Source organism: Mesoplodon mirus, assembly GCF_964341445.2.
Source record: "Mesoplodon mirus genome assembly, chromosome: 5".
Taxonomy (NCBI): domain Eukaryota; kingdom Metazoa; phylum Chordata; class Mammalia; order Artiodactyla; family Ziphiidae; genus Mesoplodon; species Mesoplodon mirus.
In genome coordinates this window covers 147,635,505-147,779,683 of record NC_138980.1, presented here as the reverse complement: position 1 = coordinate 147,779,683, position 144,179 = coordinate 147,635,505, and the positions used below count along the sequence as shown (strand labels likewise).

Here is a 144,179-nt window from a genome sequence, read left to right as displayed (position 1 = left end):
GAGGACCAAGTCTGAGAGACCAAGTCTTGGGTGGTGGGAGTGCAGAGTGCAGAAGGCTAGAATAGGAAAAGTCCTAGTCAGGAGCGATGTCATAGGATTGGGAAAGGGCGATAGACATATGAAGAAAGAAGAGTCATGAAATGGAACTGTGAACTGAGGCTTAAGGTATTTTAGGAGAATCAGATGGGGGAACATGTAAAGGAGACTTTCTCAAACATTAGTCAGGTCTGCATTTTCTGCCATTCATTCAACCCTGGATTAACCATTCAGCAAAGTAAGGAGGTGTAGCAAGGAAAGGTGAGTACTACAAGTTTCTCTCCACCCCAGCTATCTTTTCTTTAACTATTTCACTGCCTTCCTTGACTTTAGTCCAATTTTGGGGGTTATTGCCATGTTTTGCTTTAATCTGTATTATTAAACATTTTCTTTGTCATGATGAGTGACTTAAGTTTAAAAGTTTGGTTTGAAGCTGTTGTCAGATATCACATTTTTTTCCATCTCATTGCTTGAGACTTTCACTTATATCCAATATAAACATAGCTGGTGAGTCTGGCTAGCATTCAACTCACCAGCTGATTTGTGTAAATGATCTTTAAGCTCTTTATTTTGAGCAGTGGAAGGACTGAGGGGGCACAATTGTTGGACTAGGCTGAGGGCTTCAGTTGGTCTTAATCCAGCCTTTCATTCATTAATTCATCTCATTTGTCTTGAAAACTACCGTGTACCAGGCAACTGTTCTGGCATTGGAAATGCATGTGGAAAAAGACTCAGTCCTGCTGCCTTTCAAGTTTATAATAGCCTATGGGCCAGGCTGATAAGTAAAAAGGCAATCACAACACAATATATTCAATATTGCTATAGATTGCTTAGTCAATACTCTCAGTCATGAATCAGACTGTGCGTTAGTGACACTGATCCAAATGTCTTCTTTCTACCAGACAGAGTTGATGTTACAGCAAACCAGAAAGTGAAACTTTTTTTTTAAATTTATTTTTGGCTGCATTGGGTCTTCACTGCTGTGTACAGGCTTTCTCTAGTTGTGGCGAGCGGGGACTACTCTTGGTTGCAGTGCACGGGCTTCTTATTGAGGTGGCTTCTCTCATTGCAGAGCATGGGCTCTAGGTGTGCGGGCTTCAGTAGTTGTGGCATGCGGGCTCAGAAGTTGTGACTCGCGGGCTCTAGAGCGCAGGCTCAGTAGTTGTGGCACACGGGCTTATCTGCTCCGCGGCATGCGGGATCTTCCCGGACCAGGACTCGAACCCGTGTCCTCTGCATTGGCAGGCAGATTCTCAACCACTGCGCCACCAGGGAAACCCCCAGAAAGTGAAACTTAAGAAATTTTTTTTTTTTGAGGAAAAACAAAGCCAACAATACACACTAAGCCACAATTATTTACAAACATATACAATTCAACTTTTCTGTTTGGAGCAGCAATTCTCAAACCATAATTGTCTAATTCTATTCTCTGTCATGTATGCATCCTCCTTGCAACCAAAGGTAATTATGTCTAAGTACATGAACCTAAAATTTGCATTAGGAGTGCCTAAAACCACGCTGGAAGTGCTGAAACCACAGTACAAGAAGGAATGAGCACAATACCAGTGTGGGTTTTTGGGCATAAACACTAAGATCAGAATAGTAACATGAATCAGTAGCTGTAGCCAAGATCTGTTATAATTTGCCACAGTTGATAGAAGTTCATTAATCCTTATTCAATCTTACTGTTTAAAAGAATAGTTCAGGGCTTCCCTGGTGGCGCAGTGGTTGAGAGTCCGCCTGCCGATGCAGGTGACACGGGTTCGTGCCCCGGTCCGGGAGGATCCCATATGCCGCAGAGCGGCTGGGCCCATGAGCCGTGGCCGCTGGGCCTGCGCGTCCGGAGCCTGTGCTCCGCCATGGGAGAGGCCACAACAGTGAGAGGCCCGCATACCGAAAAAAAAAAATAAAAATAAAAAATAAAAGAATAGTTTGAAGAATTTCCTTCAAAGCTAGGTTTAGGTTATGGGGGAGAAGACAAGGTATATTTTGGGGGTTCCTGGGAAATCAACACCATTTTTATATTTAAATATAAACTCTTCATCCAAATACACAAAGGCTAGGGATGTAATAAAAGGTCAGTCTCACATTTTAAATCATCCCCAAATATTTCTCATTTACTATAAGAAGTCAAGATAGTATGATCCTTACATAGTGAGGAGCGGGGCTCAGAGATGTTCCATGGCTTGGCCAAGATTACACAGCTGTTTAGTGATAGAGTAAGGAATGAGCCTTAAGATGTTTTTCAGATGTGCCTGAAGAAGACCATGTCAGTTGCCTCCTTAGGTAGGTTTATTCCTAGGTATCTTATTTTATTTTTTGCAGTGGTAAATGGGATTGTTTCCTTAATTTCTCTTTCTGATCTTTTGTTGTTAGTGTATAGGAATGCAAGAGATTTCTGTGTATTAATTTTGTATCCTGCGACTTTACTAAATTCATTTATTAGGTCTAGCAGTTTTCTGGTGGCATCTTTAGGATTTTCTATGTATAGTATCATGTCATCTGCAAACAGTGATAGTTTTACTTCTTTTTTGCCAGTTTGCATTCCTTTTATTTCTTTTTCTTCTCTGATTGCCATGGCTAGGACTTCCAAAACTATGTTGAATAATGGTGGCAAGACTGGGCATTCTTGTCTTCTTCTTGATTTTAGAGGAAATGCTTTTGGTTTTTCACCATTGAGAATAATGTTTGCTATGGGTTTGTCATATATAGCCTTTATTATGTTGAGGTAGGTTCCCTCTATGCCCACTTTCTAGAGAGTTTTTATCATAAATGGGTGTTGGATTTGGTCAGAAGTTTTTTCTGCATTTATTGAGATGATCATATGGTTTTTATTTTTCAATTTGTTAATATGGTAGATCACATTGATTGATTTGCATATATTGAAGAATCCTTGCTCCCTGTGATAAATCCCACTTGATCGTGGTGTTTGGTCCTTTTAAGGAAGCAAAAGACCTGTACGAAGAAAACTATAAGATACTGATGGAAGAAATCAAAGATGACACAAATAGATGGAGAGATATACCATGTCCTTGGATTGGAAGAATCAATATTGTGAAAATGACTGTACTACCCAAAGCAATCTACAGATTCAATGCTAATCAAATTACCAACGGCATTTTCACAGGACTAGAACAAAAAATTTTACAATTTGTATGGAAACACAAAAGACCTCAAAGAGCAAAAGCAGTCTTGAGAAAAAAAAAAATGGTGCTGGAGGAATCAAGGTCCCTGACTTGAGACTATACTACAGGGTTACAGTAATCAAGACAGTATGGTACAGGCACAAAAGCAGAAATATAGATCAATGGAACAGGATGGAAAGCCTGGAGATAAACCCACACATGTATGGGCACCTAATCTATGACAAAGGAGGCCAGAATATACAATGGAGCAAAGACAGCCTCTTCAAGTGGTGCTGGGAAAACTGGACAGCTACATATAAAAGAATGAAATTAGAACACTCCCTAATGCCATACAAAAAATAAACTCAAAATGGATTAAAGACATAAATGTAAGGCCAGACACCATAAAACTCTTAGAGGAAAACATAGGCAGAACACTCTTTGACATAAATCACACCAAGATCTTTTTTAACCCACATCCTAGAATAATGAGAATAAAAACAAAAATAAACCAGTGTGACCTAATGAAACTTAAAAGCTCTTGCACAGCAAAGGAAACCATAAACAAGACGAAACGACAACCCTCAGAATGGGAGAAAATATTTGCAAATGAAGCAACTGACAAAGGATTATTCTCCAAGATACACAGACAGCACATGCAGCTCAAAATCAAGAAAAGCAAACAATCCAATCCAAAAATGGGCAGAAGGGCTAAAGAGACATTTCTCCAAAGAAGATATACAGATTGTCAACAAACACATGAAAGGATGCTCAGCATCACTAATCATTCGAGAAATGCAAATCAAAACTACAATGAGGTATCACCTGACACCAGTCAGAATGACCAGCATCAAAAAATCTACAAACAATAAATGCTGGAGAGGGTGTGGAGAAAAGGGAACCCTCTTGCACTGTTGGCGGGAATGTAAATTGATACAGCCACTATAGAGAACAGTATGGAGGTTCCTTAAAAAACTAAGAAATACCATATGACCCAGCAACCCCACTATGGGCATATACCCAGAGAAAACCATAATTCAAAAAGAGTCATGTACCCCAATGTTCATTGCAGCACTATTTACAGTAGCTAGGACATGGAAACAACCTAAATGCCCATCGACAGATGAATGGATAAAGAAGATGTGGTATATATATATACACAATGGAATATTACTCAGCCATAAAAAGAACAAAATTCGGTCATTTGTAGAGACGTGGATGGACCTAGAGACTATCATACAGAGTGAAGTAAGTCAGAAAGAGAAAAGCAAATATCATATATTAAAGCATACATGTGGAATCTGAAAAAATTGGCATAGAGGATCTTATTTGCAAAGCAGAAATAGAGACAGACATAGAGAACAAACATATGGTTACCAAGGGGTAAGGGAGTGTGGGATGAATTGGGAGATTGGGATTGACACATATACACTATTGATACTATGTTTGAAATAGATAGCCAATGAGAACTTACTGTATAGCACAGGGAAGTATACTCAATGCTCTGTGTGACCTAATGGGAAGAAATCCAGAAAAGAGGGGATATATGTATATGTATAGCTGATTCAGTTTGCTGTACAGTAGAAACTAACACAACATTGTAAAGCAACTATTCTCCAAAAAAAAAAAAAAAAAAAAGACCATGTCAGGAAACCTAAGGCCAAGATGCACATCGTCTCTGGGCTGTTCATACCTTAGTATCAGCCAGAGACCAGTCATGAGAATAAGACCAACAGCAAGACATTAGATGTAGAAAATGTAATACAGAAAATTATCTACAGGTAAGAAAAGCAACTCAGGAAATTTGAGACAACTCCAAGGTAGGCAACTGCAGGAATCCACCATTACTCACAGGGCTGGAGGGGATTTAGAAGGAGAGCTGAGACCGTGTGATAGGAGTGAGAACTTTGCAGAAGGGGCCTTTTCATGGGGTCCTTAAAACAGGACTACTGAAGATGCTCCTGCGAGACAGAGTTGGGGGAATACCTTGGATTCTCCCTCCAGTAACCTATAAGATGAACTCAGTGGGAAACCAATTTTCAAGAAGGTCTAGGAAACTTAATGGGTGTCTATCCCCCTTGGAAAACAGAGCAGTGCATGAAGAGAATGAGGAAAGGGTCTGAGGAAAATGATCAGCATGCCTTTTTCAATGGGATATCTATGTTTTTAAAATGTGTGTTTTGTATCTTAGGGATGTTTTATTTGAAGAAGGGATTCTATATTCAAGAAAGTAAGAGTTTAAAATTCACTACATTTGACCAACTCACTTTTAAGAGAACACTCTACATCTTTATCATTTCTGCATACAAAGTACTTTTGGTTGCTTTAGCATTTCTACATACAAAGTACTTTTGTTTGTGTTCCCTCTTAGAACACTGAAAATTGTTTCTATTTTAACATGAAGAAACTGAAGCTTACCTTAGAGTAATTAAGAGACTTCACCCATAAGTCATGGCCAAAAAGCTCAACAGCTATGACCAGAAATGTGAGTCTTGGACTTCAGATTTGGGTGCCATCATTCCCAAATTTTGTGCTAAGACATTGCGGGGTGCTATAGAAGATGTATAGGGACATAACTAAATATTTTTAAATTTCAAGGGAAATACACTAATCAATTTTGGACTCTACATGAGTTAACAGTTTGAACATTAGATTGCTGTGTTCCATTGGTTCATGTCATATTTTTGTGAAGCTAGGTTTTCTGTGATAAAAAGCAAGGACCATGTGAAAATCATTTCAGAACACAAAATGAAGGTTGCAGTGTCCCACTGATTCTAAGGTTTGAGAAGTTGTGCTGTGCTCAGCAGTCACTGAATTGTTGGGATATAAGTACTTAAAAATTGTTTGGACCTAACTGCTTAATAAATAGAACTATTAATATTTCTTTTGGTTAGGCTGTGCTGTGAAAAACTTACAGACATTAAGAATAGTGTAAACTGAGAACTGATTTCTGCTCTAGGGACATTATCTCATAAGGACCCAAAAGCAATAACATGAAGATATTGAGATTGTGGTTGGGGGGTTTTGGGGTGAGAAGAACCTTGGGCTGTTATTCTAGAATCCTACACCCTGTGGCCACCACCTTTGTTTGCTTTAATCTGAGGAGTAAACATGGCTACAGCTGAGTTTAGCGATTTGAAAGCCAAGGTCATCCTTACAAAGAAAACTGCATCTTTAGACTGCTCTTAACCTTCCCCTCAGAGTGTAAAACCTGGAAGATCACTTGCTGGATTATCAAAGTTCCAAAGATCACATGCAAGACCAGCATGGCACATCATCCCTCACGCCTTCTATCAGTTCCTGCTCTTATCTCAACCTGTCTTTTCCATGTGCTCACTTCGGAAACTTAATTGTGGCAGTAGGTTGCCAACTCTTTGTCATTCAGATGTTAGTTTTTTTTCCTCTTCCAAAATGTAATTCTTGAAACAATTTTTATTTCTTGAACACTTCCTCCTTATCTCTGTAAAGACCTCTAAAATGTGCCTTATAATGAAGATTACACCTGACAATAAATTCTCCAAGAAGCATAGACATCTTAAAAGATCAAAGAAAATGGGGATTGAAATTTGTAAGTGATGTTATTTTAAACAAAAATGAGTGAAACTGACATCTTGTGACATTATAGAGTGCTATGCTATTTTGTACTTTGGGAACTAGGGAAACAAAAGATCAAAAGATGGGAGTGAGAAATCAGAAAGAAATAAAGTTCAATATTCTATAAACGTATTAAACAGTTCTCTTGCTTATTAGGATGGAACTAGAGTCAGTATAAAGCAACGAAAAGACTCACTTTAAATTTTAAAAATGTACATTACAGGTGCTGTGACTTCTTAGTGTGCAAAAGATCTAAGCCATGATTATGAATCAAAGTCACATGTGGAACTTTACAAAAAATCCCCATGTCAGGGCTCTGTGTCAGACCTGCTAAATCCTCTGGGCTAAGGCTGTTGAATCCCTGACTGATTGGTTGATTTAGTGATTGACAGCAGTTTATTAGTCACCTGTACTCACAGCCCAGAGGAAGACACCACATGCCAGGCACTGCCAGTCAGGAGTTGCTCTCAGGAACAGGGAACAAGCAGGAGCTGTGGGAGGCAGGCTGTGTTGGATCCACGGGTGGAATGCTCATTTCCCACAGGAGGATATTACTGGCTTGTTTGAATAATTCTGTGGGCTGGCAGGGAACTGAAGCCTGAGTGAATCCCTGTTAAAAAAAAAAAACCAATTGATGTACAGCCATTTAATTAAGAGATTATTGAATTAGATGCACTCTGGTGTAGAACTACAGACTAGCAGCATTGATATCACCTGGGAACTTACTAGAAGTGCACAGTATTAGGACCCACTCTGGACCTACTACATCAGAATCTATAGTTCAAGATTCCCAGTGATTTGTAAATATTAAAGTTCCTAAATCTCTGGTCTATGGGAGACAAATATCAGACTGGGATCAGGGGACTTGTATACCATGGCTCTGTCACGTACCAGCTTATGTAAATCATTTATCCTCTGTGAGTCTATTTCTCCAGCTAAAGGAACAGATACACCTACCCGACTTACACCAGGACTGTTGTAAGGCTATGAAATGGAATATGGAAAATATGTGGAAGTACTTCAGAAGATTAAAAGTGCACTGTTTATATAAACTGGTGCTCTTATGTGGTCAATAGAACCACAGATTTATAGAGCTACTTGGCTCTTCAGTTTATTCCACCTTTATATTTTGAGCCACATCCTTGATTACTACATGGTTAAGCCCCACTCACATTTTTTTTCAGCCGCCTACTAAAACTGCCCAAGGGTAGCGTTAACTTTTTTCTCATAATTTTTAAGTCATAGGAAAGTAAGAAATACAAGTAAAAAGATAGCTCAGTAGAATCTGTAGAGTGCCTGGTAATATGCTATATTCATTAATGTAACTTCATATCTGGGACTTTGCAAATTCAAGATTTCAGTAAAGCCACCTTGGCATTATGAATCCTATAGTCTCCCATCATGGATAATTCACGTTTGATTCATGGTTTCTTGATTCATGGGTCATCTTCTTGTGATAAGCTGCTCTGTGCCATTAGGTGAATTTGGTAATGGAGCTCTGTCATTGTGTCTATGTGAATAAAAACTAGAAGAGTGTAATTTTTAAAACTTGCCTGGGCTCTCTTCTCCAACCTCTTTTACTCCATTTGTGATGCCTGATGCTCCTTGGGGGCCAAACTTTACCCCCAGCTCCTTCTCTACCAGCCAACCACCTCCTACACCCCAACCTCCTCCTACCCATGCCCCCAACACATACCTGAAAGATGTCCCTCTAGATGAGGCTGAGCACTACCTAAATACAAGCCAGGATTTATCTCTAACTCCATTCCTCAGTCCTGACTCTCTAGCCAGCTATAACCCCAAGACTTTCTTCTGACTCAGCTCTGTCTGTGTGTGGATGAGAGTATCTCTCTTCATGTACTTGCTGTTCTGCAGTATATTTCTCAGTAGCTGCTGTGCTGGATGTAAACGCCAACGAAATTCTTTTTGCCTCTTCCCCTACACTCTTGTTGTTGTTGTTGTTTTCATTTTCCCCACCTGAAGTGTTATATAGTATGTTCATGGTTCCATGTAACTTCAGCTTATCCAAGTTGCTGTTTCTCTTCATATTCAGCTCATTCCCTTCTAAGTCATTTTTCATTCTACTGGGCTCAGTTACCATTTTTGCACTTAGATTCACTGTGCTTCCCTTCAATTTGATGTCTATCTCTGATTTAAGGCTATGTGCTGCCTTCTGGCCTTTGTCACAAAGGGCAGACCATAGGCTAATAAAGTATTTGACCTCACCATTCATACGTTTCTCACGCTCATTTCTTGGGTGCTGGGAGTCACTATTTAATTTCATCAGGGGACACAGTCATTCTGACAGTAAACATCCTTCAGTGTAACCAGAAAGTCAGTCCTGGGAGAATAAAACCAATCATGATATTTCCTTTGAAGATTTCTTGTCAAAAAAAGAAGTAGGATCGGGCTTCCCTGGTGGCGCAGTGGTTGAGAGTCTGGCTGCCGATGCAGAGGATACGGGTTCGTGCCCCGGTCTGGGGAGATCCCACATGCCGCGGAGCGGCTGGGCCCGTGAGCCATGGCCTCTGAGCCTGCGCGTCCGGAGCCTGTGCTCCGCAACGGGAGAGGCCACAACAGTGAGAGCCCTGCGTACCGGAAAAAAAAAAAAAAAGAAGAAGAAGTAGGACCAATGAGTCAGTTATCTAAGAGGACTGAGAAACTGCAAAAATGCTTTTTGTTTATACCTCCTTATGGTCTCTATTACACGTAGAGTACACATATGGCATTTCTAGCAGAGGTTTCATTTATATATGTACAAACTCAGATTGTGGTTTACAAACCTTACTTTTAGTTGTCTAGCCACAGCGCTGTCAGCTTACAATTCAAATGGTAACAACTGATTGTTTCTATCATTTGAATTTAATTTCTATTTTGCAAAATGTTATGAGGTCCCTCTTATACATGCTATTCTGTGTCTTCTTAGTGTTTAGAGGGGGTTTAGAGTGTTTAGAGGAATTAAGAAATCCAAGCAGCAATTATGATAAGTTTCAATTATTGAAAGATTTAAGAGAAATGAAATTAAGATAAATGAATAAAAGGCAGGTACATGTCCTAGAATTCCACATGGTTTTGGTCACTTGCATTTGGGCTTTATTTAAAGAATGAGTAGTTTTTGTGCAGTATTCCCAGAAACAGTTAAATACTAAAAATGCGCCAACTAGTCATGCTGTGAAATTTTTACTGTTTATGACCTTGCAGTTCAACTTTCATGTGTATGGAGATTCTTTCTTGTGTTGTGTGTTTTTTTTTTTTTAATTTCTTTGCTGGACTAGATTGTTGTAGCTCATCTCAATAATCTTTGTCTCCTATATTCACACTCTGTTATAGTCCCCTCCCATGTTAAATAGAGGTAATTTTTGTAAGCTATAGAATATTGTGGAAATGATGGAATGTAACTTCTGAAGCTAAGTGATAAAAGACATCGGGGCTTCCTTTTGCTTTCTTATATGACTTGCTTTGGGGAAAGCCAGCTGCCGTGTCATAAGTACGCTCAAGAAGCCCTATGGAAAAACCCATATGTCAAAAACCTGAGGCTTTCTGCCAGTAACCAGTGAGGAACTGAGACCTCTTGCCAGTAGGCAAAGGAGTGAGCCATCTTGGAACTCTGGCTCCAGCTGAGTGTTCAGGTGACTGCAGCCCTGGCTGACTTATTACCTGTAGTCTCACGGGAGAATCTGAGCCAGAATCACTTAGTGAAGCCACCTCTAAATTTCTAACCCACAGAAGTGTAAGAAAATAAGTGTCTGTTGTTTTAAGCAGCCAAGTTTTAAAGTAATTTGTTAGATTGCGATATATAAGTAATGTGTAAATACTCTGTCATCAGTGGAAAGATCTCAGATCTGAATGTTATTAAACAAATACAATGTCCAAATCAACCTGCTAAAGAAATTAGAATTACTCATGTCTAGTTTATTTATATTTTTATGTATCTCAAATAAAATAAATATTCCTTCATTTTATATTTGAAGTAAATTAAAAAATAGAGTGACAATGCTACAACATTGAATAGGGGAGAATTTTTAAAATCATAAATACAGAGACTTATTTGAAGGCTTTAAAAATAGAAATAGTTATTCTATCTCTAAATAACTAGAAATTAATAATCTCTGTTAAGGTTGTCAATTTTTGAGATCTATTAAAGAAACTATAGTAACATAATTAAGTGCCACTTGCCAATATTTTCCAGTTGTGTGTAAAGTTAACTGAACATATAAAACATATTTTCTCCTGCTGCTGACTTTTTATTGTCTTGAGCCTGTAGTAAATGTAAGTCTGCTATGCTTAAGGGTATCATTTTGTGCAGGAAACCACAATAAGGTCTGGGAATAATTGCCACAAAAACTAAGATTAAAAGATAAAGTTAGCAAAAATCTTTTGACATTTCTATCAAAGTCTGTTCTCTAGAAGAAAAATTCTAATTATTTCTTAATTGATAAAATCAATGTTAGAGGAAATGCTATACATTTCATTTTGTTGTATAGTCAAGCAACTTTTCTACTTCTATATCTGTTCTTTAGGTAGAAAAAATTTAAATAGAGTATTAAATCTTTTTTCAGCTAAACTATTTAATTTAAATTTAAGTAGCCACAAGTACCATATGCTAATGCATATATATATGGAATCTAAAATAATGGTACTGATGAACCTAGTGATAGGGCAGGAATAAAGATGCAGACGAACAGAACGGACTTGAGGACACAGCGGGGGAAGAGGAAGCTGGGACGAAGTGAGAGAGTGGCATGGGCATATATACACTACCAAATGTAAAATAGATAGGTAGTGGGAAGCAGCCACATAGCACAGGGAGATCAGCTCGGTGCTTTGTGACCACCTAGAGGGGTGGGATAGGGAGGGTGGGAGGGAGGCTTAAGAGGGAGGGGATATGCAGATATATGTATACATATAGCTGATTCACTTTGTTATACAGCAAAAACTAACACAACATTGTAAAGCAGTTATACTACAATAAAGATGTAAAAAAACCAAAAACAAACAAAAAAACCCCAAAAAACAAAATACACACACACACAAAATGAAGTAGCCATATCTATGACAGAAAACATTTAAAATGTTTGGTTTTCTTAAGTTTTAAATATTTCTACATGTCCCCCAGCCCTCTCATGAAATCAGTCTCCCTGAATAATCTTATTTCATTCTTCTTGATGACATTATGGGAAGTAACAAAACTCTGGACCAAATGGTCTGTTGTTATTATGGGAAGATTCTGTTAGTTCCTTGGAGTGCCACACAGTGGCTATAAAAGCAGTTTTGGAATGGTTTTCATGATCCTAGACCTCCCTCAATTGTGGTCCATGGGGGTCAAGAGATAGCATATGAAGACCAAGAGTTCCTATATCCTTTTGCATTTTATTTTGGAGTGCTGAAGTTGTGAGGATTTTTGTAATGTACCTGAAAGGGGCCTGTAGTCATCAATTTTAACTCAGCTGTGCTGGAGATCTTTGAGGAATTATGCCATGCTCTTTGCTCCATCTGTATCTTGAGTCCAGTGTTACCCCCAAGTCAAAGCTGTGAAAGTACTCTTCCCACACTCTTGTGCAGAACTTGCACCACTCATCCGACAAGACCTATCTTAGAATAGTGTGCAGAAAGGTTGTCGACACTTTCATCTGGAGGGCTTACTAGAGAGATCCCAGAGAAGCAAGACCCAAGGACAGCTTCTGTGGCTAGTTCCTTGTCAGAAAACCTATCCTGAATATGGCAAAACATGTTAATGTGAGAGAAATAAGAATTAAGAGAGTCTTATTTCACAGTAAAAACAAGGCATCATTCTTTCTCCCCAAATATTTATTTATTAAATTTTTTTTAAATTTATTTTTTATTTTTATTTTTTGCAGTACACGGACCTCTCACTGTTGTGGCCTCTCCTGTTGCGGAGCACAGGCTCCGGATGTGCAGGCCCAGCAGCCATGGCTCACGGGCCCAGCCGCTCCATGGCATGTGGGATCTTCCCAGACTGGGGCATGAACCCATGTCCCCTGAATCGGCAGGTGGACTCTCAACCACTGCGCCACCAGGGAAGCCCCCCAAATATTTATTGGGCATGTTACAGATGTGCAGCTCATGCCACATGCAGGGAAGACCTTTTAAGGCTTCTTTTAAGGAGATGTTTCAACTCTCTGAGCTAATACAGGCAGTAATGGTAAATAAGAATGCAGAATATTAAGGCATTTTTTTGTTTGTTTTTTCCAGAGGAGCCCTCAGCATTTACTGTGAAATTATTACTAGACAGATATTATGCTGTTCATATGCAAAATCAATGACAAAGCTCCAAATAATTGGGAGGCTTTGATCCATGTAGTTTTAATTTCAACATGAATTCATAGTTATTGGAATAGGACTGAAATTAAATGATGTCTTTATCAACATCATTTTCTTTTTCTGACTTTGCACAGAACAACGTTAATGTTGAATAGAGAAACAGCAAACAGTAACTTCAGCTGGTTGAAATTCAAAGCTCTGTTTTCCACAGACACATAAAATTAGTTGAGAGTAGCCAACATTCTGGCCTGTACTGCAGTCTGGGTGTGCTGTGTTGGCTTCTGTTACTACATCCCGTCTGCAAACCAGGTGTACAAAACATCACAAAGAAGTCTGGTTGCTGGTAGTTAATGGAAGTTATGTGGTGAATGAAATTCAAAGCAGTAGCAATATATTTTGCTAGAGAGTGTTAGAAAAGTTTTCGTGAAGCTAGCAAAATGACAGCAAATGACAGCTTCTAGTCTCAGTGAATGAGGATATTTTGATACTAATTAAAATTCAATGTTTAATCATCAACTCTTGCTTAAAGAAGAGGGGAGGGAAAAAAGATTTTTCTGTGGTGGATAATATGTTCCCTATAAGGCAAATAAGGCAAAGCTACTTATTTTGATGAACTGTGAAAAATAATGGCTCACTAAATATTGTACTGTGCTTAAGGGCTAAATTTAAGGTTATGTCACCTTTCCCCTCTCATAAATGTGTGCCCCTTGGATAAGCTTAACTCATGATTGGTGCTGGAATCTAGACTTTGTCTTCTCCCATATTTGACATTATTTTATATGGGTACAGTTATGATTTGAATAATGTTTAATGATGGAGATGTAACTGCTTACTCGGAAAAAATAGAAAGAAGCATTGGGAGTAGTAGATTATAGATAATCTTATGATTTATGCTGAATAACCATGAGTATATCATTTTTTCTTTCATAAAAAGGTAAATATGCTATAAATTAATGAGAATTTTGGAGGATTTATAAAGCATATGTTTATACAGGCATTCTAAAGCCTTTTTTATAATAGATATGTCAAAGAAAATTGAGGGATAATGATCCCATTAATGCAAGGAAGTTATCCTATTTGAATCCAAAGTCAAATTGCTTAACAGGGAATAAAAGCCAAAGCAAGGCAAAACAAAAGCAATAAGAAAACTTTCTTACCTATTAGAAAACTAATGTGGAGTCAAATTTATAGCTGTTTAGAGAAGAATCATTTAATCAATTAACAAGTGCTTATCAGTAACTGCTAGGTCTTCAACACTAAACCAGACTAAACTACTATGCTTTGTAACAGAATCCTCTGGGCAGTTTGTAATTGTGGATGGTGGTAGGTCACCATAATCTTGTTGCTAACCTAGTTTGAGGTTCATTGTTCTGGGGGAGTTATCCTAAAGAAGACACCTGAGTCTTTCTGCAGAGGGGAAGGAGATTACTATATAGTATAGGAGACTGGATATTTGTATGAAAAAAAACAAGTAATTGATGACAACTTGTAGTTTTCCTCTAACTATAAATGTTACCTCCTATTTTTTGCATTAGAGCAGTAAGTGGATGTTTAAATTTAGTCAGTCAGTAAGAAATGATATACTACTTATCTAGACCAGTGATGTTTACTTTTTTCTTGGTGGTATGCCCCTTTTGAATCTGATGGATATTTTAAAATTTTGCATTACAAAAGAAAAAAGAAAAAACAGAGACAAAAGAATAAGGACAGGACCTGCACCACAGGGAGGGAGATGTGAAGGAGGAAAGTTTCCACACACTAGGAAGCCCCTTCACATGGAGACAACGGGTGGCGGAGGGGGGAGCTTTGGAGCCACGGAGGAGAGTGCAGCGACAGGGGTGCAGAGGTCAAAGTGGAGAGATTCCCGCAGAGAGGATCGGTACTGACCAGCACTCACCAGCTTGAGAGGCTTGTCTGCTCACCTGCTGGCACGGGTGGGGGCTGGGAGCTGAGGCTCGGGCTTCAGAGGTCAGATCCCAGGGAGAGGACTGGGGTTGGCTGTGTAAACACAGCCTGAAAGGGGCTCGTGCGCCACAGCTAGCCGGGAGGCAGTCCAGGAAAAAGTCTGGAACTGCCTAAGAGGCAAGAGACTATTGTCTCTTGGAGGAGAGGAGAGGGGATTCAGAACACCGCCTAAACGAGCTTCAGATATGGGCGTGAGCTGCGGCTATCAGCGTGGACACCAGAGACGGGAATGAGATGCTAAGGCTGCTGCTGCAGCCACCAAGAAGCCTGTGTGCAAGCACAGGTCACTATCTACACATCCCCTCACGGGAGCCTGTGCAGCCCACCACTGCCAGAGTCCCATGAGCCAGGGACAACTTCCCTGGGAGAATACACAGCGTGCCTCAGGCTGGAGTAGCAATTCTCATATCAGACAAAATAGACATTAAAATAAAGACTGTTACAAGAGGCAAAGAAGGACACAACAAAATGATCAAGGGATCAATCTAAGAAGAAGATATAACAATTATAAATATTTATGCACCCAACATAGGAGCACCTCAATACATAAGGCAAATGCTAACAGCCATAAAAGCAGAAATCAACAGTAACACAATCATAGTAGTGGACTTTAACACCCCACTTTCACCAATGGACAGATCATCCAAAATGAAAATAAATAAGGAAACACAAGCTTTAAAAGATACATTAAACAAGATGGACTTAATTGATATTTATAGGATATTCCATCCAAAAGCAACAGAATACACTTTCTTCTTAAGTACTCATGGAACATTCTCCAGGATAGATCATATCTTGGGTCACAAATCAAGCCTTGGTAAATCTAAGAAAATTGAAATTGTATCAAGTATCTTTTCTGACCACATTGCTGTGAGACTAGATATCAATTAAAGAAAAAATTTGTAAAAAATACAGGCACATGGAGGCTAAACAATACACTACTAAATAACCAGGAGATCACTGAAGAAATCAAAAAATACCTAGAAAAAAATGACGAAGAAAACACAATGATTCAAAACCTATGGGATGCAGCAAAAGCAGTTCTAAGAGGGAAGTTTGTAACAATACAATACTACCTCAAGAAACAAGAAACATCTCAAATAAACAAACTGACCTTACACCTAAACCAGTTAGAGAAAGAACAAAAGAATCCCAAAGTTAGCAGAAGGAAAGAAATCATAAAGATCAGAACAGAAAGAATGAAATAGAAATAAAGAAAACAATTGAGAAGATCAATAAAACTAAAAGCTGGTTCTTTGAGGAGATAAACGAAATTGATAAACCAATAGCCAGACTCAAGAAGGAAAGCAGGGAGAGGACTCAAATCAATAAAATTACAAATGAAAAAGGAGAAGTAACAATTGACAATGCAGAAATACAAAGGATCAGGAGAGATTAGTACAAGCAACTACATGCCAATAAAATGGACAAACTGGAAGAAACGGACAAATTCTTAGAATAGCACAAGCTTCCTAGACGGAACCAGGAAGAAATAGAAAATATAAAGACTGATCACAAGCACTGAAATTGAGACTGTGATGAAAAATCTTCCAACAAACAAAAGCCCAAGACCAGATGGATTCACAGGCAAATTCTACCAAACATTTAGAGAAGAGCTAACACCTATCCTTCTCAAACTCTTCCAAAATATAGCAGAGAGAGGAACACTCTCAAATTCATTATACAAGGCCACCATCACCCTGATACTAAAACCAGTCAAAGATGTCACAAAGAAAGAAAACTCCAGGCCAATATCACTGATGAACATAGATGCAAAAATCCTAAACAAAATACTAACAAAGAGAATCTGACAGCACATTAAAAAGATTATACACCATGATCAAGTGGGTTTATCCCAGGAATACAAGGATTCTTCAGTATATGTAAAACAATCAATGTGATACACCATATTAACAAATTGAAGGATAAAAGCCACCTGATCATCTCAATAGATGCAGAAAAACTTTCGACAAAATTCAACACCCATTTATGAAAAAAACCCTGCAGAAAGTAGGCATAGAGGGAACTCACCTCAACATAATAAAGGCCATATATGACAAACCCACAGCCAACATTGTTCTGAATGGTGAAAAACTGAAACCATGTCCACTAAGATCAGGAACAAGACAAGGTTGTCCACTCTCATCACCATTATTCAACATAGTTTTGGAAGTTTTAGCCACAGCAATCAGAGAAGAAAAAGAAATAAAAGGAATCTAAACTGGAAAAGAAGAAGTAAAGCTGTCACTGTTTGCAGATGACATGAAACTATACCTAGAGAATCCTAAAGACTCTACCAGAAAACTACTAGAGCTAATCAATGAAGTTGGTAAAGTAGCAGGATACAAAATTAATGAACAGAAATCTCTTGCATTCCTATGCACTAAAGATGAAAAGTCTGAAATAGAAATTAAGGAAATACTCCCATTTACCATTGCAACAAAAACAATAAAATACCTAGGAATAAACCTACCTAAGGTGACAAAAGACCTGTATGCAGAAAAATGTAAGACACTGATGAAAGAAATTAATGATGATACAAACAGATGTAGAGATATACCATGTTCTTGGACTGGAAGAATCACACTGTGAAATATGACTCTACTACCCAAAGCAATCTACAAATTCAATGCAATCCCTATCAAACTAGTAGTACAATTTTTCACAGAACCAGAACAAAAAATTTCACAATTTATATGGAAACACAAATGACCCCAAACAGCCAAAGCAATCTTGAGAAAGAAAAATGGAGCTGGAGGAATCAGGCTCCCGGACTTCAGACTATACTACAAAGCTACACTAACCAAGACAATATGATGCTGGCACAAAACCAGAAATATAGATCAATGGAACAGGATAGAAAGCCCAGAGATAAACCCACGCACATATGGTCACCTTATTTTTGATAAAGGAGGCAAGAATATACAATGGAGAAAAGACAGCCTCTTCAATAAGTGGTGCTGGGAAAACTGGACAGGTACATGTAAAAGAATGAAATTAGAACACTCCCTACACCATACACAAAAATAAACTCAAAATGGATTAAAGACCTAAATGTAAGGCCAGGCACTATCAAACTCTTAGAGGAAAACATAGGCAGAACACTCTATGACATAAATCACAGCAAGATCCTTTTGGACCCACCTCCTAGAGAAATGGAAATAAAACCAAAAATAAACAAATGGGACCTAATGAAACTTAAAAGCTTTTGCACAGCAAAGGAAACCTTAAGCAAGACGAAAAGGCAAGCCTCAGAATGGGAGAAAATATTTGAAAATGAAGCAACTGACAAAGGATTACTCTCCAAAATTTACAAGCAGCTCATGCAGCTCAATATCAAAAACACAAACAATCCAAAAATGGGCAGAAGACCTAAATAGACATTTCTCCAAAGAAGATATCAGATTGCCAACAAACACATGAAGGAATGCTCAACATCACTAATCATTAGAGAAATGCAAATCAAAACTACAATGACGTATCACCTCACATCAGTCAGAATGGCCATCATCAAAAAATCTACAAACAATAAATGCTGGAGAGGGTGTGGAGGAAAGAGAGCCCTGTTGCACTGTTGTTGGGAATGTAAATGGATACAGCCACTATGGAGAACAGTATGGAGGTTCTTTAAAAAACTAAAAATTGAACTACCATAAGACCCAGCAGTGCCACTAAGGGCATATACCCTGAGAAAACCATAATTCAAAAAGAGTCATTGGGGCTTCCCTGGTGACACAGTGGTTGAGAGTCTGCCTGCCGATGCAGGGGACATGGTTTCATGCCCCGGTCCAGGAAGATCCCACATGCCACAGAGCGGCTAGGCCCATGAGCCATGGCCACTGAGCCTGCGCATCTGGAGCCTGTCCTCCACAACGGGAGAGGCCACAACAGTGAGAAAGCCTGCGTACTGCAAAAAAAAAAAAAAAAAAAAAAGATTCATGTACCACACTCTTCATTGCAACTCTATTTACAATAGCCAGGACATGGAAGCAACCTAAGTGTCCATTGACAGATGAATGGATAAAGAAGATGTGGCACATTTATACAATGGAGTATTACTCAGCCATAAAAGGAAATGAAATTGAGTTATTTGTAGTGAGGTGGATGGACCTAGAGTGTGTCATACAGAGTGAAGTAAGTTAGAAAGAGAAAAACAAATACTGTATGCTAACACATATATACGGAATTTAAAAAGAAAAATAATTGATTCTGAAGAACCTAAGGGCAGGACAGGAATAAAGATATAGAGAATGGACTTAAGGACACAGGGAATGGACAGTGTAAGCTGGTGTGAAGTGCGAGAATGGCATGGACTTATATATACTACCAAATTTAAAAGAGATAGCTAGTGGGAAGCAGCTGCAAGCACAGGGAGATCAGCTTGGTGCTTTGTGACCACCTAGAGTGGTGGGATAGGGATGGTGGGAGGGAGACACAAGAGGGAGGAGATATGGGGTTATATGTATATGTATAGCTGATTCACTTTGTTATAAAGCAGAAACTAACACAGCAATGTAAAGCAATTATACTCCAATAAAGATGTTAATTTTTTTAAAAAAAAATTTATACTATTATGTAAAATAAATAAATAAAATAAGCTACAAGAATGTACTGTATAACCCAGGGAATATAACCAATATTTTATTATAATTATAAATGGAATATCACCTTTAGAAATTGTGGATCACTATTTTATACACCTGTAACTTACATAATAGTGTGTATCAAATATATCTCAACAAAATAAATGTGTGTTTATATTTGTGTGACTATATATTGCATTCTTAAATTAATATGAATATATAATATAAAAAATATTATCCTTCAGTAGTGAGGGAAAAATGAAAGCCCCTTTAGTGTCTCAAATTCACAGCCAAGTTTGAGAACAAGTGGTTTAGGTAAAGTTTGCTTAGATGACAAGAATATATGGAAGGATTCTTATAAAAAGCTTTAGTCAACAATGTTTAACTTAAATTTGTCCACAGTCCTCTCTACTGCTGACAACTAAAGAAGATTCTGGCCTTGTGAACTGAGTTTTTTCCCTTCCCCTCCCTTTTAGGAGCTACCTACATAGCAGAAAGAGAAAGAGAAGGTAGAAAAGAAGGCTGATCAAGACTTAGAGAATTTCTCTTTATTTTTTTCTTTCTCTCACATTTCCTTCCTTCCTTCCTTCCTTCCTTCCTTCCTTCCTTCCTTCCTTCCTTCCTTCCTTCCTTCCTCTTTCCCCCTCCCTCCCTCCTTCCCTCTCCCTCCTTCTTTCATTCTTTCTTTCTTTGTTTCCTTCCTTCCTTCCTTCCTTCTTTCTTTCCCCCTCCCTCCCTCCCTTCCTCCATTCCTTCCTTCCTTCCTTCCTTTCTCCCTCCCTCCCTCCTTTTCTTCATTCCTTCCTTCCTTTCTTCGAAACTAGCGTGAAAGTAGTAGCTGTATATGAGGAAAACTTATGGGCAAGAAAAGGAGTTTTCAAATAAGTGTTGCTGTGAAGTACAGTAAGTCCCCTACATACGAACCTTCAAGTTGCAAACTTTCAAAGGTGCTAACATGTGTTCACGTTTCCAATTACATAAGTTAGTTCTGTTTTAGGAGGCGCTGTTAGTTTTTGAGGCACAAGACCCGAATATAGAATAGTACACGAAGATTGGAGCAGCACGTGTTCAGAATGCAATCCAGTGCTACCATGTCATCTATGATGAGAAAAAAAGAGCTACTACCCAGACATCACTGGGTCATTTTTTCAAGAGGGTAGATAGAATTGAATACAATAAGGAACCAGAACCTGTGCCATCAACGTCAGGAAGGAGTGAAATTGCAGCTTGCCCTCTGTCTCCTATTGCTGACGATCCTTCAGCTCTACCATCTCCCACCTCCTCTCCCTCCTCCAGTCAGTAACTCTTCTTGCCTGTTCACTCGATGCCACCCCCTGTATGCCAGCTGTTGTACTGTACTACTGTACTTTTCATAGTAGTGTACTGTAAGATTAAAAACGTTTTCTTTATTTTTTATGTATCATTTGTGTGAAAAGTTTATAAACCTATTACAGTACAGTACTATATAGGTGATTGTGTTAGTTGGGTACCTAGGCTAACTTAGTTGGGCTTACGAACAAATTGGACTTATGAACATGCTCTTGGAATGGAACTCACTTGTATGAAGGGGACTTACTGTATATCCACTTAATGGTGTTCAAATGATTTAAGACATAAGTTGAGTTACCTTTTACTTATTGCTCTGTGTTCTATCTCTGCTGTAACACTGGACCAGTGGGTTATGGCTCAGTAATTTTATAGTAAAGATATATCTCACAGTAATTCTCACAAGATTTTTTCCTAGTTTGTTGAAACCACCACATGCTCATGAAGATTGCCATAATCATGCAGTTGATATGGATGAAAGTTTTGAGTGTGAATTGTGATAGGTTCAGGGCTGCCTCTCTTTGGTTTGGCAAGGCCATGGCAAAAACATCTCTTGGAAGGGGCTGCTTCACACCACTTAACATATCATCTGCATCATATTTATTGCCATAATAATTTGACCACAGGAATGTCAATAGATTGCTCAAAGTATTTCTAAAAAATTGAACAGTTTTGAAAAAATATTTATCTCATAAGATGGATTATATTGTCATTTTATCTGCATCCAGTTGTTGTATAAGTTTATCTAAAAGCTAAAAATGTGCCTTGAACTTCAAAGGGTCAAAAATAGAATAATTTCAGCAACTAGTCAAGCATTGTCTCTTTTCTTTCCCTCATCTGTTTGTTTTGATTTTACTTATTTAATGGATGGCTTGTAGGATTATGGGATGCATTGGCCTTGTTTGCCTTCAGAGTTTTAAACTTATGTGATCTATTTACTTCTCTTTTGTGGGAGGGGTTGGAGAGACAAAAAGACTGAGCTCATTCCTGGTGATAAAGCTTCTTTTTTGACATTTTCGTTGCTTTAACCATAGAAACAGTAGCCCTAAACAGGAAGCCGAAGCTCTAAGCTAGAGCAGGCTGAGGAGTTGGGTCTCTTAGCAGGAGTTGTACAGTGCTGGAGTGAATCATATTGTCGTCACTGAGCCCTTAATCCAGATGGAAATTCTTTTTCTCATCACTTATTGTAAGGGGTTGGAGGAATCTGGGAAATTTGGTCATTTACTCATTTCCTCTGCGTAGGATTAAATCATGTTATTGAGATAACAAGTAAACCTTCTAAAAGTGCATAGACACACATACACACATAACCTTATTTAATCTTTAAAAACTGTTAAATTATATAATTGATATAAACCAAAGAATATATATGTAAAGTAGGTTAATTATGTAGCATAATAAAAAGTACTCAGGTATGAAATCAAAATCAATGAAGGCTCATGTATTCCTCTCCTATCACAATCCGTTACTCCTCCTACAACCACTATCCTGAATATTATCACTACCTTGCTATAAAAAGTAGTTTTTCTACCATGTATGAATCCCTAAGCCAGTTGAGCTTTATAAAAAACAGTGTTATCATATATTGTCTTCTAAGGCTTGTTTATTCTATCAATATTGTATTTCTACAATTTATTTGTGGCTTTGTGTATAGCTATAAATTCATTCTATATTGTTCTACCGAGTGAGTATAGCATAATTTATTCATTTACCTGTGGATGCTGAAGCGCATTTCAGTTTCTGTTGTTTTGCAATTATAAATAATACTGCTTCCCTGAAGATTCCTGTACATCTTTTCTGGAATATATATATGCATTCTGGTGCTCATGTGCAAACATTTCTCTGGAAGTGAAATCACTGTTTTAAGACATAAAAAGTTCCACTTTACAAGGTAGTGCCTAATTATTTTCCCAAAATGCCATAACGAATTTGCTTTCCCATGGATAGTATGTATGAGTTCCTATTGATCCGTCCTCATTGCACTCTAGTACTGGATAATATTCGACTTCTTAGTTCTTGCCAATGTAGTGAATATAAAATGGTGTCTCGTAGTCTTATTTTAAATTTATGTGATTATTACTGAGAATGTACATTTTCTTTTTTTGTATATTTACATTTATATTCACTATTGTGGGGAAGGTCTGTTTCATTTTTGATGATTTTCTTATTGGCCATTTTATCTTATCATTTTATAGTCTTTTATATATTATGGCTGTACTGTTTCTTTGTTAGTTTTTGCTGCAAGTAACATGTCTCAATTTTACCTGTATCTTTTTTTTTTTTACTTTATGTCTTTTGACTAACAGAAATTCTTAATTTTAAAGTAATCTTATTAATCGACCTACTTTCTTTTTTTTTTTTCTTTTTTTATTTCCAGGAGGAACATTTTCTGTGACCTAATGCTTCAGTTTTTTTTTCTTTTTATTAGTTTCTGCTTTATAACAAAGTGAATCAGTCATACATATACATCTGTTCCCACATCCCTTCCCTCATGCATCTCCCTCCCTCCCACCCTCCCCATCCCACCCCTCCAGGCGGTCACAAAGCACCGAGCTGATCTCCCTTTGCTCTGCGGCTGCTTCCCACTATCTATCTACCTTACGTTTGGTAGTGTATATATGTCCATGCCTCTCTTTCGCTTTGTCACAGCTTACCCTTCCCCCTCCCCATATCCACAAGTCCATTCTCAAGTAGGTCTGTGTCTTTATTCCCGTTTTACCCCTAGGTCCTTCATGACATTTTTTTTTTTTTAAATTCCGTATATATGTGTTAGCATACGGTATTTGTCTTTCTCTTTCTGACTTACTTCACTCTGTATGACAGACTCTAGGTCTATCCACCTCATTACAAATAGCTCAGTTTCCTTTCTTTTTATGGCTGAGTAATATTCCATTGTATATATGTGCCACATCTTCTTTATCCATTCATCCGATGATGGACACTTAGGTTGTTTCCAGCTCCGGGCTATTGTGAATAGAGCTGCAATGAACACTTTGGTACATGTCTCTTTTGGAATTATGGTTTTCTCAGGGTATATGCCTAGTAGTGGTATTGCTGGGTCATATGGTAGTTCTATTTGTAGTTTTTTAAGGAACCTCCATACCGTTCTCCACAGTGGCTGTACCAATTCACATTCCCACCAGCAGTGCAACAGTGTTCCCTTTTCTCCACACCCTCTCCAGCATTTATTGTTGCTAGATTTCTTGATGATGGCCATTCTGACTGGTGTGAGATGATATCTCATTGTAGTTTTGATTTGCATTTCTCTAATGATTAATGATGTTGAGCATTCTTTCATGTGTTTGTTGGCAGTCTGTATATCTTCTTTGGAGAAATGCCTATTTAAGTCTTCTGCCCATTTTTGGATTGGGTTGTTTGTTTTTTTGTTATTGAGCTGCATGAGCTGCTTATATATTTTGGAGATTAATCCTTTGTCAGTTGCTTCATTTGCCAATATTTTCTCCCATTCTGAGGGTTGTCTTTTGGTCTTGTTTATGGTTTCCTTTGCTGTGCAAAAGCTTTGAAGTTTCATTAGGTCCCATGTGTTTATCTTTGTTTTTATTTCCATTTCTCTAGGAGGTGGGTCCAAAAGGATCTTGCTGTGATTTATGTCATGGAGTGTTCTACCTATGTTTTCCTCTAAGAGTTTGATAGTTTCTGGCCTTACATTTAGGTCTTTAATCCATTTTGAGCTTATTTTTGTGTATGGTGTTAGGGAATGATCTAATCTCAAACTTTTACATGTCCCTGTCCAGTTTTCCCAGCACCACTTATTGAAGAGGCTGTCCTTTCTCCACTGTACATTCCTGCCTCCTTTATCAAAGATAAGTTGGCCATATGTGCGTGGGTTTATCTCTGGGCTTTCTATCCTGATCCACTGATCTGTCTTTCTGTTTTTATGCCAGTACCACGCTGTCTTGATTACTGTAGCTTTGTAGTATAGTCTGAAGTCAGGGAGCCTGATTCCTCCAGCTCGTTTTTCGTTCTCAAGATTGCTTTGGCTATTCGGGGTCTTTTGTTTTTCCAAACAAATTTTGAAATTTTTGTTCTAGTTCTGTGAAAAATGCCAGTGGTAGTTTGATAGGGATTGCATTGAATCTGTAGATTGCTTTGGGTAGTAGAGTCATTTTCACAATATTGATTCTTCCAATCCAGGAGCATGGTATATCTCTCCATCTATTTGTATCATCTTTAATTTCTTTCATCAGTGTCTTATAATTTTCTGCAAACAGGTCTTTTGTCTCCTTAGGTAGGTTTATTCCTAGATATTTTATTCTTTTTGTTGCAATGGTAAATGGGAGTGTTTTCTTGATTTCATTTTCAGATTTTTCATCATTAGTGTACAGGAATGCCAGAGATTTCTGTACATTAATTTTGTATCCTGCTACTTTACCAAATTCATTGATTAGCTCTAGTAGTTTTCTGGTAGCATCTTTAGGATTCTCTATGTATAGTATCATGTCATCTGCAAACAGTGACAGCTTTACTTCTTCTTTTCCAATTTGGATTCCTTTTATTTCCTTTTCTTCTCTGATTGCTGTGGCTAAAACTTCCAAAACTATGTTGAATAAGAGTGGTGAGAGTGGGCAGCCTTGTCTTGTTCCTGATCTTAGTGGAAATGGTTTCAGTTTTTCACCATTGAGGACAATGTTGGCTGTGGGTTTGTCATATATGGCCTTTATTATGTTGAGGAAAGTTCCCTCTATGCCTACTTTCTGCAGGGTTTTTATCATAAATGGGTGTTGAATTTTGTCGAAAGCTTTCTCTGCATCTATTGAGATGATCATATGGTTTTTCTCCTTCAACTTGTTAATATGGTGTATCACATTGATTGATTTGCGTATATTGAAGAATCCTTGCATTCCTGGAATAAACCCCACTTGATCATGGTGTATGATCCTTTTAATGTGCTGTTGGATTCTGTTTGCTAGTATTTTGTTGAGGATTTTTGCATCTATGTTCATCAGTGATATTGGTCTGTAGTCTTCTTTCTTTGTGACATCCTTGCCTGGTTTTGGTATCAAGGTGATGGTGGCCTCGTAGAATGAGTTTGGGAGTGTTCCTTCCTCTGATATTGTTTGGAAGAGTTTGAGAAGGATGGGTGTTAGCTCTTCTCTAAATGTTTGATAGAATTCGCCTGTGAAGCCATCTGGTCCTGGGCTTTTGTTTGATGGAAGATTTTTAATCACAGTTTCAATTTCAGTGCTTGTGATTGGTCTATTCATATTTTCTATTTCTTCCTGAGTCAGTCTTGGCAGGTTGTGCATTTCTAAGAATTTGTCCATCTCTTCCACGTTGTCCATTTTATTGGCATAGAGTTGCTTATAGTAATCTCTCATGATCTTTTGTATTTCTGCAGTGTCAGTTGTTACTTCTCCTTTTTCATTTCTAATTCTATTTATTTGAGTCTTCTCCCTTCTTTTCTTGATGAGTCTGGCTAATGGTTTATCAATTTTGTTTATCTTCTCAAAGAACCAGCTTTTAGTTTTATTGATCTTTGCTATCGTTTCCTTCATTTCTTTTTCATTTATTTCTGATCTGATTTTTATGATTTCTTTCCTTCGGCTAACTTTGGGATGTTTTTGTTCTTCTTTCTCTAATTGCTTTAGGTGCAAGGTTAGGTTGTTTATTCGAGATGTTTCCTGTTTCTTAAGGTGGGATTGTATTGCTATAAACTTCCCTCTTAGAACTGCTTTTGCTGCATCCCATAGGTTTTGGGTCGTCGTGTCTCCATTGTCATTTGTTTCTAGGTATTTTTTAATTTCCTCTTTGATTTCTTCAGTTATCACTTCGTTATTAAGTAGTGTATTGTTTAGCCTCCATGTGTTTGTATTTTTTACAGATCTTTTCCTGTAATTGATATCTAGTCTCATAGCATTGTGGTCAGAAAAGATACTTGATACAATTTCAATTTTCTTAAATTTACCAAGGCTTGAATTGTGACCCAAGATGTGATCTATCCTGGAGAATGTTCCATGAGCACTTGAGAAAAATGTGTATTCTGTTGTTTTTGGATGGAATGTCCTATAAATATCAATTAAGTCCATCTTGTTTAATGTATCATTTAAAGCTTGTGTTTCCTTATTTATTTTCATTTTGGAAGATCTGTCCATTGGTGAAAGTGGGGTGTTAAAGTCCCCTACTATGATTGTGTTACTGTCAATTTCTCCTTTTATGGCTGTTAGTATTTGCCTTATGTATTGAGGTGCTCCTATGTTGGGTGCATAAATATTTACAATTGTTATATCTTCTTCTTGGATCGATCCCTTGATCATTATGTAGTGTCCTTCTTTGTCTCTTCTAGTAGTCTTTATTTTAAAGTCTATTTTGTCTGATATGAGAATTGCTACTGCAGCTTTCTTTTGGTTTCTATTTGCATGGAATATCTTTTTCCATCCCCTTACTTTCAGTCTGTATGTGTCTCTAGCTCTGAAGTGGGTCTCTTGTAGACAGCATATATCTGGGTCTTGTTTTTGTATCCATTCAGCCAATCTGTGTCTTTTGGTGGGAGCATTTAGTCCATTTACATTTAAGGTAATTATCGATATGTATGTTCCTATTCCCATTTTCTTAATTGCTTTGGGTTCGTTATTGTAGGTCTTTTCCTTCTGTTGTGTTTCTTGCCTAGAGAAGTTCCTTTAGCATTTGTTGTAAAGCTGGTTTGGTGGTGCTGAACTCTCTCAGCTTTTGCTTGTCTGTAAACGTTTTAATTTCTCCATCAAATCTGAATGAGATCCTTGCTGGGTAGAGTAATCTTGGTTGCAGGTTTTTCTCCTTCATCACTTTAAGTATGTCCTGCCACTCCCTTCTGGCTTGTAGAGTTTCTGCTGAGAGATCAGCTGTTATCCTGATGGGGATTCCCTTGTGTGTTATTTGTTGTTTTTGCCTTGCTGCTTTTAATATGATTTCTTTGTGTTTAATTTTTGACAGTTTGATTAATATGTGTCTTGGCGTATTTCTCCTTGGATTTATTCTGTATGGGACTCTCTGTGCCTCCTGGACTTGATTAACTATTTCCTTTCCCATATTAGGGAAGTTTTCAACTATAATCTCTTCAAATATTTTCTCAGTCCCTTTCTTTTTCTCTTCTTCTTCTGGAACCCCTATAATTCGAATGTTGGTGCGTTTAATGTTGTCCCAGAGGTCTCTGAGACTGTCCTCTGTTCTTTTCATTCTTTTTTCTTTATTTTGCTCTGCAGCAGTTATTTCCACTATTTTATCTTCCACCTCACTTATCCGTTCTTCTGCCTCAGTTATTCTGCTATTGATCCCGTCTAGAGTATTTTTCATTTCATTTATTGTGTTTTTAATCGATGCTTGATTCATCTTTAGTTCTTCTAGGTCCTTGTTAACTGTTTCTTGCATTTTGTCTATTCTATTTCCAAGATTTTGGATCTGGGAAATAGAATCTTGGATCATCTTTACCATCATTATTCTGAATTCTTTTTCAGGTAGACTGCCTATTATCTCTTCATTTGTTAGGTCTGGTGGGTTTTTATCTTGCTCCTTCTCCTGCTGTGTGTTTTTCTGTCTTCTCATTTTGCTTATGTTACTGTGTTTGGGGTCTCCTTTTTGCAGGCTGCAGGTTCGTAGTTCCCGTTGTTTTTGGTGTCTGTCCCCAGTGGCTAAGGTTGGTTTAGTGGGTTGTGTAGGCTTCCTGGTGGAGGGTACTAGTGCCTGTGCTCTGGTGGATGAGGCTGGATCTTGTCTTTCTGGTGGGCAGGTCCACGTCTGGTGGTGTGTTTTGGGGTGTCTGCGGCCTTTTTATGATTTTAGGCCACCTCTCTGCTAATGGGTGGCGTTGTGTTCCTGTCTTGCTAGTTGTTTGGCATAGGGTGTCCAGCACTGTAGCTTGCTGGTCGTTGAGTGAAGCTGGGTGCTGGTGTTGAGATGGAGATCTCTGGAAGATTTTTGCCGTTTGATATTATGTGGAGCTGGGAGGTCTCTTGTGGACCAGTGTCCTGAAGTTGGCTCTCCCACCTCAGAGGCACAGCACTGACTCCTGGCTCCTCAATTTGGGATGATGTGTTGTCTATTCATGTATTCCGCAGATGCAGGGTACATCAAGTTGATTGTGGAGCTTTAATCCGCTGCTTCTGAGGCTGCTGGGAGAGGTTTCCCTTTCTCTTCTTTGTTCTCACAGCTCCTGGGTCTCAGCTTTGGATTTGGCCCCGCCTCTGCGTGTAGGTCGCCGGAGGGCGTCTGTTCTTCGCTCAGACAGGACAGGGTTAAAGGAGCAGCCTCTTCGGGGACTCTGGCTCACTCAGGCCGGGCGGGAGGGAGGGGCACGGAGTGCGGGGCGAGCCTGCAGTGGCAGAGGTCGGCGTGACGTTGCACCAGCCCGAGGCGCGCCGTGCGTTCTCCCAGGGAAGCCGCCCCTGGATCCCGGGACCCCGGCAGTGGCGGGCTGCACAGGCTCCCGGAAGGGCGGTGTGGACAGTGAACTGCGCTCGCACACAGGCTTCTTGGCGGCGGCAGCAGCAGCCCCAGCGTCCCGCGCCCGTCACTGGGCTCCGCGCTTTCAGTCGTGACTCGCGCCCGTCTGTGGAGCCCCTTTAAGCAGCGCTCTTAATCCCCTCTCCTCGCGCACCAGGAAACCAAGAGGGAAGAAAAAGTCTCTTGCCTCTTCGGCAGCTCCAGAGTTTTCCCGGACTCCCTGCCGGCTAGCTGTGGCTCATTAGCCCCCTTCAGGCTGAGTTCTCGCCGCCAGCCCCAGTCCTCTCCCTGCTCTGTGACCGAAGCCCGAGCCTCAGCTTCCAGCGCCACCCACCCTGGCGGGCGAGCAGACAAAGCCTCTCGGGCTGGTGAGTGCCGCTCGGCACCGATCCTCTGTGCGGGAATCTCTCCGCTTTGCCCTACCCAGGTATGTGGGGAGTTTCTTGCCTTTTGGGAGGTCTGGGGTCTTCTGCCAGCGTTCAGTAGGTGTTCTGTAGGAGTTGTTCCACGTGTAGCTGTATTTCTGGTGTATCCGTGGGGAGGAAGGTGATCTCCACGTCTTACTCTTCCGCCATCTTACCCGCTCGACCTACTTTCTTTGTTAGAATTTTTTTCCTTGTATCTAATTTAATGCATTCTTTCCTACTCAAGGTCATGGGTATTCTACTATGGTTTCTTTAAATTTAAAAGTTTTCTTTTCATATTAATTTTTAACCCATTAGAAATTAATTTTTATAAATAGCACAAGTAAGAAATAAATTTTGGTTTTCCCATATAGTCTTATCATCAGTGGTCCTAGAACTTATTTTTTTAAGGGCTCAACATTTCCTCAGGGGAGTTATAATCCATTTCTGTCATTTGTTACATATTCCTGTATCCTTATATGTAGGAGTTTGTTTCTCTCCTCTCTATTTATGCTAGTCAATTTGTCTATCCTATGCAAATACCACACTGACTTAATTATTACAGTTTTGCAATAAACATTGATATTTCATGGGGCACAACATATCATATTTTTATCCTTCTTTAGCAATGCTTTGATTATTCTTTTTTTGTGCACATAAACTTAGAATCAACTTGTCACATTCCTTGTAAAGTCCAATACAATTTAGACAAATAACTCCAAAAGTCAGTTTAAGAAGTGACATCTTTAAAACATTGAGGATTCTTCCCAAAAGCTGTTTGTCACATAGCATTTCTGATACAGGTGGTGTTGGTTTACATGAAATTGTTGACTTCAAATTATGTTTAGTGGAGTGGGATCGATTTAGATATTAAAAACCTATACCAAACATTCAAGGAAGAAATAATGTCATTTCTACACAAGCTCTTCCAGAACACAGAAGAAGAGTGTGAACACTTCTTGATTCATTTTATGTAGTCGGAATTACCTTTTTAACAAAACCAAAGACCCTATAAGAAAAGAAAACCATAGACTGATATTTCTCATGAACATAGATGCAAAAATCCTCAACAGCATATCAAATTAAATTCAACAACTTAAAAAAATATTATGACACCAAGATTGAGTGGGATTTATCCTGGGAATGCAAGGTTAGTTCAACATTCAAAATCATTGTTATCAATATATCAGTATACTAAAGAAGAAAATCCATATAATTGTGTTTATACAGAAGAAGTATTTAACAAAATTTAACATCCATTTGTGTTAAAAACCTTGATAAAATAAGAATAATTTATTGTTTTCAACCCAGTATAGAATCAACCAAGAAAGTAGGGCTAACATAATACTAATTGTGAAAGACTGAATTCTTTCCCTCTAAGATTGGGAAAGAGGAAAGTATGCTTACTCTCACCATCACTCTTATTTAACATCATACTGGCGGTCCTAATTGTTCAATGAGGAAAATCAAGAAGGAAGTAAAGTAAATAACAAATAAATATTGTACAGAATGGAGAGAAAGGAATAAATATCTATTCAGAAATAACATTATTGTCTATGAGGAATCTACAAAGAATCAACAATAAGGTGTTAGAACTAAAATGTGAGTTTAACAAGGCACCAGATACAAAAATCAATTGTATTTGTACATACTAATAATGAACAATTTGAAATTGAACTGGAAACCTAGAAGAGTTTACGTAATGACAGGCCATTCATTAATTTAGTAAAGTTAACTTGTTTTTCCTTGTACATGATGTCATTAAGAAGCTTGGTTAGGATTTGGCATGAATTTTCATAGCCCCTCAAAGAAAATCACTTATTCACTGGGTTGGACTTCTCATGTTTCAACATACCCTTAGTCTTATTTCAAATCTCTGATGACACAGTGACAACTCAACAGTTGTTATATGTAACACAGATTGACAAGAACTGTTATTTTCAACAATAGAAGGCATTTGTCACATGGTCTAAGACCATCACTATTCAATGACTTTGAATTTCATGGCCAGTTTTACTCCCCAATTCTTTGTTTCAGAGAAGAATGACAAGTTAAATATATAAACCACTTAAAATATAAAATCTTGCCAGAAAGATAAAAGAATATGTAGCCTCCTGATGCTCTGGCAAAATAATTTAAAAACGTACTTGAGCTGGAAGGAGGTGAGACTGACCTTGAAGGTTTGTATCAGATTGTTGTTACCCTCTGGAGTGGTAACATCAGCTCAGAAACAGAAAGAAAGGATCCATAAAGTAAAGTCTAAGAACTTTATATCAGCAATTGTTGGTATTCATGTCCTTGAATTCTGTTTACCCAAAGGAAAAACAAGGTAAAAAAGCCTAGAAACAATTTTGGGGCAGCTTTTATAGTTCAAAACCAGTTTATTTGCTTTGGTGGCTAATTCTTTGTAAGCAAATTCTCATGTTTTTCCACCACAGTAGCCACACCATTGTTCAGAGAAGTACACTCTCTGTATTATTAAAAGTGAACAGTTACCACAAATGTGGAAAGGAGAAGAAGAAAAAAGTTAAAAAACGTTATTTCTTTTATATGAATGATGCCACTGCAAAAAGAATTTTATAAAATCAGAGGCAAGACTTAGTGCACATAAATAGCATCTATTAGTTTTTACAAGGTTATTTTGAACTGACGATTTAAGTTTGGGGGTCTAATTAGCAGACTGCATTATTAATAAGTTACAATCTGGTGATCTTGATTCAGATAAAACCAATAAAAATATATGTAAATTCTAACAGGATTTTACTGTTGAATTTAAGGATTTGAACCATATTAGCAGATTTGAAGGAAAAAAACATCACTTTGATAATATTTCTTCAGACTGAAGGCTCTTGTGTGGCCAAAGGGGATGTATTTAAATTTCCTGAAGTCTTGTAATAGCTATGGGAACATATCCTATTGTTAATTTCACCTTCAGTAAAACACAATTTGAATCAGCTTGAGTTGTGCCTTAGATCTCCCATAACACGATAATAATTCTTCATTCCTTAAAACACAGAATATGAGGTTACTATATAAAATTATAAGGATTCATTGATCATGAGAAGAAATTTTAGGAAGTTAAGAACATCAAAGAGTATCTAAGCTTAGGTAATTATTCCTCATGCCAGAGGATATGCCAGGGGATAAGAGGAGGAGGGATAGGAAAGAGACTGATGGAAGAGGCAGAACAATATGGAGTAATCAGAATGATGGTATTTGGGTTCTGGAAATGCAAGTTGTAGAATAATGTAGTCAGCACCATGACGTGTGGATCCCAGGAATACAAGTTCTTGCTTCGGGAAGATATTCTGCCTCTGTGAATACAGAATCCTCAGATGTAAAATTAAATATTGTAGAACCTAGCTTGCAAGATCATGGAAAGCAGTAGCATATTGCTTGATTCTAAGCTTGGAACACAGTAGGTCCCATGTAATATCTGGCTTTTCCTCTTCCTGTAATAGCATTTATTATTCAGTGTGGCAATTATGTTTTAAGCATACTGAGGTCACTGAGGAATGAAGAGTGTCTCCTTCATATATATACTCTCAGTACCTTATCATACCCCTGCCAATAATGAAGTTCAAAAATATTAACTGAAAAAATTACAGAATTGTGTACAGGAAGATCATGAAGGGAAATATTTCAACCATAAGCATTAAAGGTTATCTAAACATTATTGGTGGGATGACAGTAGTAGTAGTGTTGGTAGGAAAAGAATCAGAAATGGTTTTCAAATGTGGTTAAGGATTTGCAAGCCAGTGGAGTATGGTTGAGGAGAGTTGTTTATTAATCACTAAAAATGTTTATTAGTTCTCAGTTAACAGCTTGGTAAGGATCAAAGATGTGCTTGACTGCTTGGACCCTTGCTCCAAAAGCCTTTCTAAGCACTCTGTGTCAAACTAACTTTCCCTCTTTCACATGCTGCCACATTCACAAGCAAGGTCATGATCAATGACTGTCCAGAACACAGAGTTTGTATTGTACCAGGCACAGTCCTAGGCCCTAAGCAGAGAGCTGAATAAGACAGCCAAGGTCCCTGTTGCCTTGTCACTTACATTCTAGCTGGGGTCCTAACGTTAGGCTGAGACCTGATTCACATTTTGTTCTCTGTTTCACATGTATAAATCTTGTTTCCATCCTTTCTCTTCCCAACAAGACTAATAGTTCCATGAAAATAGAAAATTGTCATATACTTCTTCCATAGCATTAATACTTGCTAGGAACATGTGTAAAAGCAGAACAAAAACAAAAACTAGTAGCTGGGATAACACAGGAGGTTCTAAATTTGCTGTTCTCAGTCCCATCACTCTATCTTTGTGTCACCTGGATAGATCAAGTTCAGGAAATAGAAATGGGTTATTTAGGCATATTCTTAAATAGGAGTGGTTGGAGAAACTCTTAAGAGAGAAATGGTTAAAAATCAGACAAAATTAATTAGTGTCAAGTCCACAGTAGGTGTTCAATTGATAGTTCTCCCACAATAGTGGATTGTCTTAATTATTGGTCATAGGTGGACTGTATTCACCTCATATCACAATGTGAGAGAGGTTACAAGAAAGATGGTGTTTTAAAATTCTAACTAGTGAATGGAATTGATCCAGTGAAATTCCAAAACCTAAAGTGTCCTAATTATTCTACAAGTTACAAGCTATTGAATTTAGCTATATAGCTAAATTCTTTTTTCCCTGTGATCCATAGGTCCAAGTTATGATGGAATGACTCACAGCTGAGAGATTTTCGAATTCATTTTACAGGCTACTCATCTATGGTAAAAATGTTATCCAATACAAAAACAAAACCAAAAACACAAAATTATTTGCTAATCACCAAAGTTACTTGGTAACTTGAAATAATAAAATTCATGGAATTCTTGACAGAATTAAAACACGGAAGCATAATTTAAAAAATCTTAAAAATCCAAGAAATATTTTAAAGTAGTTAAGTTACTTCAATGGAAATTATAATATTATATAACACAGAGAAGATTAGGTTTTGTTCAACCAATAAGATTTGCTTCCTTATGTGTGTATGTGTGTGTAAATTGTGTGTAAATTGCTATAATTTACACATACAAGGAATATCAAATGAAGTAATGAAACACTTTCTATAGCAAGATGTATTGACATAATATGTAAAAGTACAAGGAATATTGTTCCTTCTTCAATATCTGTATCCCTATTTTCAGATATGAAATAAAATCAATAACTAATTCCATATCTAGCTTTAACTGGTAATTTTCAATAATTTTTGTTGAAATACAAAATATTCAAAATTTTGAAAAAAAGGCATTTCTTATAGGATGCTAGAATCAGACTAAAAAGATTGCTTCGCTAGATTAAATATAATGAAGATATTAAATGGGTTAGTATTTTGTAAAGAATATATAAGGATGGTCAGTTTGAAGAAACACATCAGCACCTCACATTAAGTACTCAGGGCAAGAGAGAGCTGTATCTTTTGTCTCTGTTTCCTTTCAATGCCCCTTTACTCATGGGATAATACACTGTTTCCAAAATAAGTTATTCATCATGGAAGAAACTCTAGAGGTTAAGGGTGAACCTTGGTGTTCCTGGAACAGGATTGAAACCCTAGTTTTGACCCTTTGCATAGAATGGCTAGTGTCTGCAAGGCAACCCCGATAATTACTTGAAGTTATAGGAAACGTCCTCTCCAAGAGTAGGCAGGTGATGAAGTACCAAGAGGTTTCCCAGCCCACCTCATGGTCTAGGGGCCTAGGGGAATAATTTGAATTTGGAAGGATGGAAGTGAAACACATTTCTGCCTTCAGTGTACAGAAATGATGCTTCCTTTACGTCTAGAAAGATGTTTAGAGAATAAGGCTGAAATGGTATATACAAACAACACTTTCAAACTGCATATTTCTAACATTAAATTCTATAGATGCAGATGTGTAATAATGCCTAACTGTATTTTGAGGGGGAAACAAATGAAAACCAAAACAAATGGCTCACCAAGTAAATTGCTTTGGTTTCATAAGGGCAGCCTTATTTGTATGTAAGGAATGATATGGTCATATCTGGATAAGTAAAAATATTTAAACTGGTGTTAGATTTCTACTGACTCAATTCTTTTATTTTTTTTTTTCTGGAAATTACTATTTATTTTCACTACTTTCATTGAAATGGTGAACTAAACACATTTTCTTCTTTATTTAAACCATGTATATTAAATATGATGAAAAACACAAATGGGATTTATTCAAATACTGAATATATATTTATGAAAACAGTCTTCTAGACTATATATATAAAATTTGTAGTGGTAAGAATATAACTGTTCCCAAATGTTAAAGTTATAAAGAACAAACAAAAGATTCTGATGACTACACCATTAATTTTATTTTAAAATATGTCTTTAATAATAAAAATGTCTATTGGCTTCTTGGACTCTGTGGATGTTAAAACATCTGAAGATTATTTTTAAAATATAAATTCAAAATAACAGCATCCTACATAATTTTTATGTGATCGAAGAGTAGTGGGGAAAGGTGATATACTAGAATATGATTGCATGAAAAAGGAAAGGAGGAAGTGATTGCAAGGATCTACCACAGTGGTTTAATGTCAATATTTTAAAAATATTTTTTTGTTATGTAGAGTCTAAATGGACCCAGAACCTGAAAGATGGGTTGGGGTGGAGGAATTAATAACAGAAACTACTGCATATTTAAAGACCTGGAGGTGACAAAGTTCATGGCACCTTCAGAAACCTGAAATAAGTTCACTATGGCTAGAACCTATGTTGGATTTAACAGAACATCGGGGCGATTCCATGTGGATACAGAGCAGGATATTATGACTGATCTATATTCATGATTTATAAACATGTGATCTGTAACTACATATTTCTTAAATAATTAGTAAGTCTAATCTTACAATGCCTATCAAAGTTTAAGAAATTTAAGGGCAAGGTAATGTTATCTGGGCATTTCTATAGTTAGAAGCAAATATTCTTATAGAGCCAGTATAAATGATAAGGAAAAATCAGAGTTAAATAAGAAACATACCGTTCTACTTTGTTTCTACTGAATCAGCTACAACCTTAAAAGATACATAGCAACATTTTCCAAACATTAGTTTGGTTTTCAAAATTCTTGGCTCCCTAGGAAAAATAGATCTTGCTATAACACTATTCACGATTTGATAGAATTCACATAATGCTGTTTGATTCTTCATTTATTCACTAATTTAAGAAATAGTTGTTGAGGACAGACCTTATGCCAAGTATGACCTATAGACATATAAAGTGCTCATCTTTATTAATAATCATGGAAATTATTTTCCATGATTATTAATAAATGGTAACAATGAGATACCATGTCACAGGACCAGGTTACTAAAAATATTTTTTAAAGTTCTCAAAGTTCAAAGTGTTGGTGAGGACATGTTGTGATGGGAACACTGTGGGAGTATAATTATTACCATAGTGTGAAAAACCATGTAAATAGTAAATGTTCATACCCCAGCAATTCTGCTCTTAGGTGTGTGTATACTAGAAGATGTGTTTACAGGAGCAAAAGACAGAAACAAGCAAACAAACAAAACCAAATCCTTTAGTACTGGAATAAATAAATAGTGATACCTTCATAAAACTGTGCAACAATGGATATGAATTAACTGCAGCCAATTTATCAACATGGATGAGTTTCAAACCCCAATTTGGGAAAAAAAGTAACAAAGTACATACAGTTTCGTTCCTTTCATAGAGAGTTCAAAAGTAAGCTTAACTAAACAATAAGTTGCTTGGGCATACATCCATATGTGGTAAAACTATTGTGAAAAATGAGACCTTGATTATCCCAACATTCCCTTCCCTTAGTATCTTGCTCCTCCTTCCTTTGATGGCACTATTTATTCTTTTTGCCTCTCCTCTTTCTTCTCCTCTAATATTCACCTGTTCAGATCTTACCTGTTTGTAATATTCTTTAACCATGATCCTCTTCCAGAATTTACCCAGTCTTTTCTGTAATATGTCTTTATTAAATTATTTGTCACATGATACCTTTTATAAGTTTATTTTCTTGTCTATGAGTTCTTTTTTATATTGTTACCATCTCAAAGACAAAGGTCATAAGGCCTTAATTTTTACAGCCTCACAGCCTTTAGCAAAGAATTGAGAATAAATACAAATTCTCACACATTTTTTATTGAATTATATTTTGACTAAAAGTCAAACCCTTAAAGAAAGCCTCATAGTGAAGTTATAGGAAGAAAGAACTCTTTGATGTGTATCTTCAAATTTTAAAATACAAAGAGGAGGATTGTTTTAGAGGCAAATGTATGAAAATTAAAGTAGTGAAAATGGAATTTAGTAAAACGATTCACAGTGTGTGTGTGTCTATGCACACGGGCACAACTTGTTAGAGTTAAGCACAGAAATTTGAAATTTTATAAGTAATAAATATATATGTTTCAACATAAAATCATGTGACAATAGAAATATCTCCAAGCCTCTATTTTCATATTATTCTTACCACATAAGAAATATATTTACTTAAAAAGCTTTACTTTTCAAGCTCATTGATAAAACCTTACTTTGAAGAGATTTTTTTTTTAACTTTTTCAGAAACTACATGCTAGTTTACCATGTGAGATTGGATTGCACTGTCATTGTTTTTAACCTTGTAAGGAAGCTAAAGCTTGTTCAAGAGTAGAAGTGAAAGTTCTATATTCTAGTTGTTTGTGATTCTGTTAGTAATGTTATCTTTATTCTGAAATTTTTATATAAATCTTTTAAAACCATTTGTTCATCTTGTTAGAGTTAGTTTAATTAAAACTAGATAATATAACCTGTAAATCTAATTAATTGGCCACATGTAAATTCCACAGTATGCTAATATTTTAAAAGCAAATACATCACTGTCCACCTTCTTTCTCTGAGGGCACCTCACCTTGTAAGTGCTCATAACCATTGGACAAAGGGCCTATGGGAGGTCAACAGGGTCTTTGTATGTTAGGTATTAGGAAAGCTTTGTTTCCGTTTTACTTTTTCATTTAAAAGATATAATATGAAACACACAGATCATTTTGTGGCTTGTATGCCCACTTTCTAGAGCCTATGAATTAATCTTGTGATTGTCAATAGAGGGTAGGGAGATGAAGATGGAGAATCACCAAAGAAACTTTTTCACAATCAACATGTACATACGACTTCTCCACTACCCCTGGGGAGGATCGTGATATTAGATCCTAATGGCCTTTTACCCATATATAAAGAAAAAGAGAGTTCCATAAATGTAAAGACAACTGGCTGTCCAGAATTGAAGGTTATAAACAACAGTAATTCCCCCAGAAGAGTATTCTTTTTTTGTGTTTCTTCAATTCCGTTTTTTTCTTCTCACACTTCTTAAATCATAGGCTTTCAAAAAAACCTTGTAAAGTTATGTGTAGGCTATAATTCCAATACGTGAGAAGAAATATCCATATGAAAAGAGTTGGGAGAAATAATACCAGAAAAATGAAATGCTAGGTCATAGAATTATGAATTTCATTTTTTAATGAACTTTTTGTTTTTACTTTAAATCCAGGCTGCCAAGGTCTGATCCCCTCCATCACTTAATTTCTCAGGGCCTCTGTTTCACTATCTCTAAAACAAATGGTTGAACAAGTTGATCTCTAAGGTATTCCAGTGTTAACATTATGTAAGTTGTATGTGACTGAAAAATGTAGGGGGCAAACTAATTTTTCACTTGAAACAAAAACTGGTAAAAAAAAAACAAAACCTTTTAGGTGTTCTTCTCAGAGTTCAAATGATTTTGTGTTTATTGAGCATTTTCCATAATCCAGAAGCTGTGCTAGGAGCTTTACATGTATTGTTTCCAATCTTTATAGCAATATTCAAGAAAAAAATTACAATCCCTCTTTTACAATAATTCATAGCTGACACTGAATTCAGCTAATAAATGACTGAGTTGGGGTTTGAATGTACGTATTGCAGACTCTAATGTTCATATTCTCTCTACTACATTGAGATTGTTGAGGCTAGTTCTTTAATAGACCTGTGAAATAGATTATGAAAACCTATATATTCTCTTACTTTATCTTGGGTGTGTGTGTTGCGGGGGGGGAAATAATGAGAAGAGGCAAAAAATGATAATGATTTTCATCATTGTACAGTATAGTCCTATATTACTGAAAGGAATGGAAGATCGTTCTTTCTCAAACTTGGTCACTAAGTTTGGTTTTAGGCTGACCTGCATAACAACATGAAAAATATTTTCTACAGGTGTTTTTTATTTTCCTGTATCTTTGTAAATTATTGTGTATGTGTGTGTACACTATCATATATATTTATTCTTGAATGTAATTCCACATAGGTGGCAACAAGTCTGTTGCATATTTCATGCTCATTTAAAAAGAAATCTTACAAGATTTCCATGTGTTGTGGAAAGATCGACATCTGTCCCCTATTTAATTAGGTCCATCCTGGTTATGTTAAATGTGTTCTAGCTCCCGTTAAGAAAATTCTCTAAACATACATGAAGAAGAACCTTGTTAAAAATGAATTGTCAGCAAGAAACAGGAGAGATTTAAACAAAGAAATTCCAAGGAAAGCTTAACAGAGAAATATCTCAAACCTGAATGCTTAGACTGAATAAAATAATAACCCTTCCCCTTCACCTCTCATGACTAATCCACACCAAAATGCAAATGTAACTTGAAACCAATTGTTTTGGAGGCTCCAGAAGTTTGGTTAATTTTTCCTTCCTGTTACTTTTCACTTTGAAACACCTTTTGGCTTCTGGGATCTGACTGGAGCCAGGAGGGGAAATGCCAAAATTCTGTGGGGAAGGCTTGTTCTTAGGGTAATTTAGACCTAACTTGAGGAGGTCAACTTTTGCTATAAATTTTATGTTAAAAAACTCTGAAATTTCCAGTGGGTTGAACAAATGCAAAAATTGCAGATAATAAAAGAAAATTTAGATAATAATGCACAAGTAAGGAATTGTCAGACACTTCATGGGGGAGAGGGGTGGAGTTTAAGCTTTAGATCTTGAAGCTCGGGCTCTCCCCTTTGTTTTACCATTAATTCAGTTATTGTTTTCAAACTTTTCCTCTAAATCTCCCTACCTTAAATATATGCAGCAGTAAAATCTCTTCATGCCCACTCATTAGGGATATACAAGACTTCTAAGGGTGTGCAAATACTTTTTTTCATTCACTCAGAAAATATTTGCTTGCCTTCTATATGCCAAGAGCTAGTCTAAGTTCTGGGTATATAACAGAGGAAAAAAAAGAATCTGACCTATGTACCTTAAATTCCAGTGGGGATTAAACAAATAAATATATGTTAGATTGTATTAAGTGCCATGCAGAAAAACGAATCTATGTACAAAAATATTTTATATAGAGTGGTTGGGAAAGGCCTTTCTGAAAAGTGACCTTTAAGCAGAGACCTGATGGAAATGAGTGAGTGAGCCATGTACATATCCTAGGGGAAGCGTCCCACAAAGTAGGACTAGAAAGTCTGAAAGTCCTATGTGTTTATGGGTTTGAGAAGCTGTGAGAACAATGTGCTGAGGAGGAGTGAACATGGAGGAGAATGGTAAATGACATGTTCAGGGTATGAGCAGGAAAGAGATACTCAATTTTGAGTCTAGAGTACATGCTTATACAGAAAAGAAGCAGTAACCAGCATAGTCACTGAAATTGTTGCTGTTCTCCTGTGATTTAGGAGCACAATTGAAAGCGCTCTGCTACTTGAGTTTAGAATTTCAGTCTTCCCTTCACCAAATTTGTCAGGACAATTGGCAGGAATGTAATTTAAAAAGAGGAAACCTAAATATACAAGAGGTAGAAAGCTTGTTTAAACAAGAGGAGGAGACAATTGGAAAAAATTAATTCCCCCCTAATTAAGCTATGAATTTTCAACAATTGAATCAAAATCCCAAAATGATGCTTCCAATTCCTCTTTTTCTTCTCTTCCCTTCCCTGACCTCCCTCCCTTGCCCCTCCTCACTTTCTATTTCCTCCCCTTCCAAAAGGTTACATGCTGTATGATTACATTATATAGCATTCTTGAAATGACAGAATTATAGAAATAGAGAACAGATCAGTGGTTGCCAGTTGTTAAGGAAGGGGAGTAGATGAGAAAAAGTGGGCATGGCTATAAAAGGGCAAGATGAGGGATGTATATGGCAATAAAAATGTTCTCTCATATTGACTCTTTTAATTCCAGTATCCTGGTTGTGATATTTGTCCTATAGTTTTAAAAGATACTACTATTTGGGAAAATTAGGTAAAGGGACACACAGGATCTGTGTGTATTGCTTTTTTACAACAGCATGTGAATCTACAAGTATCTGAAATTAAAAGTTTACAAATTTAAAATAATGAGCATTGTGATGCTGGAGGACAACTGACACTCTTCCCCTAGCATCTTTCTGTTAAGGCTGTTCTGACACCAAATCTTCTACAGCATGTTTATCCCTTGGTGCAGTAAAGCAACATTATCCATAATTTAAATTCACTGGTACTCTTTTAGGCAAGCAAGTTGTGATGTACCCAGCTGAGAGCAGGAAAATCACTCAGAAGAGCCAAAATAGTTTTCAGAGGCGCAAGATAATCTGTAAATTCATATAGAACAGAAAAGGGCCACAAGGTACCTTGGAACATTTTTGATGAAGAAGCTAAATAGATCTCTCTTTCCCCCTGTTTGCCAAGAGACCAGCAGAACATGAGATTTTCCATTTCACCAACTCTTCTTCAGTACTTAGTGCTATCAGAATTTCAAATTTTTCCTAATTTGATGGGTGTGAAGTGATCTCTTTTTGTTTTATTTTCTTAGAAATTTTTAGGACTTCTTGATATGTTCTGCATACTAATCCTTCTCAATATTATGTGCTGCACATGTTTCTCAATCTGAAAAGTTGAGATTATGTGAAATAGTTTCTATACCTTAGATTTTATCTTGTTTAAAATTTTGTTAAAACTTGCGTGAACCTATCTGGCATTATAAGCCTTTCACTCTCGCCACTCTTATTCAACATAGTTTTGGAAGTTTTAGCCACAGCAATCAGAGAAGAAAAGGAAATAAAAGGAATCCAAATTGGAAAAGAAGAGGTAAAGCTGTCACTGTTTGCAGATGACATGATACTATACATAGAGAATCCTAAAGATGCTACCAGAAAACTACTAGAGCTAATCAATGAATTTGGTAAAGTTGCAGGATACAAAATTAATGCACAGAAATCTCTGGCATTCCTATATACTAATGATGAAAAATCTGAAAGTGAAATCAAGAAAACACTCCCATTTACCATTGCAACAAAAAGAATAAAATATCTAGGAATAAACCTACCTAAGGAGACAAAAGACCTGTATGCAGAAAACTATAAGACACTGATGAAAGAAATTAAAGATGATACAAATAGATGGAGAGATGTACCATGTTCTTGGATTGGAAGAATCAACATTGTGAAAATGACTCTACTACCCAAAGCAATCTACAGATTCAATGCAATCCCTGTCAAACTACCACTGGCATTTTTCACAGAACTAGAACAAAAAATTTCACAATTTGTATGGAAACACAAAAGACCCCGAATAGCCAAAGCAATCTTGAGAACGAAAAATGGAGCTGGAGGAATCAGGCTCCCTGACTTCAGACTATACTACAAAGCTACAGTAATCAAGACAGTATGGTACTGGCACAAAAACAGAAAGATAGATCAATGGAACAGGATAGAAAGCCCAGAGATAAACCCACGCACATATGGTCACCTTATCTTTGATAAAGGAGGCAGGAATGTACAGTGGAGAAAGGACAGCCTCTTCAATACATGGTGCTGGGAAAACTGGATAGGGACATGTAAAAGTATGAGATTAGATCACTCCCTAACACCATACACAAAAATAAGCTCAAAATGGATTAAAGACCTAAATGTAAGGCCAGACACTATCAAACTCTTAGAGGAAAACATAGGCAGAACACTCTATGACATCAATCACAGCAAGATCCTTTTGGACCCACCTCCTAGAGAAATGGAAATAAAGACAAAAATAAACACATGGGACCTAATGAAACTTAAAAGCTTTTGCACAGCAAAGGAAACCATAAACAAGACCAAAAGACAACCCTCAGAATGGGAGAAAATATTTGTAAATGAAGCAACTGACAAAGGATGAATCTCCAAAATTTATAAGCAGCTCATGCAGCTCAATAACAAAAAAACAAACAACCCAATCCAAAAATGGGCAGAAGACCTAAATAGGCATTTCTCCACAGAAGATATACAGACTGCCAACAAACACATGAAAGGATGCTCAACATCTTTGCTCATTAGAGAAATGCAAATCAAAACTACAATGAGATATCATCTCACACCAGTCAGAATGGCCATCATCAAAAAATCTAGAAACAATAAATGCTGGAGAGGGTGTGGAAAAAAAGGAACACTCTTGCACTGCTGGTGGGAATGTGAATTGGTACAGCCACTATGGAGAACGGTATGGAGGTTCCTTAAAAAACTACAAATAGAACTACCATATGACCCAGCAATCCCACTACTAGGCATATACCCTGAGAAAACCATAATTCAAAAAGAGACATGTACCAAAATGTTCATAGCAGCCCTATTTACAATAGCCCGGAGATGGAAACAACCTAAGTGTCCATCATCGGATGAATGGGTAAAGAAGATGTGGCACATATATACAATGGAATATTACTCAGCCATAAAAAGAAATGAAATTGAGTTATTTGTAATGAGGTGGATGGACCTAGAGTCTGTCATACAGAGTGAAGTAAGTCAGAAAGAGAAAGACAAATACTGTATGCTGACACATATATATGGAATTTAAGAAAAAAAATGTCATGAAGAACATAGGGGTAAGACAGGAATAAAGACACAGACCTACTAGAGAATGGACTTGAGGATATGGGGAGGGGGAAGGGTAAGCTGTGACAAAGTGAAAGAGTGGCATGGACATATATACACTACCAAACGTAAGGTAGATAGCTAGTGGGAAGCAGCCGCATAGCACAGGGAGATCAGCTCGGTGCTTTGTGACCGCCTGGAGGGGTGGGATTGGGAGGGTGGGAGGGAGACGCAAAAGGGAGGGGATATGGGAACATATGTATATATATAACTGATTAAATTTGTTATAAAGCAAAAAATAAAAAAAATTAAAAAAAAACTATCTGGCATTATAAGCCTTTAATTATTACAACTGTGTGTTGCAGCTGTAGGAATTGACAAAAATTTTAACAGAGAAAACTAATCAAGAAATATACCCACACATTGAATTTGATTTATGATTAAAATGGCTGTATGTCCCAGTTTGCATGGGACTATTCCTGGAACTTATGCCTGTTGTCCAAGCACAATTATTAATAATGCACTTTTCAGTTTCAAACACCTTTTGGTATAGATGAAAAATATGTACTGTCATCCTGTATATATGAGAGAGGTGGACCTAGAGTACGTAGAGATATCATTGGTTATCCATATTGAAGAGAATGAAATTTTATCCCTATTCAACACTAACAAAAATACATTCCATATTAATTGAAAATATAAATATGAAAGAAATCTTCATAACTTTTAGAAATAATTATAAGAGAAAAGCTTTACAACATTAAGATGGGAAGAATTTCTTTAAAATGATATGAAATCACAAACCACATTAAAATTTAAAAAAAATCTTTTGGAGAAACTTTGGAGAGCAACTTGACAATGTGTGCAGAAATTCAAAGATGCTCAAACCCATCTCTAGATACACAATGAAGAGACCTTTTGACCTTGTACACCAAGGGACGTGTATGAGACATTTACTGTGTCAGTGGTCATAAAAATTTAGAAACAACCTGTATGTGCAACAGTTTGAGGATGGATAAATAAATTGTGATATTTTCATAAAATGGAATACCATGTAGCAATTAAAACAAATGCACCAAGTAAAATTTTGCACAGAATTGTATAGGAGGAGTATCTTTTCCTTTCCTCTCCTAATTGACTTGGTCACTTGTTTTCTACATCTGCATCCCAAGTTTGCTGAAGACAAATGTGCACATCTCATCAAAGATTATTTTTGTGAAAGTGAGAAAAGAGGGACATTGTATACTTTTATATTTTAAGATTTATTATCAATCTCAGAATTTTTAAAAAAACCCTGTGTATAGCATGTTGTATTTTAGCCACCCAGTTATATCTTACATATAACAAAGAACAAGATCTTCAAAAAAATTCAAGGGTGTATATTAGAACTTAAAACACTTCCAAGATTTTTAGCCTATCCTATGTTAAACTCATTAAGTAATATAAAAATATAGTAGCTCATATAATATTTTAGAGCCTCCATAAAAGAAACATTGCACATATAAGGTGATTTAAATATGTGCTAAGTTTTCTTGGATCAAACTGTTAGTTGTACCCCGTGACTACGTGTAAGACTTGTTTTCATTTAAGTTTATTTTTACATCAAAAGTCTTGTAATCCCTGTATCTATTTCTGACTTTTGGTTATTGAAATATTTTCTCTAATCCACTAAATGAATAAATCCATTAAAATAATATTTACCCTTGTCTCATGGAGGGTTGGATATTTCCACTGGGCTTGAGGAGTGTTTCTATTTTTCATCTTTGGTTTCACTACTGGCCACTGTAACTTTACCTCTGTGTTAAAACTGGCTAAAGGAGTTTCTGTCCTGAAGCACATCATTTGCTTCCTGAAATTGGCAATTTGTTGTTGAGGAACCAATCCAAGGAACTCCAAGGTCTGGGTCATAAATAGTATTTCAGGTGAAGGGGAATGGTGCTCTTGTTCTTTGTCAGCTCTAATTTTGCTTCTTCATCTCTGAGCAGAATATCTGTCTCATATGTCCCCTTATTCCTCCTTTTGCCTCTTTTCATGCCTCACAGATGATAGAGTACTTAATGGCAGGGCGTTGGGGCAGGGATGATGGCAATGAGGTTTTTAGTAGAATAATTAAGGACCTATTCCCTTCTACTTCATATTTCAATGAGAATTGGGTTATATTGCTGATACCATGAGTTGTCCTATTTGAGACCTATTTGAATAATTTATTTAAACATGTCTTTCATAGAAATACCATACTTTGCATTTTATTCTGTATTTCTTCAGAGGCATTCAGGGTGTGCTCATCAGAATATAAACTGACAAATACCAACATGCTAAATAACAGTGTGGAGTGCCCTTTGACTTGTGAGAAGCGCTGTACCTCATTTCTTTGACTGGCTTTTGCTGTGTGGTAATTGTCAGGGAAACATCTGGTTACTGTCACATATTTTAGTATCCGATCTCATTGCATGACATTTTGTTCTGTGACATTTAGTTCCCACTTGGGACTTGGAACTGGAAACCTAAAATTAAGTTTCATTTCCAACATAATAATAGGGAATTGTCCTGGTTAATGATGTTTGAGGTTCCCAGTAATGGAATTTCAACATAGCACATTGGAAAACATAATAGTAAATTGTTATCCATGATTTTTTTACAAAAATACAAATACTTAGGTCCCAGAAACTGTTTGGAGGGGCTACTCTGGAACTTTTCTTAGTCTTGAGAATATTATCATTTGCTTTTTAGACTCTTGATAAATAGAAACAAACTCTCTTAATGTGAAGTTCATATACCTACATATCTCTCATTTACCCTTTACATGGACATTTTTTATTCCTGTAAGGAAACATTTAGGAATATTCAATTTGAAATGTTTGAGTATACTTTTATATATATATATATACTTTTATATAGAAAAGTATACTTTTCTAACTTAGGTTTTCCAAAACAAAATTGTATCTATCAGGCATTCTCTCTGCTGGTTCATAAAATAAAAAGGAAAGATTTTAGACAAATTTCCATTTTGCCTCTGCTTGATTTTGGCTATTAGCTTAGTGCCCATGCGCCTCTAGTTCATATTCTGGACTAGATGGGAAACCCATTCTTACTTTCCTATGCTGTTGGCTCAAGCTAGTCCTAACAACTGCTGCTTCCCTCATCAATTTTTTCCTAGGAAGTGTTGTGTGTTCTTAGGTTTCTCCATTGGACTTATTAAACTCACATGTTATTTAAGTTAAAACTGATGCAACCATCATTCAGAAGAAGGGGTAGCTGGTTTGTTACAGTTTTGTTGAATAGTCTCCACCTTAAAAACAAACAAACTGCACTTATAGGATGCTTTAGATCTAGTTCCAGAGGAAACAGACTCTGTGGTGGAGATTTGCATGTAGTAAGTTTATTGGAGAGTTCTCTTGGGTCATCTCTGTGGGGTGAAGGAAGCAGGGTTAGGCAGAGTAAAAAAAGTTGATCTGGGATGAAGTCTCAACAAATGTTTCAGCTGGTCCCACAGGGCTGGCCCCCATTGAATTATTGGTAATTGAGCAAGAGGACAATGGTTTTATACATGACAGTGAGCTGTCATTGGATGTGGCTGCCATAGAGGAGGGGCATGCAACTTATTTTTAGCATCTGGGGAATGAGTGCTCAGGTCCTGAGAAGGGTATCTGGGCAGTGCACCACCTGATAACTAGGCAGGTTTCTAAAAGCTGAATTGTTGTCTTGGAAACAAAGATGATAGGCATATTTCCCCTCATTTCCCAATTTATTTACAAACATATTAAGAATTTAGCAGGAGATAGGTGGCTGCACAGTGCAGAATATGCAAGATATTTTTTTCTGTTTTTGTGTGTGTGTGTGTGTGCTCCCTGTTCCCTGTGTGTTTAACAGCTATCACTTTCACTTTCTATGAAAATGAGGCTTTATTGGGGGGAAAAAAGCTGAAATATTGCTAAACCATTGCTATATTAAGACATATATAACTTTTCTAGAAACTATCATGCTTGTAGTGTGTACCCTTAGTCTCAAGTGAATATTTTAAAACATCAGTCCCTCTTGGTTCTTAAACCAAACTTCCCACAGACAGTGCCATCTCCATAACTGAAGAAAGAAAGCTATGTCCATTTGTAAGTTATCTTGGCCTCCTTCGTTCTGATGCCTCAGAAAGCCCATCTTTCCAGGGGAGAAAATTGAGGTTCAAAACCAAAGTACCTCCTCATGAGCTTGCCTAGGACCCAGTAATCCACAGTGCTGAGAGAAGCATGATTTTAACATACGTTGATGGTGTAGTCAATGGTCAGAAAAATGTTTCCTGGGAAGAAAGAAATAATACACAAACTGAGCCTGAAATCTGTGTAATGAAGTAATCTCTTGAGTGAATGTGGAGATTTTGAAGGTGACTCAGACATTATTTTAACACATTAGGAAATTTTTTATAAATATTTACCATCGACCGGCAAGAGGGCAGAAAATCAACATGTACTGAGTACTTACTGCTTGCCGGTCATTATACAAGACTGTTAACTAATATAGTAACATTCAATCCTTACTACTGTCCCAAGTGTTATGAATTATTATCCAAGCTTTTTATTCATTCATTTTTATCTTAAAAGAGGTAACTTTTCTATGTTTACACTGCTAGAAAGTGGCAGAGCCAGGATTGAAAAATAGTCTCTCTGATTGAAAAGTACATGCCATTCCTCCCAAAAGAGTATCTATAAAGAGAAATGTGTCATTTAAAATAAAACACCTTCATTATCCTTAGAATTACATTTCTGAAAAGAATTGAAAAAAATTGGGCTGTAAATGGTGTGGATCTGATTTTAAAAATCAATTTTTTTTTTTTTATTTTGGTAGAGTGCCCATATAATAGAGAGAAGAGTAATTTTGGAATCAGGAGATCTGCATTCATTTCCTGGCAGTGAGCTCTGGGAAAGAAAATGAACTTCAACTTTATCACTTACAAAATTAGGGTGTAAAAGTAAGATGTAAAAGTAGAATTTCAACTAATTTATTGCATTTCATACTGGAGACAAATCTGAACAAATCAGAACTATGTTGTGTCCCAGAACCAATCTGTGATATTTTGAATGTCAGGTACTCCTGTGGTTACATGAAACATTGGTTTAGCATTGGGTTATCCCAGAGTGATTTTATCTCTGTGGCAGACATCTATTTTGTTGAAGGCCTGTTAGCTTTTTGCTTGTTTATTGTACAAAAGAAGATGGAAGTTCAGATGGTAAAGAAAGGAGGATAAAACACTGAACACTGTAGAAATCCTGCATATTATTGGCTTTGCCAGTAAATGATCAGAGAAGGAGAAATAAATGAGGAAAGAAGGGTTGGCAAATGTGACTATAGTTACAAAATGTCCTTGTAGTTTTTTGGTACATAACACAAGCATTCCATTGTTTTATACATCATTGGTTCTGGATGGATTTACTAAAATTTTTGGAGAGGGCGCCCGTTTTACCCACCCATCTTGTAGTTGCACACAGTAGGATGACAGGAACCTATTCAGTCATGTATTTGGATTCAAAAGTTGACTCTGAAGTTCTACTGGGAAGATTAAGATTTAAAAAATGGAAGCTAGGGTTATAAATTAGTGTGTGTCCAGGTAACTACCTCTGGTGTAAACTGCTATACATGGGATGAAATGGAAAGTCACTTGGATCAAAACATGCTTGGAAGGAGGTAGGATCTGGGTAAGAGAACAGCTGATTTCTAAGGTGAAGAATATTATTAATAAAAATATAGTCTCCTAATGTTCTACTCTGAAGTGAGCAATATTTATTTATATATACAAATTTTGATATATTAGCCAATTCTATTTAATAGTCATGTCTCCTTTATAGTCTAATTCCAAATATTTTTGAAATAAATATAATTATTTAGATGTTAACTCATAAAAATTGTTATAAATTACCAGGAATTAATGGAGGCTGCCATAAATAGGTTTATATTTATATGTACTAGTTTGATTTTGTTTTTGTTGTTTCTCTAGTTAACAGAGAAGGTCAACATTTAAAATTATAAGAACTCTCAGTAGAATATCTATTCATCACTAAATTTTCTGGCCTACATAGAACTCATCTAAATTGCATATTGAGACTTAAGTCAGATGTATTTATTTGATTTCTGTCATATTTGGGGTCATTGAGAAAACTATAAAATAAATTTATGTAGAAAAGTGTGACATGATTCTGGGTATATTACAAAAATCTATGTGTTGATTAAGTAAAGATTTATTAAGCAAAACTGTATATTGGATTTTGTGGTGACATGGCTTAGGAGTTTGTTGAGATTGCTTGATATGAAGGTTAGTGTCAAACAATTCTGTTGTATTGACAAGAAAGCCTTATGGTTCCAGATGTGCCAGAGCACCTCCTAAACTTGAGTTCTAAGGGTCTTAAGTTACAGACTCTGTATTAGTTTTCTCAGGCTACCGTAACAAAGTACCACCATCTGGTTGTATTAAGCAACAGAATTTCATTGTCTCACTGTGCTGAAGGCTAGAAGTCTGAAATCAAGGTATTGGCAGAGTTGATTCCTTCTGAGCACTATGAGGGAGAATAGCTTATAGTGAATTGCTGGCAATCATTGGTGTTTCTTGGCTTGTGGACTCATCACCCCAATCTCTGCTTTCATGTTCATATGGTGTTCTCCCTGTGTGCATGTCTGTGTTCAAGTTTCTTGTTTTTATTAGGACATCGGTCATATTGGGTTAGATGTTCACCCTAGTCTAGTTTGACCTCATCTCAACTAATCACATCTGCAAGGACACTATTTCCTAATAAGGCCACATTCTAAGATACTGGGACGTCAAACCTTACTAGGGCCTATGTTTAAATTTTGTTTTAATTTTTTCCCAGTAGTAGGAATTAATAACTTAAATGATTCTGAACCATTAATTTTATCACTAGGGAATCATGGAGAAAATATAACTTTAAAAAACCCATAGGAGTGTGCAACAATAATTTCAGGTACTCAATATTGTCTCCAACAATCTCTACTAATATTACTGTGGAGTCTATACTCATTTGATACAGCTGAAGTAGGTATTAGTTTAAATAAAGCCTATATTTTTCTTGTGAATCTAATAAGGAAATAGATTTGATATAGCTATTTAATGTCACCTGGAGTCAAAAATTAGAAAGAAAGATAAATTCTTGCAGTTGAAATATGGTGATTTGACTATTTCTTAGGAGATCTTGGAGGATGGAATGCAGAACTTTCCTAGGGTAAGATGAAGGGGAAGGATCGCAGATACTGACTTTAAAATACCAGTATATATTTTTAAAATTTATTTAATTTATTTATTATTTTTGGCTGTGTTGGGTCTTCGTTGCTTTCTCTGGTTGCGGCGAGCAAGGGCTACTCCTCGCCACAGTGCGCGGGCCTCTCATTGCGGTGGCCTCTCTTGCTGCGGAGCACGGGCTCCAGGTGCGCGGGCTTCAGTAGTTGTGGCTCGCGGGCTCTAGAGCGCAGGCTCAGTAGCTGTGGCACACGGGCCTGGTTGCTCCGCAGCACGTGGGATCTTCCCGGACCAGGGCTCGAACCCGTGTCCCCTGCACTGGCAGGTGGATTCCTAACCACTGCGCCACCAGGGAAGTCCCAAAAATACTAGTATTTTTAAAAAAATACTACTGTTTCATTTGTTTCCTACATGAGGGTAAGCTTGCATTGTAAAATGAATTTTACATCCAATTTTCAATTTATCAGGAAAACAAGTAAGATGTTTGTATCTTTACTTATTTGCAATACCATGTCAGTATTTATCTTTCATTTTTCTCAGTTGGAAAGCTCCCTAATAAACAGATATTTTAATATCATTTTTATAGATATTGGCTTAAATATTATTGTTTAACATATTGATAGTGTCATGGAAAAAATGGCAATTGAAAAGTCTGGTGTTTAAATACCAGATGTTAAAATATTTTTAATGTTGAGTTGATAACCCTTAACCCAAATGCCTCCTTTAACCATAAGAAGTAGTCTTTTTTTAATTTATAATACCTCACGAAACACTGATTTTAATTTACTGCTCCTTGAAAGACCTCTCTGAGAATATTTGTATTGTCAGCAGCTTAAATTGACCACAGAAATTATCACTAAATAATTTCAAAAATTGTGAGATTATTTAGGCATTTAAGATGTGTATAAAGTAATTAAAACCAAACTTTAGGAGGGTTAAGGCCTTACCATAGTTGGTTATTCTACAACTGGGGTCACTGCCTAAGTTGTACGAAGGCCTATGCTCAATTTACAGTTGTAATGAGGAACATGGGATGTCTTGATTCTTCATTTGCTGTTCTCATCTTTAGAGGATGCAATTGCCTATATTAAAACATGAACATAGGCTCTTTTGTGGAGGATAATAAAAACATGTAAGGTAATACATGCCACATGCATAGATGGTTGGCATATGGCTTTTCTCTTTGAGCAGACTTTAGCTGCTATCATGGAACAGCCACATGGAAATGTTCATTAGTAGTCACTTAGGAATGAGACCAGTTCCTTTGATCTCATTAGTTTGATCATGATTATTCCATTTTAATATGGTTTTGTAAAGGTGTTTTCAGTAGATTATTCACTTACAAGGGCATTTTGTGTTTTATTATTTTCTAATCATCCGAAGAAAATAGATATTGATGTTATAAAGTTTTTGTTTCTCTCATATTGAATATATACAAGACATAGTGAGAGACATAGAGCACATTTTCACTTTTTCTTTTTTATTTTACAATTTAAAAAACAAATGGCATTTGAGTTTCAGATTTTTCTCTTCATGTTGATATATTTGAAACTACTAGTACATACTCTTGGGATAAATATAAAGAAATACTTACAATATCATGTTGTGATATAGACTGATATTTAGTATGAGAACCACCTTTTGATTCAGTGCAAACTTGCATTCATCTCAATGACCAGTTTGCAGAATTATAGTGAGCGTGCCTATATTCAGGGCCCTATTCTTGGCTTTAATACAAAACAAAATGAATACAATCTCTCCCTTTTAAAAAATGTCTTTAAAAATCTTGATATCTCTGATTTGAAGAAAAAGATGACGCCTAATTAGAATTAGCAAAAAATGCAAGATTGTCAGTAGTCTCATTTATATAGATGTAGCTAAGAACTGTTTTTGTTTTTACACCTGCCCCGCACCGCCCTTTCCTTGGTACACTGTTATTCACCAGTTCCAGTGGTGTGGGCTGCCAAAATCCCCACGGTGTAGCTCTGGATCATGTAACTGAAGCTTGGCCAACCATAGTGCCCATATGCCTTGTCCTGCTGTTTCCTCTGAAAGTTGGTATCTTATCCAAATTTAGCCAATAAGAGGTATACCTTGGATGTTTCCATTTTGGAATCTTGAGAAAAGGAGGTATGGGGTTTTGGGCTTTGGAGTTGGAAGAAATGAATTGGAGGCAAGCGGTAGCCAAGCAAATAAAGCCAATCAGAGGTAAGAGTACCGGAGAGGAAGAGGATTTTAGTTGCTTCATGTCTCGGTTCTGGTGGAACTCAGAATTGCCCTTTTCCTTCCAGTATCTTTCCAAAATACGCCTCTTTTTTTCTTACAGCTTAATTTAAGTTAAAAAAAGTCCTGTCTAGTGAAATAGACAAGAATCCTTAATCAACAGGATACTTGTTTGCATGTGAATGTGTTACTTCTAATGCTCTAGATATCTTCTCTTAAATATTTCATGGCTTCCTACAAATATCTTTATTTAAACAAAGTTTGGAACAGCTAAAACATTCCCTGATAAGGCAAAAGTAATTTTTATTTTTGCTGAATAATCGTAAAACCTGAATTAAGAAACATCCAAATTATTAGAACTGTGCATACTAATGATGATCTATTTAAATAGTGTCCACAACCTTGCTTGGACCCTGGACCCAACTTGCATTATTATGTACTTTTTTCTCTCTACTTTTCAAATCAAACTCATTGGCTTACTCTATCCCCTTGAAATCAGATTTTGCAGCCTCCTGGCTTTCCTCCAAAAGTCTTTCATTGTTTCACAAGCCATCCTTGTTTTTAATTCATCCTTCTTTATCCACTGTGCAAGCTAGGTGGACCTGAATACTTAGGAAAAATTGAAAGCATTTGGTTGTTATTAGAGTAGGGATAGCTGACTCACACATGTAAAACATTAAAGAAACCTTACAAATGTTTGAGTGATTTTTTTTCTGTTGTTGTTGTTTGGGCCTGTGGGGCATTTAACCACATCCTGCCAAGCACACAACACATGAGCTTCTCTCTTTATTACCAGGTATAGTTTTAGGCTAATAAAACAAACAAGCGCAAAATTTTCATTTTCCTTTCCCAGCATTTTTATTGATTCATTTAAATGTAACATACTATACACTGTTCAGCCTTTTGGGAGGTAGGAGGAGGGAGGGAATCTATATCTTTATGAGGGGTCTCCTCGAAATCAACACTCAGATGGACAAACATTTGTGGCTGACGCACCTTGACTTTGTAGCCAGGGGTCACACTTCCTACAGAGACAGAACCCCCAAAATCGTGATTTTCTTTTTAAATATATGACATTTAGGACTGGAGCTGCTTTTCCTTCAGTAGCACAATCCAGCTGCAAAGAGGACCAGAATTCTAACCCAATACCAAGCAAAGATGCCATTTTTAAATGTGGAGAATCTCAATACTCCTTACCAAACGGTTTCTGTCTTTCTCTCTGTCAATGTGTGTGTTTTGGGGGTGAGTCAGGGGAGAGGTGAAGGAAATGTTTTCTGTTTTTGGCTTCTGCAAGCTTTGATACATTTCGCTAGAAGCTGTTTTACTGTTGTGAGTACTATAATGATGACTGTTTACACATAGTCTCTTGGTAATCTAAATGGCTATGTGAAATACGAATCCAGTTTGTGCCCTATTTGCTGTTACCATGGTCATCTAATACTGTATTTGTCTCACCAAACATTTAATTTTGGTTGTGGGTGGTCCATGTTCATGTGTCAGGTGCAATTATTATTTTAAAATAAAACATTAAAGATAATCTAGTTCTCATAGGAATGCATTGCATTATAGCTCTCAGACTCAGTTACCAATTAAATTTTAACAGATTCCAACCACAAAATTAAACATTTTTAGAATCCCATTTGTCAAAAAGCAAGTTGGAAGCCAAGTACCATAAAATGCAACTTTAGCCATAAGGCAAAACACTCTGCCTCAAATGCATTTCCTTTGAAATCCCAACTTTTTAAGGAATGAGAAAAATATGACCTTTTATGGGATTACTTTAAGGGAAAGTTTCTTAATAAAGCTAATTCTTAAATAACAGATTAACTGGAAGTGCTGGTTAAGCATTGACACAATTAAGTTATTAGAGAGGATCACAACACACCAGTCTTTCTAGAGGTTAAACTTTAGTAAAAAGACACATTTAGTGAGTCTTTCCTTTGTACCAAAATACTGTGTCCAAACAATAAAAATAAACAGACCTTTTCAAAACAAGAAATACGAAGGTAAAACTGCAGCATCAATACAATCTTATAGTTATCACTTAAAGTATTTAGAGCAAATAGTATTTTTCTACACTTTTAAAAATCACTACAGACACTGCAAATAAGGCTTATGTATTTATTTAGTGGAATACTATGTGATGATGACTGGTACGCTCTTATGTACTGTTTTCTATACCTGCTCTAACAAAATGAATTTCAATAAGGTTACATTATGGAACCTTCCAAAGCTCTTTAAATTTACAGAAAATAAGTTTTATTGGGTTTTGTAAAGACTAGATCATACAGCTTGAACAGCTTGAACAGGTTTCAGTATATGGTTACACATATACCAGAATATATTTGCTCAGTTTAAGCCCCTTGGAGGGTTGCACTCCATACCAAATTCTTTGATAGTTCCTTTGGGGGAGATTCACTATGTGAGACTTATAAAGTGTTCTTATATATGCAGACAGCCTCTTCATCACTTACCACTGTGACATATAGCCAAAAACTCATTAGTAAATAATGAGGCTAGGCTACTAAAATGTATGTAACAATTAATTTTCCTTCTTTTAATATCTTGGAGACCCACTGATGTATTGAAAGAGAAGAATTTGGCCTTCTGGTCTATTTCTTAGGAAAAGAAGCCTTAGGAGTGATGTATGGTTTTAAATGATGGCAAACATCTCTCACTCAAGCCATGCCATAGCACTGCCATATTTATTGTTGATGATTCTTATGGCAGAAGTGCAGATTAAGTCAACTGATAACACATGGGGCACTCACACTCTTTCCCCGATTTTATCTCCTACTCTTGAAGTGTTTGCCAAGTTTTAAAAACACTTTGTCATGAACATGCATGTGGTGTGCTAAAGAAAAAGAAAAGGTAAATCAGAGGGCAGCTGATGAGGATACTCTTTAAAACCCCAAAAGATATTTAACATCCTATTAAATAAATAACTTAGAAAGAAATAGAAAGGGGTGAAGGCAGAATGCACAAGCATACCATACTATTTGTTTTGTTAGAACAGTTTTACACTACCATGTTTATATTTTTTAATCCTATCCAATTCTTCCATGATGCCACACCCAAAGCTCCTTTGGTTGTGCATATGATATGACCCAAGTGCTTTCCAGTAAATGCTTGCGTGTCTTACTGCTCATTGAATCATTAGGCTTGAATGAGCAACGAAAGTCTTTGATATGAGTTCGTATTCCATAAATAACTTTCCCGAAGATCATTCAACAGACTGTTCCTTGTCCTTTAAGTTCTATCTCAGAGGTTAAAAACAAAAACATAAACAAAAACTTAACCCAAAAACTCAGCCACAATATTGTTCACTTAGGAATAACTTCTATCCCATCTGATCTGCTTATATCTCAGTTACAAAGCAGGACACAGAGCTAATTAAGAGAACATCATATGTCAGCAGAGAGTACAAAAACCTTCAAAGGCTTCCTTTCTTTCAACCAAGCAGATACTTGCAATGTGTCTTTTCCTTTTGAGCTACTATCTTCACGAAGAATACCAACTATGCCTGGTAAAAGAGCCTTTGGTTATACTGCATCCACAAACATTGCCTTCCTCTATGAGTGTACCACCATTGGAAGAAAATGAGCTGAGGTGTTTTTCCTTCGTGTTTTCTGTCCTCTCCTGGGAGCTCCTTTTCCATTCAGTGCCACATACATTTGCCTCCCATTGTGCTGCCAGTTAAAGGATGCATAGGTATTGTATCCGTTTTCCTCAATCCTCTCCTTCAGCTTACAGTCATTGTTAAATTCTTTCTGCAAGGGAAAAACAAAATCTTTTATTCCTATGGTGATGATACTTGATTCTATTTCACACAAACCATCCAGAGAACTCCAGTTCCTGGGTTTTATTTACTGTTGCCATCTGTACATAAGTTGTGCACTTAATACAGAACATCAACAACAGAAGAGTAAAACTCATAAAGACAAAACAGGTTCTACATTAGAAGGCATGTGATTTATTTTAATCTATCATCATAACCACATATTGGGGCCCTTTTAAAAAGCTGATGTGCTTTGAACATGACATGTTTAAGTGCCTAGAATGATTGTTAAGAAGCAGGCATTCCAGTAACAATATTTGTGATGAGCCAACGATAAAGAATGTTGTTATAATCCTTTTTTTTCAGAGTAATAACTGGGGTTCCATGGGAAAAACAGAATTACAGGAAAAAAGTGGGCTTATCAAGTTTGCAAATGTTATCTACCTATAAATCCACAATAAATCCACACACATTGATAAGAAAGCAGATCTTAAAGCAAAACCATAATAGTTCTAGATAACCAAGGGGCCCTGGGATTGAGGGATGTCCCTCTCTTCCAAATACCAGATTTCTCAATTTTGTAAATTATTTACAATTTTCCATAACTTGGAATTTTGACCAATTTTACTCTGAGGTTTAGGAATAGTTGAACAGTAGGACATGAGACAACCTTGCTTTGTGAATTTCCATGTCAAAGAAACTATAAATCTGGTGACTAGCACTGCTTATATTGTATAAGCCTGAAGACTTGGATCCTGGGAAATTCCACTTTACAGACATAGTCCTTTGACTTTGTTTCAAGTGGCCAAGTTTTTTAAGGGGATCTTTTGTGACAAAAATTGATAACTCATTCATTTTAGAAATCCAGATTCTCACTCTGGAGTTAATAACAAAGAGGAGATACCTCACTAATCTCAAAACTCTGACTTCAGAAATATCCCTTTCCCCTTATATCCAAACTAAAGCAGTTAAAAAGCTAAGGAATTGGGGCTTTTGCTCTTCTGGGTCTATCTTCTCTATGCAAACCAAGGGCATTGTAGGCATCTTTCAGCTGAAACTTCTACTAGGCAGTTCAGTTTTTCACACCTCAGCACTTTTGGACATTTTGACTAAATTCCCAATTCCTGAATGTGTGTATATTTAAATATCCAGGTTTCTGCAGGCTAGATCCTAATTTTGAACATTATCACAACTGGAATGAGCAGGTATATTTTATGTTAATGTTACCAGTTTAAGCATTGTTTTCTGGAATTTATCCTCTGTGCTTCTCTTCTATAAAAAATATTTAAATGTAATGTTCAAGTAATGACATATTTGGTTGAAAGTAAGAAGGAAAGGTAAATTATTTAAGGTAATGATTTTAAAATAAAAATTACGCATTAGAGAAGATTTGAATCCTTAATTTAAGTTTATTTTTTTTCTATTTATTCATCTTAGTCTGTCTAAAACTGTATGTTTTTCAAAGCAGAGAGGGTTTTTTTTTACATGAATAATTGTATTTTTTTCAATAAAGAAGGCGTATTTTAGAGACTACAGAAGGATTGAGGTTATTTTAGCTGATTTTATATTTGAAATGGAGCTATGTATAAGAAAGTAGGAATGGATGCTAAATTATTTTTCCTCCCGAAAATTAATTTATAGAACAATGTTTCTGAAAGTGAATTACACCTGTATCAGACCCCTCATCTCAGGTGTTTTGAATATTTAGACCATTGGTCAAATTTTTATATCAGAATCTCTGGAGGAGACCTAGGAATCTATTGTTTACAGCATTTAGGTGAATCATAAATATTAACGTTTAAAAAAAAATCTAGGCTAGAGCAAGATCTCAAAAGTAGGGTTTTGGTAGTTTAGAAAAAGGTTTTGGATTTCCTCAGGATACCAGGGAAATTTCTTCGGTTTTTAAACCATGGCCTACAAGGGCTTGTCCTCTATACTTCAGTTTTATAATCTATTTACTTAGTTCCATCTGTCAGGAGAAAACTCAGTATACAATAGTATACAGTAGACACATTGCTCAGAGGGTGAATAATGAAAATATAAGAGAGATAAGTTTCCCAAAAGGGAAGCGAGGAAAATATTCAAGAGACTAGAATATATAGTGTTGGTTTAATCAGTCCCTCTGGGTTTTTGCCTAATTGCTATTTTCAAGAAGGCTATGGAATCAATGGAAATTATGTGAAAAAAAAAAGATAGGAATTATAAGAGTTTGTCACCTGATATACAGAATATATAGGATGTATACTCATGAATTTTTTTTTTTTGGTATACCCTTTAAATGCAAAGTTCCTAGTCCTATTCTGCCCTGAATAGGACACTGAATTTGAGTAGATTTTTAATTTAATTTTGAATAAGCCATACTTTTTTACTCTTCCTGGTGGTAATGCAAAATTATAGTAACAGTACACTATGGTTAGAGAATGAGCTTCTTTCTGAGACAGGCTGAAAGTGGAATGCATTGGCTATGATGGGCTGAGCTACTTGGAAAGGTAGTTAGGTTAATGTATTATGCTATTCCATGCTGAAGAAATCATGTGGGACAAGGCAAACCCCGTCCTCTTGAAGTCCACAATCTACTGGGAGAAGACAGTCAACAACAAACACATTATTGAGAGAAGTATCTGATAAATGCCATTGTAGATCATTAAAATGGTATGATGTGATAGAAAGCAAATGAGCATCTACATAAGAAATAGAGAGAGAATGAAATAATCCACAAGCCTTAGATCTCAAGAAGAAGCATAGGCACAGTGTGTGAGCTGTGTTGGGATAGAAGAAAAAAGTGGGGGAATGGAAGGAAAAGTATTAAATATTTTTATGACAGTTCATTTGAGAGCTATCCATTTTTCCTTGATGTCACCTTTTAAAATAAATATACTTTATCAATTAAAAATTATTTCAGTCTTTTATTGCAATTAAAAATTTTATATTTTCTCTCTCAATCTAAATTTTTATTAACTTTTACTTTAAAGCATTGGTTTTGACTATGCATCAGTATTTCTTCAAAGAATATGTGCCTGGACCACTTACTCAGTAATTCTTATATAAGAATTAGGGAGGGAAGGGACCTCGGCATGTTTATTGAAAAGAAAAACAAAAAATGTCTCCAAAGTGGTTATGCTGTGAACTCCCAAATGGAACCACTTTTTAAAATGGTCCATTACTCTTCTAGGCTCATTAGTAGAGCTACCTATAATGGAAAAATTTAACTAAAATTTTTCTGACCCCTTCACCCAAAAAGCATTTATCGTAGTCAAAGAGGCTCACCCAAGGTATGCCTGACTCCCCAATTATAAGTGGATCTGATATGAATGAAATACAAAGCTATTGTATGTCCAGACCAATGATGAAATCAATTTCCAGTGACTCTCAAATTGTGGGTACCATACCAGGAGCATTAGGGAAACCTGGGACCTTGTTAGAAATGCAAAGTCTTACAGATTTAACTGAATCAAAATCTGGGAGTGTGTTTTTAAAAATCCACTGAGTGATTCTGACACTTACTTAAGTTTGAAAGCTGCTGGCCCGAGGCAGGCACTGCAATCATCCTTATACTAATCAACACAATAAGTTTATTTACACATTTTAAAGTGATATTCCCTGATACTTGCTCTGGAACACAGGGATGTATGTACTCAAAGTGCTGGCTGGGTACCAGCTCCGTAACTGAATTAATCATTATTGTTTAGGTAAATAAAATTCTGGAGTTGATTGAACAGTACAGAAAATGTTGAATTTCCTGATGTGTCTCCCCGTTTCTCCCCAGACTTTAACGGAATACAAAACACCCACGCCCTTGTTTTATCTTCAGCTATAACACATACACACAGAGTATGTGGTTTTCTACTCAATCCAAGACCTTCGTTTTCAATGATTCTTCCCCAAGTTGTCTGCAGCAACCATGACAATCTGACCAGATGCTTCCGTGAGAGTCTGACTGGTTAGCTCAGAGCATTCAGAATATTAGCATTCAGAGCACTGACTGATGAATGCCAGCAACAGTCTGCATGGTAGACTAATGGGTGAACAACAGAGGAGATTACAGAGTTGGAAGAGCTGCCTTGCCAGCCCTTGAAACACTGGTGACGAGCCCTCTGTGGTTCTATTTACTAGCAATAGAATGATAACAAAACTATTTAATGTCTGGGCTAAACATTGCAAAACTGTGGTAATAATTTACTGAGGTGGATTTTTCAAATAAAAGCAGAATACTTACTGAGCCATAGAGTTTCCCCTTCTTGTTCATGGCTAAATAATAGTTGCTGTTAATGGCTTTGACGGCAACAACTCCAATTTCCACTGAAGTTATCTCCAAGATACCTAAAATATACAATTCAAAAGGCTAAACTTAAAGAGTCACATAAATTTAGTTGAAAGAAAGAAAAATCAGAAGAAATTATTGTTTATTTTTTGATGCCTCCAAAATCAAAAATTAAAATAATTGGGGGGAAAAAAACCCCAACCTTTTCCACTGTGCCTAAAAACACAGCAACAATATGGAAAAAAATAGTAAGTCTTTAAATGAATTCCCTTGTATTTTACTCTGCTCATATAGGGGAAAATATTGTTTTAATTAAAATGTTTCCTTTGCTAACTCTGCATTTTCAACCCCATAAATATTGAAACAGCTCTGCTCATCTTAGCCTAGGTTTCACAAAAACTTATCAGAGCACACATCTGTACTATGGTATTAAATTAAACCTATAGCATATGTCAATAATATGTCAGATTTACTTCAACCTGTAAAAACAGTGGTAAACTGTTTCTTCTTTGTAGGACTCTTAGATAGACTAAATCTCTTGGCTATATTTAACTGATAAATTTATTTTTGGCAAATGTGTTGACATTCTGAAATACTGAGGGACTAATCCCAATATACACATTGTCTTTAAAATAGCAGAATCACTACTCTGGGTTGGGAGAAAATCCATTCGTATTTTTTAAAGTTTTAGTTTCTTGTTTCCTAGAAAGAATGAAAAACTAAGGGAATTAGGAACTGATAGACAAGAGATCTTTTCCCCTAATAAACAAGTTTTGGTTGGTGCATCTAAAGATAATTTTCTCTGAAAAGTTGGTAGGTGAACTATCTACTTAAAATGTCCACCTAGTTTAGGTTAAGGAGACCTCAGGTCCTAAACCTACTTCTTAGTTTTAAACCCTTGGGAAAGCTTTCTCAGGGCAGAGATGCAGCACTGTGATTAGCAAAGGTCTCTGAATCCAGACTGAATTTGAATCCTGGCTTTGCATTTAGTAGTGAATGACCACAGGAGAAGTCACTGAACTGCTTACGTCTCAATTTCATTTGCAAAATGAGCAACATATTAGTATCTCCCTTATAGTTTTGTGATGATTAAATGAAATAGTACATATAACATAATTAGAAAAATAAATTAGAAATTGCCTAGAGCTTACTGCCTCCTTAATTATTATGAGAGGAAAGTTTTCCTCCAACAGTTATAGAGTTTGAAGCTGCTTCTTCAACAAACTGTGTAAATTCTGAACAGAACATACAAATTCCCACTGGCTTAGCCCATAAAATCTGAAAGCCAATATATGTTATCATTTATCCTGTACTTACTATCATAAAAAACACCATCCTAAATGTGGTCCACAAATTATGTTTATACTCTTCCTAGAGGGAAAGAGTGTCTTGTTCTTAAGACATGGACACCTTCTTTCCTTTCTTCACAGGTTAACAAGCCATGTCATGGTCAATAGAAATGCTTACATGCCCCCAAAGCAAAGCTGACATCACTAGAGAGACTTGTGCCGGAACTACATGCCATAGAACATTCTGTTCCTATATTCTACAGGAAGCCTGTGACCTAACACAGCATACCTCCTCATTAATAGATTGAAACAGATCTCATTTGACAAGCTTAAACAAGGAAAGATTGTGAAGAGTGAGGGAGACAGTATCTGTATTTTTTGTTTTGTTTTATTGGAGTATAGTTGATTTACAATGTTGTGTTAGTTTCAGGTATACAGCAAAGTGATTCAATTATATGTATGTCTGTGTGTCTGTGTATATGTTCTTTTTCAGATTCTTTTCAGTTATAGTTTATTACAAGATATTGAATCAGTATCTGTATTTTAAACATCCCTTTTCCTTAGACTGGTAGTTGCCCTCAAGGTACAAACACATACACACATTTATTTGCACATTTTAAAAAGTACTTTCTTGTACTTTATTTCTTTAATTCTCCTAACAGTCATCTAAGGAGGTATGATTATTCTCAATTACAGAAGAAAAAAATGGATGATACTGAGGTTTCATCCTCAGTATGAGATACCTTGTGAGGTATCTCACAAGGTGATAAGGTGACATAGGTCTGTAATGAGGGACCCAACACCTAAGCCTCTCACTTTCAGACTATTTTGCTCTCCATCTCTGACTATTTTTCCTCTCCATCATATCTCCTGCTTCTTTCCCATTTACACAAGGGAATTCTGCTAGAAAACCAACTGACGTAATGACTCATCGAGATAATAGTCTTTAACAAATTAATATGCTTTTCCTCCCAAGGATCTGGCAGGCCACAGAGGATGATGCCTGAGTCTCAGAGAAGGAAATCTAATATACTTAATTTATGTCACAAGCAGAAGATATAGAACAAGGTAGTGATAAGAATCTGGGGCAAAATATTTAGTCTGCTATTTGCTTTGCCTGCCAAAAAAGGCAAGTAAGTACTATCAGTAAATTATAAGGTGTTCCCTATGTATGCTTTTGTAACTGGAAATTGTTAGAATGAAAAAGGTTGATTTCAGCAAAGAATTTAAGATTTTTGAATGTGAACAAGAAGTAGTGGGATTAAGCTATAGTAACAGACTGAGTTGGCAGAAGCAAAAATGTTCTGGTGTAATAAATATTACCGAATCTTTGTTTATTTCTGAGAGTGCGCTGCACATGGTAGATCATATTTATGCTCAGAAACCCTTGGGTTTCTTTCTGCTTTACACAAAATAGGAACACAATAGTCAAAGAATTCATCAATCAATTAACCATTTTTCTTACTCTGCAATCAGTTAAAGCTAGTTTGAAAAGGTTCAGTATGCTTCAAAATAGAAAGAGGAAGACCTCGATGATTTAAGTCCTTTTGAGTCCTGAAGATGAACTTTTGGATCCACCATATGTCAGTAAGTCATAATTTGATAATCTTGTGAGTAATGGACAATGATGACATGTCTTTATTGTAAATATCTGTGAATGTGTGAGAAACTTTCTAAGGAACTCAAGTCTAGAGGACTTGCCTATTTTTTCATGAAGAATCTCTCCCATATTCTCTGTTCTTTGGTGAGGATGATCAAGTTTGCCTATAAAAGTATTTTTGGAAAGTATGTTTGACCATTGTTGGATTAATAACTTATAGTTCTATGGGTGTATAATTTGATGCAAAATTGAATGCCAACTGAAGGAAAGCCTGTCAGGGGTAAGTGAGGAACAAGGCAGGAAGCTGTTAGAAGTAAGGATGGGGAGTTGTCAGTCTCAAGTTATCAGCCATCTTCTATAGACTCTAAGGATTTTGGCAAATATGAAATATTTAAACTAAAAATATATAACTTTTAAAAGAACATATTAGAGTAAGCCAATTTTTAAAGCAAATTCCTTTAATAATAGCAATATATTAACTTTATTTTGAATTGTATTTGAAATCTTAAATAATAAAGTTTGATAATCAATAAAACAAAAATGATTGTGACAAAAATCAGCTCCTGTTAATTGGCAAATTCTACCTAATGAGGCATCATCACCATAGTAATGGGGAGGATTTTGCAAACTGATGAACTCCAAATGGAAATAACCTAGACATCATAATTTTAATGTAAATCAGTTATTCTTTTAACTTTAGGGCAAGAGTTATGTTTTGATGAACCACTGAGTTGTCAGTCTGAGGATGTAGCCATTCAAAAGCATTTTTCTCAGTTTATGCTACTCATCCTTCTCCAGAAGAGAGGGATCTGACCTGTTTTCTCTCCAGCAATTACATTTGACCAAGACTACTCTTTTTGGGCTATGATAATAAACAAGCTATCGGCCTAGATAGTAACTTTCTCCTTAAATACCTTTTCATGGATATAACAGGAGAAAGAAAGTAAAAGTCTTTTAAGAAAATGGATATATACAGGGGGGAAGTTAGATGTAAAAAATAAATGCAAAATCCCATTCTGCTCTCCTAGATAAGCAGAACATGAATATATAAATAAATCCTGGAAATTATTTGAGTAAATTAATTCTGCTAGCATGTACCTAGCACCAATGTGCAGGGCTTGTGTTAGCTCTCACGATGGAGGATGAAAAAACAAACGAGACACCATCTTTACCTTCAAGGAGTTTTAAAACTGGGTAGGATAAAGACAGCAATAATTTAAGTAATTACAGCACAAAGAAAATGTATTAAGTGCTCTATTAGAAATAAAATATGTTGCCATGGCTTTAAGTAGTAAAGAAGTCATGCTGAAGAAGGTGGTTGGTATTTGAGGTGAACCTTTCAGTGGGTAGGATTTTAATAGGTGGGAATTGAAAAGTCGAGGGGAACATTTTAGGTAGAGAAAAGTGAAAGAGTAATGAAAGGCATGGAGGAAGGGAAAGAGCTCAGTGTGCGCCTGAGCCACCGTTGGCTCTCCCCACCGATTGCACTTTGTGGGGGACACTCAGTAAAAGTAAGGGTTCTGCCTCATTGAGTAGCAGTGATGCTCTCCCGGGTAAGGAATGTACTTTTTTTTTTTTTTTAATTTTTAAAATTTATTTATTTATTTATTTGGCTGCATTGGGTCTTCATTGCTGTGCACAGGCTTTCTCTAGTTGTGGTGAGTGGGGGCTACTCTTCGTTGCAGTGCACAGGCTTCTCATTGTGGTGGCTTCTCTTGTTGCGGAGCATGGTGTCCAGGCACGTGGTCTTCAGTAGTTGTGGCTCGTGGGCTCTAGAGCTCAGGCTCAGTAGTTGTGGTGCACGGGTTTAGTTGCTCCGTGGCATGTGGGATCTTCCTGGAGCATGGCTGGAACCCGTGTCCCCTGCATTGGCAGGCGGATCCTTAACCACTGTGCCACCAGGGAAGTCCTGAGGAATATACTTTTCAAAAAATTTATTGTGAAACTTGGAAGTAGCTCAATAAATGTCAGAGCCTTATGAATTCAGAATCAGTCACATATTACTTTTGTCTAAACATTTTAACTCAAAATAGATATTAATGTTATATATAGTTTGATAGCTTTAGTCAATGTGCTGAAACATATCATGACCAGTATAAGATGATACACAAATTCTATCCTAAGTCTCTTTCTTCCCCATGAATTGTTCAGTGGCCCGAATAGTTCTATTATATACTAATATAGAAAGACCTACGGAGTGCCTTGGCTTGTTGTCATATTTACACCGTATACCTCCGAGATTATGTGACCATACCCAATAGTGAGGGGCTAAATGGCTCCAAATATGGTATTCAGTTTAGAATCACTGTGGGTCTATCTCATTAATTGTGTATCTTTCTCAAAGAACTGTAGTAATCATAGTGGTCTTTTTAAGAAAATTATTAGAACAGTGCGTAATTCATAATATGTGCTCAATATGTATTTATTGAATGAACAAATGAATCGTAAGTGGTCAGTCCAATGACTGGCTGAGGAAAGAAAAACTGGGTATTCATTAAATAATTTCTTTTTCTTTTGACAGTAATCATCTTTGTAAAATGATGAATTAGTAATTCCACATCCAAATTAAAGTTAGAGGAAATGCCAAAATGTGTGCTTCAAACAAAAGTTGGTGAATTATAAAATATAAATGCTTATTATTCCTTTTAGGTAAATTATAACAAAGGCAATGATAAGGATTGTTTTACCTATTTAAATACTTTTATCCTAAGTACTATTCTATTCTCAAAGTACTATACTATTCTAGAAAACACTTGATTTTTAGATTTCAAAAGTATTTTAGAGAAGCATACATTTTAGTCCACACAAAGGGATTCACTTCCATATAGACTAATTTTCTAGGTAGCTAAAGTTTTTCAGCTCTCAGGCTTTATTTATTAAAAAAAAAAAAAAAAACTTGGCTCCTAAATCTTCAAGTTCACTCATTTCCTTGTTCATATATGGAGACTACTAGTCACAAGTTTGTTTTTCTTGATGACATTAGCACTGATGGCTTTCTCTGCTGTGAAAGTACATTGCTCTCATGAGCTTCTACATTAAACTGCCAAATTAATATGTGATCTTGTTAAAATTGAATGAAAAATATGAGCAAGGTTTGGAGATTTTCTTTTCTGAGTACAGGACATGAGGCTTTATGTAGAAACCTTAGTATTTCTTTTTGATAAGCTCTCAGTTATATTCTGGAGAGTGGATATCTACACAAGTGTAATGTTAAAATTCTGGGGTAAACATAAAATATATAGCTTTAAGTCTAGAACAAACTGCATTTGTTTCATTATAGACACAAAATTAGATATTTTTATGTCTATGATGAAACATGCAATTTTTCCTATGTAGTAAAAATTATAACAGTGAATTCGCAAATAACTTAATGGAGCATAATTTTGCTTTATAAACACTAGTGTTGAAAAAAATTATACAGAAATTATTTCAGCTGGTAGTTCACTTACACCCTTGAATTTGTTGACAACTTGATTCCACTCATGGTTCTTGAGCATAAAATGCTACTCTATATCTAGAAAGTCCAACAGATTCTAGGTCTGTATGTCATCATATTAATTAGAAATATTTCAAATAATGTTTTCACCTCTCTTTAATGTGAAACAGAGCTAAATTAAGTGAAGCCTCGACACATTATGTGAACTGTTGAACTCCCACATAGCACAAAGGACTTTCCTGAACACGGTGCCGAGACTCAGTCAAACTTTACCCTGGCTTCCAGCCTCACTGGGCTGTGTTCCTAAAGGTGACTCCAGCCACCATGCTTAAGAAAACACAACGCTGCCAAACTGAATTGTTCCAGCCCCCCTTGCCAAACTATTTTCAGTAATTCTCCATTCCACTCCCTTCTGTAATGTTCCATTTCCACATAGCCACTAGTCTCTTTTTTGTCCCCCCTCTATCACTTCCCCATAATCCCTTTTTACTCCCTCTCTGTTCTCCCTTAAAAACTTCAGTCACCTTTGTCTTAGTTGGAGTTGAGCTCAATTAATACTCTAGTCTCTCTCCATTACTGCAGTAGTCTAAATAAAATCTGTCTTGTAACCTTTAACAAGCGTCTGGTGCTGGATTATTTTGTTTGTTGGTTGGTTTGACAGTTATGTGAGATTAAAAAACATCTCACAAGGATTATAGAGTAGAAAACTGTCACCAAAGTCAGTGGTAGCCTATGCAAGCAAAATAGTTCGCAACTGGTAACTGTAAAAGGGAAGAAAAGTATGGCTTTTTGAAAACTGGGAGAGGAAAGTGCCTAGCTGAAAGGTAACAGAACTATGTTAGTACCTCTTAGCTTAAGGGTCCACATGCTTTACACTTGTTTGGGATTGCATATTTGCTTGGCGACCCTAGCTTAACTGTACTGAAAGAATGTCAAAATGTACCTGAGTAATTGCTGTATATTGAGAGTAACTGGAACAACAGCAACATTCGTGATATTAATTTTAATTTTGTATCAGCTACTTATTTTCCCATCTCATTCCTCTCCATCTACACCCCCTTCTCCCTCTCCATCCTATCCTATCTCTGTCTCTGTCTCTCTTACACACACACACACAAACATGATAGGCAGCTAATAACCACACACACACACATTTTTTAAAGGAAATAGCAAAGTCACATTTCATGTGATGAAATTAATAGAGGAGGCACTTAGGTGTAAATGAGAGGGAAATTAGTGGTAGCTCTAAAAAGCAGAAGAACTTGGCTTAATAGCTCTGCTTCTTAACTAGCTGTGTGATCTTGGATAAGTCAAGACTCAGAGTCTTGGTTTCCTCATTTGCAAGTTGGGGCTAACTGCCTACAGCTCATAGGATTGCGTAGAGTCTCAGACAGTGGATGTTGAATAGATATTTACTGTCTGCTGAGTCAGAATGGTGTCAAGTTAACCAGTCTTCTACACCAGTGGTTCTAAAACTTGATCATGAACCAGAATCACCTGGAAGGCTTGTTTAAACAGATTGCTTGGATTTTTGATTTGGTAGACCTGGGGTAGGGCCAGAGAATTTAAATTTCTAGCAATTTCCTAGGCAGTGCTGATTCTGCTGGTCCAAGGACCACACAGTGTTTTATATACTACATTCAGAGACAGAGCAGGCCTTTGGTATAAAAAAGCATTGACAGAAACATGTGCAGAGAAGCAAAACCACAAATGGAAATAGATGCAAATAATGGTAGCAACTTAACATCAAAGTAAAATTGTTAAAGAATGTGGAAAGAAGTACTGGGTTTTTCTTTTGCTTGTTTTTGATAGGTGTGGGATTCAACATCTGCATAGCTGAGATAATGTGGATTTGGAATTCATGTACAAGTATAGTACATTGTTGTCTATAGTTAGTTTTTTGAAGACTTGCAATAAGATTATTATCAGAATCTTTATTTTCTTCTCCTCAGTAAGAGTGTGGACATGCTGGTGGAAATGTAAGTACCTTCATCTACCCCTAAAGAAGTAGTTTATAGGCATTCTCATAGGGCTAATTGTGTTGACGCTCTAAGAATTAAATGACTGTATGGCTTCCTTAAAATTATGCTGATGGCCAAGAAATTGCTACAGATCTGTAGGGATTCACTTGATCTCCCACCCTCTAGAATAATCTCACTACCTTTAAAGGGAAGATACAAGAGTGGGCTAATCATTGATCTAGATCTGGTCCACCTTGTACTATTATAGACTCTGGCTGCCTTTTCAACATAATGCAGTAGAGCTATTTAGTTTTTCTATCAGCCACAGTTCTTTCAGATATCCTTGACATTCATTTAGAATTGCAGACAGAAACAGGACCTACATTAGCAGATAATCTTTACCATCCCTATATAAGGAGATATATCTTTGCCAATTTGCTACAGTACAAAATGACCTTTTACATTCTCATAGGGTAAGCTCAGTGACTAGCCTGGTCTTACTGATGAATATGGTGGCAAATTCTAACACATTTCTCAATTTAAGGCTATATTTTAATTGACCAGTATTGTAATTTAACCATTGTCATTGACCTAACATTAAAAGTATCAGAAGCAACACAATCTAGAGACTTTATTCCCTAGTTATAAATAAATTTTAAAGTGTGTTAGAGATTCATCTCATTTTTTTTTTATTTTTTTGTGGTACGCGGGTCTCTCACAGTTGTGGCCTCTCCTGTTGCGGAGCACAGGCTCCGGAAGCTCAGGCTCAATGGCCATGGCTCATGGGCCTAGCCACTCGGCAGCATGTGGGATCTTCCCAGACCTGGACACGAACCCGTGTCCCCTGCATCGGCAGGCAGACTCTCAACCACTGCGCCACCAGGGAAGCCCTCATTATTGTATTTTTATTACAAATGAAATGTGACTCTGAGGTCTTCCACGATGATCATTAGTCAATAAATATTTGCAGATGGTCATCTAATGTAGCTCTTCATGACACTGTACTAGATCAATAGATTTAGTAAACTTAATATTTTCTAAGTTTTTTTCCTCACTAGCAGAGTTTTTTTGGTTGTTCATTTAACTTTATTGCACTGTGTCAGGACATAGACAATTACTAATATTGTAACAGTGCTGTGTTTTCAGACATTACTTCTGTGTTCTCAGGGTAGATTCACAATGAGACATAAATTACATGTTTCTAAGAATAAGAATTTATTTGAAATTCTTGAGAATTTTCCATAGTAAGTACTGATATAACTTTAATTTGAAAAATGAGAAAAAAATATAAGCCTAATTTTGCATGAAATAAAGATCTAGAAAAGCTTGTGTGCCTCTGGAGATAGGAGCCCTCGCCCTACTTCCAACTAACAGTAATCCTGGAAAAAGAACACTGGAAATACTTACATGTTTGAGTCGTTTGCTGTGACCCAAGATAATTGACATTGGATCCCATTGTACAGTGGAATAAATGGTGGGAAATAGCATAAAACAAAAAGAGAGGCTGATACACTCAGAAAAGCCCAGCACAATGCATTTGAATGGTAGGTAATAAGGCCATAATAAGGCAGAAAGTAAATACGAAAAATATTTCTTCTTGAAAGGTAAAGTTATTTCTGTATCAGAAAATATATTTATATATAAAGTTATCAAGCTATTCCCCCCCCATTTCCTTTAGTAAACAAATTCTTCAAAAAATTCTAAAATGTTAGAATTCCTGATTTCAGAATTCAGAATTCCTGATGCCTGGGCATCCAGCCACAGCCCGCTTTGGCCCTACTCTTATTATGTCTCTGGTATTTCACATTTGGGGCAAAAGCCTGAGGGAATCCTTATGTGGTTTATGTCTCCTCACTGAGCATTGGAGGGAAGGAAATTTTCTTTCTTTCTTTCTTTCTTTCTTTCTTTCTTTCTTTCTTTCTTTCTTTCTTTTTCTTTCTTTTCTTTCTGCTATTCTGTGTAGAAAGGTTGGTCTAAATATCAACCATGTGAAAATAAGGGACAATCACTGCAATCTTATTGCTGCTGGAAAAATCTACAGACAATGCAAAATAATACTAGAAATGTGTTATGTGCTAGAAAAAGCCAAACAACTCTCTAAATTAGATCTATCAAGATAAGGAGGCGTTGGTAAGCATATCAATTGTGATATTCCTCTTCCCCACCCCCCAAAATGAGTCATCATAGATTATTTTGAGAAATATTCTTGGTTCAAACAAAACTTCTGATCAGTCTAATTTAAAGCACAGATTTTAAAGCCTCAAAATCAACTAAAATTACAAAATAAGAAAACTTCATGTCATTTATTTTAGTGAGAAAAGTTCAGGTCATTTAAGGCTTAAGAAAAAGCTAGGTCTTACAAATTGTAGAGTCAGAGAAGAGCTTGATGAAATCTAGAGATTGTCTGGTTTATCTCTTTCCCTTCTGTAATAGATGACACCAGGGGACCTAGGGATATCCAGGGACTTATCCAAGCACCTCTAAAAGATTACTTAGAGCCTGAAATAAATAGTTAGTACATGTTCTTTCTACTACAACATGAGCCTCCTATAAACATTTAAAAACTGTTGGCAGCCAGGCAAAAGTTTTCTATCTACTTAATGTTTTATAGACTAATTTATCTTGCTCATTACACAGAAACAATTCATTCTAGTTGAGCTTGACTGTATATTTTATTTATAAAGGAAGAAAAAATTTAAAAGCCAACATAAAGGGTTAGAGGAATTATTTCATGACATATTTTGCTAAATGATCACCAAGTCAATATATTTACTCTACAGTTATTCTTATAAAATGTCTATCACATTTACTAAAGTTTTAATGAATTCTTTAATACAACTAAATGTAATATAGAATATCTTTTCTCCTCAATTTAACGAAAAGCATAAGATGGGTCAGTAGAACACATCTTTTTTTTTTTGAATTTTTGAATTTTATTTTATTTTTTATACAGCAGGTTCTTATTAGTTATCTATTTTATACATATTAGTGTATATATGTCAGTCGTCCCAATCTCCCAATTCATCCCAAAGTAGAGCACATCTTGATGTTGGACTTCTAGTAAGAAAAAGTCTTATTTGATGCATTGAAGTGTTCACAATGTTAGCTAAGCATGAACAGTCCTGAGTAGTTTAAAATACTTCATGTAGAACATATATTAGAGTTCAAGCCCAAGGCTCACTTTGAACATGTATTTTGTAAATTTATAAAGCTTTTAGCATGATATGGAATGGTATATAATTAGTTTCTTTACTCTTTCAAAGATTCTTCCCATAGTTACTTGGGTAGTGGATAATTATAATACTAAGATATATAAACACGACTATTTAGTAAGTATATTTTTATTTGGTTATGCAAAAAGATAATTCACTTATTTATATATACTTGTCAAATTGAAACATTTATTCATTTGCCATATATAGAATCATATATTGCAATAAGGAATTCTGACTTCTGCTGAAAAGGGGAAGTTTAATCAGGATACTCAGGGAAGGTCATAGCTCTCTGGACATTGACCAAAAGGATGTCCTTTTTTGATCAAACACCAAGGTAGAAGTGATTTTGTCTCCAAAGTTCATGAAAATGCCCTGTCATTTGCCACACAACTGGCAAAGAAAACAGATCTCTTAGGTTGGAAATCGAAGACAGCATCACATATTCATTTCTAGTCACTAGTAAAGCATACAGTCAGTATTTTGCAGAGTACACTGGAGGTAATACTTTCATAGAAATTAATATAAGGGATTTTCCTGGTACTTAAAAAAAGTATTTTGAGACAGCATAAAAATTAAAATTAAAACTTAGTGTAGGGCTTCCCTAGTGGCGCAGTGGTTGAGAGTCTGACTGCCGATGCAGGGGACGCGGGTTCATGCCCTGGTCCGGGAGGGTCCCACATGCCGCGGAGCGGCTGGGCTCGTGGGCCATGGCCGCTGAGCCTGTGAGTCCGGAGCCTGTGCTCCGCAACGAGAGGGGCAACAACAGTGAGAGGCCCGCGTACCACACACACACACAAAAAAATCAATGCTTAAATTGGTTTAAAATAGTATACTTTTGAGAAAGAACACACACCCTTTAAGAAAAAACACAATCTATTTGACCCAAGTTTTAAAGTGAAAACTGATGGATAAGAGAACGTTATATGTAGATGCTGGTTCCAAGTAATCAACAGGACCATATAGGAGAGCTTTAAAAACTGCCGAGAGGCAAATAAGTAGAGTAATATATAATGTGTGTGTGTATAATATATATGTATTTCAGACAAGTGTTATTTCGTACTCATCTTGATGCAAGTCTTAGTAAACTGTTATGAATAAAACATGCTGGGGGCTTCCCTGGTGGCGCAGTGGTTGAGAGTCCGCCTGCCAATGCAGGGGACACAGGTTCGTGCCCCGGTCCGGGAGGATCCTACATGCCGCGGAGCGGCTGGACCCGTGAGCCATGGCTGCTGAGCCTGCGCGTCCGGAGCCTGTGCTCCGCAACGGGAGAGGCCACAGCAGTGAGAGGCCCACGTACCACAAAAAAAAAGAAAAAAAAAAAAAGAAAAAATATTTGTTTAAAACATGCTGAACTTTCAGCATTTGAGAGTAGAAAATAGATTATAACTACTATGTACTTGAGTTCTCATGCATATAAGACATGCTTTCTGGTATCCAGATTACAGGAGAAAAAACAGAGAGAGGAAACCAAAAACTAAAAGTTAACAGAGAAGAACCACAGAATTAAAATTATTCTACCGACTTGATTTTGTATATCTTGCATTCCAATACATATCTAAACCATGCTAATTGCAAATGCCTCACTGTATTCAATTAAATTTTATTCAAAATTGTTAAAATCTTTAAAAATTTGGAAAAAGTATTCAAAGAAAAGTTATCTTAAACTTCTTTGTAGTATACTTCAGTTCAGCTGGATAAAACTCCATATATTATATTTTGAAGAACTGTTTCCACTTATGTTTATTTGGCAAAATCTGAAAGCATTTCCCCCCAAAAGAAAAACTCTCAATATTATTTAATTCATATACTCAATTGCAAGAAAGTATTTGAATTGATTTGCTCAGTTCTGACTCGCTTGTTTTGTCAAATAATTATTAAATTCAACTGAAATAAAATAACTAATTTATAAAATTTATGGTGAGTAAAATTTTAGAGCATGGATATAAGGTAGAGAAAAACAAAAGCTGAAAAGGACAATACAAATTTGAAAATAATTTGTCAAATTGTCATCAGATTGGCAAAACACATTTAGGTAAAGTGGTTGGTTGGTTTTTTAGCAAGTCAGGTTAATAAATTACTGGAAACATCTATAAAGAAGAATGAGCAACATTCAACAGTTTCATACCATTTAATTTCTATTGTAAATGTTTCTTCTCCCACGAATTCTAGTAGGTCAGAAAAAAATTGTGATTGTAATACAGTTGGATTTAGTACAAACTTTGAAATATTTCAGTGTATATTATTCTTGGGTAAAATTCAAAGTAAACCTTGTTTATTTGTTTTCATATAAGAATCTTTACAAATAGATGTGAAATATAGTGTCATAATTTAAGAAGGTTATATATTTTATGCCTCCATATTTACCAAAACAGACTCAGAAATTCAGGACCCATGAGACGACATACATTTCATAGTTACTGTTATTAAATAGATAGATGAATAGAAACATGTACATCTATCTTAGATAAACAAACCAGTGAGGAAAACAATTTTTTAAATTTCAAGAAACTAAAACAAAAATAGACATGCTCTTAAAAAGCTTGAAAAGTTTGATTAAACTCTGGCAGAACATGGAAATGGAACTCAGGGTTAGAACTCTCAAGAAATTTTTACTTATGGATAAGTTACAGCTGTCATGTAGCTGAACTTATTTCTTTATGCATTTTGATACAAGGACTAGGCATATTTTTATGTCAAGGAGAAGTTCAGTATGCAGATGAGAACTATGGTGAGGAAAGAAGAGAGTGCTTTTGGCTGGAGGAAGGAAGAGTTGCCCTTAGTTTATTGAAAGCATGACTCTTCTGTTTCTCCAAATGGGCCACATCTGTGCTGTCAGCACCTAGCCCATAGCAGGTACCAAACATATAATCATGGAACAAATTAGTAATTTATCTGAGGGAACTCATGTGCAAAGTACAAGTTTCAACTTATTTTCCTCTGGAAAGAGGAAAGGAAAGTTCTTCTCCATTGGCAAGTATTTGAGTGTGCCAACTCTACCCAGGGTACTCAGTGGGGTAAAATCAAAAGCCAGTTAATTTTCACCTTCCATGGCAGGAATTTAGAGGAACATACCACCCTCTGCACCCTTCATCCTGTCCCAATTTGTCTTCTAACCTCAGCATGGGCTCTGTCCTGAGACTGATTCCTCGCATTATTTTATGGATGTACATTCAACTCAAAGTAAAGCACAGGTACCTTGAAGGACTGATTATCAAATGCAACCCTATGAAAATCACATTGACAAATATTTGGTGCTTTCTGTATGTGAAAGCCACCTACTGAGCATAGAAAGAACCACTGTGACATGTGTGTTATAGGAAGAGAACGAATAAAATGGAGTCCCAAGAGTAAATTATTCTGCTCAGTCTTTTCCTACTAAATTCTACTCGCTTCAACCACAGCAAAAGCCAAGAACCACTCTGTTCCCTTTCCTTTCATAGGTGTACAATCATGGGAACCTGTTTTAAAAGGTTAAAAAAAGAAGTCTCCTAACCACAAAGTCCAGTATCTCAGTCCACAACCTGGATGTTTTTTTTGCCTCAGAAACTTAGTCAAGGATGTTAAGGTAATGAGGTCTGCTGCAAATGTCCAAATATAAACAATTGCTTGCTGACTCTAAAACCCGGAGTGTTTTCATCTTGAGTGCTTAACAGCTTTCTGACGTGGTAGGAGATCCTATCTTTATTCTTCTAGCCAACAAAAAGCCTTCTCATCCCTCTTTGCCTTCTCAGTCAACACTTTTAAGTCTGGAGAGTTTGACAAAGTCTTTATGTTGAAAGTTAAAAGCTACTGAGAAGAGTACAACCATTTCACGCCCTTCCTCTTTCATCATCATCAGCTCCTCTTTTTTATTGTTTCTCTAACATGCCCGTTGACAAAAACAGCCGCTAATAATTATGTTTGCAGTACTAGGCTATGTGATCTAATTGCACAGACTTGTGCCACATGTCTTGTCCAGTTACACAAATTTGATTTCCAGAAAGCTTCAGAGACACTTTATTAGCTGTCTTCCCACTCACAAACTTCAAGGGATGTGCACACTATACTGTTAAATGGCTGTACTTGAAAACTGTTTTCATGTTTTTTTCTTTCACCTTCATTCAACCCCTCCAAAAATACGTTTCTGTAGAGTGAGCAGTGTACTACTCTTTGGAATCTGATAGTTTTCTTTTTTAATTGCCCTTGCTAGCTAACTACTTTGTAAGGTAATCACATGAAAAGTCAGAGCTATTTTTGACCTTTAAATTGAAGCAAAATATCAGCACACTAACTTTTTTGGTAGACAAGATTTTCTGGCAAATTTATTACAGGCAGAAAAAATATATAATCAGTTACCTGCTTTGCAAGATACTTTTCCAGATTCTTTACATTTCCCTTATTCCTTACTATAACCTGAAAATCTCACCATGTTAATACATAATTTTAAAAATCTAAGGAAAAAGCCATATAAGGAAAATTATTTCAAGATTTCTACCCAGAATAACTTGACTTATTTGAAGAACTGATATTATTGATGAAGATTTTGCTCTTACTGTTGGCAAATAAGTGCACCAGATTGATTTCTTATGACTTGGACCAAGTCTAGTTTTCATTGTTTGTTGAAGCAGATCTCTTCCTAATTGGCTGACATATTTTGATCATAGGCTTTTAGCTTGACATCATTGTCTTCTACTTCGACACCACTGATCTAAACCAGCACCCATTCCACATGATAATCCAAATGAAAAATATCACAAAATGAGCATGTACCCAATATCAGAAACATTTGCTTTGACATTCATGGCTCAGAGCTTCTAAGTAGTTCTGGCATGGTCTAAACTAGACCATCTAGTTTCCAACACAAAACAGCTGGTTTAGGTGGCAAAATCTTGTCAACTTAAAGCACCCAACCCTTAAGAATGAATAATTGGCAAGATCTTGTTCCAATTCATCTTTTGTCTCTACTGAATCTGGACAAATGACTGTAAATTTGTGCCAAATACCTCTTCCTAAATTGGGCAGCCTGGCTTCCCACAGAGACATAGAGTTTCAGAGCATTAGTGTCCCCAGGGTATCTGTCAGTACAAAGCTGGTCTAGGATAAGCCACATTAATAGCAGTTTCCTCTTGTCATTCTTAAGCTGTCTTTTTTTTTCTATCATATAAAATATATATTTAATAGTTCTAATTCAAACTCATTTTTAAATTTATGTACAAATTTGAGGAAAAATAACTAGCCTTTATCTTTCATCTTAATTTTTGAAATGAATGTAATAGCGCAAATACATTTTAGCCATATCACAATGCTATTAAGTCACATGAAAACTATAATTTTGATTTGTTACCACACTGAACTTAATCATAATCTATTTTTTTCTAAAGAGTTTATGACTTTGTTTAATTTATTAGGTGTTATGCTAATTTTATCCAGGAGTTGCCTTGTGAAACACATGGTTGATAGATGTACAGAAATTTATAAGTTTCTAATTACATTATTGAATTCTGGCCCTATCACTTGTGTTGATTACCCTTAAAGTTGATGAATATACATATATAAATTTTTAAAAATACATTATTCTTTTTTTTATTAGTTTCTGCTTTATAACAAAGTGAATCAGTCATACATATACATCTGTTCCCACATCCCTTCCCTCTTGCATCTCCCTCCCTCCCACCCTCCCTATCCCACCCCTCCAGGCAGTCACAAAGCACCGAGCTGATCCCCCTGTGCTATGTGGCTGCTTCCCACTAGCTATCTACCTTACGTTTGGTAGTGTATATATGTCCATGCCTCTCTTTCGCTTTGTCCCAGCTTACCCTTCCCTCTCCCCATATCCTCAAGTCCATTCTCAAGTAGGTCTGTGTCTTTATTCCTGTTTTACCCCTAGGTTCTTCATGACATTTTTTTTTCTTAAATTCCATATATATGTGTTAGCATACGGTATTTGTCTTTCTCTTTCTGACTTACTTCACTCTGTATGACAGACTCTGGGTCTATCCACCTCATTACAAATAGCTCAGTTTCGTTTCTTTTTATGGCTGAGTAATATTCCATTGTATATATGTGCCACATTTTCTTTACCCATTCATCCAATGATGGACACTTAGGTTGTTTCCATCTCTGGGCTATTGTGAATAGAGCTGCAATGAACATTTTGGTACATGTCTCTTTTTGAATTATGGTTTTCTCAGGGTATATGCCCAGTAGTGGGATTGCTGGGTCATATGGTAGTTCTATTTTTAGTTTTTTAAGGAACCTCCATACTGTTCTCCATAGTGGCTGTACCACTTCACATTCCCACCAGCAGTGCAAGAGTGTTCCCTTTCCTCCACACCCTCTCCAGCATTTATTGTTTCTAGATTTCTTGATGATGGCCATTCTGACTGGTATGAGATGATATCTCATTGTAGTTTTGATTTGCATTTCTCTAATGATTAATGATGTTGAGCATTCTTTCATGTGTTTGTTGGCAGTCTGTATATCTTCTTTGGAGAGATGTCTATTTAAGTCTTCGGCCCATTTTTGGATTGGGTTGTCTGTTTTTTTGCTATTGAGCTGCATGAGCTGTTTATAAATTTTGGAGATTAATGCTTTGTCAGTTGCTTCATTTGCAAATATTTTCTCCCATTCTGAGGGTTGTCTTTTGGTCTTGTTTATGGTTTCCTTTGCTGTGCAAAAGCTTTGAAGTTGCATTAGGTCCCATTTGTTTATCTTTGTTTTTATTTCCATTCCTCTAGGAGGTGGGTCCAAAAGGATCTTGCTGTGATTTATGTCATAGAGTGTTCTGCCTATGTTTTCCTCTAAGAGTTTGATAGTTTCTGGCCTTACATTTGGGTCTTTAATCCATTTTGAGCTTATTTTTGTGTATGATGTTAGGGAATGATCTAATTTCATACTTTTACATGTCCCTGTCCAGTTTTCCCAGCACCACTTATTGAAGAGGCTGTCCTTTCTCCACTGTACATTCCTGCCTCCTTTATCAAAGATAAGTTGACCATATGTGCGTGGGTTTATCTCTGGACTTTCTATCCTGTTCCATTGATCTATCTTTCTGTTTTTGTGCCAGTACCACACTGTCTTGATTACTGTAGCTTTGTAGTATAGTCTGAAGTCAGGGAGGCTGATTCCTCCAGCTCCGTTTTTTGTTCTCAAGATTGCTTTGGCTATTCGGGGTCTTTTGTTTTTCCAAACAAATTTTGAAATGTTTTGTTCTAGTTCTGTGAAAAATGTCAGTGGTAATTTGATAGGGATTGCATTGAATCTGTAGATTGCTTTGGGTAGTAGAGTCATTTTCACAATATTGATTCTTCCAATCCAGGAGCATGGTATATCTCTCCATCTATTTGTATCATCTTTAATTTCTTTCATCAGTGTCTTATAATTTTCTGCATACAGGTCTTTTGTCTCCTTAGGTAGATTTATTCCTAGATATTTTATTCTTTTTGTTGCAATGGTAAATGGGAGTGTTTTCTTGATTTCACCTTCAGATTTTTCATCATTAGTGTACAGGAATGCCATAGATTTCTGTGCATTAATTTTGTATCCTGCTACTTTACCAAATTAATTGATTAGCTGTAGTAGTTTTCTGGTAGCATCTTTAGGATTCTCTATGTATAGTATCATGTCATCTGCAAACAGTGACTTCAGCTGTCTTTTCATATGTATGAGCTCATCCATATGAGTTAAATGTTTCACATTTTTTTTGCTACTTCAATATTTATCTAATACTTATTCAAAAACTGTAAGTTTTTTCATCCTTTAGTAAATAGCATTTCTATGTTTCCCAAAGTATTGGATTTTCAAAAGAAAGTTGGCTAAAAGAGCATTATAAACAAGGTGCAAGGAGACATTGGTAGTTGATACTTCTCTTTCTCAACATATTGCTTATGTTACAACTGAGCAGGTTCCCAGCTTTTATCTCTGGGAGCTGTGACGTTGACTGCTTATAAGGTCTCATTGTCTAATTAATCCTTACTTAAAATTCACCTAAGTAAGTCTAACATGGATAGGAAGTTGGTTTCTGTTACTTGTTCCACCTTTCACCCTACCACACATCTGGGAAATATTCAGTTTAAGATCAGGTCGAAGCCTTTTGGCATTAACTACCTCAAAACATTAATATATCACCAGCAATTTGCCTCTGCATCAGAAAATTAAAAGCATATTTGAGATACAAACATGAGTATGCCACTAATATTACTGGCAATAATTGAGAGCTGTTCTTTTATTATAATGGGAAAAAAGAATGTTCTCAGATAAAATAGGTAAATTAAGTCCAAATGGTAATATTAACCTCCTAAAATAACTGCATATACACTTTATATGAATGCTAAAAAATAGTTTATTAAATGCTACTGTTTTTCTTTATTGCTGTTGTACTGTTAATGGTAGAGAAAACACATATCCTATACAAATAGTATATAATTGGTTTATCCCTTAGGAAAATCAAAATTACAATTTAAGTTGTTTAAATTATAGATTATGGATTACTAGCTCAGTTGATCAGACATCATCATTCTTTTGCTAAGATTATTTCCTTTTTAGTTTAAAATGGGAAAATCAAAACCTACTTAGACTTTTACTTTAGACTCTGCTCCAATCTAAGCAGCTGTGTTTTGCATTTATATTCTTGATAATTAAAGTGAGCTTGTGGGTAACTCATTATAAACAATTTTAATGTAAAATTATGACAGTTGATTAGGACATCATTTATACACTGCAGCTAAAGGTAAGAGGAGAGATGGGTAAATCAGGACTCTGAAAAAGTTATTCGGGAGCTAGATTTAAATTTCTTTTTGAAGCTAGAAATTGAGCAAGATTAGATATTCCTTCAGGGAGATTAGCTCCGTGCTTTGTGACCACCTAGAGGGGTGGGATAGGGATGGTGGGAGGGAGATGCAAGAGGGAGGAGATATGGGGATATATATATATACATATAGCTGGTTCACTTTGTTATACAGCAGAAACTAACACACCATTGTGAAGCAATTATACTCTAATAAAGATGTTAAAAAAATGATACTCCTTAAAAATTTATGCCCTTATTTTTGGAGCATTTTGTTGCTGGGGTCACTCCACCAAAACTTTGCTTCACATTTTTTATCCTGGACCTTTGCTCAAAAACTGGAGCTCTATCTAAGAAACTGCTTGTATTATATCCATCAACATTCAAATGCTTATGCCTAAGTAATTTTATGTGATTTTAGTTTTTATTAAATAATTGCATTGACAAGTTAGAGAAAGAGAAAAGGAAGAGGATATTGAAAATGTAGCTGTTTGTGCCTTTAATTGGAGATTCAGAAATTCTTCTCATGCGATTTCCATGTTTGGCTCAATGTTTTCTAAAAAAACATTGATATTTAAAGCATTCTTTAAAAGGTCATTTTAAAGACATGTGAGCAAGTTTTACTGAGGGTGTTGTATGTGCATTTAGGGTTCCTTTTTCTGTAAAGCCTTTCCAGCTTCTTAGATGAATAAGGATCCACCAACTCAGTTTTCATTGCCTTCTGTATCTTTTGGTCTGACATAATGTTGATCCCATTTTGCATGCAAAAAAACATATGAAACAGTACCATGAATATTATGATTACTTAATACTTAGTGATTGGTTGGTATTTACATGTGGAGACTTATGGGACTGGAGCTAGAGACATCTATGCTGTGTTTTTTTGTTTGTTTGTTTTTTGATGTGGGCCATTTTTAAAGTCTTCATTGAATATGTTACAATATTGCTTCTGTTTTACGTTTTGGCCCTTTTGGCCCCAAGGCATGTGGGAGCCTATCTCCCCGGCCCAGGATCGAACCCACACCCCCTGCATTGGAAGGTGAAATCTTAACCCCTGGACTGCCAGGGACGTCCCTATGTTGTGTTCTGACAGTAATACAACTGAGTATAAATAAGTGAAGGAAAAAAAAGACAAATGACTCCGTTGCTATCTCCTCCCTCTAAGGAAACAACTAATAATATTAAACCCATCATCTGTGTAAAGCACAAGTATGAGCTCCATTTTACCATGAATACTATAGAGATTTGTTTAGCGTCTTGTTAAAATCTTTTTACTCTTGGTAGGGAGTCTGTTGGTAGTAGTTCCAGCTTTGGCTTGGCAAACTGTGAGCTGTATGAATTTGAAAGGGGCAGTTAACTTCTCAGAGTCTCCTTCCTCATCTGTAAAATAAAAGGAGGTTGCCCCAGAGGTGATTATCAAAGCCTTTTCCAGCTTTACAATTCTATAATCTATGAACAAGAGCCAACATTACAATTTAGGATTTGGCACCTGATTTTATACTATGCTAGTGCCATGGAACTGCTTATTTCATTAATCTCACATGTTGAATTTCTCTATGTAACCTGGTTTGACTTTGTTGTTTTTCCTTTAAAGGAACTAAACATACTATCCCTTTGGCAACTATGGGTAGTTATAAGAATTTTTAATCATACTTGGGAAATACATGCAGTGCCTAGTGGTGAACATGCCCTACTGCCCTCTAGTGGGTGAAACCATATCTTCCCTAGATTACCTACAAGACTGGCTAAGATAGAGCTGCTCAAGCTTTATTCAAATCACCTGAGGTGGGGTCCCAGTTTCTGCAACTCCCAAGTAATTTCACTGCTGCGGGTCCTAGGACTACACTTTGAGTAGCAAGACTTTAAGTGATTAGTGTTCTTTGGCACATACTTTGTTGAAGTAAGGAAGGAAGCATATTCAGCATGGGCTAAGAAGTATGTTTCTAGCTAGTAGAAGAGGAAGGAGGAGGAGGAAAGAGAAGGGCAGGAGGAGAAGAAGAAAAGAGGAGAAGGAAATCAATCCACAAGACTTAAAGGATTCCTGTGGCAAAGCCACGTTCCTCTTGATCACTAGCCATCTCTAGGAAGTTTCTAAGTCTTAACACGACAGTACATGCGTTTGGACTTACATAGTCTCCTTCTAATATTTTATTATATTTTAGTTAATTAACAGATAGGCCTGCAAAAAAATTAGAACTAGTTGGACCTGTCAGGATTTTACAACTCTATAATTATGTAAAAACATGCATTAAAGCCAGTCTAGATAGAAAATATTCACCATATTTGTGTACCTTATTACATAAGTAGGCTGTATTGATGGAACAATGAGTACATATGGCTGGATGCACTGAACTCTTGCATAGTGGGACTTCTTTCCAGAAAGCAGTGGTCTAAGTTTAGCAGCAAAAAACTATCGATGTTCAAAGCACTGTCCTAGGTACTCGGGGTATAGAGCTGAACAAGGAGGACAACAGTGGTCATGAGTTCATTTCACAGAAGGGAAGAGAGAAAATGAACATATAACTATGATAAAAGTTAAAACTTATAGCTCTGGACTTCCTTGGTGGCACAGTGGTTGAGAGTCCACCTGCCGATGCAGGGGACACGGGTTCGTGTCCCGGTCTGGGAGGATCCCACATGCCACGGAGCGGCTGGGCCCGTGAGCCATGGCCGCTGAGCCTGCGCGTTCAGAGCCTGTGCTCCACAATGGGAGAGGCCACAGCAGTGAGAGGCCCACGTACCGCAAACAAAAAAACAAACAAAAAAAACTTATAGCTCCAATTTATAAGTATCCCTATGTACTTGACCCTATGCTTAGAACACTGTGGTCATTAACATTGATGGCTGCATTATATGTCCCACTATATAAATAAGGAAGCTAAAATTGAAAGAGCTCAGCGTTAAGGTCCAAACTCTTATATGACGTCAAACATGCAGGCTCTTAAGCACTAAATGATGTTGCATTTCATTGGTTTTCAAAATGTTAACTAACAAACTCCCTCTGTGTGTTTTGATTTCCATATTCTCAACAGCTGCCTCTTTAGTCTGTTAGCAATGGAAGGAGATAATGCTGAGGCTGCCAGTTTGAATAATAAAAGACGTGTGTTGGATCCCACTATCTCTGTGTTTGTATTCTATGTGTTGGGCATGTTATTGTAGGAAGAGGGAGGAGCTGGCAGGAGGAGGGAAGGCAGAGCCTGACACTCTCATCTGTATTTTAGATCTGGTTTCCCACTCCATCAGGGCTTTCCTTCTCTTACACCAAGTCTTCTGGGCCTCGCTTTTTTTTTTTTTTTTTTTTTCCAGAAACAAATGGTCACCTGTTGCAAAGGTGATTCTCATCTCTCTTGATCCTACAACTAGGAAGGGCAACACTTCCGTTCAATAATAGTAAATGTTACTTCCAATTTTTCTTACCAGTATTTCGCTTTCAGTAAACCTCAGTTGCTTGAAACTTTGTGGTGCCCTAAATCATTTTTCTGAATGAGGATATAAATGCCTTATCACTTCAGTCTTTGCATTTTCTCCCATTTTACCTTATTATCCCTGCATTCTAGAGTGAGAATCTAATTGAAAAATACTGCTTCCACTGGCCCTTTCCTCAAGTGTGTTTGGAATATTTCTAGGCTGCCTCCACAAAAATTTCTTGAAACCCAAAAAGAACATAAGTTTTCTCCCAATTCACTAAAAAGAAATGCCTGTCACTGCCTCTCCCCAACTACGAAGGGGAATATGGCCACTTCATACAAGAAGTGAATTCAGAAATGCTTTAGAAGCTTATCAATACACATGTTATTAGAGGTCATATTAAAGAGGTCATATTAAAAATAATTTGGATTAGGCAGAATGACAGAATTGTTAAATGAATTACTTGGCTTTATACAACTGGTGGTTAGCCCAGCTGAAATTCCAATGCAGGTTTTTTCAATCCCAGCCAAATGTTCTTTCCACTAGCTCTAGAAAAAAGGTACTCTGCAAGGTAGTTACCAGCTGATGTGGTAATGCCTGGCAAACAGGAGTGCTGATGCCTGGTATTGCTTAGTTGGTTGGAAAATAAAGATACTGGTCATAAACAAACCCAGGGAAAGCTCAGTCAAAATTGATCATAAATGCTGGGGAGTAAATCATAACTGACCATGAGAAAAATCCCCATAACAAGACCTTTTCTTTCTCTCTCCTAATCATTCTCACTTGCACATTCCCCCTGTTAATGCTGTAAGATTTTTAATAATATAATATTGTATTTGGTTTAATTTAATCCCTTCCACATAGTGCCAGACTCAGAATTTAACTTCAATGTAAAGAATGGTGAATAATAGCATGGGGATAAGTTAAAAGTCTAAATAGCTTGTATTTTTCTAACCATAAGTTATAAGAATTTATGCCTACAGGTGGGGATCACAACATGACAAGGATATTCACAACAATGGTCACTCACCAGGAGACACTCATGCATCTTAATGATGAGAAGAAATGACCTACTCCACTTTCCCTTATGCAAGTGCTATTTGATTGGAAAAGTCTCCAGATTTCTTTTTTGTATTAAGAAATTTTGATAATTGAAAAGCTTCCATTTTGGCTGTATCTCCAATCCTGTTCATATCTAGTGTTCTACTTAGTACATATCTTAGCATATAATAAAAACTCTCTTTTTATATTAAGGACACTTGATCAAAATAAAAGAAAATTTAAATGAAAGTCTTCTTGGGAATTCTACTGGGAAGAAAAATTTAGATTTTATGATCCCAAAGCTACAGGCCACATACAACTTCTGGCATGCTAAATTTATTCAGTGATTTACATCTTGAACATCCTTAATGGAGATCAATGAAATTCTATTTAGGTCACTATTTTAATTCATTTTGTAATACAAGCTAATCATAGAAAACAAGTCCTCTATACAAATTTACATAGTAATTAAGTTATATGCTTAGACTTTTCTTGTATGTATAGCTTTACTTTACTGTTTTCTTCCCTATTGACTATACATATCAGAAGAGTACAAGTTGTGAAAATGGAAAAAAAAATTCTGTAAACAAACTCTAGAGTATATTCTATATTACATATGCATACCCATTTAAGAACTCATGTAACTATTCATATTCTTGAATATTAAAAGCATCAGAATATAATTAATGAATGTTAATAATGCTAATGACTTCAACACCAAAGGTGACCCTCAAACATCCTTAGAACTTATATTCTTCATTACCTGATTCAAACTGAGAAAAGTGTCTACTTTTAATGAGATAAAATACCACCATTACTACCTCTACTATTGTAAAACAATTTCTCCAATCCTAAAAATGGCTCTAGGAACCAGTGGTTATACTTGTGAAAGTTATTAAATATTCTAAAACAGGTAAACCCATGCTGTATTAATAATTCCAATTTATTTTGCCAAAAAGCATACCTCTGACACTGAAATATGATAAAGATAGTACAAAGAAAGCTACCGTTAAATAAACTACTAATTAGTTGATTTCAATAGCACAGTATAGGAAGATGCCATTATGATCAAGTGAGATTTATCCAGCAATTCAAATGTAGTTTGATATTAGGTAAACTACACCCATTGACAGAACTAGTATTTAACATTAACCAAGACGTTCAGGTCAACGCAATATAGCAAAATTAGACAAAGATTAGAAGAATATGTATTGAAAAGAGTAAGCAACACTTTTATTACCTTTGAGTGATAGGATTAGCTAACTTAAATGGCAAAATAATCTACTGAAAACCTTGATAGTTCTTTACTTTGGATCATTATAGGATATTTAAAATTAATAGCTTTTTAAAAATATGCCAACCACTATTAGAAAACAAAATGAAAATAATCTCCTTGTAAAATCATGAGAAAAAAGCAAGAAATAATCATAAGAGAAATATGCAGCACTTATAAGAAGAAACATAAAATTTTGAGAGATATAGAAGAAAGATGAGTATAAAGATAAAATATTGTAAATATTTCAGTTTTTCATTTATTATCTGCTTAATACAATTTCAATCACAATTTCAACATTTTAATTTGGTAAAGTGGTTTTATACTTCATTGGGAAAAATAAATAGTTAAAAATAGTCAAATTTTCCTTTAAAGTATGTAATTTTGAGAACATTTTACTCTCGGGTAATAAAATATATTTTATAGATACAATAATTTAATCAACATAAGAAAAGTACAGTGAGATTGATGGATGGAATAAATGGCTCAGACACTAATTATCTTATGTATAAAAATTTCCTCCAAGCAGATGATGAGTGGACTTCCATTCAGAAACTTGACATGACCTTTTGACACCCCTCTGTTTGCTCAAGAAGATGTCAGTTCTATCTTAACTCTTCAAATTGTTAATCCGTGTTCTGCCCTCAGCTGGCTGCATTCATTAGTGGCCCCCCTGAGGTTGAATATTCTTGAATTTATGCCTACTCAATATCTTTCAAAAGCTTGTATAAGAGTATCAGTAATTATGAGGGATATGCAATACATTCTTAGGAATATTTTTAAAACTATACTTGAATTAAACTCATCAAAAAACTAAAGCCATAGGCTTGAAAATAGCAGGTTAATACAACGGAATTTTTAGTGTTGTTCTGTTTGTTATAAAGATATAGTAAAAAATATATTTCACCATAGTACATAGTGTTCTTCTTTATGGTTTCACTGGGCAGAAAATTTGTGATTTTTTAAAATTAGTGATTTTTAAGAGCATTAGTTTTTTATATCTGTGAATTCTGAATCCCATAACACACTAAACTTGCCTTTTTTCCCTAACTTTTTGAAAATCTAAGGGGCACTATTTATGGCCTATTCTTTGCATAGGTATAACATTTGAAGGCAGAAAATTTGTGTTAACTCATTCTTGACTCTATCTACAACATCAATTATTATTTTTTCTTTGCTTCATTTTACTTATTTTGCCTTTGTTTTATCCTTTATACATTTTCTTAAGTAATTTGGAACTAGACACAGTGTAAATAAATGATAAATAATAACAGTATGTCAAATATAGTTTACAATTAAGATAGCATAAAAATTAGAAAGAGTTATTATAGAGTGCTGGATAATTACATATTTAGGCAAAAAGGGGAGTTATTGGATCCTTTTCTCAAATCAATAATAAACTCCTAGTTAATGAAAACATTACATACAAAAAGCAATACCATAATATGATCAGAAGTAAAAATATAGAGAAGTAGTCTAATCTCAAGGTATGAAAAACATAAAACACATTGACAAACTCTCAAAGTGAAAATTATGGATTTGAATACTTAAAAAGTTAATGATTCTGTACATCAAAATACATAATAAAAAGAAAAGATTTTAAAAAAGAGAATATTCTCTACCACAAATTTGACAATGGAACTAACCTAAGTCTTTAAGAGCTCACAAAAATTGATTAAAAAAAAAGATAAACTAAAACAAGAGAAAATTGAGCAAATAACATAAATATATAATTCAAAAGAAGAAAAATACGTGTTTTAAGCATATAAAATATTTAGTCCTCTAGTTAGTAAAGTAAATACAGATTAAAACAAGGTAAAATATTTTGCTTATCAAATTAGCTAAGATGAAAAAAATATAATAGCCAGTGATGGCATTGGTTTGGTGAATTGCTGATAGGCCTGTAAACTAGAACATTTTTAAAGCAGTTAAGCACTTACTAGAATAGCCTTCAAACTGTTATGCCCTTAACCAAATAATTTCAGTTTTAGAAATCTATGCCAAAGAAATGGTTACAATTGCCAAAACCAGATTTATGTATTAAATGTACATTGAAATTATTAAGTAAAACTGACAAACAGAAAACAATCTAAATGTCCAACTAAAAGTGTTAGATAAATCATTCTTCTAACTTATGATTACATATTTTATTTCCACTAGCAATAATAGAAAATGCCAGAAAAATGTTAGAAATAACATTATTTAATGATTTGAGGAATTGCTAATAATGTAAGCTTTAAACATGGTACTGTATGATCACAATTCCATAAAAATGACAATTCGGCATATATAGTTATATATCAGAAAGTAGGAAGATAATCTAAAATAACAGTGATTATTTCTGAGTGTTGGCTTTATTGGTGATTTTTATTTTTCTTTATAATCTTCTGTATTTTCTACAACCAGTATTTAGAACCTTTTTCCCAAGCATAGAATTGACTTTCGGAAAAGATGATTTTAAAAAGTTGAGCGATACTAAAAGAAACAGAAATTATGAAGTTTCATGTAGACCTCGTAGAGTTCCTGCAGTGACAGGAGCTCTTGTCTGCCATTTAGAGGAGATAAATGCTATATCTCCATAGGAAGATGGGGCACAGATAATTCAGATTGACAAAAGCATCTGTCCAGCATACTTAGCTTCCTAAGGCTTTGATGTGTTTAAAAGATCAGCAAAGCTTTCCCTTTGCCTTCCCTCACTACAGCACAAGTTCAAAGAAACATTTACTATGAAGAGGCTAAATTGTAACAGAAGCTTCTCTCTAGCTTTGAATTACAATGTAAAGTTTATCTATAACTTTATATCAGAAATGCCCCAACAGCTGAGTTAAAGTACTCTATTAATTTTCATTAGTGGTTTGTGATTTATGTGTTCTGTTTCAAGTATCAAAGACAAATAATAGAGACATTTTATTGTTCTTCAGTGAGGAATGCAAGAAGATAACATAGAGAATTAATGTAGAAAAGCAAGCTATATTTAGGTTGAGATTGTCTAACCATCTACTTAATAATAAATTTAAAGCATGTTAAGAATGTCAATTAGAATTTGGATAGCTGTTCATGTAAAGCCAAATCAATGAATCTAATTTCCTGTTCTTTTAGGGCCAAGTATATTTAATTTTAAAAAGCCCCTTTCTGTTTACTATTTTCCTTCTAAAAGTGACCAAAGAAAACAATGAATATGATTTAAATATGGTAGTTTTGAAAATTTCCAAAATATCTAAAGTCTCAAAACAGAGATTAAAATCCAAGCACAAAAACATTTTTAAAAATCTGATTATTCTTATTTGAAGCCTGTACATCTAAGGTTCTAAATGTCGTAAAGTGATGGTCAGAATAGATAAATCATTTTAGAATTCAGTAATCCAAGTAAATGTAGATTAACCCACCCCTCAAATATGTTACACATAATTTAAGTAGGGTTTAACTTTTAAATGTACAAATGATTCTGCCCTTAAAATATATTAAAGAAATGTGAGGTTGGGGAAAATAGAAAAACAAAACACAAAATAAAAATTTAGTATAAAGCATTCTATTATGGAAATTATCTTTTTATTTATATGAATGGGTTGTGCTTTGCTCTAGCAAGAGAATTTTCCGTGTCGTGTATTTGCAAATTATCTAAAATACAGTGATAACCTCCTATCAACACTCTATATGTGAAACTGTAACCTATTCGGCCCACACTGAGAAATTCCACTTATTTCTTCCTTTTTCACTTTGAAATTCTTTGAAAGGTGTCCTCTTATCTGAAAGGGCTCCTCTGGCCATTTGACCCCTATCTTTAATATCTTGCTTTCTGCTCTTTGTTCTTCAGCGCCTCACTTTCTCACTTTTGACTGCATTCTCCCCCTCTTACAGACTCCTTATTATTTTGAACAAAGGATACCACTTCAGGCCATCTGCCCCCATTCATTTTACTCTCCTATCAACACCCACATTTTGCCTCTGAAGACTCAGGTCTCCGCTCTTACACACCTCTTTAAAATAAGGTACAACCTTGCTCATTTCCCTTAACTTTACAGGTCTTTCTCCACTATTTGGTTAAGAGGACAGAAAATGGTAAGAAATCAGAATTCATGGGAGACTGGGAGTGGGAGGTTTTAGAATGCAGTCATATCTTTGCCCCACTCACCAATTGCTGGTCTTGCCAAAGTGACCATGAAATTTTCCACTTCACACACATCTACCACTTTGGACAATTAGGGAGGAGTGGCAATAAAGATGAGAAGGATATATTAAAAATGACATTAGCAGTTGAGACCAAAAGAGTAAGTGCAGGGAGAAAGCAGAACTATGCACCAACACAGAATTGGAAGGTGAAACGACAGTGGCCCAAAGAACAGGAATGACATGCCTTAGATTTGCTTCATTTCCAATTTCCTCAAGGATTGCCTGAGTGTTATAAACTTGAGTGAGAGTCATTAACCTTTGAAATCTACCCTCTACACATACAGTTCTCATCTTTTAGGTTTTTGGTAATCCCCTTTAACTCTTTAAAAAACACACCCCACTGACATAATATTAAAATATTATGAAACAATAAAATATTGAAAGTTTAAGAACATGGCATATACAGGCATTAAGACAAGGAGTGTTAACCCCAGGACACAGTTAAATGTTTCTTTATCATGATGGCTATAGGTATTATGTTTTGTCAAAGAGATAGTTTTTCTTTTCGTTATTCCAACAATAGTAATATATAGATTGCTAGCCTGTAGTGTTCACTTTATGACTGGAGCGTGTTACCAAACATGAAATTCATTTGGACCCCAATGGAATAGCTGTCCTATTTCTAGGATTTTGGATCTACCACCTTGAATAAATTCAGAAATACAGAAAAGAAAATAGAATTAGGATTTTATGTATTCTCCCTTACTCAAAAGGGAAAAAAAAAGACATGGAAGTCAAAGGTAGAATCAGCCCAGGAAGAAGAAAATGCACTTCTCTATATAAATCCTAGAAGTTAACATGAGAACCATCCAAATGGGTTTATACGATGATCTGAAATATATCATCTATGTAATATGAGAAAAATTTATTCGAATCAGTTCTTCCTTTGTTCTTATTTTTCAGCATCTCTGGGGTCTGTCTGATCTATAAGGTTCCAGAGTAAAAGTTTGCACATGAGTTCTAGGTGAAATAAATGGCAGTAAATGTTTGTTAATATAATAACTTTTATAGTATAATATTTTATAATGGAATTTACTTTTTTCCTATTTATATTATACAGACTCATTGAACACGTGTTCTTGGAAATTTAATATATGTAATAAATACTGGGCTAGATAAAAATTGGTTGGATTTAGCTTTTAAGGAATTCTTAGAAAGAAGAATTAAAAAAATAGAACTACATCACTCAATTCTACTTCATTAGGTTATGGATCTGATTTACTGAATAAGTGAAAGACCAACAACATAGTCCATTATTTTACATATCCAGGTAGGTATACGAGTTATAGATAGATAGTCTCAGCTACTCATCATTAGAAAACAGTGACACAACATTTATCAGAGTTTACAAGTAAGTGAGTTATTTTAAAACTCAAGACATTGGACGAAACAATGAAAGTCCTATAATGTCCACATTATGGACCACCCCCACTATAAGGGAGTCATCTTGGAAGGGATTTTACACCATTATTTGAAACCTAAATCAACTAGGGAACCCTTAGTGTTGCTCAGTACAGTCAGCATCATGGTGGATCGGTTCCAGGAACTGTTGTAGATACTGGAATCTGTGGATGATCAAGTCCCATAGTTGGCCCTGACAGTTGGCTGGAGCTGACTGTCCTGCTATTTATATGACCCAAAGGTAAGAACAGAAACATTTGTGAATAGGAGCTGTACTGACTGGGGGGAAATCATGGGACGGTGGATTGAGCACAGAATTTAAAACCAGATAGACCTGTCTGCCTTCTATTATTATTTTGGGTGATATTAAACAACCCTACTTCATAGGGTTTATATAAGAGAATAAATTTTTTAATGCATGGAAAGTGTTCAACAAATAATGGATATTCTTATTTCTATATTCTAAGTGATCCAGCAGGCTTTGCAAAAATACCTTTGGTGATGATGAAGGCAGAGCTGGGAAGGCAGCATTGTCTAACATAAGCTTTAAAAACTAGGCATGTATTACTTAGTAACCCCATTATACCTTTAATATTTGTGAATTTAATCCTATTTGAAAGTTAATGAACTTATACTTTCAGTGGATACCACCTCTTGTTAGTTATTCCTTAGTTAACTGTCTCCTCTATAAAGTTATATTATTTTAGTCTTAAATTTGATATTCATAAGCATCACAGACAAATAAATGACCACTTGTGAAGTACCACATATATATTATTTACTACAGGATACAAGGAAGTGGAAGTCACACTCTAGCATCTAGATCTTACTTTTAATTAAGCCACTCAAATTCACTAAACCCTATATTAGGTACATTCTATCAAGGGGCAAAAGAATGTTTGAAAAGTTAATAAATATCAGATACAGATGTCCATATGTAATATATATGATGCCAAGTAAATTGCATAAAGAAGAACTTCAACGGGAGTTCAAGAGAACAAGGATTTTGGATTAGGAAGGTTATGGAAGGTTTTATTGGAAAAACAGAATCCATTATTCAGAGTATTTACTGACTGCCAGCTTTAGGTCAAGCACTCTAGTAAAACACAGGCAGAAGGAGGGAGGCAAGGGACCCTTACGGTAAAGGAAATGAAAATATGATAAAATTCTTTATAACCTCGCCCATGTTAAAGTTCATCTACATTTTAAACAAATCAATTACATACTTTGAGATATTCCAAGAATTTTAGGTTGGGGAATGTTTCTCCTTAGAGGAGTTCAGTGATGTCTGCAGACTGAATGACATCACTTTTTACTCTCCAAGAGTAAAAATGCTGCTGTGTGCAGACAGATCAAGGCAAGGCTATGACCAAGGAGTCATAGAGGTGGAAAGATATAAATCCAGACATAGGACCAAGAGGACAAGCTAAGTTGGATGGTCAGAAATCTGGACAGAGAGCAAAGGGACATCTAAAGAGAACAATGAGAGGGGTGAGCATGACAACACAGAACAGGTATCAGCTCTGAGGCTGAGGCAAGCTGTTTTCTCAGCCTAAGTACTTCAATGCATTCCATTGTTATAGTCCAGTTTTGAGGCTTAACCAAACTTCATCCCTGCATGGTGATAAATCCAGGTAGATAATGACACCATGTCCAATTAAAGACTAATCATTAGCAGAATAACATTTGGAAAAATTGTACTTCGCACTAGGTTTGCTATAAAACCAAAGGATATATGATTTGAAAATTTTTTAAATATTAAATGAATGGTTTTTGTTTCCTAAATTTAAAACACCGTAAAAATGACAAATTTAAGCTGAATGATATCTTGGGTAAAAGTTCACTTTTTTCTTTTTAACAAAATTAGGGTTTTATAGTTTTGTTTTGTTTTTTAAGCAACTCCCTGACTGATTTCTTCCTGGGGCAAATATTTTGTATTTTCAATACTTAGGATTGAGAGATTACAAATTTTCTTTTAAGATGACTTTCTTTTAAACATTTGCTAATAATAACAGTAAGTTTCAGCATTGTTCTAATTTTATGGTATGTGCTGGGTCAGTGGTTTTTAGGGGTCAGTAGAGGAAAGGAAGTGTTTGGACTTTCAAAGGATTTCATTTGAAAAATAACTTTTTGAATTTGGATAAAAGCACTCATATATTCCTAGTAACTTTCCAGATTCAGGCTACAGTAGTATATACAATTATTTGTTGGCTTCTTTTCATATTGTATATAGACCTCCCTCCAATCTGCGTGCCTAAAGGATCTCAGTTATTATGATCAATGGTCCCCTTGCTCATTGTCTGTAACCTGAATAAGCATCATATCTAATGAATATACACTATTTCTCAATAATTGTGGAAATTTTGTAGTGATACAATTGATTTTAAAGCATTTTGTAGTGATGAAATTTATTTTAAAGCATACCTACTAGCCTTCCATCATTAGGTAGTTATAAGATTTCATATGGGAGTCTAAAAATATATTAACCTTAAACAGAGTCTGCAAATGTTAAAAGGTTGTGAATTACAGTATATTATTTGTTTATAGAAAAATAATAAATGATAGAGAAAATTTGATTTGAGAATACTTTGGGGAAAAATAAGCAAAGTTAAACTGAACTAAGATTATAGTGCCTGAGAATATCAGATTTCAACCAGATTTTTTATTCTTCTCTTTATAAGAATATTAATACATTAAAATTTTGCATCATCAAAAAATTTTGCATTATCTTTGAACTTCTGTTCATCTTTGTTCAAGCAAATGACCATTACCACCATCAATGTCTGCCCCAGTACAGGATCATTCTCTACAGTATGTCTGGGTATTGCTAATCTTCAAACATTCCTTTGACCTCAAGCTTTTCTCCAATTTTTCTCCATTTTTTTCTCCCCTTCTCAGCAAAGTATAAGTTGTCTACAAACACCCATTTTTCACTTTTCATTCTCTTCCTCAGCTCAGTGGAACTGGGCTTCATCTTGGCACCCTTTCATCAGGCACCAACAAATTCCATGCTGCTAAGTTCCGGTGGTCTCTTCTAGCCTTACCCCAACTGCTGTGGCATTTGAAATCACTGTTCTTGCACACTTCTAGAAATAATTTTCACACTTGCCTTCTGAGAATTCGCTCTTTGGATTTTTCTCCTATCTCTTTGGTACTCTTTCTAAGTCATTCTTCTATCTTCTCCCCTTGCTCTACTGAATATGGAGATAATTGGGTTGACTTTGGACTCAGACCCAGCCAGGTATTCTATGCTGTCTCCACAAGGATCTCTCAGTTTCATGACTTTAAATTTGATACATATGATAATGATGCCCAAACATACATCTCCAGCCCTGACTTCTTTCCTAAGCTCATAAACCTCTAACTACTTGCCAGCTGCTCTTAAATTTTAATAGTGATCTTAATATCTCCAAAATTAAACAACTGATTTTTCCTCCCAAAGCTGTTCCTTGCCCCCACAGATTTCTTCATCTCAGTACAAAGCAATATCATTCACTCTTTCTCTCATCTCTTCACCTCCCACCCTCATTTACTGTCAAAAACAAAGATTTGTTTGTTCTGCCTCCAAATTTTGTCTGGACCCTACTACTTCTCTACAGCTTTGTTGTTAGTGCAATCCAAAGCACTAACATTTTTTTTCTACCAGCATAATGCTTTCATTTTCCCTCCAACTATCTCTTGTCCACAAATAAAGTGATTATAAAAAAGAACAAAACATAAATCCCATGATGTCATTCATATATATTAATTCATTCATTTGCTTCCTATTAAGTTAGAATAATTGTCAGACTCCCTAGTATGGGCCTCGGGAACCACAATCTACTTTTTAAACTTCTCCCACCATTCTCCCCTTCACATTCTCCAGCCCCTCTGGCTTTCTCTCTCTTTCTTGAAAATATTGATTTCATTCTTCAGGACTCTTGCACTTGTGTCCTCTGCCTGAGCTTTATTTCCCCTGATTTTGACATGGCTCACTCTATCCCATCATTCAGGTTTTAGTACAAGTATCATTTCCTCATAGATAAATACTTTTATATAAAGAATCTATCTTAAAGTAGCTCCATCCTGAATTTCTGCAGTGAAAGAAATGTTTGATAATCTGTGTTGTCCAATATGTAATTATTGAGCACTTAACATGGGGCTAGTGATAATCAGAAACTGAATAATTTAATTTTCATTAATTAAATTAATCTAAATTAAAATAGCTACTTGTGGTTAGCAGCCACCGTATTGATTAGTGCAGTTCTAGCACAGCACTTCATTCTATTTTTTAAAAATATGATTTAAAATCATAGTATTATTTTTAAATTTGTTGATATACTTTTGAAAAAAAACATTTTTCTTCTCTACAGTATAAGCTTCATAGAACAGGAACATTTTTGTCTGTTTGCTTCTATGTACTCAGAACCCAGAAGAGGACCCTGTACATAGTAGGTACTCAATAAATATTTGCAGAAAAAATAGATAAATGAATGAATGGATGAACCCAGCCCTTTTGTTTCTGGCTGAAGTCAAGCTGGTGTTGTAGTATCTTTAGTTCAGACTATTGATAATAGTTTCCTCCCTGGATGACCTCATCCTACTTCTGCCTCACTCAAATCTTTCCTTCATGTCACTAAGTGATGATTTTGAGTTACTTCTGTGACCAAGTGACACACTCCTGCTTAAAACACTTTGATGTAGATCACTATCATGAGCTTCCCTTAATGATATGGTGACTTCTGCATAGATGGCTCTCCCCACCTCTCATCTTACACTCAAGCAATACTGAGGTACTAGCAGTTTTCACACATCTTAGGCTGGTGGGAACAACCTTTCCTCTTCATGTTTGGCAAATCCTCACGTATCCTTCAAAAACCCAAAGAAATGTTTTGTGAGATTATTCACCCACGGCAAATCTTCCTTCTCTTGCTGAGAATAGCCCCTTTGTGTGTATGTGTACATTTAATACCTTATTCATACTTTGATGGCTACATGAATATATTGTACTTGGTTTCAGGGACTGTGGTTTACTTTTATAACCTTAGCACTGAGCAAAATTCTAGCTGTAGCACTTAGTAAGTGCTCCATTGATAATTGTTAATTAAATTCAGCTCATGTCCTTATAGCAGGGTTCCATTGTACTAATGGATGGGACCCAGTGGGTCTGGCTAAAGGCTTTTATTTTTCCTACAGAAAAGTAATTATTTTCTTCCATTTTTACTACATAGAACAATTGTTTTTAGTGTCTGAGTAATATGATTTTTATTTATGTTGGGGCCATGTTATATTTTTATTGAATTTAGAAGGTAAATATAGGCGTCTTCCATACAACCACTCTGCAATATGTCATTTTTCTTAAGACTGTCAGATTTTGGTGTAAAATATGTATTGAACCTGTCAAAGTGAAAATATTTTACAATTATGAGGATAGTTAGAAGATCTCAAAGATTCTACTTGCCTTCTAGCTGTACCATGGATGAGGTGGTTAGTAAGGCATAGCTAGTCTTGCAACATTTCTTTAAGGAAATGTGTGAACTATTCCAAAGAGTTGTGCATTTAAAGGTGGGCCAGCAGTGAGCTATTAAAAATGTAATTTTCTTATATGAAACCACTGATGATGGTAGGATGAAATATTCTATAAGTATTAAACAAAGCTAATGCTAATAAAACGTACTAATGGAATAATCCTACCACAACAGGAGCAGAACTAGAGACAGAAAAAAGGACACTGTTTTATTCTAGCCGGGCTGCTAACAAAACACTACAGACCAGATGGCATATAAACAGCAGAAATTTGTTGCTCACAGTTCTGGAAGCTGGATATCTGAGATCAGGGTGCTAGTGTGGTCGGATGAGGGCCCTCTTTCCAGGTCACAAACTTCTCATGTCCTAACAGTGCACAAGGAGCTAGGGAGTTTCTTAGGATCTCTTCTATAAGAGCACTAATCACATTTATGAGGGTGCCACCCTCATGACCCAGTCACTTCCCAAAGACCCCACCTACTAATACCATCACCTTAGGGGCTTAGGATTTCAACATATGAATTTTGAGGAGATACATTCAGACCATAGCAAGCACTTAACATGGGATCTGTACTTCATAATAATTCTGACACTAACTATGCATATTTGTTTTTGCCCTATCCTCTAAATTGTAAAGAAAATTCAGCACAAATTTCTCTCACTCCTGTCCCAGATAAGGCGGAACCTGTCATCCTTCCTGTTATCTCTGGATGTTATTAGGAGTAGGTTGCAGATTTAGTAAATAAAAATACAGAATGCTTAATTAAATTTGAATTTCAGATAAACAGTGAATGACGTTTTTTTAGTGTAAACATATCCCATGCAATATTTAAGACACATTACCTATGGCTCTAAATTCTTGTTTGCACTAAACTCTCAATCTTATGTGCCCACTAAAAGTTCAACCACGCTTTCCATGAATCTTCTCTTCTTTATGCTCACACTGCTTGTGTGAGCTGTTTCACACTGTGAAACAGGGTTTCTTTTCTGTAATGTTCCTCTAAACTCATTCAAAGCATTTGTGTATATAGTGGGCTTCACTTAACATTTACATTTGAATCTAGGGAGAGGATACAGGTCATAGCGGTTTAAATAATTTAAGATTAAATAAAAGATGTGTTTATTTTCTAGCATACTTTAATCACACTTCCTACCCCCTTCCTACTTTTCACTATGACCAGTTGCTCACTACCCACTTGTCTCCATAGTCTTTTGTCTCCTCTTTTGTTTCACCTCCTCTTTAATTTCTTCAACCTTCTCTCCTGTCTTGCTCCTCAGCCCAGTAGCGATTTCTAAGTTCACATGTAATGCAATTTCGCCACCTTATCTTCTTCACCATCACTTTATAGATCACTTCTTCATGGCCTTAATTTTTTAACAAATAACAGTTCTTCCCTAAGAGATATCATACACACACACACACACACACACACACACACACACACACGCACGCACGCACCTTTGGCAAAAATCACTTTATTTCCTTTGCTGGAATGTAGTCTCTTTATTTTGAAATCAAATTAGACTTGGCCTAGGTGTGTATGTCATACCGGTTTGACTCATACTAGGTTTTGAAAATAGTTTAATATTCTAATTTTAATCTGGTTAAATATCTTGAGAAAAAACTGAAAAGCTGTTTGGGAATGTGTGTTGGTAACTTTAAAAATTTGAATACTCTTTGACCTAAAAAGTTGGCTTCTACAAAATCATTTAAAGACAGTGAAGCTGAGTGGCTAAGAGCATCGTGTTTTGAATCATACAGACAATCCTTGTTTTGTCATCTACTAGCTATGGAAAATCTAAGTCATGTTTATCTGAGAGATTGGCTAAAAAGAATATTAAACTAATAAGATTATTTTGAATATTTTAACTATTGACATATATATTTCCTCAATATATATCTAATAAATATATATTATATGTAAATGGGTAAACTATGATATAGATATGTCAGAATCTTATAGGAGTCTTAAACTAATATTTATGAATATTTTTAATAATATGAAAAGGTGTCCAAGAAGAAACAAAGTTATAACCAGGATAAAATATAGTATGTACAGTATGATATCCACTAGGAATATCTGCATAATATAGAATTATATAATCATAGACACAGAGAAAGGAATGAAAGGAAATTGACCAAAGTAAAACAGCAGTCACCTCTGGGTAGTGAAATTATGAGGAATTATTATTTTAATACCTCCTTATCTTATATATTTCTAACAATGGACATGCAATAATAATAGTAATAAGAAAATCATATATGTGTATATATAAACACATGCATAACACATACATATGTAACATGAGTATATATAATATATATGCTCTTAAATTATATATAAGAAATATATTCAGTTTAAAATCATCAATAATAATTTTTGAAAGAAGATTATTTTAATTCTATCCGTGGTTCATTACTTGAAAAAAAATCAGTATCTATGTTTAGCAAATAGCTTATTAAATAACTATAGTAATTCTTGGTTTTGATTCATGCTTTAGATGGCAGTGCAGTTATATATACTTTTTTTTTAGGACAATGTTTTTAGTAGCTTACATGTTGAGAAGACTTGTTTATATTTGCATCATTAGGTAGCTTAGAAAATAATGCTAAATGAAAACTGTTATATGTATAAAATTGCCCCTAAGAATTTCAAAAGTACTTAAGTAAATATTGAAATTAATATTGAAAATTAATCTTCTCAGGTCAGATTGCTTACTCTGGTTGTTAAATTAATAAAAAAAAATAAGCTAATTCAATTTAGCCCATGTTGAAATTTGAATTCTCTTGGATTTTAAGTACTCCTATTCTCTCTATCTTGAGAGAAGATAATCCATGATATGAGTTTCTTATTTACTGACTCCAAATACACTAATCAGCTGCACAAGGCATGCTTTAAAGACATGACAGTGTCTATGAATATCCTTACATAAAAGACTGGCTTAAATTATCATCCAATGATAGACAGATTACATAGAGAGATAGAGAGATGGATAACAGATAAAATGAATTAGGGATTTGTTCTTATATTTGTAATGCTTAGAGGTTATGCTCAATGAAAGATAGTCTCTGATTTATTCCATTTGATATGATCTAACTTGTTTTTAAAGTTAAGTGGTTTTTCAAGTATTTAAAAACAAAAGTCTTTGAAGAATTGAGAACTCTAATTAAAATTTGAATTAGAGAATCACAAATACCGTGTGCACTTAATTAAACAGAGACACATGCTACAATGTGTGCTTCCCTTCTGAAAACCAGAAGTATGTAATTTCCAGGCCAGCTCATCACTGGAATCTCATCTTCTCGAGGAAAGATGGCTTCCAGGTTACCACTGCTAAATTTCTATACCATTTCTATTGATATTTTGCTACTACCAATAGTTTGGTATTTTGCAGATACTAGACTGAATCGTGTAAATTTCCATTTTTATACATAAGATTTGGAGGAATATAGTCAATAATATATGATTCAACCTAACAATCTGTGCCAAAAGATGCACAATGGGTGTATTCCTTTCTTCACACCATTCACACATAAACATAATCTAGAGTTAAATATTTATTGATTTATGTCTTTTTTTTTTTTTACTTTAAGGTGTGAATTTTCCAACAACTAGGATACTGTGTTTTAATATTAATTCAGTGGTAAAAATTTAGAAGCTAGTGGATATTTGTAGAAGCAATCAATTATTTTATTATTAATGATTCCATCTCAGGCTAAGGAGGGCCAAAACTTATAGTCCATGTAAGAGGATCACATTTAGGGTACACTGACATGTGGGAGGGTAACTGTCATTCAGCCCTGGCCACAACATTGGGCTTGATGAACAAAAAGAACACCATGTTACTGACCCACTTAGCAGGTGAGGGCTTTGGCTTTTAGGAGCTTTTCTGAAGTTTCTGATGCACAAGTGCAGGATGTGTTGGAATCTACTGTCAGAACTCAAGCGTTCAGTAAAAGAACTACTTGTATACAATGCAAAACCTGCCACAGAGGAAGCTCATGCCTGACACTCCATGCCCTCATGCAGCAACAATGCAGAGGTGGCATGGCCCTTACCTAGGCCAGGGTACAACCCAGGATCTTTGGGTTTGGAAACAAAGTATCAACTGTAGGAACTCTACCTGACTCCTACCAAGCTTCTATCAGAACTTTGATTGAGATAACTGAGTTTTGAAATTGGTAGTCTGAAGTCCAAGAGTATCTATCAAGGTATTCTAAGACCCATCCCTGCATTAATTCAGATCACCAGGAGTATATGATTTGGATATTTCCCAGGAAAGTTCCAGGTTCTGTAATTATGGGAACCTAGGCCAGTTGATCCCTCTGTGACTCCTTTTCCTCATCCATAAAATAGGGATATTAATAGTATCTAACACAAGAATTTTTCTCAGGTTCAAATGAGTTAATGTATAGTATGTGCTCAATAAATGCTTGCATAAGTTGTTTTGTTATTTTTAAAAATAAATTCTCAGACTTCTTACTTAGGCTTGTTACAAGAATGGATATGAGAAACTTTCTTAGCAAAAATGTTCTGGAGTTAAAAATTTTCCCTTAATATGACATAGTGTCATGTGTAGGTAGAATGAAACCGCATATCCTCAGTGTTTTCATTTTTCTCATGGAGATAATACTAACTGACCTCATAGAGATCTTGTGACGATTATAAATTAGATTGTGTGGATAAAGTATCTAGAACAGTGTCTGGTCAATAGTCTTTTCTCGGCTAACATTAGTTTCCATATCTGTAATCCATCCTCCCTCTTCAGTATCCACAAAAGAATCCAATGCCAAGAAATATTTTTATTGTCCAGATAACCTCTCTGTTATTGTTGTTGTGGTAGTGGTTGTTTGTTTTTGCTCTGTTTGTTTTACTTTGGCTTTTTGTTGAGAACTATATGCTTTGTTCTGTGTTTTCTTTTTTCTTTACATTTTAATAAGTTTAGAGCTAAATGTTATGCTCAGTAGCAAGCCCAAACATAGTTTCTAACAAAACTATTACAACTAAGCCCTTATTATGTAATTCCTATATATTCTTATTTCCTTATTTTAATGGTTTTGTTTTGCATTTGTATTTTATTTTAAATTGCCTCAAATCCTTTGGTAATTAGGTAGAAATAATAAAAGAAATCCTGAGGGTACTTTTCAAATATCATAATGAGAGCTTCTCAGATACCTTCTAAATTGAAGACTCTGTTCGTAAAATTGGATGTATCTGGAAAATTTTTCTTTGGCAGAAGAAGCTGTGGGGTAAGGAATTTGTGGAGGCTCTACAATCTCATCCTATTAGCTTTAGGATTACATGAACTGTCTTCTAAGTCATCACTGGGGGAGGAAACTCAGTAATTTATCATGAAGAAAAAGGCTCTTATTTTCCTTGCTAGAATGCAGCTGAGCTTGAAAGGGTACTTCTAGTTTATCCAGCTAGCTCATATGTTGCCATTTCTAAAATGAAATGAAATTGTAACAAATGCACTTATTCCATAAATAATTTGAGGATTTTCCCCTCTATCTTTGACTCTCATACTAAAGCAGTACAACTAAGTAATAAAATAAAGAATAAAATAAGATGGTGAATAACAAGCTATAACTCTCTGGGATTCTTAGTTTAGGTGGATTAGAGTATGTTGGATCTACCTTATTTATTAAATGTTAGAAAGTTCCCTTTTCTTAGGGGAATACAAAAAAAAAAAGAAAAAAGAAAGAAAAAGACTGCTTAACAAAGAACATATAAGATTCTTAAATTGCATCTCTAGCAACATTTAAATCTTTTCAAGTAAAATTCGTAATGAGTGACATGTTAAAATGTCTGTGTTCTCAGTTCTTACATGTTTTTGTCTAGCATGCATATTGCCTTAATATTGTAATGAATGGCATTTCTCAGAATAGTTGAGGAAGGTACACTTTTAATTAGAAGTGTTTATTAAATATAAATTTAATATAATCTGTACTATATTATATTTAATATATCTTCCTTGACTCCAACTACCTCATGCTAAAGGGCAATTACATTGACTTTTATAAGTCAAGTAATTAATTTGCTCTTAAGTCTAATTGTAACTGAAGACCTTAAGAGTCCTCAAATTTTGTTCATTGTCCTCGCAGAACTGTAAACATCACCTAATGGGTGGATGTATCTAAACTTTTCATTCCTTTCAGAAGGTATCCAAGTAGACCCCGGTCTTCATATAATATTAAAATCTCTAACAGTGGTAGTATGTTTGGTTATAGCACCAGGTTGTGTATGGAAATCTGTTGCATTAGAAAAGTTATATGCAGCTGGTGTTTTAATACTAAATCTGTGATGGATAATATCCAGGGCTACTGTTTTGGCTACTGCCTGCCCTGAGTCACACTATCTCCTCTCCAAAACACATGTAACACATTAACAATCTGATAATTAGTGCACATTCCTGCCTGCTCCTTAAAACCTCACTCCCAGATGCAGCTTTGGTCTGATCTTGTTTTTATTAGCTTTCATGATTCACTACTGTTGTAATACTAGTTCCCTTTTCCACTCATTAGGCTTTCTATCTAGCTAGGCAGTGTTGATGTAAACTCAGGTCTTAAAAAGACAATGACTTCATCTTCTTTGCATGTACCCAGTCTCCAAATTGTGTGTCCATATAGTGTGGAACTATGGTCTCAATGGCATGAAAAGGAAAATAGGACTTACAAGAACATTTATTTCACTTGTATTTAGAGTTGGAAAAATGGTGTAGGGAAGGAGACAGTTGATTCAAGAAGAACAGCCATTGTCTCCTGGACTCTTCAGCATATGTAAAGCCTCATCCTACATACACTCTCATGTATGTGGCCCCAACCTAATATTACAAATGATCTTCTATGGGGGCATTTATAGAAAAGTCAAAGTATATTCCCTTTCTACATGGGATAATAATGTATTTGTTGTAGACATAATAAAAGATTGAACAGAAAGAGAAAACAACTTACAAGGATCTGACATGAATAGAATCAAGTAGAACAGGAAACTTGCTGAGGACTTAAAATTGTGGGATATTCTGGTATATATTTACAATCTACATTAAAGTGGTATCATTTACTAAGAAAGAGAGAACTAACAAGAATCTCAGATTCCTGAGCTCAAAACAAAGAATGACTTATTAGGTATTAGTACACAAAGGTATAATAAAAACAAGGAGAGTCCAATGGCCCATATTTTTCTGCAATACTTTAGCAACACTAAAATGATAACAGTAAGTACAACATAGCATAGAAGAGAAAACTTCTTATATATGACTCCGTGTGGCTATTTTGAGATTAGGGTGTATTTATATTTAAAGCATCATGATTCCGTTTTCCTAATCTGAATTTTATAAGTAGGATAAATTGAGATAAATTATCTTAAGTGGTACTTTGGGCCAAATATGCAAAGCACATCACTGCTTTTCCCAAGAGGCTTGAACCACTAATGCTTTAACAAGGGAATGCTGATCATACAGCTCTCAGTGTCAGAAAAGGGTGTGAGGTGAAGCTGTTACAATCTCCCTTAGGAAATCAATGATTGGAATCTAAGGATTTAATTTCATCTCCATTCCCTAACTTTTACCAACTCCTTTCTGGCTCAGAGTCCATAGGTCAGCCAACAGGGATAATAAAGAATATTTTTTGCCAACTTCATTTTAACAAACTTGAGAATCAAAATCAATTAGATAGATGACCATTAGCAATTCAGTTGAGATTGGCTAACTTCTCCCACTGAAAAGGAGTGTTTCTCATGGGCAACATCTAGGTAAGAGATCTCACCGTCTATTATCAACAAAAAGTTGAGTATGTTTCAGTTTATTGAAAAATCAACTCTCTTTGTCCCCTTTGGGGGAGAGAATTAGACCCAAATTCAACTCAGATTTAAGTCTAAAGTAATTTTATTAGCTGATCTACCTAACACTTTATTACACTATGCATTCAGTGCTGTAAACATGATTTTTGGCAATCTCTTACTTTAGCTCAAAACTGAGTTGGAAAACACTGGATAACATTTGGATAATGACAATCTCATCTTGTCTTCTTTGGAGAGAATAATGTAAACAAAATGAGATCTTCACTGGCAGCCAAATGCAGTGGAGCTTGTGTCTGTTCCTTTTCTAATATCAATGTCTCAGGGATATTTTCTGAGCATGTTTCTGGAGACAGAAATGTTCCATGCCTTTATTCAGTAAGGGGATCTTATATGGCATTATCAACTGTTTCTCAGTCAGACTCTTGTAGTGAAAAGAATTTCTCAAGAAAATCATTAATATATCTGCTATTTTTAAAAGCAGTTTTAAGTTCTCTGATACTTTAATGGAGGGAGTGTCCATGAAAAGGTGTCCAGGATGGTTTTAGTTGTTAGGAAGGGCAAGAGAGCCTTATCAAACTGATGCAATATTACTCAACTGCTACTCTGAAGAAGCAAGAATGAGGTGAGAGAGAAAAGAATTACACACTTCAGACTAACCGGGTGACCTTATAAACCTTTCCCTGCAATATACTTTGCTTTCAAAAATCTAATGTTTCACTTCTTCCTGCTCCAACTGCCAAAACTTTTAGAAAAAGGATTGTTACGAAGAAAAAAATGTATGTACATGTAGGTGAGGGATGGCATTTAGATCACTAACACTTATCTGTAATTTCCTAAGATTTTATGAAAAAACAAACATTCTGATGCAATTTGGAAACATGATGAGATATTTTGGCTGGACAACAACAAATCTCTTGAGTTGGAGTAATTGGATGTTAGACCTGAAAGGGGCTATAGACATAATCTACTTCAACCTCCTCATTTTACAGCTGAGGAAACCTGAACCTCAAAAGACCAAGTAATTGCACAGTCACACAGCTCGCCAGTGCTGGGATAGGACAAAAACTTCTACATCTTGTCATCTGTGTGTGTGTTTCTTTTCTCACTAGTTTACAGATGTAAAAATTGATCTATATGTGAATTCTAAAAGTGAACTTGATATCAGAGAAGTGGATGAAATTAAAAATTTCCAGTTGCAATTTTGTTTAAAGCATACCAGGTAATACAGATCAAGTCATTTAACTGTCTAACAGCCCTCTGAGAGAGATACTATTAGTATCCTATTTTACTGAAAGATAACAGACACCTGAGGTTCAGTAACATGCCTGAGGTCACATACCTCATTAAGGTGAAGCCAGGATTCAAACTCAACATCAAATCCAGTGTCCTTGCTCTTAATCTTATGGTATTTCACCTCTCTTTATAAGGTGCTTAAGTAGCTTAATGACAAAGATGCCAATTTGGGGCAAAATTCTCCTGCTTTCTCAACACCTTGGTGAATATAGGTTTCTGTTTATAGCTAAGTACAGTCTCTTTTTCCTCACAAGCTACCCAATTTCTTTTTTTCTGCCATGGAGGTTCTTAGGAAGACCTGTAGGAATTATATATTTCCCTCTATTGCCTTCAGAACTTATCATACCCACCAAATTATAAGATAATGAAACAGAGGTCATGTGAGGAACAGTGGAACTGGTGTACCCCAGAGGCTGAGTGACTGCAAAAACAGGAGGCTTGATGGAAGACAATTGTATTTCCAGGTCAAATTAGACTATTGGGTCCCCAGGTTTTTTTTTGTTTTTTTGTTTTTTTTACCCTTCCTTTGTTTAAGAACTGAAAGAGTGTTACAGATAAGAGGATTGTGACTCATTGACAATTAGGAGGCTTCTACATGGCAGAAATTCCAATAGATAAGGCAGAACATACTCAAGGGAGAAGATCTTTAACTTACGCTTCTTGGGTAACTTCTTTATAAAACTCCTGCAGGTAAGGAAGGCTCTCAGCACTACACTATGTACTTTCAAGTTTTGGGTCAACACTGGAATTCTTTCCCTGTGGTGCAGTGAACTGCTGTCCTGGGGCACATAATCTTAAATTAACAACCGTTCCTTGAGATAGAGAATTTATATTCAAGGTTTTGATCCTCTTGGCTCTTCATTATTTGGCTTAATAAAGCATACATTAAGCAAACAGAAAGGCTATTTGAGTCAGAAGCACTGAAAAACAAAAGGACATTATAGAACACAGACAGCTAGCTGCTTTCTTGCTCTGCTAATAAAGGACTCCGTCCAGATTGTTTATTTAGTGAGCAGAGAGTGTCAACTGATGTGAATTGTCCTGGAAACTTTCAGATGTAATTAACCTCAGTAGCCTCATAATGCAGTTTCACCTATAATCCACAGCCCAGTCTGTACCCCAGAAGAATCTCACAGCTAACTCACCCCAGGATTGCAACATTTCATGAAGAATTTGTGATTAAAGCCAGACATATAGACAGTAAGAAACCATGTGGTGCATATTATCTCCACACATCAATTTTAATGGTACATGCTCTACCCATGACAACACTAAAAGTTAGTACATTGTATCTTAAATTGATGTATCTATTTTTAAAGCCATGAAAAATGGAAATTATATAATGAATAGATTTAGCTCCCCAAAATAGAAAATTTCAGAATGATATTCCCTAAGAACAACTCTGTTTTTGCATACATTTGTTTTTCGTGTGATGCAATACACACAACCCCAAACGTCCAAACCTCAGTGTGCACAAAGGCTCAAGCCTTTCACCAGTTGATTATATGCAGTCTTATTATACCCCAATGAGAGCCTCCTACTAAGATTTGAAATCTTGTAAAGGTCGGAGGGTGGGGCAGGGTACCATCTTACACTGTTTTTGAACCATCCACAGTACCTTGCAGAGTGCTTATATCTAGTTTATGTGCTAGTAGAGTCTTGAGATTTTCTCCCTGCTATTAGGTATGCTCTGAACCTGCACATTTTTACATAAAGGATCTTGCAAGGAAAAATTATACTGAAGTACATTGGCAAGGTAGTATTAAAAATCAGATGCATATTCAAAGACAATGACATATGATATTCTGGATCTCCTAGGGAAAATAATCCTTAATTATTCTATGTGGCATTGTGCAGCTTTCTAAGGAAATCACAAAACCTTCCACATTACCTGGGAGAGGGGAATTCCATATTAGATAAGCCTCTTTTGTGCCAGTCCTGCAGACTGAATCAAAGCGAGGGTGTTGTTCATTGGACTTTTCAGTAGAGACCTATCCAACAGCACATGTAATCATTTGCATATGGCAGATACTCTTTAATAGTTGGTTACTTTGCCCCTTGGTTCCCAAGGTAGCTTGTGCTGGCTTAGTAATGGTGGTCTAATTTGACTAGACTGGAAAACCTAACTCCATCTTGAAAATTTGTGATCTATGTTTAAATCTGTGGTTGTTTAGAAATTGCCACATTCCTGGACTGAATCCCCTTCTTGGAATACCTGTACCCTTTTAGGAACCCTAAGAGTTTCCCCTTTCAAATCATCCCAATCCTCACAGTCCAGAGAACCACAAAAAGGCTTTGCATTGACAAGTGTTCATTTGATGCTTTGCCTCATAGTGACATATAAAACTTCATGGGATGATGTTTGTCAAGACACATTTGGAGAATTTTGAAGTCCAAATGTTACAATTCATTGTTCCACTATAAAATGACATTATCTTAATCACATAAGGATCATCTTTAAAACAGATTCCATTTAATTGTTTAAAATACTCCATCAAGAAATTTTGAAGGGTAAGACAGTTAGTGTGTTGATTGAACTTTCCTACTTAACCTTACATTTGAGTTTCTCTAATGGCTCTTGATATGCCCATTTAGCTTTTCCTGCCAATCTCCTACACTCTTCCCTGTGGCAACCATTCATTCTCCTACAAGCATCTGTCCTTGATCCCTGAGCATACTGGCCACATTTCTCACTTAGGCCATGGCCACCACCTTGTGTTCCTTGCCATCTCAGACACTTGCCTAGATTGCATATTTCCTTCAAAGGGCATCTCTCAAGTGACTGCCTCTATGGCTTCTTCATGCCTGCCTCTCTATTGATTTTATATACTATTCCTTTTGTACTCAGTAATTAGAAATTTTTATAGGTACTTATTACATTACCAACTTCAATCTTATAAACTAGATTGAAGACTCAAGCTTGGGAGCTGGAATATTATGCCTGTTTATGTTATGCCTGCAATCATTATTATCACTGCCATTAAAAGTAGCAAGACACCTCTAGAAACCCTATCACCAATTGACTGATTGTCAAAGAATATTAAGGGTATGACTTTCTCTAGAAAATATACTGTCTTAATGATATTTCAAGATTTGGGTCTTCTAAGGAGGCCTGGTGCTGATGAAAACATAGATGAATGCCTAATTTTTGTCTAGTTTAAACTTCCAACTTTTTCTGAATAAATGTCCTGCTAGTTATCTCAGTGGCCCAATATAGAACACAAACCCAAGTGCCCTGAAATATCTATATTAAAAAGTATTCTATGGATTTATGAGCAATAATAAAAATTTTAAATGGAAAGACTTGCCTTGCAGAGGCAACTCTGTGTCAAGATTATTCTTCAGTGTTGAAATCTTGACTGGAATGATGACAATCAGAGTTTGCTAGTTCAGCTAAAAACAGCTTCTGCTGTCCCACAGAAGCTCTATGGGCCTTCTTAGCTTGTAGTTTATTGCTTTCTGAGTTCAAAAATTTTTTTTAATTTGGAGAAATAACAGCTGAGATTTTTCAGACACTCACAAGAGACTTCTATTTTAATACTGAGGCATTTGAAGGCCACTCAAGGGGTCCACCCAACCCTATCCTCCCCAGAGGCAGTGTCATAGATTTGAGAATCTGACAGTCTCCAAGAACTACTGGGTGCATGGAGATGACCCATAGTGTTAATGAGGAGAGTAAAGCTTGGTGCATCACTCTGAAAACCCAATGAAGAGTAAGAGTTCCACTCCAGATGACTGTTCATCAAATAAGAATTTGGAAGGGGTCAAAGCATCTGGAATTATCTCTCCAGATAATAGTTCTGTTTAGGAGCTGAGCCAGGGAGGAGAGAGAAGTCTGTCTTGCATAGTCTGGCAAGACTTAGAAATGTTGGGCTTCTACAGATTCTTTGTGCCTTACAAACTCATTATTATGTAGCACTTAATAAATCTGCATTTGATACTTTCTGTAAGTTTACTTGAAATTTTTCACCGATTTTGGTTTGTCTGCTCAGCAGTTTTGTAATTCCCATTTCCGAAGCACCTAGATACTATTTCTCATTCCCTTTCATCTGCATTTGCAAAAAGTGTCTCAAGTATACCTACACACAAAGCCACCTCCTACCACTCTATCAATTGTTCCCTTTACCAGAAAGGTGATCTGTATTTATTTTGTCCAAACAAATCCTATGCTTTTATACCTTCTGCTTCCATTTCTTTTAGATCCCTTGAGAAGACTATAATCTCTAAAAAATCTTACTAAATCAGATAACACACACAGAAGGACAGTATTCCATAGTGGTTGGATTCATGCAGATCCGGCTTGACATCATGGCCCTTCTACTCACTGTCCTCATCAACTTTCACAAGTGATCCTTTAATTCTCTGAAAAATGGGAAAATATCAACTGTTCCATGTATTTTTGATAGAATTAACCTAGACATATGTAGAGTTCCTGTAACCCAGCATACAGCATAGCAGCTATTCTTATATTTCCTCATATTTGATAACACTAATATTATTCACAGTAGCCGATCCTGTAAACTTTTTGTCATATCCTCTGTCCTACGTAGAGATATCAGAGTATCAACGGATGCTATGTGCTAGAGGATAAATATTGATAAGTAAGGCATTTTTAATTTTCCTAAATATGACGAATTATTTCAATCCTATCTGCCCTTATATGTGCTATTCTCCCTCTATTTACAATGTCTCTAATATCTTGGAGATATCCTATATATGCTTTATACTCTGCTGAAGAGATTCTCCCTGGAGAAACTTGAATTGATATTACTCATTTCTGAGTGTTCACGCCCAAAACGCTCTGAGGCAAAGTTAACTCTTCCCTCTTTTTGTGCCTCCACTGCACTGTTCTTTTGCACTAACCGTATTATATGATTATGTGTTTATGTGTCTATTCCTGGTTCTAGACTGTGAGTTCCATGTGGGAGACAGCAGTGACTAATTTTGTTGTCCCCAAAATATTTCACAGGACTTGGAATGTAATAGGTAGTCAATAAATATTTGTTGAATAATGAATGTACTCCTGAATAAGTGTGCTCTGTGACTTTTCCAATTGTCCATGACAATATCAATTTTCCCAGACTTCACTTTGGGGAAAAACAACAGATGAAAATAATTTACCTAAAAATTACATGTTACAAAAAAACATGTAATTTTGTTTCACTTGCCTCAGATCTCTAAATGCCCATCATTTAATGCACTATTAATACAGTTTTAACTTGCAATACAAAAGATAATGTCTCTTCAAGTGAAAACTTGTATTAAAATAACTGGTGTATCTCAGTTAAACATAATTCTCATTTAATAGCTAATTGTGAATGTCATCAGGACACTTAGATAAGTAGAAGTAATAAGTAGAAGTAATGAAATTTACATCCTTTCATAAGGATGTAAATTATTACTTACAGTGAACCAGCAAGACTTAGCTGTTAGGCATTCTTGAAATCAATAGCAAGTTAAAAAATATAGATTAGAAGCTTTTAAAGACATCTCAAATAAAGCTTGACCACTCTAAATTTTCTGTGAGAACCTTGGACCAAGCACGTTTCACAGAGCTTGGACTTTCACACCAATGATCTTATACACCCAAGGAGCACCAAGAAAAAGATGTTTGTTGAAAAGTGAAAAATGAGCATAAAGGGTTTGTGACTTTCCAATGAGGTTACTGACAATATCTTTCTTCATTGATTAATGAGACCCTCTTTACAATATAAGGGAAGTAACTTTTGGCAACCTGGTATTCGTTCTTTGTAATTAGAAAACTTATTATTAACTTAGAAGGTAGAGTGTCACTGACTACATATTCACTTGAAATCACTCATAATTTATATACACTTGTGGTCTATGGGAAATCTTAATTATTCTTTTTGCTTTTATTAGCTATTTTCTAGGTCACCCTAGATAAAATTTTCCTTCGTAGTTTGTCTCTTCAGCTCTTTCATATGCCCCCACTTACACAAGTAAGATAGCCCTGGATCACATAGTAATGAGGCAACAAATTATCAACTGGTAATAAACACAACTTCTTTATATTTGAGTTGAGTTGTAGAATTCACTATACATGTCAGAAACTGATAGCTTCAGAGAGTACTGCAAAAAAGAAAGAACACTTCAGGGCTCAAATCTTGGCTATAGACTGAGACCTTGGCTTTGGAGCCTAAGAGACTTCCAAACTTATCTGAGTTACATCTTCTTCTTTTCTGGTTTAAACGTTTAAGAAAAAAAAACTTTTTGAAGAAAAAAAAGTTTACTGTGACTCTTTCTAAAGTAAAGATGGAAAATTAGGATGGGAAACTGAAAGCTTTAGAAGTATTAAGGGAAGGTACTAGATTATATCCTCTGTGAGTGGACAGGCACTCATTATCAAAAGATGACAATGCAACAATCCTATGAATATTAATAGAAAGATACACATCTTATATTTGGGGAATTTCATGATATCTAACAGTAATTGAATACAGTTATTCTCCAGATAGGATCAGATTGTCAGTCTCCTAGCCCATGGACTATGACAATGACAATTTCTGGTTGTAACAAGTGGGAGAGGACTATTACTAGCATCCAATGGGAAGAGGTCATGGATACTGCTAAACATCCTACAACTCATCAGGCAGCCTTGCACAGCAAAGAGTTATCCAACCCAAAATGTCAGAAGTGCTGTGGCTAGGAAACCCTATTCTAGGAGAAATATAATAGTACAGTGGAAAGATTATTAATTAGTAACCAAAGGAAGAGAATTCTAGATTAAGTGCAATATGATTAGTTTTTTCACATATATAATGAAGATATTACCACCTACCCTGCCTAATTCAAAGAGCTATTGTGAAAACCAAATAAGATCATATATATGAAAGAGTCCTGTAAAACAAGTAAAGTATCTGAATGAATTCAGCTACAATATAACTCCTTTTGATTCAAGGAAATCAAGATAGAAATGTGGCAAAATAATCTTTGTGGATGGTTTTCTATGGATGGTTTTTACATTGAAAATGTAAAGTTGCAGGATACAAAACCAACATATAAAAATCAGTTGCATTTCTATACACTATCAACCAACTATCTGAAAAAGAAATAAAATGATCCCATTAACAATAGTATCAAAAACAATAAAATGCTTAAGAATAAATTTAACCAAGGAGATGATAGACCTGTACACTGACAATGATAAAACATTAATGAAAGAATTGAAGACACAAATAAATGGAAAATGTAAAGATTTTAAGTAGGTCATTATAAAGATATTAAGTAGGTTACTCAGTTATCTCTCGTGCTCACTGAGAAACCAAGACATAATGAGCTAAAATTAGAGAACCAGAGCTTTAAGATAAAATTTTAATATACATCCAGATATTATATCCAAACACTAGAATTGGCTATTAATGAGTGTCATAGATTCTCCGATTATGATGCTTATTGTCAAATACCAGTATAGGCATGATATGTCTAAAATGACATAGAGTGGGTTTTGTGGAGGGAGAGTGGAGGTGATGTAAAAGGCCTCTGAAAGCTTCTTCCATACCTCCAACCTCCACTCAGACTTTATACCCCAAGATTAGCTGTCAGCAGGCTCTAGCAGATTGTTCTGTAGGATTCCAGACATTGCCACATAAGGAGCTCTTCAATCAATTGCCTCCTTTTCACCTCTTCATGTTCCTTTCCTGGTGGTCAATCCAGTTCTCAAATAATTGGCCAAAAGAAAAAGCTATCTTCTTGTTATTGTCTTCCTTTCTTCATAAATCTTGATTCTGTAATGTTATTTTAAAAATACATTTGGAAGGAAACTCAAAACCTTCTTTTTGCACCTCCCCCTTCTTGCTCCATGAAATTCCCACTCCTCTGAGCCATGACTAACATGTACAGCATGCTTGCAATGAAAATTGTTTTTTCCCCCTAAACGTCCTAACTCCAGATTTTTATTCTTATGACTCTAAGCCTTGATTAAGACATATGTTAAAAGTAAAATTCTGTTTCACCCTAGGAAGTTTTCATCCCATTCCTAGGTTCCTTCCTTTGTCACTAGGTACTTGATAGGAAGGTCTAACCTTACTAAACTTTGCAGATAATTTCAGCATGGAGAACCACAAACAGATAATGCTATTAAAGCAGAAAAATACACAAGGTTAGAAGGGGGAAATTAACTACAGACATAATTAGCCAAAAATGTGTGGGTTGTATGTATCTGGGCAATAAGAGAGAACATTTGACTGTCCCTCCAAAGTACAGAAATAAATGAGAAATGTTAAAAAATAATATAGCTTGGGCATAATTGCCCATAGTTGGACAATTTCTGGATGCACATAATCAATATAAAGTCTTTCCCTCCCTCCTACTTCTATTTTAGCAATCATCTTTGATTTGATCCCTTTGAAAACTGCTCTTATATCACTCTGATCATAATATTTCCAGATTTTAGCCAATTTACTGTAAACGTTCACTCCCACACCTCTGTAACAATTATTTCCTATTTTGTACTGCTTCATTTTTTTCCTCCCTCCCCCTAATGGAAGCCAATTAGGATAATGAGGGCAAAAGGTTATACATACATCTGGTTCCCCCATTTAACATCTTGGTTTATCTTTTATGCTTTGTTGAGAACAATAGAGAGAATTGGGCAGAAACACTTCCTTGAACATATTTTCAATGCCCCCCCCAAAAGGATTCTACATTTTGTACATATGTGACATCTGAAATAACTCAGACATGGCAACATTAAGGAAATCATTGCTTCTTAGTTTCATGTTTCATGTTTAATTGTCAGAACCAGGAAAGAAGGAGGTGAAGAAAGAAGGCAGGACTTGCATGGGCTGACACTCTTTGAGGGACCGAGCTGGAGCAGGCATGGCTTTCGTTATATTTAAGTGAATTAGTCTGTTTCCTTTAAACGGGAGAGATTAACAAGCCACCAAGGGCCTGCTGTGGGATTTTGACACTTTTAGTGGCTTGTGACATATGATTTGTGAATATCAATTCACCTTCAAAAGCAGAAAGCAAATCTACCATTAGCATGAGGTATGTCAAAAGCTGATTTTCGGTTAGTTTGGTTGAAATTCATTAGGATAAGATGAGAAAATAAATATTTTATTTGATCCAATATTTGGATCCTTTTTAAGTTCTCCTTTGAGCTTAAAAAATGACTACATGTAGATGTAGGAGTTTAATATGGATGACTTTCTTTGATAAGGAGAATACTTCAAGTCGAACTTGGAAACTATTGAGACATTAAGTAAGAGGGAAAAGATCAGCAATTCTAAGTAAACTTGTCTTAATATTTTGCTTTCTTAGTGAAAGAGTATGTCTTTGGGCAGTTTGGCATCCAGACAACTATTTCCCTAACTGCAAGAAAACAGAATAAATATTTTCTTTTCATTTGTGATTAGATTAAAAGTATCATATTTGATATTAAATGAATGATATAAAGAATGTTAAGCTGAAAGAATTGATAGAAAAATGAACTCATACTATAAAATTTATTTTTGAAACATTTCCAGTTTGTCATTCTTTAAAAAGGTTACTACTGGAAAGATTCATGTATTTTTTGATCTGTTTCTTATTTTAGTCATTGTGAAGACAAAAGTGATCGGGGCCAGATTTTTTCAGCTGCAGGTACAAATCTGTAGGTGGCAAGAAGAGATATTCTTTGGTCTTTATGTAGACAAAAGAGTCAAGAAGCATAGAATACTATATAGGGCTCCTCCAGCTATAAAATTTAATTTGCTGATGTACCATAATGCCGTTTGCCTCTGCTTGACTAAAGGATTTCAAATTGGACTAGTTACAGGTTGTATCTTATTGAAGGGTGCAGTATTATGGTGTTTAAGTATATGTGCACTAGAGCCGCTCTACTACGGTTCAAATCCTAGTTCCACCACTTATTAAGTATAATACTTCAGTGAAGTTACTCAGTCTCTTAGTGGCTTCAGATTTTCCCATCTGTAAATTGGGATGACACTAGTATCCATACCGTAGGGTTACTTGAAGATTAAATGAGTACACGTGTGAAGTATTTAAGACTAGGTATTCAGTATCATTAGCTGTTATTATTATTTTATCTCATTCTAAAAACAGCTGAAACAATATCTAAAACCATGGAGCTTGATATCAGTAGTTGAGAATATTCACCCAGTTTGCACCAGTCATTCAATGCTGACTAATAAAATCCCTGTTACCTTAAAAACAAAACAAAACAAAACAAAAACCCCTTTACTTGTTTATTCAATGGATTCTGCTGATGTCCAAAATGATTTTTTTAAAAAAGCACAATGTCGCATGAAGAACCCATATGTTACTTAAAACTGAACTACCTCACATTTTCCATGATCAACATAGAAACATGAAAAATGTTTATTTAGTCAGTCTAAGAGATTTTAGAATATTACTGAATGCTTCATGTATTTTTAATGTAAAATAAGAATGAAATTAATAATAAATTTATTCCAAGTTCTAATTTTTCTATCTAGTATCTGGCTCTGCTCCATCAAAAAATTTCACTGTTACTAGTTGAAAACATTGTTAGTTCAATTAAAGTGTTAGTCACTGAATAAGAATATGGGACGGTAACAAGGTATGGAACAAGGAGCTTTTATTCTATAATCATTGCCACCAAAAAAGAAAATAATATGGCAATTGATGGTGAATAAAATCAGCAGTGTTCAATTTCAGATTCTTTAATAGTTGAAATAATTTGATGCCTTCTTTGGATCACAAAACATTAGGGCACAAACGCCTTGGGCTAATTGCTTCATATAGCACGACAGGATATAACAAATAATTTCAAACTCCAAGAAGTCTTTTTGGGTTGTGAAAAGCCCAACCACACTAGTTTAGGTTGCTCAGTACAATAATCATCTCAGACTAATAAATTATGGCCAGTGTCAGTGGTTACACACTGCTAAGCTCAGCTGAACGTATTCTGATTAATCTTATTAAATGATTTTGAAGCCTTCAGAACAAAGAAAAAATATATAAAAAGAAAAAAAAGTAGATGGAGGAAAAAAAGGATGCCTCCAAGGGTGTGCTAAGTGTTTTCAATTTTATTAACATTTCCAGATCCATATTCCCTGTGACTTAGCAGTAGACATTCCATTTACATTCCATATGGACTGTAAATCTGGTCCAAGGTGTCTTTTGTAAGTATAAAGAAATGGCACTGACACCTGGAGGAAAACTATAGTTTGCGTACTCTGGAACATCCAAGGTGGACATAGTCACAGCTTTTATTGTAGTGCCAGTCTCAGTCATATGAAGAGAGGGTCATACACAGGAACTGAAACAAAGGTACTTTCCACAGCTGAAAGAAATAATTCCTCACGATAAAGAGAAATTCCTCTCAAGAACGCCGCATAAGACATTAAGGAGCTGTGTAAGTTTGAAAGATCATTCCCGAGGAAGCTATAGAATCTCACCAGTATTCCTTTTTCAGTTTTTCAGCTTTGGAAGCTGTACTACAAACTCAAGTGATTACTTTGAAGGCTAGGTTTCTGCCAACACTCCTAGGATTAGAGGCGCTTATGAACAAATTCCTGTGGCTTAAAAAAAAAAAAAAAAAAAAAACAAGTGAGAAGGATCCCTGAATCTCTAAAAGTTTTTTTACGCAATTGTCATTTGGTGTAGCACCCCCAGCTCTTCCTCATATATAGCAGTGGCAGAGTATTCTGACATGGTGAGAACACAGCCAGTTTTAGACAGGTACCGTCTCTTCTTGCCCATCACCCCAGATATAGCGTACACACAACTCATACACTTACTGTAGTGAGCTGAAAACCGACTAATTTCAGATTTATCAGAAAATCTTCCACCAACCAAGGGGTATTTAACTTTAGCATATGTCTTAACTTTAAAAATTACTTTCCCTTTACAGAATATACTATCGCTTTCTTCTTTCGCAGAATATGTGCAAAAATGGAATATGTCCATGAAATTCATTCTGCCAAATTTTTCAGATTATCCCAAACTCAAAACACCTTTGGCCTTTCATTCCTCACCACTACACTTAACTTAGTGTCACCCTTAATTTTATTGTTTCTTAGAGGTTCATTGGCATTAAGAATTGCTTGGGGTGTTTAATAAAGTTCAAGTTCCTGTGTGTCCCCTCTTATCCGTCTCCTCTTCCCTTGTGCAGTACTTCTGGAATAGGACTCCTAATGTGCTTTTTTTTTTTTTTGTGGTACGCGGGCCTCTCACCTCTGTGGCCTCTCGGAGCACAGGTTCCGGACGCGCAGGCTCAGCGGCCATGTCTCACAGGCCCAGCCACTCCGCGGTTTGTGGGATCCCCCCAGACTGGGGCACAAACCCGTGTCCCCTGCATCGGCAGGCGGACTCTCAACCACTGCGCCACCTGGGAAGCCCCTAATGTGCATTTTGAGCAAGCACCTGGTTCGTTCTCCTCATGTGGTCCATAGTCCCAACTTTGAAAACTACCTAGCATTACCTATTATTATTAGCTGTTTCAAATCTGGCCTCTCCTTTTGCTTCAAATCTCTTTTCTAATGCCTTATTAAAAGGAATCTTATTTTAATTAAGAGAAACGGGTAGGGGACTTACCTCGTGGTCCAGTGGTAAAGAATCTGCCTTACAAGGCAGGGACCGTGGGTTCGATCCCTGGTCAGGGAACTAAGATCCCAAATCAGCGGGGCAACCAAGCCCGTGTGCCACAAGTACTGAGCCCAAGTGTCTCAACAAGAGAGCCTGCGTGCCGCAAACTACAGAGCCCATGCGCCCTGGAGCCTGCATGCCACAACTAGAGAGGGAAAACTCACACGCCACAACTAGAAAGAAGCCCGTGCGCCACAACGAAAGATCCTGCGTGCCTCAATGAAAGATCCCACATGCCTCAATGAAGACCCCATGTGCCGCAACTAAGACCCGACGCAGCCAAAAAATTAAATAAATAGATAGATAGATAGATAAATAAATAAATAAATAGATCTTTAAAGAAAAAAAAGAGAGAAATGGGTAGGGGCTGGATCTCAAACCATAACTCGCAATTGTCTCTCTGTCCATTCTACAGTTAAGAAAGTTTCAGAAGCCTGCTGTAGATCTGTATGTACCTATATTATTTGCCAGGTTTCAGAGACTATAAGTACCACCAGGGCTGGTAGGATTGATCCTCCCCGTTACATGCTCACTGTGCTCGAGAAAGTTCTGGATCTGATCTTATACCCAGTTTCCATGTACCAGAGCCTTATTTCTAATTGCACTCACCTTTCCCATTTCACCACCATTACTTCTCAAAATTACTATAACCCCAGCATTCAGTTAACAATGAATGTTAAGGATAAAAAGGAGTATGCTCCATAACACTCTAAATTAGGAGATGCCACTGTTAGCATCAGCTTAGAAAAAGCCCCATTACCCTAAGACATGACAATAAAACATTTATCTATTGTCTACCACTACATAGCTTCTATTACTGTGAGAGAAATTAATTTTCTGGACGAGGAAATGCCAGTTTTAGAATCCTTCTTTTCCAGGCCTTTCCTTAAAATTTCAAGATACAGAAACAGTCATGGTAATAAACTTTAGGAGAGTTATATTAGTATGGAAACATTTTGAGATGTGAGAGGCTTAAACATGGGATGTTCCATGAATTCTATCCATAGTGAAAGAGGATGGATGATGCAGGGTATAGTTTCAATGAGAGCACAAGTATAGTAACTTCAACATATTTAAACATGAAATATTTCAGAAAGTACCACTTGCTTACATTTTAATTATACTAATTATCCATTTATAAAATAGATCTTTCATCATCCTTAACTGTAAGTTGGAAATGTTCCCATGGTTTAGCATGCATCTTCAGGACAGTGGCTCTTGGACAAGTGAAGAGGAAGAGAACAAATATTCTTTAATACAGATTGAATTTACAACCCAATGGAAAAACAGACCACCTTTATAGCTAGGTTCTATGTCAAACAATCAGAGCTCTTCCTTTGGTCTTGTAGTGCCCAGCAGTCAAAGTACTAGGTGCAAATAAACTATATTCTTAGAACAGTGTTTTACAGATATTTAGTCATTTAAACTTGTCATCAATTTAGATTCAAGTAAAATATGGGGTACCATTATGAGCCTAGTACTTTTCTAGATATTTTTAGATAAATTATTTTAATCTTCATTGATCAGATGAAGAATCAGAAGCTCTGAGACCTATCTCAGTCACACAAGTAGTAAGTGGTGGATAAAGTGTTAGGACTTAAATTTATTTGATTTAAGAAATCAAGAAAGCACTAAGAAAGCTTAGTGCTTTCTATTATAAGATACTGTTTTTGTCAAATCACCATTAACTTGGGCCACATAAATCTGTCATAGGTTACTGTATTATTTTCCTAGGGCTGCTGTAACAAATTAACACAAAGTTGGTGGCTTAAAACAACAGAAAGTCATTCTCTCACAGTTCTGGGAGCCAGAGATCCATTATCAGTTTCATCGGGCTGAAATCAAGATGTTGGTGGAGTCATATTCCCTCTGAAGGCTCTCTCAGAGAGAAACTCTTCCTTGCCTCTTCAAGGAAGGCACATTTCTTGAGGCATATTTCTTGGCTCATGGCCTTTCCTCTATCTTCATAGGCAACCGTATAGTATCTTCAGATCTCTCTCTGCTTCCATCATCAAATCACCCTCTACCTTCTGTATGTCAAATCTCCCTTTGCTTCTATCTTATGAAGACATTTGTGATGGTATTTAGGGTTTACTTGGATAATCCAGGATAATCTCAATCTCTTCATCTCAAAAATTTTAATCTAATCATATCTGCAAAACTTTACTACATAAGATAACATTCACACATTTCAGTGATTAGGACTTGATATCTTTGTTTTTGTTTGTTTGTTTGTTTGTTAAATTCTTATTTTATATTAGAGTATAGTGTTAGTTTCAGGTGTACAACAAAGTGATTCAGTTATACATTTTCATGTATCTATTCTTTTTCAGATTCTTTTCCCAATTAGGTAGTTACACAATACTCAGCAGAATTCCCTGTGCTATACAGTAGGTCCTTGTTGGTTATCCATTTTAAATATAGCAGTGTGTACATGTCAATCCCAAACTCCCTAACTATCCCTCCCCCCCCACCCTTCCCCATGGTAACCATAAGTTTGTTCTCTAAGTCTGTGAGTGTTTCTGTTTTATAAATAAGTTCATTTGTATGTTATTTTTTTGTTTAGATTCTGCATATAAGTGATATCATACGATATTTCTTTTTCTCTGTCTGACTTACTTCACTCAGTATGACAGTCTCTAGAGGACCTGATATCTTTGAATGGTCATTATTCAGCATACTACAGTCCACCTTCTGGACAACCAAAATTTATATCCGTTCCATACATAAAGTGTGTTCACTCCACACCAACATCCCCCCAAATTTCCACACATCATAGCATGAATTTCAGTCCAAAATCTCATCTAAATATCATGAGCCCCAAAATCCCAAGTCTCATCACCTAACCTAAATTAAGTATGGGTGAAACTCTAGGTATGATCCATATTGGGGCAAAAGTCCTCTATATCTCTGGATCTGTAAAACTTGAAAATAAAGTATCTATTCCCAAAATACAACAGGGGGGAAGGCATAGTACTAGTGTTACAGACATTCCCATTACAAAAAAGGGAAGGGGAAAAATGAAGGAAGAAAAGGGTCACCAGTTGCAACTAATTTCAAAAGCCAGCAGGACAAATTCCATTAGGTTTCAAGACTTAGGATTAGTCCTTTGTGGCTGGAGGGTCCTGCTTCTGAATCTGTGGTTCTGCATTCTCTGCCCAAGGCTCTGCCCTCACCATGACACTTCCTTTTCTTGAAAGCTAGTATGTGTTTGCAGCTGAATGGTTTTGTCAGCCTGTTTCCTGCTTGTAGAATTTGGGAAGTCTGACAGTTTTCCTTCATTTTGTCCTATCTCAGTTTCTTTCAGTCCAAGCTGGCAGTGTTTCTGCTGATATAATGTTCTCAAAAACTTTGTGGGTCTCCTGTGTATATCACAAGCATTCATGTCAGCAGACAAGATGGTGCTCCCCAGACCTTTGATAATTTCTATTTCTGGCTTCTGTTGAGATGCCTGAGGGAACCCATCAGTCACATGCACTAGCATAAGCTGTTCAGTCACACCGTTGGCCTTTTCTTTAGAGCATACTTTCCAAATAGTGAATCTTTTAATTTAGCATCTTTTGCAGTCTGGATAAGTTGAGAAGTTCCCAGTCAAGAGTTGGTTCCATTTTACTTAACAGTTCTTTCTTCACTTTATCTCTTTCCTCTCACGTTTTACTGTAAGCAGCAAGAAGAAACCAGACTGCGCCTTCAACACTTTCCTTAGAAACTTCCTCATTTAAATTTCCAAGTTCACCACTTACTGCTTTCCACACAACTATAAGACACAGTTCACCTAAGTATCTGCCACTGTATAACATGGATTTCCTTTCTTCCAGTTTCTAATAACATGCTCCCTGTTTCCCCTATCTCTCAGCATTTTTAATATTTCTATTTCTACCAACATTCTCTCTATGAAGATACAGGTATTCTCTAAGATGACACAGGCTTTCTCTACTGTGCTCTTCACTTCTTTCTGAGCCTCACCAAAGGGCCTTTAATATCTATATTTCTCCCAAAAGTACATTTAAGGCAATCTAGGCTTTTTCTATCATGTGCTTCAAAATACTTCCAGCCCACACTCATTACCTAGTTCCAAAGTCATTTCCACAGTTTTTGGTATATGCTACAGCAGCACCCCCCTCTGAGGTATCAAAATCTGTGCTGGTTTCCTGTGTCTGCTGTAACAAATTATCAAAAATTTGGTGTCTTAAAACAATAGAAATTTATTCCTTCATAGTTCTGGAGGCTGGAAACCTAATATTAGTTTCACTAGGCCCAATTCAAGGTATCAATAGGGCCAAGCTCCCTCCATGGGCTCTAGGGAGAAAATCTGGTTTTCTCCTCTTTCAGCTTCTATAGCCACATTCCTTGGTTCTTGGCTCCTTCATTTGTTTTCACAGCCAGAGCTTTGCATCTTTATGTATCTCTTTGTCTTCAAAGTGCCTTCTGCTATCTAATCACCCTGTGTGTCTAATCTCCCTGTCTCTCTTTTATAATAAGAACAAGTGATAGCATTTAGGACTGACCTTGATAGTGCAGGATAATTTCCTCATCTCAAGATCCTTAATTTTATTACATCTGCAAAAATTTTATCATATAAATGTAACATTCACATACTCTGGGGATTAGGACCTGATATCTTTGGGTGACTGTTTTTCAGCATACGATAGTTATTATCTCCTAAAATAGGTATGCTCCTAGAATCCAGTCCTTAACCTTGGAAACGATTGAACAAAAATATTTTAATAATTGTATTTGGTTTAATATACTCATTTCATAGATTAAGTTTCTGAGGCCAAGATAAAGTAAATGATGTGCCTGATTGCACAGCAAATGTTTTGACACAGCCAAGACTATGAACCATATCTCTTTACTCCCACTCTTTTGCAGTATGTTCTTCTCTAAATGTGTCACCAAGAATTGCTCATTTCTTAATTGTCACCAAATTACCCCAGAACCCAAATACAACTCTGAAACTATAAATAACTATCCCACAGTCAGCATCAATTTTAAAAGAGAGTAAATTCATCATGTATCTCTACTGAACAGTCAGTAGTAACCTGAGGCAAATAGGAGAAATATGGGAAACAACACATTTCAAGGACTACACAAACTTTCATTCGGAAGTTTGTATGAATGAAGGTATTTAGCATTTACTTAAGTAATGAGGCCTGATTTATCTTCTAAGTTCTCAGAATTGTAGAACTTAGAACTCAATGGAATTTTAAAAGATAATTTACTTCAACCGCAGTTTTCAGGTGGGTAATATGTTAATCACACTTTCCAGACCAGGTGACGAGACCAAAGAAAGTCTTAAGTGTCTTGGCTCAAGGACACGTGGTTAAAAGGAGAAATTTATCTAATAAACATATAGAGAGGACCCATTATATTTCAGACAGTATATTAAGGCCTGGCAGGCAAAGGTCAGTGTGATGCATACAGTGTTCACCCTCAACAAGCTTTCTGTGTATGAGGAAACTAGGTGGGTAAATTAATCAAGTGTGAGATTGTGTTAAAATATTAGATACTGAGTGTTGGGTTCTGTGGAGATAATAGAGTGGTCAGGAATGTTTCCTAGAGATGACATCTAACTGGGACCTGAAAGAAAGGGGACAAGGGGCAGGAACATCACTCCAGCCAGACCTAGCAGTGTGTGCAAAGGCTGCATGTGAAGGAACAAGGTATGTTCGGGAGCTAAGATCAACTCAGTATGTCTATGATGGGGAGTAGAGTAAGAAAGGAGGTGGGGGTGAGGGCTTTACATGACATGCAAAGAGATGAAGTTATTATTTTGAGGGTACTGGGAAGAAACTGAAGTATTTCATAGAGAACTGGCTTGTGTAGATTTGTGCCTTACACAAATCAGAATGGCTAAGACTAGGGTGATTTTGTAATGCGGTACTTTGAGAGTGAATAGGTTGCTACTGATAACATGCCAGAACAAGAGGCACATCTGAGACCGCTCCAGGCAAACCAGGATGGAAGGTCACCCTAGCCAAGGCTGTCCTAGGGTTGAATCCTGCCTCACTTATGGTAACTATATAACTTCAGTCTGGCACCATAACTTTTAGACTCAGTCTTCTCATCTAAAGATAGTATGGGAGTAACAGTGACTCTTTTACCCATTTCACAGAATTTTTCTGTGATCCAACTGATGAAAACATTAGAATTCTTTATAAACTACAAAATAAAGTAAGGTGGTATATGATATCACTTTTCTGTTTAATTTTTTTTTTTTTTTTTTTTTGCGGTATGCGGGCCTCTCACTGTTGTGGCCTCTCCCGTTGCGGAGCACAGGCTCCGGATGCGCAGGCCCAGCGGCCATGGCTCACGGGCCCAGCCGCTCCGCGGCATATGGGATCCTCCCAGACCGGGGCACGAACCCGTATCCCCTGCATCGGCAGGCGGACTCTCAACCACTGCGCCACCAGGGAGGCCCTAATTTTTTATTATCTTATGACTTAGGGGTCTTTTCAGAAAATGGGATAATTAAAAAGCAGAAACTAACACACCATTGTAAAGCAATTATACTCCAATAAAGATGTAGAAACAACAACAACAACAACACAGTAGTCACAGCATAAAATAGTAATAAGAGCTAACATTTTTGAGCTCTTAAAATGTGACAGGCCCTATATTGAGAAATTTACATTTATAGTCTCATTTGTAAATTTACAAACTCATCCTTCTAACAGTGATGAGGTAGGTGATATTATTATGCTCACTTAACAGTTGCACAGATCACGTCCCTGGGAGTCCTTTGTCCAAGGCCACACAACTATGCAGTTTTAGAACCCGGATTCTACATCAAGAAGTATGTCTTCAAAGCTCATGGTCTTAATAGTGGGTTAAAAGACTTAAGTATATTCTTTCGCAAGAAAAAGAGCTGTAGTCAATTTTTTTCCCCCTAATCACCTAAACCAAGTAAATCTGAGACAATTTAGAATGGCAATGACAAGAAAAAATATACAGGTGGAGCAAGTAATATTGATGCCTCAGTAGTTCCCTTTGGGAATCTGCTGTGAAATTGTAAAACCCCTTCCCAGTGATATGTGTAAGTTAAGAACTTCTGCAGGAGGAGGTATTTTAAAATTTTAAGTAGTGATCATTTAGCAAATCAGGAATGCTAAAGATGATGCCATTTGGTATAGATCACAGGAACTACTTTTTCATGCCCCTAGTATGAAAGTAGTTCTGGGGTTTTTTTGTCAGATCAAGCTACAGTTTTAATATTTTTAGGTTATGTCAATTATACTATAATTTATACCCTTTTCAAATATCTCTCTGCCTTCTCTTTTTTTCTTTACTTCAAAAAGTAAAACAAATATAAAATAGAGAAGGCCGATTTTAAATGCAGACTATATAAGTGTAGTATTTTAGCAGAGAACTTAAGTCCTCAAATCTAGGTATATTTACATACTTCCCTCTCACATAATGGCACATTCTAGTGTATTTTGCTTTGTATTTCATAAGATACCCACCAATTTGTAAATTCTGCTCCACCCCAGTGGCCTGCCTGTTGTTTCCTGAAAACTTCATGTAAGGTTCTGTGCCTTCTTTTAGAATATTCTTACTCCTTTCTTCTTATCTAATTCTATCTGGAGTCCCTTATCCTCAGTGTGATACTCCCCTCTCATTCATCCCTCCCTCAGTTACAGGTTGCTGTTTACTTAAATTCCATCCTGCTTCCTTGGAATTTAGTATAAACTGCCTTATATTACCTTCCAGCTGCCTGGGAAGATCTGTTTCTACCTCTAGATTGCAAACCCTTTGAGGGTATGGGCCAAAAAGTTCACAGTCATGGGATGAGAAACAAGAAGTTTAACTAAGAATATCCTGAAAGCTGAGCATCTGTGATAATCCTGGTTCAAAACCATATCATAACTTGAAATATAAGATTTATTTTGAAATATTTAAAAATTGAGTCACTTTTAGTTTTTCCTTTAATGCAGTAATCTGTCTTCTTCTAATCTTCATGGTTACCTGTTTTGTCCTTATTTTGTTGTTGTTGTTGTTTTTCTTTCTTTTGTTCTTTTTTATTGTTGTGTCCTTGAACACATTTGTTACCTTCTATTCTTTATTTTTAGTTCTTCACTTTCTACTCATCTTCACTTTTCAAATGTCTGCTACTAGTCTCTTAATGAACCAGACTTCTATGCTTCCCCCAAACTTCAGAACTTTATGGATACTACAATTCCAAATCTTAAATTATTTCAGATGTTCTAATATTTCTGTTTTTAAAAAATGCCAAGTGCATTCCTCATTCCTTCTTCTTTTTTCTAATAGTTTTAGTTTCCACTTCATCAAGTAATCTGCTGGTTGCTTTCCCGATACTTTCCCTTGAAATAAGAGAAGCATCACATTTACTTTTCCTTTATATAATACGCATTTGATGAGGGCACCATTAAACTACTACAAACACTAACTTCAACTTCTCCAAACTTCTCACCAAACCCCAGGCTCAGTGTGCCTTTTCTGTGCTTCTTGGAGGAGGCAACAAACTCTCCCCATGCTGTTCCCTTCCTCCTACCTCCCATCTTCAGAAGGCTTCTCTAGCCTAGAATAGTTCCCAATTGTTTTCTGTTAGAGTACCCTGCTTGCTTTCCATACAGTTACCCCAATTTTTCATCACATATCTCTTTATTTGGTTTTTTTTTTTTTTGATATTGTCTGTGGAGTGAAGCTCTGAGAGAGGAAAACCAGCATCTTTGTTCAGCATGTATTTAAGTGTCAGACAGTATCTGACACAAAGCAGGCACTTAATATATTTCTGTTGAACGAATAAATGATCTCATTTAATCTCTACCATGTAGAAAAGAGATAGGTATTGTTAATATCCTTGTTTTACTGATGACAACTTGCCCAAGTGATACACTATTGTCTGGCAGATTGAAGCCTCAAATGCACCCACTTCTGTGTCTACAAAGCTTACTTTTGATCCAGGCCCATAATTGTAATCACTTTTAATCAAAGCCCACACTTTTAACCCCTCTACCCTTCTGCCTTTTTAGCAGGAACTCAGATTTAGCCTTCCTTACTCTGATACCGTGGCTGCGATTACTTCTGTGGGATTCCTTTTAGATCACAGGTTCTCATTTCAGTTAATTTAACATCCAGTTGAATGCCAGGGATTGGGTTATATTTCCCTCACACCTTTCTTGTCATGTCAGCCCTTTTGCAGCGCTACTCATTAGCTTGATATCCTTCCTGAGAGTTCAAAACCCTTGTCTTCATCACTCCAGCAAAACATCTCCTCCTCCTTTCACAGTCTATGTCTAAATGCTCTATGGCCTCTTCTGCTTTTCCTCTGGCTTCTAACATTCTAATTATATGTTCTTTACCATCTCTCTTGCTTCAGCTTTAAAACATTTATGTAGTTTCATTCGCCAACTTTTTATACCATAATCTGATTAATATCCCTAGCACTTTTTCTCTTCATCTTTGTGGAATCATATCCTTCTACAGAGACATTCCAAAAAATGCCCTAGAAATCTGGCTTACTACATTGCTAATTACTGTTATTAATAACATTGTAAATATATCTCACTTCAGATCATAAATAGTAAAAAAATTAGTGTCATGTTTCCTCATGTTGCAGAATATTAATTTTTCTTTTAATAATTCTATCAATAATTCAAAGCTATCCCTATAGATAGATGGAAATCCATCTGTCTTTATCTGTATCGATCTATCTATATAATTTGAAACAAACTGTAAAAAGAAGCTTGGCTTTTAATTATTATTACAGTAACAAACCAATCTAACATACATAAATAGTCAGATTCTGCATATAATAAAAATAAATCTAATTCAGCAATCAGTGCCAAAAGGTTCTTTCTTGAGAAAAGTATGTGGATACACATATGCTATGAATTTAAATTTTAACTCCTGTCAGTGTCTCAATGTTTTCTAATAAAGCTATGTGCATTTCTATATTTGGTCAGCCTGAAATACACATGCATGTACGTTTTACGTTTTTCCCCTTTGATAACCAGTATTAAAATGAGAACATTCGTTTCATTTTAAAGAGCTACAGTTGGCAGGAGTGTACAGAGAAGCTTTATAATCTAAGTGAGGTCCTGGAAGTTGGAAATATTAAAGACCTCCAAATTAGTGTTCATCTTTTTAAAGTAAATGATGACTTCAAAAAGAAGCAAAATAATTATTTGATTTCCTAAGTCATCTTCACTTTCTTTCTCTTATAGGAGTCCAGACAAATGCAAAAAGGTCAGAAAATTGACAAAGTAATTAGTTAAGTGTTGCATATACTGAAACAACTTTTAGAAGAAAGGTGAAATGAATGTGTAGGGAGAGTTACTGGGAACAGAATATTTAACCTGAAGGAAAAATGCAGATTGATGATTTAGTAACTAGACAATCAGCATCCATCCTCAGAAGATGCTTATTCGTGCTTTGCCCACTTTGCTGAAGGCAAAGCTTTAAGAAATTGGCCTGAGTGCTGGGATAATGGGACTTCACTGGAGATTAAAAATGAGAAGAGCCACCTGATGAAGTATGTTGAATTTGCATTGCTGAAGACTTTTTTGCATAGAATATAAACTACATGTTTTGGTTGCTTATGTGCCCAAGTGATACATCCAAAAACAGCTAGGCTACTGGTTCTAAATGTAACATGGGATGCTAAGGAATGATAATGGATGACTTTCCCTTGCTTCAGTGGTACATAAGGGGTTTAGACATGAGGGAAAAGAAAAAAAAAAGAAAAGAAAAGAAAAGAGGAGAAAATAATGAAGTGGTGAAGGGGTGATAAAATATCAGGGATTCACAAAGCCTCAGATGGCTGATACTTCAGATGTATAACTGCCTCAAGATAGAACTATTAGAAAGCTGTTGATGGATCTTGAATTGTAGATTCTATGAATATGTCAAGTTATCCTCAAACAGGGGCAGTGCCTCAAAAAAGGTTAAGGATGAACTAACACATGTGTTTATCAGTAAAACATGTTAACCTAAGATCCTTGAAAGAAAATAATAATGATGATAGGAAATAATAATTATTATGGAAAAACGCCTGTTTAAAAGAATTCTTAATTTTGCAGTTAGGATTAATTAATTAGAATTATTAAAGTTAATAATATTTTTAAAGTTCTTAATTTTGCTCTTTAGAATTAAGTTCCAGTTAACCCCCACTATTCATAATTAAGTTATCATTGTAGTGAAATTATTAGGTTATATTTAGTTGACAGTTATGTGAAGTTGGGGATATATTGACTTAATATTTTACCTCATCTATTATGGTTAATTAAATGATTCATTAATATCTTAATGACACTGCTCATTGTAGGAAGCATGCCAAACATTTGAAACTTCCTCATTAACGATAACACACATACTGACAGATTAGATATAGGTAAAGGTAGACAGGTTTAGGCTGAAGAATTATTAGGTGAAGTATAAAATGAGGCAATACTTTACTGCCAGCACCATGAATCTATCAAATGGTAATTGGATGCACGTGTTAGCAGCAGTAAAAAGTCACTGTCCAGTTGTCCACCTTACATGGGAATCTACTCTAAGTGCCATCTTTGATTTATTGTTCCAATTAGGACATAGCGTTCAAAGAAAGAATACAACTGACCTGATTTAAAAGCAAGGAAATCTTTAAGGCCATTATTTTGTGGGTGACCCACCTCCGTTTTAGATATCTTGAAATTTTCTATTTGTGCAAAATCTGTACTAAATAAATACTTGGTTTTAAACTAATTCTGTAAAACATTGACACATTGTATTCATTAATTCAGTACCAGAGTGTCACTGGTGGCTTCTCAAGATGCAGGTATATTTTCTTACACTAATTTTAAAGGCATGTTTCTAGGTTATCACTTGTTATACCGACTGACCAGCACAGGTAGAGGTAATAGGCACTGAAAAAACAAGTCCCAATTATGAAAAGTAAATAGTTTTAATCTGCAAAACCAAGTAATAAACACCATTTGTCAAATGGCAAAGATAAATGATCTTAAAACATTGCAATATATCAATACCTGAAAAATTAAGATACTTCTGCATAAAAAGCTTGAGACAAAATGAGTTTCATTACTCTGCTAGATTGTAATAAAACTGTATTAAAATTAACATAAATCTTATGCCCAATTTTACTGGAAAATTAAAGGAGAACTTTAATTTCTAGGAGGGAAATGCTAATGTTTTACTTACACTAAGCAAACATCAACTATTAATGCTGACAAATGTTGGAACAGTAATACTAAAAACGTCATCTGAATTACTCTTCATTGCAAAGTTCACAGAATTAATGTTAAGATAGATTAAAATCACTTTGAACTAATACGCATGTATTATTCTTCCTTCTGAAGCATAATAAAGAAATATCATTTGTTCTGCAATTTTGGATAAGTGTACAGACATTTAAGGCTTAGGAAAGATGGAGATATTCATAGGCAGCTCATAAATGTGAGGAACATTAGCTCCATTTCAAATGAGCCGTCAACTTTTTTCCAACATTTTGACTTGTGGAAAGTCAGCCGTTTGGATAATAAATGGGGTTTGCCTCTGAACATTAAGGTAATTGTGTAGGAATTTAAAGTGCTCATTCAGGTTCTACCATAAGTTCATTAAAAAATGAAGAAATGAACTGGAGTAAGGCTTTTCGCTCTAAACTGGGTAGTAAAACTGTAGAGGAAAAATGCATGCAATGGCGTTTCCTTCATTGTATAAGGCACAATTCTTCTTTTAAGTTCTGTGCTTAAACATCATTTTGAAAACACCTGTTTTTAAAGAATGGTACATGCCTTTCGGTAATAGGTTACTAAAATACTCAAGACCTAGAGATTGGTGTCTCTGAATTCTCATACTTCAGTATTGGCATGTGATTTCTTCCAACTGTTTTCTTGAGTTTCTTGTAGTAGATGGTTATAAATCAGGTTTATAAAGAGGAAACTCTATGTAATTGTGCATTTTTAATGGATTTATGATAAATCCATCAAAGTGGAGGGTCCATATGGTAGGAATGTAGTAAAGGTAACAGGACAGTGTCATGTAAACATTAAATAGTGCCTTCCACCTTCATAAATCCTCGATCCTCATGATTAAATGCTGCCAGTTATAAATTATGCAACCAAATTCTAGAAACAACCACAACTTAAATAAGACACCAGTGGAAGCCATAAGTTGTATGTAGGTTTTCTTCCCAGAAAACTGTTGTATATTTATTAGGAGATAATATTCAAGTCCTTATTTTCCTCAAAAATTATTTTCTTATTTAACTTCCTAAAATAAGCTCTAGTCCTGATTAAAAAGTAATAATGTAAACCTTATTTACAAGACAATAATCAGTCATTTCTATGTGGTGAAATACCTTTTTGATTTGCGGAGTCATTCTACAGCTTTAGGTCTCTAAGTTTTGCTCTTTTTAGAGTCATACATCAGGAGTTTCTTCAACAGCCCAATTTCACACTTGTACTTACAATCAAATTGTTTTATTACATGTGGGAACAATTAAACATTTGGCCCTCAGCTGTAAACAATTACTATATACAATGATATTCATGGATTTTTCTTAGTCATGTATTCCTAATGCCTTCTGTGAGATGGATGTATGTGTACGTTGTGTGTCCATGAGCAGTTATATTCTCAAATATAATATCAAAAGAGAGATTTCACCTAGAGAATGCACTAACATTGTCTGATAACATGCAGACACCTGCAATGGTAACTTTAACATATTCACTCTGTGCCACTGTCATTTTACTACTCTTCCAATTTCCTTCTGATGAATAGTTGGTGTGCATAGCAAAAAGCAATTAAGGATCTGGATAATTTGGTTTTTAGAGTTTTGTGGTGTCTAATTCTGATATATTGACATCAATGTTGTCAGTAGTAGCGAGGTAGAAGAAATAAGTAATGGTAAAACCAAATCGACTTGGGCTTGAACCTGGCTCTGTCAATTTCTAGTTGAATGACCTTGGGTAATTTACTTTTTTTTCAGGGTTAGTTTTCATATTTGAAAAATGTGGATAGTCCTATCTAAATCACAGAACTATTATGAGTGTTAAATGAGGTATATATTTAAAGAAATAGGGCACATACTGCATACTCAGTGCACACTGATTTCTCTAATGTCTCACATACTCCTTTCCTGAAAAGACTCATAAGCACTGTGGCTTTCCATTTTGAGAGTATCTATCCTTGGCTCTCTCAAGTTTAGGGATACATTTTCTTTTCACTAGACTCCCCTTTTCTATAAGTGACAATCAGGGGAGTAGCCCACAGCTGTTTTACTCACATCCAGAAATAAGTCCACCGGTTCCAGTTGCACGGGTACCTAACAGCTGTATCCAGCCTTTCTAGTAGGCCAGAACTGGAGCCGAGTGGTAATGTTTCAAGGGCAAAGCTCTAGATGTAAAGAATGATATAACAAACCTAAATGAGCCCGAGCATATCTAGTGACAGATACGCCACAGCTATTCTAAATTATTCAAGCTTTCTCAGACTTCTAGCAGGAGAAACATAATTCATCACTGCTCCCTTTATTCTACTCTCATATAATGGCAAAGGAGGAAACAAAAAATACCCCACCCCTAAAAATTTATAATAATCACTCAAAATGAAGCAGAGTTTCTCTAGCACATGTAATATTTTTAGAACCATCCAATTTCTGGGAACCAACTTTGGAGGTAGAAGTTAAAAATGATTTTTCAGTGCTCATGGTTGATTTCCTTACTTCTCTTTTGTTAACATTTTGCTGGCAAAAAGCCAGTAAAACAGTTGTTTAATTACCCAGGACCATCACAAACATGTAACCTCTTAGATAAGCTGTTACTGTATTTTAACAGCAGTAATACTAGGGTCAAAAGTAACAAAGAAAATTAAGCTTCAAATAAGCAAACCTTAAAAGAACAGCTTTGTGTATTGAGAATAATTAATAAGTTGTTTAGGAAAATGTTACTGAAATGTGGTTTTTGGACAAGGAACTGACACTCTTCAGAGGTTAGATACCCTAATATTTAACAGGCTACCATTTGGTGCGCTGGCTGGCTGGTTACCCTGTAGGCATAGCAAAAGTTTGTTCTCATGTAATTATGCAACATTTAGACAATATCTTAATGATACCATGTAGTTCAGCTGAATCAGTCCAGCTGGAAATTGTAGCAGCATTCTTATTACCCAGCCACATGTGAAATGAAAGCTGTTTCAACCTCTACTATTCACTTGCTATGTCTTGATACAGATGTTTTTGGAAAACCTAAATTATTTATGGTTTGACATTATTTAACATAGCAAGCTCCACCCCCTTTCATTTTCAACCATTGATTAGGATTGCATTACTATATAAGATATTATAATTTTAACAGGGACTATTAGTTATCATTTATCACATGGAAGATGTATTCGTATATTTTAGACAGTTAGGATGAAAATTTTCCACACTTGTTTTTACATGATAAAAATCATATACTTTTCTCTTTGCAGATAATTCTTACTGTAAAAAGATATTTTAATGTGTACACTGGAAACCATTTACTAAATTGTTAATCACACAGTGATCATTAGTTTAGAAAATAGTAATTTAAGTTGCATAAACTACTATAGATTGCTCCTTACATCACATGATAAAGACACTTAAAATACAGCAATAGCAAAGTCAAGTTAGTGTAAAAAAAAATTTGCTCAAGGTTAACACTCTGAAATTTTATTATATTTCTTTGAGTTATTTCCATGAACTAAAAATACAAAGAATTTCAGTCCCTGTGAATTTTTTTTTTTAACTCCAGCTCACTCTTCAGTAAGTGTTTGGGCCACTTCTTCCCCATCATCCTACCTGGATGATATCACAACTATTTTGTTTTAGAAGTGAATAAAAGTATTAAAATTTTAAATTAATAACCATAACATCTATACATCATATCTAATAAATTCAGGTAACAAATTACTTTGGAGCAAAAAAAAATGACATTATTTCAGCCACTTCTTATGAATAAGAATGGAAAAAATATAGGTAATGGACTATAGGTACATCTCTGGTAGTAAACATCAAATGGAATACTTTAAAACACACAAATCTTTTTTATTACTTGTAAACATATTGTTAATTTTAGTAAATGGAACTAGCAGCTGAGGAGGAACAGAAGTTAATGTTGAAGGTATGTGCGTCCCCAAATAAGAAAAATGTCTTATTTCTTGTAAATCTTTATTTTTAAAAGAGAATGCTAAGTTCTGGTTAACTGTCTTTCCCATTAATACCAGATACTTTCTGGGCTAAGGAATCATGAAGTATATGACTCACGTATTTAAGTTAGCTAGCAAATATATGCTTGGAATTTCCAAACAACTGACAAAAAAAAAAAATCCTTTGAAAAGGTGACTTGGAACTACCATTGAGATAATACTAAATGGTCATTAAAGATGTTTAAATGTTATTGTCTAGTGTCTTCAGTGTGCCATTACATAGCCTCAGGGATCCTTTCAAATTGCAATCAATAGGGGATGAATAAGTCTCACCACTTGAAAGTAAGCAGGAAAGGAAGCCAACAGAGTAATCTGGCTTTGCTGGACTGATTCAGGAAGAGACACAATGTTCACTCCTCCTCTTCTAGTTCTCCCTCCCCCTACCCAACCCACATCCCTACAAGAAAGAAAGAAGAGAAAGAGCTAAAGAAGGAAAGAGGGAGGGAGAAAGGAAAAAGGCAAGAAATCCAAGGATGGGGCATAATTTGTACTGAGGTGAAAACCTCATCCTATGGGATAAACCAACACCATGGAAACAGACTTATGACTTTTACTTTGAAAATAAAAGAATGACAATGAAATTTGTGTGAGGTCTGTGTGACTCCAGTCCCAGATGTTTACAGTGCTGTAGTACTATGGCTCTGCAATATGAGAGGTTTGAGAAGAAACGAGTACAACAGGACACCACAAAGCAGCGCATATGCTATTGACAATGCAGACTTGAGCATCATGTTACCAAGAGAGAAGGCAGGCAGAAGACAAATAGCAGCGGTGGTGCCTGAAAAGCTAACTTCATGGACTGCAATCACTCAAACCAACATGAGGGACCAAAAAAAAAAAATCAAAACCAGAAAAATGCTTTTGCTCCTATCTAGAGGGGTGGTAGGGTAAAGGGATGGGGGTGGGGGAGAGTGAAATTGACTTTTCTTTCTTAAATAAAGTTCCCATAAAGTCCCTATAATTGACAGCGGATAATTATTTTCAGCTTGAGGAAACTGTCCTGAAACTCTTAATAAGATTGCCAGCCAAAAGAACAAAATGTGTTTACTTGAGCCATTTCCAGAAGGGAGGGAAAGGAGACCTTGGGATGAGGTGGGGAAGGGCGATGGAGACAGAGAGGGGCACCTATGCACTGCAACAACTCTTGGGCGCCCTGCGTGGTCCCGCGAGTGACAAGCCAGAGAGACGGGGCGGGCAGGGTGGCAAAAAGCCTGGGGGGGGGGGGATCGCGCTGCGGGGAGGGGGTTAGGCGGCGCAATGTATACACCCGGGGAGGGGGGTGATATAGTGTGAAAGTATTCCACTTAATCATTTTACAGGAGTTGGGGACGTAAATATTTAGCTGGCCACATCTGGAACAGATTCCCCCCCCGTGGGGTGGGGTGGATAATTGGAAGGAGGGGAGGGCGCATTTGTTACTTACTGTACGGGCAGTTCTCCTTCTTGGTACCGCTGACCTTCCCGTTCTCAATCTTGAGAAAGTACTTGGTGAAAGAGAAGAGCTTTCTCCAGCGGACATCTCCTTGGAGGTGATTGTAGCTCCGAACATGCCTCCCCGCACTGGAAGGAGAGGAGAAGGACGAGGAGGACGAGGAAGAAGAGGAGTTGGTGGCCTCTGGTGACACCATGCCCTGACCAAGGGCTTGGCAGGTGACAGGGACGGAAGACACTAAGAACAGCAACAAGAAGCAGCAGCAGCAGCCGGGCAGGTGGGGAAAGGCTGAGGCACAATGTGTCAGTATCCATTTCCACATTGTACTGAAACTCTCGGCACTGGAAATTGTCTCATCAGAAGGAACATACTGGAACGGTAAGACCTGGTGCGAGGCAAGGAGACAGCTGGAGGTGGCGGCCGCTGGTTAGCTCCCTCTGGGCTCGGATCTGGCCAGAAGTGAAAGCACCAACATCCATAACTCCTCGGAAGGGCCGGCTGCCTCTTCTCGCCCCTTTCTCGGATCCGCTGCCGCGCGCCCCTCAGTCTCCCGGCGAATGTGGACGTGGGTGGCCGCAGTAGCAGGAGCTGGTGGTGGCCGTCGTGGTGTGGGTAACCCTCGATCCTCGCTCCCCCGGGACTTACTTTGTTCTCTTCTTCACTCCTTTCTTCACCATGTTAGATGCAGAAAAAGGTCTGAAAAACAGATGACAGCACGGTGAACAAAACCAAAGGGGCTGGGGTGGGAGGCTGGGGGAGGTATCTGCGCCCTTCTGCGGTTGGCACCTTCTGGTCCCTCTCCGCACAGCCCCAGCTTGCCGGCCAGTTCTAAAAGTGAGTCCCTCTGAGTTGTCAGAACTGGAGTCAGCTGCCCGGTCGCCGCTGTTCTCTTCCCCCGCTTGCTTTCTCTTTTTGGTGGTGCCTGTTGATTTGAAGCCTCCAGAAAGTCACTTCTTGTTTGGAGGGGATGGCGGCTGGTGTTTTGTTTGGCCCTATTTCCCTCCCCCCCGCCCCCCCCCCTTCCTTTGGAAAGCCCGCTTGTAAACAGGTTGAAGCCTGGAGTCTAAATGTCAGTGATTCTAAGCCAGAGGTGGGCTCTGCCTCTGCTGGCCAAACCTCATTTGCAGGGGTGGAGAAGCGGGGGGCGGGCGGGGGGAAAGGGGGTCAAACGGCGGTGGGACATCTGAAACCCTCGGCTGCTGGGAACGCCGAGGAGAGGGAGGGGGGAGGGGGCAGGGAGGGGGGAGAGCAGGGGAGCGAGGAGAAGGGAGCGCGATGCCTCTGCCTGGAGCTCGGGGGCTGCGGGTCCCTTCCTCGCCACCCGGGCCGCCGCAGCCTGCAGCCTCCGCCAGCGCCTCCAGCTTGGGCTAATTGCTGCGAAAGCGTCCCTGTGCTCGCAGCGCTGGTCACCGGAGCGAGCCGTATCCTCCCGCTTTCCGAATTTTGCTGTCTTCCAGTCTGAACCAATCCCCTCTGGGGAGCCCGTTTCTCACTTGTTTTCCAGTATAGGATTTTTTATTTTTTTATTTATTTTTTCCTTTTGGCAGCGAAGTACTTGAGAGCCACCTGGAGCCTGGGGTTTGGCTGACTTTTTTTCCCCCCTCGCTCGCAGAAGCAGGGGAGGGCTGAGGGAGAAAACAGAAGATGCTGAGGATCAACCCTCCAAGGCAGTAGATTATAAACTGGTGGGAGCGAGCAAAGTAAAGGAAGACATAATTAGCTTCCTTTCCTCCTCTTCTGCCAGCTTCCAAGGAGGTCTCTGCTTTAATGAATCACTGATTTCTCGCTTCCTTTGCTGAAGTAAAAAGTTCACACTTTGGCCCTCTCTGACTTTTAAGCTCAGGGAGATTTATCACCACCCTTAAAAGTCGCCTCTCTCGGCGCAAATGAAATCAGGGACCGAAATGACCTATTTCTGATAGCTAACAAGGGTCGTTTACAGAATAACGCGTGCACTTCAAAGCGAGCTCACTTTATTGAGATTGCGAAGATTTAACCATACGATTTTGCCGAATATTCTGCTGTTTCCTAGGCAATTTCCTTTGCACTTTGCCATCAAGAGGTATTTTCTTTCTTCTGTCTTCAAATTTTAAACATAAAGGGCTCTGTTTTACAGTATAACTGTACCACCAGTCTCCCTCTGTTTTTTCACATTCACCACCCTGAAACTCCTTCGTTGCTAATAAACTTGCTCATGTCTCAGGTACAGACAGAATCAAGTCCCTGGCTAGGCAGCCTTTGCCAAGGATTAAGAGGCACAAAGAAGGAGATACTGTGATAATCCGTCCCAACCTGAGTAAGAATTCCTAGAGAGTGTCTTTAAGAATTACTCTAAACTAGGGACAGCCTGACTGGAAGAAGTGACTGAAGATGTATTGATATAAAGTATTTATGTTCTGTAAGGCAGTTGGACCTTTGTGTTATGTTGAAGCATGTGAAATTGCCAATATGTTATGGTTTTGACCTTCAAAAGTGGCAGTTTCATATGGTTCAACCTAATTTTTAGGCAGCTATCCTAGGAGGGTGAATCACTTCAAGGTGAACTTGGGAGTTTGACCTCTGCAACTGTAATTCGGAGGGAACTCATCAGGCGAGCTTGTGTATATACTACAAATCAGAGTCCCTGCAATGTGCACTTGGTCTCAGTCTTCATTGAACAGGACAAAAGACAAAGAAATAAAAAAATCTAGCTTTGGAAATGGGCTTTAGGAATATTGCCTAATTATGTTGTTTGGTGACTTGAAAAATGACTTTACACTGTGCTCTTATAGTTGCCTGTGCATTCAGAGCCTTTGAAACAGAACATTTTAATACTAGAATCAGGATTTTAACTGCATTATTTATAAACCATTGCAATGCTTATTCAGAAGACTTTGACAATGTGGTGAACACAGTAGATCTTTATATTTAATGTAATTAGCTCTGATTTCTGTAGCTATTAATTGGAGAGTTAAGCAAATAAAGAGCATATGTCAAACAAGTCTGGTTCTTTCATTAAAGCATGTATATTTAAAACTAAACTCACAGTGCTAATTTCAATTTTCTAGTTCACAGTTTTATACCTGAGCTGAAAAATGCCTAAAAAAGAGTGTAGTGTTTCTAAGGAAATAGTTTCAGCCCAGTTGTTCAGCAGAATCCAAATGTTTGAATTGACAAGTAATTAAACCTACATGTTTTTTTGGAAAAAAAAAATGTTTGATGAAACCGTACAATAAAAATCCTGCCATGAAAAGTTACAAAACACATGAAGTTATTATTTTGAGGTTTCTCTGCACTGGGCATCAACAGTATTGGTGCCAGCTTGAGATCCTTTCAATTCTTTTAACTCACAATAGACAACCCCCCACCCCAAACCTCGAAAGCAGTCTCTCTGTCTCTCTCTGTCTCTGTCTCTCTCTCTCACACATACACACTCTCTCTCTCTCTGTCTCCCTTTCGCACACACACACATCTACCAACTTTCTTCTCCAGTAGAAGAAGCTGTTCAGACATTTAAGTTAGAGGTTTTGTGTTTTTATTCTGTCCTAAATGGGAAAAGTACATCTTTAAAACTTCCATATTAAAAGCCGCTTGCAGCAGGTGCAGTATTTAAAAGTTCTAGAGCCCTTTCGCCTCTCTTCTGTACAGCGTGATGACAGGAAGGGCATTTACAAAACAGCCCAAAGGAAAAGCTGACATAGCTTTTTAGATTATATCTCATTCTTCTTTCTCTTTTCTGTACAGCCTTTCTTTTATAGCACAGTTGAATCCCTAAATACTCCACTGCTTTGCATTGTTAGGTCACCTCTTAGGTTAGCCCGAGAAAGCCTGAGAAAAGTTCCACAGGAAAGATGCACTATTTAACGGAATTCAATCTCTCCCAATAGATTTGAATCACTAACATAAATGTATGAATGTAGATTATATCTCTGTAATGAGGCCTGAATCATTCTCAGTTACTTCAAAGGACTGAAATTCTACCTTGCTTTTTTAGCAGCAATAATCAGGTCTTAATGGATTCCTTTATTAATTGTTTCTCTGCAACGATTGCAAAGGACAGTACAAGCTTCAGATTCGAATGGTACCTACTCATTCTAAAAGGCAGTTTTTCTCTTCTTTCCAACCTCTGGAAGGCATGCTTTATTTCTATGCCCTAAACATATCCAGTAATGTTAGGCTAAATCTTTACTGGGGGAAATAGATGTGGCCTTCTGTTAAACACGATGTCTTGAGAAATTATTGAGGCTTTTAAATGCAAGACTATGGCAGCAGCCATTGAAGAATCCTAAAATGTGGTTATTTGACCTTAGAGAAGCAGTTTGTGTATTTGCTTCCAGATCCTTCAGTAGCTATTCTGTTGAAGCAGTTTACGTTTTAAGTGTGTATTTCCTGGATCCTGTATGTTGCCTGGCACTGTCTGTGGTTCACTTACAAGATGTGTGTTCTATTATGTGCGATGTTATTGGCAGTGTCAGTAAGCTGCTTTAAATAATACGAAGTCAGGTCAAAAGTCAGCCAGGCTGTTCTACAAAGTAGACATGTGCAGGCCTCATTTTTGAAGTTTGCAGTGCAGACTTCATGAGTATGTACTCCAGCTCATTTTTTCTTTTGGATACGGAAGATGCCAGTTTTAAGGTTTTGTTGGGGCTTGTGATCTTACCAGGATGCAGCTAGAGATGATGCTAATAGTCATAATATCTGGGGGGAAATAAAATAGTGATATATTATTTGTTTTTAACTCGGGGTTTCGAATGAAAGGAAAAGAGGTCTTACCTCGTGGAGAGTAGTGTAATATACTGCAGAGCCAGTGGGACTCTTAGCAATAATTGAATCTAACTCATTCATTTCATAGGTGAGTGAACAACTGATGCCCAAGTCACTTTGTGGTAGAACAGAGTTTAGAACTCAGGTACTAGGTTATGGGCTATTTTCCTAATTTTTTGGTAACACCTGTCTTGTCTATTTTCTCTTTTCCCCTCTCTGCTCCTCTTCTTATCATTGACCACTCATCACTCTAATGTCTGAGATGCCAGCGGGGAAATGATAAAAAGGGTTAGGAGGCTTTACTTATGGAAAACCAATATTTCTTTGTTGCAGTAGATTAGCCAGAGAAAAGTAATAAAATAGTTTAGTGTTGAATTGTTAAGTACCAGTTGACTAGCCAAATAAATATTGATATTTATTTGGCAAAGGGGGCTATTTTATCAAAGCCTGTGAAATGAACACAATTGGAAAGCAATGTATATACATATTTCCAGAATATTGAAGGATTTTTTAAAATATATAATCTGAATTTATAAGTTATCCTGCAGAAAATTTACAGCAACTTCTAGAAAAGTAGATTTATAATTTGATTCTGCTTTCTGTATTCTACTATTAAGTTTCCATAAAGCAGTGTGATATTTCAGAGCACAGGTATTGGCTTAAACAATTTTTTTCAAAGTTTGAAACTAATGTAAATTTCCTATTCCCTAGCTTTCAGACAGACTTAATGATCTCTTATTGAGAAGGAAAAATGGCCAAGATGGTGAAAAGGACCTTTTGAAGGAAAAAATATTCTATATAAGGATGTTTAAATCATATAATAAATCACCAAAAATTCCTGGAAACTGAACTCTGCATCTTGGCACCAAACACAACAAACATATTTCCACAAAGCTGCTGTTTGTCTCCTTCCAGCTGATGGTAAACAGAACCTTCCCTTGACAAAGCTGTGAAGTCTCTGAAGAGTTCTGTTTGTTTTCT

At 36.3% G+C, this 144,179-nt stretch overlaps 1 protein-coding gene across 1 annotated transcript; it reads right to left on the bottom strand.

Annotated features, from left to right (window-relative positions):
- Window positions 1-57,619: 57,619 nt before the first annotated feature.
- FGF10 (fibroblast growth factor 10) lies at window positions 57,620-138,777 on the bottom strand (the record flags this gene model as incomplete). The annotated part of the gene is made up of 3 exons (XM_082622006.1): window positions 57,620-57,817; window positions 62,042-62,145; window positions 138,447-138,777. The coding sequence occupies 3 exons, from the start codon at window positions 138,775-138,777 to the stop codon at window positions 57,620-57,622; spliced, it is 633 nt and encodes a 210-aa protein (XP_082478132.1).
- Between the last annotated feature and the right edge of the window lie 5,402 nt (window positions 138,778-144,179).